Source organism: Colletes gigas, unplaced genomic scaffold (assembly GCF_013123115.1).
Source record: "Colletes gigas isolate AHSC1104 unplaced genomic scaffold, ASM1312311v1 Colletes_gigas_Sc00002, whole genome shotgun sequence".
Taxonomy (NCBI): domain Eukaryota; kingdom Metazoa; phylum Arthropoda; class Insecta; order Hymenoptera; family Colletidae; genus Colletes; species Colletes gigas.
Genome location: NW_025106631.1, coordinates 3,984,865 through 4,129,043, shown reverse-complemented (window position 1 = coordinate 4,129,043; position 144,179 = coordinate 3,984,865). Strand labels below are relative to the sequence as shown.

The following is a 144,179-nucleotide window of genomic DNA, read 5'->3' as shown; positions in this document are numbered from 1 at the left end:
GAGACGTGCTCATATCCGTACAGTAAATGTTACATCGTGTCGCGGGTAAATGATTGCCAGAAAATTGCAGTTTCCGATAGGGTCGTTGCAGCGCGGTTCCGCGGATGGTTACGGATCATTTTCCTTTTTCTTATCGTAACTACAACCCCCGCCTTTACCTTCTTCCAGAAGATCGATGCGTACTTCCAAAGTTCTGTGCAGCGATCACGAACTCGCTCTATTTTGCACGCTACCGGTTTGGACCAATTTCATTCGAACAACAATAAACAAACGGACACACAATATGTGAAAATACATAGATTTTATAGACGTTTACTAGACGGTTTTTCGTATCCAGAGACGCCCTCGACGTTCGTTCGAATTACAGTGAAATAGAAATACTCGATAATAATAAATGGTGTGTTTTAATAATGCCATTTTCCTGGGTTGGATACTGCTCGAAGAAATATTTAACACTAAATTTACGGGCATTGATGTTGACGATTACCTTACAATACAATTTTTTTTTTAATTAGAATATGTATTCATCAATCAAATTCAACACAAGTTGTTAAAAAATAATAAATATGGAATCAAACATCCAGTTCCGTAAATCTAGGGTTAATCGTCTACCTCGATATAAATTCGAAAAAACGAAGAACCGTCGAACGGGGACAGAATATTTTTAATATACTTTTTTGCAGAACAACGTCGTTAGAGCGTTCGATCGGCCCTCGGTAGGGCGATCGTAATTTGATCGAAAGCGGAAAGCCTTCAGCGTCGGTTCTCGTTTAATTTTCGCTAATCGTAGCCTCGAATCTCTTCAGAAAAATTTTACTCGAACCTTGTAGAACTTTACAACAGTTTTATGCCTCCGTTGATTGCATGCTCGGCTAACCCGAGAGCGACAGTTTTACGGTACTTTATACTTGGCGTGAAGTTATCGTTAATTGCTCGTGATAATGCAACGCTCGCCTAGCCTTAGACGAAATTCGTATAAATACGTCACGAGATTCCTGGCTCGATGCTATTTTTCACGAACCGTTCAGATTACGATTCCTCGTAAAGAAAATATCAACGATGGCAGAAAACTTGTATTTTAACACACATTGTGCAAATTAACCTTCTCGAGTCCCGATTTCTATGAATTATCTGTTGCAATTACTATCGACTGGTTCGCGATTTGACACGGAAAGGCTTATGTACGCGTTAGACTTCGGATGATCAACGATCTCTTAGCCCCGTCGGAGTTCGTTGTTCCGCGCAGTTATGCGAACGAAGGGTGCAAGGACAGAAGTACTCGTTCACCCTCTTCGTCTTTTATATACGCGACGCGTGACTGACAGCTTTCTAGGGATTCTCTGACGTCCTAATGTCGTATTTCCAAACGCTGCAAATATCCTGTTGACAATTGCTCGTTTCGATTAGTCTGCACGTAGTTCGAGCACCCCTGTATTTTTACGTCTTACGTCGCAATTAAGTAATTGCTCGACGTTTCGACGTGGCAGCTTCGTAGCGAGAAAAAGTTTAAATTATGTTTATTCGGAAGAAATAGGGATAATCTTATAAATTCGTCGGGTTTCGCGCGACGATCGCGAAACGTACGGAAAACCGTTCGGAAATTTGTTGTTTATTGGATGTGTTGGCGGTTTCTAAAACGTCGTGCACGTAAACGATTACCTTTCCGATAGTTACACTAGTTGAAACATTATCTCCGATGGCAATCCAGTAGATTAGTTCTTAATGCAGCTCCCTCACGGCGACGCAGAGCTGCGCAATTAAACGAGTCTCAGATGAAAATTACCGGCGTGACCGCCACTCGATAGAGATCTTATTATGTATACTTGCACGTATACTGTTGTCTAGCACGAAGGCTCTCCACGATGATTGCTTCGTGAGAACTAGCGTAGACTTGGTCTGCATTAATCTAACGGTAACCCAAAATTGAAAATCTCTTGGACGAGTAATTAAAACGGCACCGATAAGCGAAACACACAAAAGTAGAACTTCTGTGGCTGTATTCTGAAAATATTGATGAGAAATTTCGAAAACAGTCTGCTTTATAAGAGTATATAAGAGCACAATTTTATTTTCTTTTATTTATGATACAAACGATGAGTTCAGACATTGGATTTCACACAGATTGCAATTTGTCAAATTGCTAGTTTTTTTATTTATGCGAAAAGTAAAAGAGCAGCGACTGTGACCAAAGGAACGTTATTGGAGATATCATTTTCCAGGGTTGAAAAATTCTGGACGAGACACGTTTATCGAGGTTGTTTAATTTTTGGGGGTTGGTTTTTGCGCGAAATAAGAGTGCTCGAGCCTAAATCGTTGCAGTACCGCATTTTCGAAGATGGGAGGAAGACGGTTGATAGCGGGTCTTCCCTACCCCCGATGTATTAATAACACGCGATTAAAAGTTCATTTTGGTTGGAATTTTAATTGCAATCAGGCCGGGATGCCCGCCACTTATCTAGTTAGAAATTAAGTTAAGGGTAAAATGTGAACTAGCGCCGGACGTGAGATCGCGTCGACTGTTCCGCGAGTTATTAGTAATATTCTTCGGAAAGTACTTTAAGAATTTACGAAACGAGACAATATGAAGGAGAAAAAGACGACTGGGTAAGGGAGGGGGCAGAGTAATTTTTAATACTTGTTCCCGAATTAATTTAATGCTAATAGCCAGCCGTTTGCCGACACGTTTGACACTTTTGTTCCTTGCGAAACAATTATGAGATATTAACCTACCGACATTCTTCACGGTCCTTCCCTTGTAGATGGAACGTTTGCTCTCAGAGCAATGTAGCTGTTCTAAATGTTTATAATTAAATCCTACCATTTTTTACTTCTCCTTCGTGGTAATAACGGTAGGAGCCGACATTTATCATATTCGCGTAATTGCAATTTCGTGTCGATTAACAATTCTCGTTCGCAGTGTCTTCGGGGGGCGTGAAACAAGCATAGAAACATTATCGTTCGCGTGGAACGAAATCGAGTCGTTGCACAGTTGATAATAATAACAACAGAATTATTTGTACAATGATTTGCATCCGCATGCAATCGTATCTATATCTTGGTGTATAAAGATAGATATCTGTCCGTCGAATCGAACAAAAATATGTTTGGTTGACAAAGGCCCACTAATCAACCCTTTCAAAGTAAACATCGATTTCCTGTTTCAACGCGATAATGTAAGTTGCCTATTCGCATCTGTTCGTCACCTTATCGCGCAGCTCGGTACCTAAATATTTACTCATTGAGCAGTCCCAGTAGGTATATTGTACGATAAGAAAAAAAGAAATTAACGATTTAGCAGACTTACAAATTTATAGAAAAGTTATTTCGCGATGATGGCTTCGTAACAGAATATTAAACGTGATATGGATGTACTACTACCGTAATAGGTATGACAAGCTAACTATCGAGCCCGGTTATAATCGCGAACACGAACAGTAATATTACACTTTTCACAAATATTTTATTCGCGGGTAATAACTTTATTTCTTTTGCTAGAAGCGATGTTTAAAGTCACGCCAACTGCCGGGGTTATTGACGTCCATACAAATATTAACTCCAGAAAGACCGAGTCACGAGTAATTACGTTAAAGATCGAGGGGGAGGGGCTCGTTGAGCGCAGAAAAACACAAGTACAGCAAGAGTAATGGTAGTTTGGTATGTTGGGAAACAATTAATACAAACAGTAAGAAAGCGTAGTAATTTTGTTCATCAAATTTTCCTTTCTCAACGTCCTCTATAATTTTCACGCATCGTTTGCATATTTCTTACGTATTTGGAAATGTTTTACGTAAAATTCCGCGATCTATGAACGAAACTCGGAACATTTTCACAGGACGGTTCGTTATTGAACGCGATCGTTTTCATCGTGCGACAAAATGAAAAACGAACAAACAAATAAAAGAGGGAGATAAGTGGTTAGGGGGTTGAAAGAAAAAACGAGTAAATATAATATTTATCCAGATCCTAATTATGAACCACGAGGTATTAAATGAAGCCCTTCGTGTCCCCGGTAGTAATGGCACTTATATGGTGTCCTATAGTGGATTACTTTACCATAGTGCCTATATACCGATATCCAGAGCAGCTGCCCGGAAGAGCGGCCACGACACTTCCTTCCTGGTCGCCTCCTGCCTATCTAGCCACTTTTTTACGGTGTCCCTGTCTTCTGCTCTCGAACCCGCACGAATGCTGCGAACAATATTCGTCACCGATACTCCTCTCGGTCACTCTCTCCCTCCTCTCTTTCCGCTGTTGAGCAATTGAGCGCCGATCGATCAATTCGGTTCACCCTGTACTCACGTCTAAGGTAAACGTCCCCGTTTCTCGCCACAATTATCATATTTTGCTCAATTTAACAATTAAAATATTATTTCTTAACGTCAACAACTATTTCACTTTTGATGGAATCTTGATTCCAAATAAACGGAGTATCGAGGTTGATATTTGACATAATTTTTGTCGTTTCGTTTGTTACCAATAATAGCATACGACGGGACTTGGATTGTCGTTAAAAATGCGAAATTGTTCGGAACAATGAAAGTTCCACGTATAATTCATTTTCGCGGGGGGAAGCAAGTTCCCATAGCTGCACAGCGAAAACCATAAACTCGTCCATTTGTCCCACCTGTACAAGGAAGGTTACACCCCCTCCTGTTAAACCGTGAATCGCGTACCACATCATCCCCCTTTTTCTGTCGCGTATCGTGGGAAGTGTGCACATTTGCTCATCGATTGTTTTTCGAAGCCCCGGCGAACGGCCGTGTCTGGTCAAGTAAAAACATATTAAAAACTACGAATCGACCAGCGATTTTCTCGAGGGTCTCGCCAGTACTTCCGACAACGTTCCTAGTATTTCCCTTTGTTTGCGCTCGCGTCCCGACGTTGCTTCTTAATGAAACGTTTCTCGAAACCATACGCGTTTAATGATTGAAAGCTTGACAAACGAGTGTGGAACTAATTCGGCTCGCTGGGGTTTCGTTTCTTCACGGATGGTGCATTAGCAGATTCTTAACGCGTTAACAACAGATCGGGGAGATCTCCTTTGCGCTTTAAAAATACATACTAAGCAGTGACCGGCTGTCCATAAGGGTTGCAGAGCCACAGACCCCTTTATATCATCCTTTTAACAATTATTTTCATCAAAGTAGCCTCACTTTATTCATTTTCGAGATTACAAAAGTTTTTTCTGAGTTTCTTCTAAATTCTTTGACTTTAAAAATTGAGACTTCGATGTAAGACGTGAAACTCAATTACTATAAGTTGAATATGAAAATCAATACGGATGGGAAACGTGTTATATATTAAGTAAAATTGTTTGCAGAATCAAAAACAGAAGCATCGTTTCGTTCGTAGACCGTGTGTCGAATAAAAAATTCTTGCAACGGAGAACGCGATAGTGTTTTCCAAAGAAAATATAGTAAGCTCGTGTGAACGAATGTGTAAGTGACCGTATAGTCTCCTTACCTTGAAATGTTAATTCCCAAAGATAAGTAAGTACCTTGGTTGAGTGACACTCGCCGCTTCAAAGAGAATATAATATTTGACGCTGATTTATGTCTTCCCCGGGCGAATTTTCATTCAGTGTCTTTGATGATTCCGCGTGCACCGTATTTCCCCGTTCCTCTGCTTCGATTACAATATTTAAAAATAAAAATTCGCGAATCCCATCTAGTTTCTTTAACGTTTCGATTTTATACGATAACTGAATCCAAAGTTAACAAAATTAATTATTGGATATTATGGAATATAATCAGAGCGACATTCGTACAACGACAAACATTTATTAGCAATCACGCCTCGTTGTAGCGGTTGTTAGAACGCTGTCTATTGTCTTAACACTGGAACTACCAAATCAGTCAAAATGACCCATTTGTAATTTCTAATTAAACCTGTAAAATTGAATTTTTGGAAATTTTTTATAAGAGAATGAATAAACACTTATTTCCATTGCATTATACATTTCTTCACGAGCTATAATTGTCGTTAGTTCTAGTGTTAAACATATATGTATTTAGATTCTGGATATTCCTGAATCTATCGGGTGAATTCTTTTGTACACCCACAGGTACAAAAACGCCTATTTTACATCAGTCGTTTCAGTTTTGTATTGTATTTGTAGGATTTCCAACATTAATAACGACGGTACTGTGTGCGTAATGCATAAATCCTATCGGCAAGTGACTTCCCTTAGATCGATAAAAAGGTATCGCGTAAGACAGCGCCGCATCCTGGCACGTGCCAACGGATCCCTTTACACGTTTCCTCCTTGCCAACCATGCTATACATAACAAGCTGGGTATATCCGACACGGGAGAACCCAGGTGGATATACATAATTTCGTACCAGATGCATCTTAATGGTATAATGTTTCCCGAAGACCATCGTGTTTTGATACCGTACGCACGTGCCTCCACTCCCATGACTCGGTCAGAAAAAAAAAGGGAATCCCTTCGCCCTGTGACTCGGCGAAAAGATAATTAACAACGTTTCTCCGTCTCAAGGCGAATCATTTGAAAATATCACACAAGGTGTTCCGAGCACCGTGCATCCAAGAGATCGCTGGATGCTTTAGGAAAATCAGTCTTTACGGAAGTGTAACTCCTTGGACACGGTATATTTATGAGAACGGAGCAAGCATAGAATATTTTTAACAAGTAAATTTTCATCCTTGTAAAGTAATAAAGGGTCTGAGAGTTCCTATAATCTTGCAACTTTGTAAAATTCACGTTTGAAGTTTGGCTGTTTAAACTTAGAGCACCCTGTATACTCCGAACCGTGCACTCAACGACAACGTAACAATGAACGTCCGGGAAGTATCCCCTCCCCCGATCCTGATGAAACTTTGCAGATTCGTATCCGCGATGCAGATGATACCTCTTTTTGGCTGTATTTTTGAAAACTATCTACGAACAAATTGTTAAATACAAAATGTTGAGACAGAAAGAAACGGGACACCTTGTGTACACGAGCTCATCATAATATTTATTTCCATTTCTGTATCGACCGCGATGAATTAAACATTTTCAGCGGTATTATTACGAAACGAGTTCGTCGTCGTTATAAAGTAAAGAAGTAAGAAATAGAACAATTCTCGCCATTCACTCTTTCATCACGCGTGAAATAAATAATAACCAGTTCGCCCCGTAATCCGTGTTCCTCCGAAAATATACCGCGTTTATGAAATATTAAAAATTCCTTACAGCGAGACAGTCTCCGATCTTCGACGTTCAATTTTGTCGTTTGAATTCGAAATTGACAACCGAATTAACGATATGCATATTTCAAGCAGACGGAAATCGATACCAGACAATGCTTTTTATTCGTCTTAACGCGTTCGCTGTTATCGAATGTGCTCTGTTGCTTATAAATTTTTAAATTAGCGTTATCGAGAACCCCTTGCAACGACAACCAGGCATCTCGAATAATTCTGTTTGTCCTCGGAATCCGTTGGACGCGTCGCGATCCACGCGATCGGTGGATGTTTTACGAAATCGTCAACTCTTTATTGCATTATAAATGCCATAGATATTTTCGAGTTATTCCAAATAACCCGCAGAATGTGGGTCGCTGCGGGAATCCTCGGAACACGATCCTCGCCGCGGCTGTTCTTTTCAGAGAGTGCATTCAGACGGTCTTGTGCACTGGCCTCGTTAAAAGAGTGCTCGCACCGGCACTTAAAATACTCCTGACCGCATAGGGGTGAAGAACGCCAAGATATTTTCAAGATGACTCGAGTTTTCTGGACACATCCAAGTGCCCATATGTATCACTGCCGAACCATACAAATATACGGGCCCCAATCTATCTGGCCCACTGCACGAAACGTCTCGAGGACACCCAGGTTCGATTCGACAATTTCTCATCGAATTCCAATGCTGAGAATTCCATTCTCCTCGTCTCGTTCCACTACCAGCATGATCTTTGAACACGTTGTGCGTCGTATATTATAAATATTCCAAGTGTACCTATAGGAAATTCTAAAGCCACTTTTCATCTATTTTAAATAGAAAGAATTCTCCCTTACTATGTAAATTAAAGTTATTTATTACAGATACTTTCTATCTATTTTTTGAAGAATAATCGAGTTCTTGTCCAAGTGTTTTGGAACGTTACTTTTACTTAATATTCGAGACAGGGTGTGTAATTAGTACCGATAACTTGATTTTTCCGACGCCACAGATGCCACGTGAAATTCAAACGTTGGTTTCAGAGGCGTAATGAACATTTTCTCCCATGGTTGGCTAATCTGCGATTAAGATCTCGTAACGGTGAACTCCTTTCCTCTTCTTATTGATATATACCAGACACGCTCGGCATGTGGTCAATGTACTTTGAACGATGGAACTTCTAATGTTCCCGTTGTTCGTGCTTTATGCGTTCTACCGTGTATTTACCGAGGGATGCTGGTGGACAGATGTGTAAGTGGTCGCACTCCGCGGATAGAGAATTTCTAGTGAACTCCCTTCAATGGAGATACACTGTGCCCCGGGTCCTTGCTATACTATTAATCGGCCAAGGATGAATTCACAATTATTTCCGGTTAATCGAACGTGCAGTACCATTTCTAGCCATTGTACCACACCGAGTAAACAACATTTTACGCAAAGATAAACTTTGCAGGGAAAACTAAAAATTAACTCGAATCCTGCATTCTTTCTTTTCGAGATACGATTAATCTTCTTCACTGATTCGAAGTTGCTAATTTAATTTTAAATGTGACTGTCTAAGGGAAGAGCAATAGCTGTTAGGATCGGTATTTGTCAATTTTTGACCTCGCATTTCAATTCCCGCCTCTTTCATCGCACCCCAATCGACTGCGTCGCAGACTCGAGTACTTTGGATCGCGTTCGCGTTTCGTATATCGAATGCATCACCATTACTGGCGAACGTGGACGTGTAGGGGCCACTCCACGCTCGATTGAACGCTGCTATGCCACGAATCCTCCCGAACGAAGATGCACACGCACAGTTAAATATGTCCTTTCGAAACGGGCGACAGCCCATTGTTATTCATAGTGCGCACTTGACACGTAAAAAGCTCATGCACAGATGCGTACGAATAATCCCGCCTCTCCGTGTACACTGGTATCAGAACTAATATATTTTAGCGCTGTACAAAGCTCGTTGGTGCATACAATCGATCGCGAAAGTCTTCTTACACGCCCTAGAAAAGTCACTTGGAAGGAACTAAAGAGCATTGGTAATTTGGGACACTACAATAATCAATTTTCGTTTGTTCGAAAAAATTCACATCAACGCCATTCAAACGGAATAACGCGTAGCAGGAATATTTTAAAGGTCGAAGGATGGTTGGAACTTTCGAGCAACGAAACAGAAAACGGATTCGTTTATCCTTCGAAAGTTTCGGGGACCGTCCACTAATCAAGCAGAATTGGCAAACGGGACGATTAGATGAAAGTTTTTACGGTGCGTCAGAATTTCACGCTCGTCCACGAGGCGAAATTTAATTTTCCCGCTCGCGTCGATCAGATCGCAATCACGAGCCTCGATCGTGGTCGTTTAGGCTAAAAGTTACGACCCACCGTACCTTTTTCCTTTCTTTTTCCTCGATCGGCGACGAGCAAATACAATTATCGGGACATCAAACACGATCGCTTGCCGAATCCTGGTTCGCAGAGGGTTGTCGCGCGATAACGGATAATGTATGGCGTCGTAAAACGTTTGTGACAACGAATTAGAATTCTACGGAATTTTATTTACTCGCGTATATCTGTTTCAAGATACAAAATAATAATAAATTGCTTTCTCGTGACGTTCGTTATTTTCGTAGGCGCGATCGTAGCAATTATCGTGCTCGAATCTCGCGCGAAATCGACGCGTCTGCCGATCGCGATTTATGACAACTGCGCAGGACCACTCTGATATACCTGCGCGAGACGATTAATTCGTTCTCAGTTACCGAACGAGCGCCAAGAGAAACAGTACATCTATCTGTGCCACGGAAAGTAAACAACTCTTAAGGAGTGATTACACCAGCCATTTTGTAGGTGTTTTTTTTTAAATAAATTGCACAGGAACAAAAAAGAGTTTATAAAACGTGAGAAAATATGACAACTGCTTCGATTAGCCGGTCGATTCGTCGAATTGTTACGCGACGAGGGCGCGTGCCCCGCCACGTGCTGACTGATTTTATCTATGAAAATAGAGGAAAGTAAGTTGTGCATGGGCCACCATATCGGCACGAGGTAATACCCGTTAGCGTATAATAACCAATAGGCTTTAGATGCCGATGAAAAAACGGACGATATCTATTTATGGGGGCAGGCGTCCATCAAGTATCTGATTTCCTTTTTAATCGAACGTGTTTTCACGATACGTTCTATCGCTGGTCGACGCTCCCCTAATGTGGCTACAAAATTATCCGAAAACGTCCAAGATCTTCAATATAGTGTCCCTAGATTAGCCAGAAAATGTTATTTTGAATTACGGGAATATTTAATGCGGTACAAATTCGGCACATTTCTGCTTTTGGACACGGTAATTGCGTTTGATCCGGAACTCGATAAATCTCGAACGTGTATTAGAGTAAGCGGCACACCGTATTTCCTGATTATTGCGTCTATATTAGGTATCGATCTCGAAGCGTTCGATGCAAATAGCGTAAAAATTTAATTACAAATTCGCTTTCCTTGTGATTCGTCTCTTGGACAGTTTTAACTAATAATCATTGGTAGTTGTCGCGATTTTTTGGGGCCCGTAGAAATCTGGTCGCGCCTAGGTGCGTCGGAACAAATCCGCCCGAAACGATTCACGGGCATTTTGACGGGGTGGTGTTCGCGTGTTCGCGTGGTCCGATGCTCTGGTGTGTGAAAATGCACACGTGCCGTGGTGGCCCGTGCACGACGATAGTGAAAAGGTATCAGCGCCCCGGCGAAACGAGTGTACGCGGCACGCGTGCACGTATACGCGTCGCGACACCCTTACGAATCCTTCGAGCCCGGTGTACCTAAAGTTCCGAAGGGTGCACGACCCCCTCGCTGTACACACATGCAGATAGGGCCAGGTGGTATGACGTGGCTCTGTTATGGGGGCGCGTATGGGGGTTCTTCTGCAGGCAGCTGCAGCTTGATTCCGACAATGCACCGGCACAAAAAGCCCAGAAAGACCACCGCGGCTTCGTAGCGTGCCCTGGTACCGCGATTATGCCAGGGGCAGACTTGCGCCCATAGGCTTAGGCACTCCCGAATTTCTCTACCCGTGATTTCGAATTCATTTCCACCGTAAAAGCAAATACAAAATCACTACGAAACCATCAACGACTCACAAGTTAGGACAAACTAGAAAAATATCAATCGATTTGTTCGATCACTCTTCTTCGGGATGAACGAAACAAATGCGACTGTCGTTGGATTTTTTGTTAGTTCTTAAATTTATAGGCCTGGAACAGACATTTAGACAGCATTTAGAATAACAACATTTGAGTCTCGAGTATCTCAAATCCATGAGTTATCGTTGATGTTTATGACGCCCCATTTTCGTAATTTAAAAATTACTATTTACCAATATTTGAGACGGAGAGAGTCTAGCTTTACGATTTGAATTCCATATGGTTCGGCGTGTGGATTACGCCAATGGGGGGCCGTCGAAGACGTCACGTGCACCTTGAGCACAAAGTCTCGAAGACGCGTGTGTTCGTAAGAACCGGTGACGTCACGGTGTATACGTCAGAAGGAAGCAGGTTGTATCGGTTTCGTGCCCGTGGGGTAGCTTAAGGTGCACCAAGGTCCATTCACCAAGATATATCTTTAGACGCGTGCCACCGAACAACACCGTCTCTTAAAGGGGGCACAAAGACGATCGTATTCACCAGAGTACACACAAAGATGGTTAGGTGCACCATACTCTGCACCCCAACAGGGGCGGAATATCGATCAAAAGAGATGCTCAAGGCACCGGATAACTGAAACCTATTAAAGATATTAGCCTTTTCTCGCAGGATGCTGAAAATAAGCGAACAATTTTATGTGATCTATTTATTTAATTACATTCTATGCATTTGTTGTCAACGTGTAGCAAGAGCCTATGCTTTTGCAATAGAAATCTTAGAGCAAAAGTTTGCTCGTGTCAGAATTCGATAAAGTAATTGTTTAATAACCGTTTCGGTTAAAACCTTTGCACGAACTTGAATACTGATTTCGTTGCAGCGTGTCGTTATAAAAAAAAACAAGAAAAAAAGTGAAAGACAATTGAATGGAACAACGTCCACGCGGTCCTTGGAACGTGTAGTTAATTAACATAAACGTGTAACGCCTGTTCTAGATCATTTCAAGCGTGTTTTACGAGTGTCGAGACGGTGCGCCTCATCGTTTGCTAAATTAACCACCTGTTACGTGTTTCTGCTGCAGCAATGGCGCGATCGTCACGATCGAACACATTCGAGCCCGTGCGTGCCGCACATGGAACGCGAGCAACATCGATGACCAGCCTGAGATACATTTATCTGCATACTGAGTACGTATCCAATTAATTAATAGCTAAGCATCGTAATGCTGCACGCGTTTGTAAACACGGAACCATATGGGCTAAGGTACAACAGATTGTACAATACACCTATCCTCTCCTGTCAGCTAATTAAAAAAAAAAAGAAGGAACCACCGGGACGATCTTTGAATCTACTTAACTGTAATTAAAAAAAGAACAAACATTCAACAGCCGCTTTTAAACCGAAATGTTAGGAATAACTATGATCGAGGTTCGCGAGAATCATTTTTTCTAGTCAAAATGTGCTTATATTGCGAGTAATATTTCCTGGATCGCTAATATTTGCCCTTCGCTAGGGGCTCGCAATGATTGGTCCTGTTATTGGAGGGTTTGATGCCTACTTATGGCAGTCCATCAGTGTAATTACACCATACCCATGCAATTATCCGGGTTTGCTTAACAATGATTTCACGAAATCCCTCTACGGTTGCACCAACCCCTCTAAATACAAATTCATAGTCATCAAAAATCGAAGAAATTGCGGATCGACTGTTCGAACGCATTTTTCCTAACTTCCCCGTCGTTTCTGGACAAAATGGATATTACACTTTTGGTCGTCGAGGGTTCGTAGAAACCCTTTTCGTGCTAACGAAAGAATTTTTCGTTTCCGACCGGCTCCGTTATTTAGCATAGGCGTAGATCGCGCGGATAAATTAGCAACTGCGCCGTTTTGGCGTCGATGGTTGAAATCAATGAATGGGGTTTGTATTGGTCGTCCCGGGGAAAGGAATTGGCTCGTGTCGACCTCCTCTGGAGTGGCGGCACACGTCGCTGCAGGAATGCATCCATTCGTGCTAGACGCGTGCAGCCTAGGATGCAAACAATGGCGAAAATCATGCATTGTGGCGGCTCGCATTGTAAGTCGGAAAGCTGTGACATTGAGTTGAGGCAGCTGCGTGCTTCCTGCCCTCCCCTCGCCGCTCGTAGATCTCTCTCTCTTTCGTCATCCCCTTCGACTGGTTCCAGGCTATTCAGGGGTGGAAGGGTCCCGCCGCCGTATCTGCACAGAAAGCAAATACTTGCTGAAATTTCGTTTGCCCAGTATTATCTTTCCCAGAACTGGTTGGGCTCTTTAATGTCGCCTCCGACCCATTAATTTTTTTTTATTATCGAATTACCGCCGCAGATGCGAGCCACGACGATCGATTTCCATACTGGTCCTTCTCTTTCCTCCGACGCTGGTCTTCGTTTATATTTTTAGTCATATTATATTTATACAGAGATTTTCTAAGAGTTCCTTGGGGTTAAATTGTCACGGTCGTTGCTCCGAACCGAACCGTATTTCGCGTGTTCGCGTGTAAAGAGTTGAAGAATGAATCGAAACGCGAAACTGGGATCTGGTGGTCCAGCCGAGCACCTGGACAAATTCATTCAAGAGGATGCGTTAGCACGCCTCGAACAGATGCGTGGGTTTTCAGTCTATTGCCGCAGGCGGTTCGAATCGATCGTTACGAATCAGGACTCTTTTTACCGCGGCAAATACCGAGTTGCTAGTACCGATTCGCGTTTGAAATTTTAACTTTTCAAAGTATAAGCCAGTCGATGAAAAATATATTTCTGGCTCGTCTTGGAAGAATTTCTGGGGCAGGTGGGCGCGCCGGAATACGCAGGCACGCGTTTCATTATCCCGCGGAAATGAATGAATCGACGAAAACCGAAGGAAACGAGAAGCTAGAGACCTTAGAATCGCCCGAAAGGCTATTCGGTTGTCCGCCAACGTATGCACGTACACGCGAGCCTAAGTACATTCCCGCGTACGGTGTACGTGTACGCGAGTCGAAGTCATGAATGAAAAAGAAGTAATACGACCTACGGCAAGAAGCCGTAGATACGTTTCTCTCCGTGCCCCCCTTCGCCTCGGAGGGTCCAAAACGTTACGGTGAATGAAACCATAGCGTGATGCAGTGGAAAAAAGTTGACAACGTTGTCGTGGAACTTTGTCGGTGTTAGTTTCGAAAGTAAAAATTTTCTTTTTTTCGCTTCCAATGGTCGGAACTTCCGACCAAATACTGTGAAACCAAAAAACACTCCAGATTTATCATTTGTTTTCCAAAGTCGCGTAAGATTTGGATAAGTGAAGATTCATTCAATTTTCTTTTCATTTGCGTGCATAAAAATAGCAATGAATATATGAACGTAAAGAATGTAGTCTCAATAGAGCGAATATTTCACAAACAGCATGAAATCGAAGTTGTACGATCGAGGGTTTCTTCCCCTGTTGGATGCATCGTGAATTAGGGGTTGAACTCGTAAAGATAAGTGAGTAAAATATCGTGCATGTTCATTGTCCTGTGGCGAAACGTCTTTCTAAGTGAAATACACGATTTTATCGTTTTTGAATTTTGCGTAACTTACGCGGGGTTTTCACGCGCGAAGTTTATTGACGCGACTCGGCTGGCGCCAGTTGTCTTGCATACGGAAACGCGACAATTCGACTGGCGCCACTTGACTGTCACCAGTAATTCCTTCGACAAAGAGCAAATGTACTTTTTGGGGTGAATCTTCCTTATAATTTAAACAAGTGTCGCCTTTGAAAACGTTTTCGTCCAATTTCGAGTGCATCGAACGAACGAACATCGGCAAGTTCACTCGAAACTTAACCCAGACTTGTCTCGATGTTTAAAAATACGATATAAGAACGGCTTGCATCGTCGCGTTTCTTAGCGATTTGAAAGGTACGAGTTCTATGACAAGTTTAATACTTAGCGAATCGTATTTGTACCTTAGACAGCATCTTGTTTTTAAATTACATAAAGGACCAATTTTATGAGATAAAACTGTCAGATTTCCTATTGATCGTTCACTGTTCCTTAAATTGATAACAAATTCGATACCGCTTGCTGTCGACGAAGAAACGATAAAATTGAGAAATTGGGACAACGAATCTTTGGAAATAAACTCTGATTAGATTTCGAATTATTATATTAACGATGTTATGTGAGAAGTTTAATAATAATGCCTTTATTTCGAGCGCCGAAGAAATCGACCGCTTCTTACGACGAATTACAAAAGAATTTGAACGCGGGAAATCACTACGGATATTTGTGCAAAACGTATGCAAAATAATGAAACCAATTATACGATCGTTTCATAATTCCTATGATATTCGACAGACACTGTTTGCACGAGGGTTCGAAAGATGCTGAAGAATTTGGGGGTCGAAATAGACCAAGTAAATTCTGGTTATAATACGATAGGAATTATATCGAAGCCCACTTTGGTACTCTTGAATACTCTTTATTTTCACCAACAAAAAAATTAGTAAGAATTTAAAAAAGCATGCACTCTTGAGGAAGAGAGCGAAGGGAAATTTGAATGTATGACAGCAGAATCGTGTTACTAGTGTTCTGGATTGGTTTCGCGTAAACGATCGCCTAACGGCAACCCTACAATTTGCAGCGAAACTCGCGTCTTCCGGTGTAGGGGTCCGAGAGGGTAAGAATTCCTCTCCGCGAGTAGCTTTGGGGCGGTGGCAGTCGTTCTCTTGAATGGAGAAAAGATTATGAGGCCCCTTTCCTTGGAGGCGAGTCTTGGGTCGAGGGTGCGTCGTGTAAATAGAACCTGGCGAGCAGAAGGTATTACACGGGCACGCGACAACCGAGAAACAGGTCTCACTGTCTTCGGAACCCCAAGAAACTTGTAAGCCAACGCCTGCTTATTATTTGACAGTCTTTGTCCCGAGATAAAGGTGTAAGGTGGACCGGAAAGGCAACTGACTTATCCCAACCACCTTCGTTACCCTCCAACACTGTTCAAGACAGTACAATAACATTGTTTCACGCTTCATTGTCTTGGAAACCACAGTTAACGAGTACTTTCGGATACAAATATGTTTACTTCGACGAGAGTCACCAGAAGGTTTTTTGGAAATAAAACTGACAATGAAGAACACTCGCGCTGAAGCTCGATGCAGAGATCTTTTTCGAAGTTTCTTTCGTGTGATGGAATCCAATAGCATCCCTTAAAGTCGAAGTACCGCGTTACGTGGCGAAATTAATTTCTGATGTACTGTCTGTGGTCGGTTGCCTGTATAGTCATGGCGCACGGCATAAATCCAATCCTAGGTGGGTAAACGGGTGCACAATACGTGTCCCCCCCCTAGCTCCACCCCCGCTCGTTCACGCACGAGTCGGTATCTGGGCAGGATTGGCACGCGTGTGTTCGAAAACACGAGGAAAGAATCGGCAGACGAGGAGAGAACGTTCGCTGCACACACTCTCTCGCAGAAAAACTACCATGGAAGGAGTAACGGGGTTCCCTTTTGGTGGAGTTATGGGGTGAGTCATCACCTGGCTTCAGCCCATAAAGGGGGAAAGTGGGCTCATAGGACTGCCGCGTTATGGTCGAGGGGAGTACGGGTGGGGCGCGGAGAGATTCCGGGTGGTTGAGCTGCAAAAGGCAGGTGAGGATAAGGACACGAGCCAAACGGGCGCACCTACAGTGATAGAATGTATTTTTACGCTGCAAAAGTGTTGTCCGCTGAATTCGATAGGATAAACCACCTAATACGTATTCCTAATATGCCTGATATCGCTCCTAAGTTGTGAAAAATATCGCTATTTCAGGACCATACCTGTAAAAATACTGAAATATATACACAGAGCTGTGAATAATTAATTATACTTGCAACTCGATGATCAGATAGATTTTGTTTATCTTTTGTTCGAATCAAGACTCGATGCTAGCCACAGATAATAACTCGATCCTGAACTCGTAAAATCACTTTTTTTTTATAGAAGAAGTGTATTGTACCGCTGTAATTATTTATCGATTTAATAGATATTATAACAACTCGAGTGCCAACCCCGTTGGGGTCTCGCCTCGCATTATTTCTCGTGGAAGAAACGAAAGTAGAGGATTCCAAAGAGGGGGATCAAAGCATGTATTTCCAATACATATATTAACTGTAACGCGTGAGCCTATCTACGTGGTTGGAAAGTATCGTCTTTCATTAAAATTACCCTGCTGTCTGGCAATCGATCTGCGTTGCAGCGTGTCCATCATGCTAGGTATCTTCCTCGAACGTTTCGCGTCGGTGTTAAATCGAACGAAATCGAACCTTTTGCAAATTATTAAAATAAAAAATTCATCATTTTTTCTCGTTTCATTTTATATTATTTTAATTCTACCATTTGTTCGAATACAAATTTTATTTTTTCGAGATTTCTAGACAGTTTGAAAAACACTGCTATTCTCCAAGTTTGATCATCGATATGTTCCCCTCCCCTCTCATTGCAGAAGACATTAACGTGGAAATGCTCGATAATTAAATGAATTTTTTGCTTTAATTGCTTCGTTATTATCGTGTTTGGCAAGAAACTTATTGCCAGGAATTGTATAACAGACTTCATGTATCTGTGTTCCTCGATCGATGTCGTAGGGAGGATCGCTAAACGCCGATGCCAGGTTTCCATGAACAGGTTGAAAGTGATCGAGTCGAACGACCACGAACGAGGCTTTCAATTTACTCTGTTACGTTTCGCATACTGCGTGTATGTACGTACACGTGTTCTCAATTACTTCGATCGATGGTCAGTCCGTGTATTATGTGTACGAAATCGATTACTGCTGTCAGAACTTTTTGTACTCTCCTAAACATACAAGTCGATTATTTCGTTTATTTTCTCTTTCTTCTATCATTAATGCTATATCTCAAAAGTGTACTCCTCCCATTCGGCCCAATGTTTTTCAAACTCGCGGAGGAAAGAAAAATTTTTAATTACCTTTACAACATTTTGTCATGGATCAAGTTTGACCCGAGTATAAATCTTACTACAAGGTTTTCAATTTAATTTTCGCGTTGTTATATTTGTAGTATCTTTTATTTATTTGGATATAGAATTTGTTGACCATCGTTAATATAATTGTTCGATCAGTGTCTGTAGTTTAATATGATTAAGATTGGAATTTTCCACAAACAGTATGCAATTCATTTAAATCGTAATGATCGATGGTTACTTCGATTAATATTTATCGAATGCTATAACAGACGGACGAGAGTGTGCACGACAGACACGCGCAGTCTATAACTTTTTAAAAATTCTACCAACAAAAATAATGCACCCGGTGAAACTTCACCGGTGGGGTAATAATTTCAGTTCTTTCGAAGGGATGTCGTGAAAGTTATCGTAGCGAAAAAACAACCTTATCGATTGTTCGTTTACTGCGTTCGATCGGTTCTAGATAAAACATTCAAACGTTGATTTCAAGATTTATTTAACTTTTTAGTTTCTATTGAAACTTCGATCGCGAAACTTTTTTATTTTTTGTTTTCAACTAGCGGAGGAAAACCTTCCATACTCTAGATTATAACAATGCCTGGGATGAAACTTTCTTTTTTTCTTCGATCGAAGTTTCCAACCACTGCCTCGAATTAACAATTTCTACAAACTTGTTTAAACAATTCGATCGTTCGTAATTTTTTGCCTGAATTTAATTTCCGTTCCGACGAGAAAACGTAGATACACGATCGAGTTTATAATTATTATAATTATTCGCCGTTTAAAAATTGCTTCGAAGTAAATTACAATGTCGTGAGCGGGGGGGCGTAAAATTCGTTTTGTCCGGTTCGTTTTTTATTCCCGTGGAACGGTGCCGTGACAACGTTAATTAATAAAATCTTATGGTTGCGTACCCGCTAGGTAGAGGGGTGGGTATAAATCATGGTTCGGTCATAGGTGCACCATATGGCGAACGTTGAAAAGGCCTGGCTCCTGCGCAACACCCATAGACACCGTGAGGGGTGTCCATGGTGACCACGTGTCTTGCAAATCGTAGGTATCGTCACCGTCGTAACTTTGAACTCGATGGTTATTTGATCGCAATTCCATCAACGGTCAGTTAAACTTAACTTATCAATTATTTCTCTCACCGTCTATCCTTCCAGAATGTGGGGAATATTTTATTATCCAGGATATACCATTCTGTCCCACGGTTATCGTACATTTCCTCGTCCGGTTTAGAAAATATAAATTAACGTACAAACGTAATTTTCTCGAGCAAACTTCTTTCCGTTATTACGTTGCAACCGCATATTTTAAGTTGTCATTTTTATACACGCAGGTTTTAGCAAATTCAGCGATCTTCCGTCGTTTACAAAACATTTAGTTTTGCATCCAAACGTGAAATTTTCTCGAAGAAACTTCTTTCCGTTATTACGTTGCAACCGCATATTTTAAGTTGTCATTTTTATACACGCAGGTTTTAGCAAATTCAGCGATCTTCCATCGTTTGTGCATCCAAACGTGAAAGTATACGACTTGGCGCAGACGCGAAGAGAAATTAGTATCGTAGAACCATTAGACCGCGAGTAAATGGTAAATGAGTGGAATAAAATAGGTTTTCCGTTTGAATGTTCCGATCGGTCCGCCGATCAATAATAGAGCGATTGCAATAATCCTGGCTGCGGTTAATAATAAACGCGCTCGATCGTTCGTTGGTTCCTTACGGCCGGACAGGAAGTGTCGATTCGTTTCTGAGACAAAAACGTCGGATAAAATGGAGACAGAGATCGGGATTGTCGATAGAACAGGTAATGAATTATCGAAGACGTCGAAGCCAACGGGACAGGCGATACCTTATATCCTTTCCTCCGAGATAGATTTGTTCCAACGTAACCAGAAACGCGATTAGCGTTGGTGACATTTCGTGCATCGCGACGACATATTTTTGGATTTCCGCCGGGACCAATGATATTCGAGTATAAAAATATTTAATCGATCCAACAAACATGTATGAAACTTGTCGTTCTCGTTAGATAAAACTGTTTACATTCACCGATATCCGATTGCAATTATCTATCGTGGACCGATCTGGACGTTTTGGATTTATTGGAAAACATATGCACGCTTCGTGTATTTCTATAGTTTCTATAGATACATAAAACTGGAATTTAATTCTATTATCTGAAAATTCCCTTATTGAAGTGCTGTACAACGGTTTGAAACAGCTATTTCCGGTACCGTTTCGACCACTGGTTTTCCAGGAGAAAAAATTTCGAAAGTTATTCCGCCGTGTCAACGAGACACCGCAGGCAACGTGAATACATCCAGCAATTTAATACCGAATTTGCAAGAAATTTGCCTTGCAATCTGTTCGGAGGTAGCGTGGCATCGGAGAGAGAACAGGGGGTGACAAGGGACACCGGAAAAACCGTTTAAGAGCCACTCTCGATGCAAATTCATTGCAGCCATTTGCATCTATCTTCGTTCGATCTTGGGTTAGGATTCAATTTATTTTTCGCGGGATTGTTGCAGCGGTAGCATCCAATTAACCCGCTCGATTTCTCGAAGGTCGATCCCCGGGAGCCAAAGTCGGAAAACCACATACGAGAAATTTTAATAAAATCGTTCCACGGTCAAGTTGTAGCTTTTTCCCCTTTCTACTCAATTTCGAAGAAAAGCCCCCTCAAAAGTGCGGGGGACTCAAAAATCTATTACGTCTTCGACACTTCGCGTCGAGCCTTAACTTATTCATGGACCTGTTGAGGCGTTCAAGATGCGTTTAGGGCGGGGGAGAACACGCGTCCCTCCTGTCGCAAGTAGATATAAGGGTAGTTAGCGCCCTTCCGCCATTCAGGGGATGAAATCACTACAGTGACCAAGGACTCGTAAAATTGCCCGTTTAAAATACAGCATGCTACCGTTTCGCAGCATCGCGCGAACTTATGGCTCTTTAATATCCCCTATGAATGTTAATATCGATTCAATTTTTCGATACGCGTATAATTATTTCACCATCGAGCCCCTGGGCTCTTTTCTTTCATCTAGTCTAGTCAAATACATTTCTCTCGTGTTCTTTGCACATAAATATTTCTGTAACTTCTACCCATTTCGTGAAATGTTTCCATTCGTTGTTCCCGAATGAAGTTTGACCAACTCCGGGTCAAAATGACCCCCAGATTCGGTGTACGGGGATCGATGGACGTTTCGAATCCGAATTTATTTCTGCCTCGACTCCCGGTGTGCGTCTGGCTTTATTGGGTTTCGAGAATTCGATGTTTATCGGGATTGATCGCATACCTGGCATGACGAGGCATGCGTCGCCACAATAATTACCAAGGGATGCGTGTCTTTACGCACCCGGTCGGAAGGGTACCGCGTTCACCAGGAGGGTGCCACACGCAACTCGCCACAGCGACTATGATTCACCTGAACCATCGTGTTACTATAGTTACTTGATACCTACTCGCTTAAGCTCGCGAGAAAGACCAAAAGTTTTCCGCGTCCACCGCGTTACGAAACATCGTTCGAATAAATTTTCATCGATCATTATACTCCAGGATTACCCTCCAAGAACTCTCCACAGACTCGAACTATCCTAACCAGCGATGCGAACCTAAACACTAGATTTACGGAAGCAGTCAATTTTACGGATATCTGATTCCATATTTAAAATTGCAAAGTAAATATTATTTTTTAACAACTTACGTTGAATTTGATTCTAATTAAAAGAAAAATCGTATTATAAGGTAATCGTCAACATCAAAGGCATCAATAAATTACGATCAATGCTCGTAAATCTAGTGTTAAAGAGTTCGAAAATCTTGAATATCTCGATAATTTTTCGACTGGAGACTTTCGAGAGTTCCAGAGTTTCCAATCATCTTACTTTTCGTGAGACACTTTCTCGACAGAGATTACTTTCGTTCGTTTACGATAAATACCACGATCGTTTTGCATTATTCAGTCGACCAATCGCTTTTCTTTCTTGAACGTATACCTCTGGCAATAATTACGATGTTCCTTTATCGTTTTCTTATTTATAATTCCTTGGGTTTGCGCGTGTATACACGTACATATCGCGACTTTCGTTAGAATGTATTTAACGAAACTTCTGCGGAGCGTCGTATTCGCGATTAATTCGTAAAACTTTGATTATGATCGATCGAGGTTTCTGCCGCGGCCGGCACTCGAAACGCGTGGTTCGGTAATAACATATTAAAGCATAAGTTTCGTTAAGTGTCTGCAGAGTGCTCGCAAATTCATGCATCTTCTCGTTCGAATGCAGCGAAGTCTCCGGCATCTGACACAATAGGGAGATAAAATATCATTTGGATAAGGGAATCTTTGAATAATAACCAAGTTCTGCATTCTTTGAAATCAATTATTTTAAGTCTGCAAATGAAGCACATCATTTAATTTCGTCTTAACGGTAAATTATTTTCGATCAATTTCGATACTAATAGAATTTTCGATAGATTTAAATCTAACCCAATAAACCTAGAGTGAATTTGTTATTAGGATAATAACATTATCTAATCCTATTACCTATTAACATTAATCCTACTGGTATTATTACGAGTAATTCTTGTTTAGGGGCAAAGTTTTGGTCTTGGCGAAGTTTAACATACATAAAAAGTAAATATAGCTTTAGTGCCAGAATATCTTTCTCTGTAGTCCCTGCCATAGCTATATGTACTACTCGTACTAAATACAGAACTGTTGCTTCTTTCTTTCGTATCAACGGGACTTGAAAAATCGAGCACACCAAACGCAGGCGATTCCTTTCCTTTGAGTGCGTTGGTTAACGTGTCGATATTCTCTAACAAAAGAAAAGCGTAGTTTTTTAAAATCATCTTTAACTTAAAATTCACACAGAAATATCAATTTTCTGGCAATCTAAATTAGAATAATTCTATCAATCTTGTATACGAAATGTATGATAGAAGACGAGATTTCTCAACTGTGGATGTAGACTATTCTTCGAACGTACTCTGAGAATTTAAAAATAATTTTCTGGCGATCTAAATTAGAGTAATTATATCAATCGTGTATACGAAATGTATAATAAAAGACGAGATTTCTCAACAGTGGAAGTAGACTATTCTTCGAACGTACTCTGAGAATAAATTTGAAAATATTTTGGAAAATTTCTGAATACGTTCAGATCCGCGTAAAGGATTGTAACAAGTTGTATCGGTGGATTAAGCACCGGGAATGACTTCACCCATTTTACGAGGTAGCAAGAACAGAAGGACGCCGGACAAATCAGTGACGATGACGGTGGGGTGATGGCGTCTAGACGTTGTCGTCGTGGATGTCGTTGACGTCGTCGCACTGACTCACTCGACACCGACATCCGACGGTAGGGGGTACGGCTAAATATTGCGTGCACGCAATGACACACGATGCTTTGAAATAGTTCCACAAGCCACTACGCGTTGATTCAGCGCTGCATCCGACTCCCTTTACTTCTTCAGGGTCACGTGAATTATTGGCACCGTACTATTTAAGGTTCCCCATCATTCACCGCCGCTCTCGCTAACTGGAACAAGAAACTGTCCGAATCGTCAAGCTCGCTCCACCGTTTCTGCGTCGCCAAAATTGATTTTAAAAATATTTTAAATCGAAGAAACACTGATATCGTTATCGCGGAAGGTCTCATCGTTTTAACACGTTGACTGCCAGACTAAACCCCTCAAATTGTCTACGAAAACGATACTCTTTTTTTTGGACATTTGGAAACTAGCATATCCACAATTTGTCGTAGAACTTATTTTTACAGCCTCTTTAAAATTTAAGTATCCTATCAAGATTTATCTTCTTTAAGATCTAATCTTGAGAAATAATTTTTCCAGCTCATCAGTGTAAATTCATATCACCCATATATTGGAAAATGGAACATCATAATCCCATTTGGAAATCAATGAAATATACCACCGTTGCGATTTATTGTTATTTTAATATTTTTCGAGAAGTTCTATAATTTTTTTCTAGACCTGAGAGGAAAGAAACATTGCTCGTCGAGCGTGAGCAAAGTGTCTGGAAAAAGATATGATTCCCAAAGGAGCCGTAGGAATAGGCGGGGCGTAATATTTTACAAAAGAATTCTATAATTGGATCCTTAATCTTGTTTACGGTGAAGAGATCAAGTGGTCTTTGTCAGGGTCGCGTATGCTCTGTGCCGGGGGACGCATTCCTGCACGGGTGGCGTCAACCAAAATAGATTCGCCATAATAGACGCTCGAGGGCTCCTTTCGTTTCTGGGACATCGGGGGAAAAACGAACTTGATCGAGCCCGGTATTTCAGGCTCTGGCCACTTTGTTCGCTTCTCTCCGCGCGATTTCGCGAAATTCAACGACTCGAGCCGCCGGAAACTACGTTAACAAACGTCGAAAAATGTCGTTTTTCTCAACCAACCTCGAATCGACTAATAACCCCGTGTGATTTACGACCAAAAGGCCATTTTGAGAATTCGACGTCGCTTATCGGCTGACCTGACATTTTAATTGAAACGTAAGGCACGCCGTGTGAACCCGAAACAAATAAAGTTGTTAACTTCCTGCGTGGAGCGTTGCAGAAGGAATGCTCATCCTCGTGAAGTTCCCACGCGATCAGAACCGCCTGTTTGCTGGGGGTCCTAAGCGAACATCGATGCGTTAATTACAGTAACGTCCCCAGCCGCCCTAAACTCGTTTGGAATTCGAACTAACGGTCGGACAATCGAAAGCGTCTAATGGCGCGTCCAAGACAAATTTTGATATTCCCACGTAACATACTATCAGGCTGCACGTGCATGGACATCCACTGCCAGCTGTTTCGTTCCGAAGTAGGGATGCTCTCTAGCTCTATTTTCCGATCGTTGTGACCAACGTGGAAATATTTTCACAGTCTCTGAAACGATCACGCTTCGTCCAGGTAGCCAATTAAATATATTATATAATACAGTTTCTCTTCAAAGGAAAGACCGTGACAATTACCCTTCTGAAACGTTAACTAATTTGCTACCAATATTAAAAATAACACTATTTGCTCGAACGGTTAGAATTGTTTAATTTTCGACTGCAAGTGTATGCCCAGGTGCGAACAACCTTTGAACGTTGGGTGTCTCGTTGAAAACGGTGGCAAGAGGAACCCCTGGAAGTAGTTGACGGTTGATCGGTGATTCATACTAATGACGAGTGCCGCTGTTCATCGATTGAATTTGTAACGCTTGCCGGAACGCACCTGCGCTCGTTACGGGCGTTCCTTTCCACGTAAAAACGAGTCCTCCTTTGCGATTCGCGACCGGCTATCGCCTACTAATTTCTAAAAGTACTTCGCAATTTACCGATAAACATCGATCGTTCCGCGGTGTGCAGCGCGATAAATAATGACCAAACGCGCGGAATCAATGGCGGATCGAGCAAGATGCAAAGATGGCCGCGCATCGAGGGCACCGAGAGATCATAAATACAATGAGACCTCGAGTTACGTTATTTATAGTTATGCGGGTTCGTAGATACACGTTCGCACATTTAAATCGCATTGTTCACTTTTACGCGCCTAATATGGTATGATAAATACGTTTCTAACGCGAAGATTTCTTTTATAGGAAACGTAAATATATTTTGAGAAACTATTCAACAATTTTGAATAATTTCGAAGACCATCGTGTCGCATTTGGCTTCGTTTTGCTACAGTTTCTGCATATCGAGAAAAATTCGACACCACTGTCGCGTATAAACACGATGATCGCGTTTATAAGTGCGACCGCAACGCTAAGAGGTGGATCAATGTTAAATATTTAACGAGACCGAGTACCCCAACAGTATTAAACACGTAAATAAGGGCGACTGGTCGTAATAACAGTCGGGCATAAGAATAGTCGTGGATCTAGGATTAAAAAGGAAAAACGTGCTCCCCTTAAAATGCCCACGTGCGAGTGCATTCTCCGCGACGTTTATGACAACAAGGGGCATGCACACATAATGCCCGTGTATTTCTGTCAGTGGCACGCGCTCATTAGAGGCTAGTTGCTTGCATCGCCGTGGGTATTGTTGCCGGTTGAACCGAACGATGTCAATAGAAACTCTAAAAAGAAAAATCCGGAATAAAGAATCCGCCCCCGTGCACCGATCCCGTGAATGGCGAACCTACAATCTGCTACCAAAATGTCGTCTAATGGGGCTGCCAGTGTCTCCGGGTTCTTTTCACACCGGGTGCCTCCCGAGGAGGTGAAAAATAACTTGCAGCCAGACAAAACTAATAGGATGCCCGTTGCGATGGCTACCGACTGACAGGGCGGAACGTTTCGTCACTGTGAACGACACCGTTCGTAAATGGCTGTTTCTCCTGCTCGTAATAAATTACCATACAGTCCGTGAAACCAACTGTTCGACGTTCGAATCCCATAACAATACAGTGCGTTGTTGATCAGTAGCAATAACCAGGAAAAAAGTGACTTTAACGTCGAGTTTGATTAATAAGGATGTCCCTTGATTAATTAAAATTGACAAAATATTCCCAACGTCCGGGTTGGGGGACGCTTAGCCCGGAATTTGGCGTTGTTTTTCCAGTTTAAAGCATCGACGGGGTTTCGAATTTCGGATCCGTTTTCGGTACACGGCTCGTTCGTCAGTTTCTATTCCCTCTCTCGGTCCTTCAATCAGCGAAATATTCGCGGAGATAGAAACGAGCGTAGTTGCGCAACTTTCACGACTTTTCTTCGGCGAATAGTCCGCGGCTCTTGCTGTTTCCCTTTAAACGAATTACGACGGTGTATTAGCTTCACTATTCAGAAGTCATCGCGCACCGGCAACCCTTTCGGATTGTACGTGAATAGAGCAATTAACGCGTACACTTCGGATCGACAGAGCGGAGGATCTAGGGACAGAGAGGCGAGGATAGGAGCTGGTGGAGCGCAGAGTCGAGCAAATATCCAGCAAATAAGCGCGACGTACGCGCGTTAATAGGGTTAAACGGAGCAGGCGCGACCTCTCCTCTTCAAAGTAACGAAGTTATTCGAAGTAACTGTCGGAGTGATCTGTCTGCAGGCACAGGCAGCTCCCGATGGACGTACCTGCGTGCAAGGTACTTCGAAACACCCTCTCGTCGCGATCATTTTTTTTTTTAAATATACTTCGAAGCTTACTAGACAACTTCCCGTTGCATTTATCCACCCACTGTTTGATATTTTTCGAGTTATGGTTATTTATAGCGCCATCTTATCGTCTATGAAAAACCAGACGTTTCAACATTTTTTTCTAGCTTTATTAGTTTCCGAGATATCGAAGGAAACGTGTTTTTCACCCTCTAAAGATACGTAATTGGGTCGTTCACCCTGGATAACAATCGGAGAACGTTAACGTTTTAGTTTTTTATTTAATAACGAAGTCGAATCGATCTGCCTTGAAAATTTATTTCGAATCACTGTCGATAGATATCGAAAGAATTTGTTGAAGAAAGCACGAACGCATTTCCAAGCTTTATAAGTGGAGATCGAAAGAAATCGCAAAGAAAAATTTTGTACGGTTTAATGACCCCTATTATCCTATGATACAAGTTTTTTCCTTCTAAGTGTATCGATATACTTTGAAACTGTAATTGTACTTTTACTTTCCCGGCTGTTATAGAATACAACGGAGGGAAAGTATCGCTATCGGTCGAGCTTTGACGCCAACGATCTCTAGCGCTTCGTGATTTTTTCGATCCTGTTCGTTCTTCTACCGTGTCTCGGGCGTGGAGCATTTTATAAAATACAAAATCGATGTTCGTCGATCTTCCTCGGGTTTAAAATGAAATATCAAAGGGTTCGAAGCGATTGTTTTCGAAACCTTTTCATCGCCACGCGTAACTTTTTGGCATCGGAGGGGGAGAGTTATCGTTGGCTAGCGCAGATCGTTTAATCGAACTCGTCGGAATCGGGGGACAGGGTCTAATTACGAATGCTCAGAGACCGAAAAAGCGTAATAAAATTAGTGGACTTAGACCCTTTTCTATGAACCCTCGTCAATCTGATCAAACGCGTCGGGAAGACCTCAAAATGAGACGGAAAGCGTGTTTCTGGTCGTTGTACATTCACGCTGTGAGATTGTTTGTTTATGGGGTGCTTCTGTATAGTTTCGACGACCCTCGACAAATACCGCCCCCTCTCTTTCTCTGTCAGCGTTTTGGCCAACGTTCGCCTTTCTCGCGGGCCTCCAATCCGGTCGAACAAACGATTCCTCTACTCTTCGGTTGCACGGTATAATGGATCGAGTCTACGTGGCCTATGAGTCAGTTTCTACAAGGGATCGAGGAGGCTCTGAAAATAACTGTTTCGAACCGCTATGTGCACATCGGTTCTTATTCAAACAGATATATCAATACTGTATCGATTCTATAATTGTTACTCAATAAAATAAAATTGCTTTTTTTAGTAAGATGCTAGACAAAGCAAACTTGCGTATAATAAATGATCAGTTTTCTTAATTCATTTATAATTAATGAATTTGATTAGACGAGAAAGCGACATGGGAGTTTTTGTACGGTAATTATTTGAAAAAAAAATAATGGATAACAAGCAGTGGACGATTCTCGGTGCGAGTGGCTCTATTTACGCTACCACACGGTCCGTATTCGCGAACGTGTGGGAACGCTCTGGTGCCTAAGGCGGGGTCGTCGTTTCCTTTGATGTTTTCTGTTGATTTTGTCGACGAGAAATTGCATTCAACATCCTGTGTATCGGATTTCGACGTTCCCAAACCGTGAGCGCGATTGTCGTCGTTGACCAGAGTCGGGCAATTTATTTTTCGAAACAGACTCAGTGTATAAATTAACGTACGTTTGTACGACAAAATCTGGGGCATCGTTTGCTTCTTCTGGACGCGATTAGACACGAAATTTATTCGGGAATGCGAGTATGGATTATAAATGATCCGGATCCACCGGTTCGGGTGGACCAAGGGGTGGGTTTAAATATAAATTCCCCGCTCCCCCCGATTATCAATCGAACGCGATGCACCCTGACGTAGATTCTGACGCGACAGGGGCGAGTCTCCGGTTAGGAAAACCCGCGTAGGGAAAAAGAAAAGCATCGGATACAGAAAGGTTCGTTAATCTAGGCGGAGGTTGGGCACTGGCACGTGTCGCGCACGCGTCGAAATCGCAAACTTTCTACCTTCTATAGCGCCATTGTGCTCCGACGTCGATCCTTGCCCCCGTTGTTCCCATGCTGAGACAACCGAATACATATTGGTACACCGTGTACGTACGCGGAACACTGATGCACCGTGTTCGAGACCGTCTCCTAGGTCCCTGCGGAGAACCGTACGTCGTAATCGACGAGAACGAACTATACGAACTGTAAAATGAGTTTGGTCGAGGGTTGTGTCGCGCTTCGTCACCTTGTTAATCATCCCTGCGCGATAAAAGATTGTTTAAGCACGGACGGGCACCGACTCTATGGGGTTTTCCAATTTGGAGATTCGAATCGAAACAAAATGGAGATGGTGTTTCATTTCGATGACAAATTACAGGTTGGGATTCTCGGTGCTTGTAAATTACGCTCCAAAGTAACTGCACGGTTCAAACAGACAGTCTTGAAGTCTAATATATAACAAAATATATAACTAACTAACTGCAAACAAACTAACTAACTGACAAACAAACAAACTAACTAACTAACTGACAAACTAACTAGCTAACTGCAAACTAACTAACTAACTGACAAACTAACTAATTTACTGCAAACTATCTAACTAACTGCAAACTAACTAACTAACTGACAAACTAACTAACTAACTGACAAACTAACTAACTAACTGCAAACTAACTAACTAACTGACAAACTAACTAACTAACTGACAAACTAACTAACTAACTGCATACTAACTAACTAAATAGTATTCGTTGGAAGAATTAATTGCAATTAAATCGTACTGCCATTGGGATTCAAGTTATGCCAGGCGAAGTTAGCCTCACCCTAGATCGTGGATGAAGAGTAAGTTGTTAAATTAGGTTCTTTCCCAAACGAGAGCTGTATCTTTTCATCGGGTAGCTGATCAGCGTCTTAATGGCGGCTATCGTGCGCTTTTCAATTACGGAGGACTCCCCATTGTTTCGCCGAACCCGTTCAGGCATTCAACGGGTACTTTTCGATCTTCATGGGTTCCCATAGAGCCGTGGCTCCTGTGGGAACACGGTTCTCAACGATGTGCACAACCACCAATTCCTGTGGGAAATATCTTCACCCTCGTGCGTCCAACAGATCGCTATCAAAGGGGCTTCATGGTGTGCAAATTGGTTTACATGGTCGGTGTTTCGCTCTCGACGCACTGCTCGTCCCCATAAAAAGGAAGCCACGCTTCGATACCGGGCAAATCGACACGTGCTCGAAATATTACTGTTAAACGAAATTAAAAAGCGGTGTCATCGAGGCTCGCCTCTTCCACTGTATTTATTGCTCGACGCAAATGGAAAATACAATATGGCGTGTCACGAAAGACGAGCCTCGAAGCTAACAATCAGAAGGGACGTTCTAGCTGGTTCTCGATAAAAAGTAACCACAATTAAGAGCGGTTCGCGAAAGAAACGAGTCCCTAAGAATATTTACGAGTTATAATTCAGATAAGGTGGCGCGCCGACATTCAATTACAGGGGTGAAAGGTTGCACGGGCAATCATCGGCCCAGACAGTGGTCGAGTCTTGCTCGAGACCGTTGTTAAGTCACACTCTTCTTCCTCGAGCGTTCTTTTCCCCGTAATTACTAATTATTACGACGTAATTATCCGACATTAGAGCAACGTTTCGTTTCTCTGTGCGTGAGCAGTTCGCATAAGGGAGCGGAATACATTATTCGCGATTCCGTTTGCTTACGTGTGCACAGTCGTTTTGCGTTTCCTATGCTTTTTGCGCGCGAGAGCTTTTTTCGCCAAGTTTCGCAAGTATGCGTGCGTTTTAAGCCAAGACTTCACTTTCTTCTCTTTTAATGATCGCGAACTAATAGAGAACTTTTTTGAAAGATGGTTTCTTTTCAATTACTGCACAGTCTGCCTCATCTAACTTGAGCTCGATGGAACAGAGTATCGTTTGTTCGCAAATACGAGTTACTTTTACGCTTGTTCGACGATGGAAGATCGAATTTGGCGAGCGTAAGGGCGATACTGGTAAAAGTCCCCGTAGATATCGTAGGAAAGACTGAGAGCAGCGGTAGCACGAGCAGTCAATTAGCAAATTCTTAGGAAATCGCTTGGCATTGCAGCTGTTGTACGTTCTGCGTGCGTAATCTACATGCGAGGGCGGACTATATTATTCGCGCTTACACTTCAGACCCGTACACTGTAATTTATTGAACGAGCCGATGTAGATAACGAAAAAAGGGATAAGATCGTGAGCAATGCTGGCTCGAGGTATAAATGCTGGCTAACCCAGAAACCTGGTATTAAAGCGACCAGCGAACAATTTTACAACAGCTGAAAAATTTCAGTAAACGCACGGAGACCGTCCGTGAACACCAAATCGAACGATATCGATTAAAAAGATGGAGAATGTTAATAGAAGTACTTTGTAAAATGGAACTGTCGAACCCCTGGAAACACTTTAGATTTTAATAATTATTTTTAAATCGACGAGAAGATTGTGGACGCCCTCCAAACATAAGTACTTCCCTTTGACAAAAATTCTTTATGGTTTCTGTTATTTTTATTTTATATATAGTTTTCTAGAAATTTTCCTTGACCGTTTCCCCGTTGCTATTTCGCTGGAAAAAGAATCGCGAGCAGTCGGAAAACGGCGAAAGTTGATAATAATTCGGAATGACATTTAGTCGGTGTCGTGACTGGAGATCAGAGCCGATAAAACCACAACCAGTTGAGCTTCGTCGAGTTGATTTTTCTCGTTCCTCCTTTATTTTCAAACGGTCCCGTTGATCACGCGACTAACACATGTACCCATTAACTCGTTTACTGTCAAAACGTTTATATCAGGCCGGTGCGCATGAAACCTCGAATTGTCGCGTAAATGTTTGCCTCGTTACAATTACGCGACGGTGTATCGACGGTTCTATCGATCATCGTGAAATGCTCTTTTGCGAATCAACGGAACCGTGAATCACAGTTTCGAACGGATTTTCACCAAGGAAAATCCGTCGAGGTGACCGCGACGCGTTTCTAGGGTAATCGATCGACGCTCGTCAGTCGAGATCCGAGATCCGAGATCCGAGATCCGAGATCCGCATCGCTATGGGAATCATTAAGCACCTTTACAGTCGGGGCAGATATCGAATGACACGAAACGAGGCGAGTCGCGAAGTGCACGGTGCACGGATATCACATGCCGTAGAAAACTTTTTCTCCGGCGAGGTCGCACGAAGCATTTGGCCTCAAACTTTCCGCCGTGTCGATCCTGATAAAAAAAACTCCGACCACACTTCGTTTGCAGCGAGCTCGGTTGCTCACTAAACGTTGAATATCGTGAGAAACATTGCTGCATTTTTTGCCGTAAGAAAATCGCTGTTCGCTCGAAGGGAAAACCGCCACCGTTTAGATCACGAGATCGGGCGAAATAAACGCGCCCTTTATTTTTCCTCCCGCGTCGCCATATACGTACGTTTCCATCGAACGACACTGGCTGCACGATTTTCGAAAATTAACAGATTGCAAGTGGAAATAGAATGTATCGGTTGCTTTGGTACGCGACAAAATTAAGTGGAAATAGTTTCATTTATTATATATTCTCATGATGAATAGATCGAGATTAATATTCGATAAATAGCTTTTAATAAACGAGTGATTAATTTGAGATTTTTCAGGAGTAAAATAGGAGTTAGAGGAGAGGTTTTTTGATTGGCTGTGTGCGGTGAATAACTCGCGCGAAGCTAACACGATCGAGTTGTAAAATAAAGAGTGCCTTAGCACGCCTGTCAAAGCGCTCGGTTTCGTGTCGGTTCAGTTCTTTGCTTGTACTACTTTGGCCTATCTCTCATCCTGTTCCGTTTGCTTTGCTGCTCTTTCTTTCTCTCGTTTCCCCTCCATTCTGGCCCGTTGCTTCCGTCTTCTCCCTGTTCTCGTGCACTTGTTGCTTCGTCACGAAATCAGGCTGCTCGAAATTTTTAGCCTCGTCGACCCCATAGCACTCTGACGGAAAAGACGAGCCTACGGTACTTTCGTTATTATCTATCACGAACTATACCAAACAATTTACATTTATAAACGTATAGTTTGACATCATTTACGCTAGTTTACCTCTCACGTTGATGGTTCTTATTTCTCACAAAAGAAGACTTTACATTATGTATAAAATTAAGACTACGGTAGTCTGAAGACGTTACTCAGGTTTAACAGGTTCTTCCCCTGGAATCTTTACGCCCAAATATATTTAAAAATATACACTTATATTCAGAGCTCTGGAAAAAAATGATTTTTTCACAGTAAAAAATAATTTTTATATCGCGAGGATTGGAAGAAATATTTAGATTGTACACTCTGTACAAAAGATTCTTCCCCTTTACTTTGAGTCAGGTGTTGCTTAAAATATTTCTGTAGAAATTTTGAACCGTCATCGTTATGAGAAAAATTATCGAGTCGATGGATGGAGATTGTTTGTATTAGACGATGCATGATAATTAACCTCGTAGAACGGGAAAAGAACATAGATCGACTCGTCGAGATGAAGTATGTATATTAAATACGTGTACTAACTACCTTGGCTACGTGATGAAGCATTCCATTACACATGACTTAACATCACAACGTTCGTCGACAGTATCATGGAGGGAATTTCATAGCTCTCCATTAGCTCCTTTGCCAGCACGATATAATGGCTCTTTGATTACAGAGACGCAAATGCATTTAGCTAGTTCATCCCTACAGGCTATTCCACAAAATTTGATATCAACGGGAACCGGCGAAAGATCAAATATCTTTTCGAAACGATTTTATTTCATCTAACTCGTATTTCCAACGGGTATTTTTCTAAATTCCTATTCGTATTCTTGTTTCTTTGATAAGGAAGGAAAAAGGGTAAATATTCTACGGACAAACTATAATAGAATTCGTGGACACGAATATTATTTATTATTCATTTATTAACGGGTATTAAACCCTTTAGTACGAAGATGTAATATGCAAAGAACTACAGATGTGAATTTACATAGTCAAACATTATCGCTTAGTGAATGTAACAAAACAAATTAATTTACAATATGTTGCAAGGATAACTTTAGACTTTCTAATGATTGTTCAATTAAATCTGTTTTAGTGTGTACAATATTGTAATGCAAAATCAAATAATCTGATTGTTAAAGCATCCATAAATAATTTGATCAAGAACAGAATTAAGCGGTAATAAAATGACAATTTTTTAGCGTCGAAATATTAGTTGATTCGCTGTATTTGTAAATTGTACGACCACTCTGTCGAACAATTCCCAACTTCCCAGCAAACTAGCATTATTTAGCTCGAAAAATGTTACACAAACTATAATAGAATTCGTGGACACGAATATTGTAATACAAAATCAAATAATCTGATTTTTAAAGCATCCATAAATAATTTGATCAAGAACAGAATTAAGCGGTAATAAAATGACAATTTTTTAGCGTCGAAATATTAGTTGATTCGCTGTATTTGTAAATTGTACGACCACTCTGTCGAACAATTCCCAACTTCCCAGCAAACTAGCATTATTTAGCTCGAAAAATGTTACACAAACTATAATAGAATTCGTGGACACGAATAGTGTAATACAAAATCAAATAATCTGATTTTTAAAAAATCTACAAATAATTTGATCAAGACCAGAATTAAACGGTAATAAAATGACAATTTTTCAGCGTCGAATTATTAGTTAATTCGTTGTATTTGTAAATTATACGACCACTCTGTCGAACAATTCCCAACTTCCCAAGCAAACTAGAATTATTTAGCTCGAAAAATGTTACACAAACTATAATAGAATTCGTGGATACGAATATTGTAATGCAAAATCAAATAATCTGATTTTTAAAGTATCCATAAATAATTTGATCAAGAACAGAATTAAATGGTAATAAAATAACAATTTTTCAGCGTCGAATTATTAGTTGATTCGCTGTATTTGTAAATTGTACGACCACTCTGTCGAACAATTCCCAACTTCCCAGCAAACTAACATTATTTAGCTCGAAAAATGTTCGTAAATAATAATTATGCGACTACACCGAAACCACAGTGAAACGCGTAATAATCTGCAGTATTTTGCCCAGCACGGAGAACGTTGATATTTGATTGGTATTTTATTGTATAATGCGTTTTATTGTTTACGTGTCTGGGATCAGAGGGAAATACGAGAAGCGAATTCTCGGCCGTTTATGCGCAATTTCATGCGACGTAGCCTCAAAACAATACGTGGAAATTCATTTGTCGTGGATGGATTACGTTCAGTCAGGTAGAAATTTAATAATAACCAAAATGTGATATCACGGACACGCGGACTAACCTCGAAACTTTAATAACAAGCCAGGAATGTGTTTTCTTTGATTTCTGTTGAGACTCGATGATCGAAGGAAGATTCGAAGGATCGTGGATCAGAATCGACGCGAAACGATTGGAAAATATGAGAAAATTCTCGACGAAAAAACCATTTGCACGCGATTTACATTATTGTCGTTCCGAGAAAGTATGGTAATAATATTTCTCAGGTAGGAAGAAATTGAACACACATCGAAAGTATTCGGACACTTAGGTATGCTTGACTTTAACACTTTTTATTTTATTTTTCAAGCAAAATAAAATGGTCCGAGCGTTCGAATATTTTTGTGATTTAGTTGGAATGGATTGTTTTTACATCGACCGATCGAAGAGCGATTTCCAACGAACCGAACGCAACTTCTTTCCGTTCCCGAGTTCTAATGAAAATTGGTGTCCTCGATTCTTGATCAATTGCCTTCGTAATTGCAAATTCGATGATTATTGCGCTTCGAGAGCGTCTCGGGTCAGGAACGTCTCCACGAGTTTCGCGCCAAAGGAACCGACTGTTTACACGATCGGTTTGCGGCTCAATTCGAAAAGCAGAGATCACCATAGCGAATTTTGGATTATTTCTAACATCAAGAAACTTTTGCAGAAGTACCTTAACGTCGCGCTAAGGTATTTAAACTAACATCTACAAAAATATGCAAGATAAAACAACTTTTAGAAGCAAACGAACGTTATTTTTAATTCGCTAAATAGTAACATAGAGCGATTATTTGCAGCTATCAGAGCTACTTGCACGTTTCTTGGAAGCCAGTCGATTACGCGGTGTCCTTTACCTCCGTAGTGTCGACGGTATCAAAATCTTCGAACAAACTCGCCAGCCATGAATCGTTTTCGAACGAAGAAGCGAATTTCAAGACGCTGCGTTGCGAGTATCGACGATCGTTGGAGAAAGTATCGTCCGACAATCGCTATTCGTCGAAAGATGGTTGCGATTCGAAATTGCTCGACAAAAGGTACACCGATTCGTTCGAAAATCAGCGTAATGTCGTTGACAGAGACGTCGAATCGAATCCCACCGATCGTACAGCTTTGTCGATCGAGTCGATGGATCCACCGATCCGGAAATCGAAAAGGAACGCGTGCGTTCAAACCTCGAGGAGAAAATCTCGACGCAAGAAACGGAGGAAGGACGAGCGTCTCGAGACGGAAATTTGTGCGTTCGATCCCACGGAAAACTCGTCTTCCAAGAACATTAAAACGATCTTCAAGGCAGACGGTGCGTATTTAAACTACGAAAACAGCAAATCGAGCGTGGAATTGCGATACGTGAACCAGACGACGCAGAGAATCAAAGGGAAATCCTCCGAAAACAGAGACAAGGCGCGAAAAAAGTACACGAAGAGGCATGTTGCCTCAGAAAATAACTATAATTCGACGACGATCTATCGAAAGTTTAGCAACGAGTCGCGAGTCTACGAAAACATCGAAACGTCGAGCGCCATAGTTTGCAAAGACACGCAATTCAAGGGTAGCCTCTTCGTCGCTGACGATTACAAAATGGAGGACAAGATCTCCGAGATGATGATTCTCGGGAACGTGAAGAAGAGATTGGAGGAGGACTACGACGAGTATTTTTCGGTGAACGAGTTCGATTTGGAGACCGATCCGCCATCTTGGGACACCAAGACAACGTCATCGATGACTAAAATTCGGGAATCGAAGGAAAATTCGAGCCAAGAATCGAGGGAACGACCGATGGGTATCGATATTACGGACGACTGCATCGTCTGTGCCTCAAATTTGGATTTGAATCGTTCCCATAGCAGTTATTACAGCTCCTTGCGAGATCACGACTGCACACCGAGCTCGTCGATCGAGTATTGCAGCGCTACGAATGTTTCTTTGACGAGACTTTGTTCAGAGATCGAATCGTTATCGGTGCAGAGGAGCTCGTTGATCGATGCCTCGTTCGAGGAGAACGAGGATTTCCAAGACAGCAAAGAATTCCTCGACAAGAACCTGGCCAATCCTCCTACGAACGTGTCCAACTCGAAACTGATCACCGAGTCGTTGGATTCCGGGATACTCACCGATTATTCGCGTCATCTGATTCGCGCTCCTGAGGATCGTTCGCAAAGGAAGAACCAATCGAGCAACCAAGTCAGACGTTACGCCAGAGAGTGGGATCTGCTGCCTACTTACGATTTCGACACGGACAGCAGTTATTCGGACGAGTCGCTCGATCGAAGAGTCGACGTCGCGGTGAAGAAGTTCACCGAGAATCTGATCCTCGCCGAGAGAAGAGCCAGGGTGAAACTGAGGCTGCTGGAGAATCCCGCGAGCCACAGACAGGGAAGGAAACGACGGAAGAGGGTCCCACAAGTACGTACAGAAATTGTTCTTCGATGTTTTAGACCTTTGAATACTCAAAGTGCTTAATCACAGTCTATGGAACAAACGCAATTTAGATTTCTCGAAAGTGAACAACTTACACAATTTAGGAAAATTGCATCTATTTTAAACTATTTTATTAATTAATTCTGAATTACAAAGATGGTTAATGTTCGAGTCAGAGCATAAACATTGATACTTTTAAGGTTGTGCAATTTCTATGTGCAAATGTTTCTGTTTACGTGAAGAAAACTTTAAATTGCAGTAACTTTTAAATTAGTAGTGTCAATACTTTCTTGTAGAGGAGAAGAAAATGATCGTTGAAGTTTTTTAGTTTGCAGTAATACAAAAAGAATTTGGAAAGCGTTGTCGCCGTTTTTGAAACTTATAAAATGAAATGAATAACATTCAGGTGAAGAAAGTGTCAGAGTGTATTCTGAAACGCAGTCCTGCGTGCAGATTCGAGTCTCCCCACTGGTGGACAGACGACGATAGGATCCTAAGCAGTTCCACGCCGCCATTGTTCTCGTTTTCGGATTCCGAGATCGACCACATATAATCCCGCAAAAGCATTAAGTAAGAATCGACGGTTCGTCCGTCGTAAGTTCCGAACCATTCGATATCGACAATAATTTTATAGAATTTCCGTGTCAAGTTGTCCATATGTTTTTAGATCCTCCTCAAAAGTTGTCGAGGCGTTTGAAAAATGTATGACATAGATATGTTTCTATGTTACAGTTGATGTTACAGTTTTGTACAAATTATATTTTAATTAATTATATCGCAAAGAAAAAAAAAATAAAATACACGTTTAAAATCATGGGATTATTCGTTAACGTTAATAAGTTGAGCGTGGAACTCTCGGTGTATCGTCGTCCCTGGATTAAGTATAGGCCTGTCTTTTCAGTCCATAGTTGCACCGTTTTTTTCTTATAAAAACATGCACTCGCACGAACTGTGTTTCGAGAGCGGAAGGGGACGCATATTATAACAGTTTCGAGTCCCATGGCAAAAGGGCAAAAGTTAGGTAGGTTTGTCGAGGCAATGCTCGGAGATGCGGCAACAATCAAAATGTGGAGACACGTCGATTCTCGGCTGGTCCAACAGAAGTTCGACCACATCATTAGACGAGACTGACCGTCTCTGTACTGTGGTTTCCTTTGAGGGGGTCGAAACGAGCGTACTCGATACCCAGCCGAGCGGAAATGCATAAACGACCAACGGACGACGGGCCGGGACGAGCCTTTTCCCTCGTTCCACGCGCCAAAAAGGAAGACTGCTCTCTGTATTAGTGTTCTGACAACGGGCCAAACGTTTCCGTATCAAACGAGGGTCCTGGACGCGTCTCTTGGAAAAACTGACGTTGCAAGTGGACAACGCCCGATCAAAAGGAATCTCGCTTTCTTCCTGTCGTTCGAATGCTTCCGATTTTCTACAAATTACTTTTCCCTGTCTTTTGATGCGTGACCCTCGATTGCAATTCGATTTCTTTGCAACTACGATAAACAACGACAGGACTTTCAGACGACTCTGTCCTCCATAATCTTTGAAATGGTCGGAAATAATTAACGCTAAACCTGCCACGACCGGTTGAATGCTGTTGGTGTCCAAGAAAGAACACGAGTTGGTGGTATAGACTAGTTTAATATCGACTGAACACAAGCAGGCTCTTTTTCGGGGTTTTGTCCCTATTTATCTGTTTGTAGTAAGAGGGGAAGGGGTGCCGGATGGATGACTACTCTAGTAGCACTCGGATGAGTCCTAGTGTTGATGCGTAAGACTGTGTCCTAGTGTTTACACTGACTTTGCATTATTTTTGACAATGACAATGCTTTATATTTTTTTGTAAAGAACTGGACAAAATTTGGTATCAAATTCTGATTAGCTTCCAACATAAATAGGAAATATATGCGTAGCAAAGACGAAAGAAGAGAATCTTCAGTTTCCACCGTCTCAAAACAGTCTAACAACGCGTATTAAAAATAGTTAAACTTTAGACCCGTGCAGTTTTTAAACTACCAGTGTTTTATCTATAATCGAGGCACTGTTAGCAGCGGTAAACCTTCCTCTTCAAAATGGTTTTTGGTTTTTGTCGATCGGACTTTCCGTTTCGGAGATATCGTAATTTATGTAAAAGGGTATTTTTCTTAATTTGACTATCTCTGTCTCCGTCTGACGCGTTGCGTCGTTGCTCTCTCTCGCGCGTGAGTCGAGACAGTCACGTGACCAGGAAGTCGTAGTATTTCCAAGAATTTACTACGCGCTGTTTACTATCTTCGCGCGCGCGAGTTCATTCATCTCGCGCCGATGTCAACAATGAAACGTAAACAAACTTCGGACCCTTGTATCTCCGAAACTAAAATCGCTATATCTCCGGAACTAATTACGCTATCTACTTGTTCGAACGCTCATTTTAAAGGGGGAACGCTCCTCTATCTAACGAATATAACTACTTTTATAATTTATGTTGTCTTCTATGTTTATTTAGATATTTACTGTGACTCTATACACCCAAAAAAATTTCAACAATTTTTATTGATCGTACGACTGATGTACGATAAAACTGGATCATAAATTGTTTATTTAATTGAAAATTGATTTAAATCTGTATACAGGATGTCTTCTATATTTATTTAGATATTTACTTCGACTCTATGCACCCAAAAAAATTTCAACAATTTCTATCAATCATATGATTAGTATACGATAAAACTGGATCATAAATTGTTTATTTAATTGAAAATTGATTTAAATCTCTATACAGGATGTCTTCTATATTTATTTAGATATTTACTTTGGCTTTATGCACCCAAAAAAATTTCAACAATTTTTATTGATCGTACGACTGATGTACGATAAAACTGGATCATAAATTGTTTATTTAATTGAAAATTGATCTAAATCTCTATACAGGATGTTTGCATAATTACCATGCCATTTTTGCGAGGAAATTTTCAAAAATGTTTCGAGTCTGCGTTCTTGTTGATGACAACTTTCGATAGTTTGGTACATTTTTCCACGCCGTTTAAAATACACCCTGTATAAGATAATCTGTAACGTGCCCCGAGAGGAAGTCCGCGAGGAACTTTTTCCAGGCAGCCACGGTGACAGGGACGTCGAAGATCTCAGTGTGTCCCACATAGCGGATCCGAGATTACCACGATATTTATTTCTCTCTTTGTATAGACTCTCTTGCAGCACCAGAACGAACTGGTGTGGGTCACCATACATATATATATGTATATATATCAAAGAACTCCCGGGAATTAGATATCGTAGACTCGGTGTAAGATGCTTTTCCACGGCTGATCCTCCTTTACGTGAATGCGGATTGCTGGGATGGTTGAATCCAACCGCCATTCTTCCTCTCGCCTCCTTTTCTGCTCGTCTTTTCCATCCTTCTCTCTCTCTCTGTTTCCCTCTGCCACGCTCTACTCGAGTAATTATGCTCCCACAGGGTACGGGATTTTTATAGGGCGAGCGAATTCATTTCCACCTTCGATTTTTCACCCTCGAACTATCGCTGATCAACAAATTCGCAAACGACAGCTTGCATTCTCCACTACCGAATTTCTATTTATTTTTTTTTTGTAACGAGAGAAAAAATGATCTGACTCTGTCTTGAAAATCACAAAGCACGAATTATTTAACCCCTTAACGCTCATATTTTTCGGGTTAACCAAGAATGATCAGTTTTCTTTATTGGATTCGTTTCTAAAAATGCGGTGTTTGTTAATTACAATGTTGTATCTGACGTATAATTTGAAAGAAAAGAAATATTATCATCCCTTAAACCGTTAGATTAAACAAATATCGTTTTTCAAAGCAGTCAGACTCGGGCATGAATGTTAAGGGGTTAATTTCACGGTATGCTGCTGAAAAAATAGAATGATACTACGTACGAAACCCCTCTAATTGTCCACGAAATCGAAACTTAGCTTTTAGGCAATTGGTAGCTAGAATATCTACAATTTGTCGTTGAACATATTTTTACTCGTTTAAACAGAGCGTCTGTTACAATCGTGAATCGGTGAATCCTAAATCGTGTGTATCGCGATCTATAAAGTATCGGTGTCCGGGACTTGGCTCCGTAGTTTAGTTAGCAACGAGCAGGGGATGTTCCCCTAACGCAAGACGACCCTAAGCCTGGATGCACACGAGCGTCGACGTTGCGTTTCCACGTTTTTCCTTGTTCTGGTACACCGACCAAACTTATGATTAGAGTCTATATTTTGGTGAGTTAGGTATCGTAAGTTCAAATTTAGAAGGCATCCACCTTGCACTCCTTGGTTGCTAATCAATTACGAATAAAATCGTTACCAAAAAGATGAACTCTCGTAGATTGGATCAGAGTCTGTTTTCACATTGCTAGCACAAATGTTTACGCGCTTTGGTGTTTGTTTTAGCACACCTACGGGCGAAATCCCAGATTTTTGTTAGCGTCCCATATGCGAGTACGGTCCAGGCAAAAGATTGCCGTAAGAATCAATTGATCCAAGGGGCTGGTTCGAGAATGGTCGAAGGATGAAGTCTGGCGACGGACGAAGACATCCTTGGGGTCGGGTCAAAGCAATTTTCGGCTTCGGAGGCAATCGTGCTCTAATACCCCGAGATAAAATAAAATCAACGACAGTGCCCCTTCGTGAAAGCGATTTCACGCGAACGACAGATCTTGTTCCCGCGAGTTGATTCGCTTTTTAAATTTACAGCGAAGTTACTTATCCTATCGCAGACCTAATAGGGCAGAACTCGTCGATCCACGATTCAACGAACCTCTGCTCGACTTTTATTATCTCAACTTCGAGGTTCCAGTTGGAAGCAAATAAGCAAATTCACACTGTGTTGTCATCGTTACTGATGTACGTCTCATTGTCGGTTACCAAAGCAGTCTTTCAAAATGGCATAAAACAATTTAATTTTTCAGCGAAAAAAAAATTTCTAATCGTTCTGGAAAAATTATTTTTGGTTGCAGAGGTCAATTACAATCATTCTTGGTGAAGAGACATACCCACGAAATCCTGCGCATTTTCGAGAAAAAAATTCGAGAAGGTGTGAAATTTTTTGGCGAAAATTAAAAAACTTCGAATCGTTCTAGAAAAATTATTTTTGACTGCAGGGGTCAATTACAATCATTTTTGGTGAAGAGACATACCCCCGAAATCCTGCGTAGTTTCGAGAAAAAAATTCAGTAATTGTTACAATTTTTCGGCGAAAATAAAAAATTTCAAATCGTTCTGGAAAAATTATTTTTGGTTGCAGAGGTTAATTACAATCATTCTTGGTGAAGAAACATACCCCCGAAATCCTGTGCAGTTTCGAGAAATAAAATTCATTACTGAAAATATGATGTGAGGCCAGAAATGTTTCTGTAATTTCGTTTTCTGTCTCACTTCCTCTTATGTTCATTGCTCATCTGCTCGTACACCTCGTCTGTGATTATATTCCTCGTTTCTATCACCTCATATGTAGGTGTTCAGAATTCTCAAAGAATTTTTTACTCAGAATAGTTCATCGTAGCTGTTTCGAGATTCTGCAGCTACATTATAACAGCTTTCGAGGCGTGATTTGGGCGCGAGGAAGTCTCGAACGAAGATAGGAGCCTGCACCGTTCCCCTTTGTGGTTTAGGAATTCGATTGACGATGCGTTTCAAGGTACATCAGTGTACCCGATCATGTTGGTATCCGAAAAGAAAAGGTCGCGGGGAATAAAAAAATCCACTTAGATTCCTATCATGGATTGATCGACGGAAAGGCTACATACGAAAAGGTTAGATACACCTTCGAAATATCTCGGTGCGCCGTTGTAGGAAGCAATTTCGCAATTTTTCTTCGCCGACTTTGTCATCTTCGCTTTGCTATTCGCCGGGGCCGAAATACAATTTCCCCAGCGCGCTGGATAAGAAAGTGTTCGAGAAAGAGAGCAGAGAGAGAGAGAGAGAAGCTCTTTCGAGTGTAGCACCATAGTCCTTTATTGACGTGTCTTCCAAGAATTTTCAGAATCGCTTTCTCCCGTGGGAAGCTTCCCCTTGGCGTGTCATATATATCTCCAACCCTGTTCATGTGTGTCGTCTATGTGTGTGTGTGCATCGAAAAATTTTCTGAAAAACCATTTAGAAACGCGCGTTAGTACGTTTATCGTTAAATTGATCAATAGTTATCGTCTATGGGGTAAGGGAATTCGAGTTTATAATAGTTATTTTTAAGGCATTAGTCCTTCGGTAACTAAAAATCTTTATTTCGTAAAAGTAGCGACGGAAACCGCGCGATCGAGCTTAAGCATTTCCGTAGGAAAGTGCAGGGACGAGTTAAGGAGGCGGTGAAACATAAACTGAAGCGAATGGAAGGTCGAGGATCGGATTTGAAAGGCCGCGGGGCAAACAGAAAACGGTGCTTTTATCATTAAGTAAACAATTGCGGCAATATCGCCCCGATATCTCGTAAACGACAAACATCTGTGGGATAATAACTGTGAAAGCTTTGGAGAAAGCACGTCTCGTGGACCTCTGTCGCGGCAGACGGATTTGTTGGAAAAGAAATTTTCGCCCCCTGGCATCCCCCCGACTTCCTCCTTGCTTCGTGTATAGCCTCTGGGAAGAAGCATTCGCGCCCGAGGATGGTTTTATTAACCCGTTAAATGCCTACGTTCTTCCCCGGAGAAGCTCACCGTTCGAGCATTTATCAAATTAATTTAAAAATGCCGGCGAAAATTTCGGTTCGCTGGCAAAATTGGAAAGAAAATTTTCCACGCCTTTGGGCGAAAGGAAAATCTTATTTGCTCAAGGTTTTCGTCTTCCATCAAAAGCTCATCACGAAGAGAGGTCCTCCGTGTCTAACGACGCCGTAACCATGAATTCGAAAGCTTATTACTCGAGAATCCCAGTAAACGACGATATTAAAAAATAATTTTTACAATCTGCATCGAAGCTATTTTTCAAATCTTGAATGGTCCATTTACGTTAGTCGGTTGGAATAATAATGAGAACCCACCCCAAAAATGGCGGTTAAGCCCTACACGGTAATCAGGGTACAAAAGGACGGAAGAATTCGGCGATCGGGTAGATTTAAAGAGTCATGGTAGCGGTTGAATTTGAAAAAAATCAGCTTCGTGGATTTAATGGTCCCTCTTTAACGGTGAGGGCGCGACAGATCTCTTTATTCGGCCGGCACAAAAGCACCGCGCAGATTACACAGCCAGGAATCCCCTCCTCTATGGATTCTACGACGACGCATTATGGCAGCACGCGGCGAAGTAACGTGGAAGGACATCATCCCTGGACAATACAGACTTGGATCAGTCTATCCTCTTTCCCCGTAACGCGCGATACTTTATTGATCTTGGAGCAATTCCCGCGGATCAATGGGAAATCAATCATCCCTCGAACATCGCGCCCCGCTAATTCGCGGGCTAAATCTTCGAAATGCCTCGTAGAAACTTAGGGACGTTCTCGTATCCTATCAATCTCTAATCAGAATCACGCAAAATTAAAACCTTTGTCTTTGGAATCACGTAACTCGAAAAGCATTACGCTTAAAACAGAATGGTCCTTTTACAAAATTATTACCCACTTATCTGACATTACTTGCTGTTGGAATTTTTTTTGTTGAGTGAATCATAAGTTATTAATAAAAAAAAATAAGAAAAATTATAATCGTCCCAAAATCCCGTCTTTGAATCCATATTACGAATTCTAAGGGTTAACAATTTTATCGAAAGGAGAAGAACAACGGGGAATAACGTGAAAACGGAATATCGATTTCAAGATATGTATATTTACGAGAAGTGAAACTTTTTTATATACAGATATGAACAGCAAATACATTCCCATATTAATCTACGCTACGTATGACTATGCCTACCGACTATACCTGCGGTTTGTGAACGTGGTTTACAAGCTCGCACAAACTCGATGTTATGATACATATTTATAAACGTAGTTCTCGATCTATCGCTGACAAGATTGTTACAAACATTTTGTCAATTGTTATGATACACGTTTTTAACATCTACTGTTCGCCATTACGCAAACAAATACTTTCGTTCGCAAGATCCTGCATCCGCGTTAATAGATTTCAACGAAAATATAGCTCTTCACTTTCTTCCAGCCAGAGACGAACTTAAGTTTTCGAGTAGATGTTGAAGGGTATTTTTTACGAAAATCTATTATTCCTTATTTAAAATTTACTGTTCATTATCCAAAATTTCTCCCAGAAAGGGTGCTTTGTAGCTTAAGATTGTATAAATAAGCTATTGTTATTAAAGATTGAGTGGCCTAAAAAATTTACGTAACTTGGCAAGATCTCTTGGAGAGATCTTAATTTTTCCAATCAACCCGATACGATAATTTCATTAAATGAAATTATCGAGAATTATTAACGAGCTGCCCCCTTTTCGTAAAATCTATAGTACCAATCGTCGTCGATAGGGAAATTAATCTAATTTACAAGTACGATCGCTAGATAAATATATTTCTTATGCACAAATAAATTATTTTACATACTTTCAAGTTTTCCTCGACTCCCATAAGCTCTTAATGACTTTTAAACAACATTGCACAGTACGGTCGACAAATTCTTTTGCGATAACCTATAACGCACGCGTATTTACAATCTCGCCGTTGTTTGACTGTTGCAAATAACAACAGAGATGGGCAAAATTTTCATTCAAAAATTGAAGCTCGAGAATGAATTGGATTCATCGACGAAGATGCAATTTTTTATCTGGTATATTCGAATAAAATGTTGCCCCTCTCTGTATAACAGCTATAGCGAACGGGACACTTTACAACGATACTTATTACAAATACTTTCGCGCCGCTTACATCTAACAAACAATTAAATAATAAATAGTTTTCTCCACCTGTGAGTAAAAATAATATTAAAACGATTGAAGTGGCAAATTTGGCGGTCTTAAACAAGTATTTATACCATTTTTCAATACATCGAACGCATTTTAACGAGCTACCGTTATCAGTTTTTTTTCTTTCGCGATAAATGCTTGTTTAAGGAATCACAATAAAGACCAAATTCGATCATGTTCGTACGCCCTCTACCGAAATACCGTGCTCGAAACATTAATTTCTCAAAACAAAGGTGAAATTCGAGTACTACGTCGATATTCCCCCAGAGTTTCGTATTTCGACTAGAAATTCTATTTTTCCCGTTAATATTCATTTCGTACATTTTCTATGGATCGTATGTACAGCTAGCTGCGACTAGAGTTTGTTTAATTAATATTTAACGCTTGCGCGTAGACGTGTTCGACAGCCTGCGCGCGAATTATTCGAGTCTTCGATAAATACAATTATATTCCGATCTCTGCGTTCGGTTCGAACAATGCTAGAATAAATACAGACTACTTTATAAATAATTGATTAACCGATACGTCTGCAAAGTGTTTCGCAGACGTGTTCGTACCTTCTACACGCTTTGGACTAGATGACACTCTTTTATTCTAATCGAATAGAATAATAAATAAGGCGAAACGAAAAAATAAATCGAACTAAACGTTGCATCGTTGGGGACGTGAAAATGGCATTTAATTGTTAATAGCTCGTTTGCAACGATTCGATTTCAATAGAGAAATTTTCTAAACACAGTTAAATGCCATTTTAAGTCGCATTGATCCATGGGGCGCTTAAACAATTAAAACGAATAAATATCGAACAATAATATTGATATTTAATGTACTAATAGTATTTATGTATATATAATTGTCGAACGAACAGTATCTTTCGCGTATTATTTCTTTACTCCGAAAGGGTTCGATTTCCGGTCTAAAATCGAGAGAAGAATATTCGCAGAAATTTTCAAAATTTTTCTATAGACTTTTCTAGACTTTAAACGTCGATCAAATACGAATATTATATTTCTAATTGTAGGTAAATATACGCAGTGTCTCTGAAATAAATACTCGTTCACTTGCATCAGAAACACCCCGTATATTATCAAAGTACCATCATCGAGGACTAGCTTTTCGTTCCCTGACTAGATGCAATTTCTACAGTTTGGCAATTATCGTTAAATTATGCTCCCTGACTAGAAATTAATATCAATTTCTCACCATGAATATTTTGACTAATGGCGATAGTTTCTGTAAAATTGATATACTTGAAAAATGAAACGCAGTGTTGCCTCGCTGCTCGCATAAATTTTCGTTTAAAATTCTTGTTACGAAAGCTTGAGAAAAGAATTTTTTTTTAGAAAAACTTGAGTTGCAGAACCTTTTAAAAAATTCAGTGGGTTTTAAGAGCAAATTTTCGCCCAAAAATCTTCGCACGACGTCTGGACGGTCCCGATTTAATTGCAAGAAGCGAGACAGTACCGTAATGAAATTTAACACGACCTCGCGTTGTTTTTTCCGTTCGAAGCTACCAAATATTTCCATTATGCGAGTCCCTAGTAACTCACTACGATATCTAGTAGCAATTACGAGCAACTATACGAGTTAATTATCAAGTTAACGTTACTCGAGCAACGGGGTTGATCGATCGTCACGGAAATACTAATTTTAACGACTAAGTTTCGTCTCGACTATTAAAAGCTACGGATTCTAAGGTTTAGAGTAATCACGTTGATCACTGTTCCGACTAGATACACATACTTCGACTGCCTTAACTATCTTTGATGTTTAGCTGTATGATCACGATCCCGCGGATCGATAATTCCTTAGATATACCTAACGCGATATAGCACGTTTACTTAAGCTACAAAATGACCGATCGTCGCGCAGCGTGTCCCAACAATTTCCTGTTTCGAGTGCGATTCAATTTGATGTATGTAAATTGTAATCAATACTGTAGTTACTTTCGAGCTGTCAGGCAATTTTGTTTCAACAATATTGTGTTTACTTTAAAACGAAGATACGTAATATTCCGAATATTTATTCGGGGCGCATTAAACTTTAACGCCCGACGTCGGGGATTGATCAATCCAAAAGTTATGAATTCATTTCGAATTCCCGCGGAAATAACACGCTGCGCGTCGGCTGGAATAAATATTAGGTAACACGGATAAATGCAGCCCGTTATTTACACGCGGTCACGGTTTACATCCGACCTCTCCACCCTATCTACACATTTACATCACACGAACACCGGATTAACCTAATTGATTCAGCGTTCCTAATTCTACGCGAATATACAACCGAGCCAGCCACTTTACGTTCCTCGTGCGCTTCTCTTCGATCATTGTCTCAAATCTATGAGAATTGAAATGCTGTTACCAAATCAAAAAAATACGAAGCTGATTTCTTTTGTTTCGCGAAAATAAAAAAACCTAGACACGTTTTCTCATTGACTGTCTCTTACCTCTCTGTTCATCGAGGTATTCATTCGCCATTCGTTGACCAAGAGAAACTTCCCATTTTCAATAATCAAACGCCTAGTATGTGATCGAATGTTCACAGGAAGTGTACAGAATTAAAATGTAAGATTCAACGCCAGATAGAAACAATTATATTCAACCTTTGAGTACCGATCCTCGCGAGACTGGCTTGCACATTGACGAAACGTTGTTCGTACCGGTTTTTCTCGAAAACAAAGCCTCGTATGGAAAAATATTCGCCACCATTTTTGGTTCATTTTTTCACGTGGAACAACCATCGGTTAACGGGCACGTTGTGCAGAATTCGAGTCGCGCGGGAAGCTCCGGAACGAATTAATTCGCCGCACGTCGAGGATTTGCTGTGATTAAATAATTGTTCGGACGAAAATCGCGTCCGGATTAACTTTTATCGACAAAGCCACGGCTGATCCATCGGCGAGGGTCTCGCGCGAACACAATGAGGAGCAATTTTAATTTTCATTGATGGACGAAACTCGATTCCGCGCGCGTGCCGCCATCGCTCCCGGCTGTTGGCGTCTAAACGCGGATGGTCAAAGGGTTATGGTCTGGGTTGGGACGAGAATCGTAACGTAAACGTTACGTACGAGGCTCGTAAAGTCTGAGAAAATTATTTATTTTGCCGTTTGATCGATTATGAATCGAAAGAGGCGGAGGACGATGGAGCAAAGCTAGTTCGAGGCCTGAATTTTTTAACGCGTTGGCTGTCGCGGTGGCCGCTGGTGGCTGAGTCGAGCGGGTTTGCAACATGTTAATCTGTTTAAAAACTATAATAAATGTATTCGTTGACAATGGGAAATGTAAAGTTCTACGCTAGTTTGATTAGGAATGCTGTAAAGTAACCGACACACCATTGGATTATCTGAATTCGTGGGAAACCCCGTTAAGCAAACGTCTGCAAGGCATATTATTAAAAAGGTACGATAAAAAGGAGCCGATTTCGGTAATTTTTCATTGCATGAATTTGGTATATGGAATAGCCTTATTAACGATTGTTCAATGAACCGTGGCTCATAGTCATTTACTCGTATACTGAAGGAATTTTACGGAAATAGCAACGGTCCAAAGAGACTTGGTCCGGGGCAGCCGATGCGATCTTAGGGCAGAGATGGAAATAAGATTGGTAAATAATTACAGATCGAGTCCGAATCTCCAATAGAGTCCGGGTCTTCGGGGCAAAGGTCTCGCGGGGAACTCGTGTCAGGGCATCTCGGTGGCCAGGGTGCCGTCCGAGACCATCTGAGCCGCTGCGACGTCCGCCTTGGCCACGGTGCCCTGTGCCTCGATGAGGACGTTGTTGTTCGCTTCCGGATGCTGGGTGGCCAGATGCTTCCTGAGGGCGACCTGCCTGGTGAACTTTGCCTCGCACCTGGTGCAGGGTATCTCGACGCCGTTGGCGGTGGACGCGTGCTCGCCGTTGGCAAGCCTGGGCTTGTGCCATCGCCGGTGGGAGGCCAGGTTCGCGGGGCACGAGAACCTCTTGTCGCACTCGGGGCATCTGTACTCGACGTGGGCTATCCTGGAGCACCTGTGCTGCGCCAATTGGAACGCATCCTCGTGTAGTTGTCTGCACAGCTTGCACTGATACGGGCCCAGACGGTTCTCGATCTTCGCTAGCTCGGCGCGCGCCTCCTCGGTGACTTCAACGATGTTGAAGGCGGGATCGATGTCCCCGGTGACGACCGCCTCGTCGGGGCCCAGGATCACGGTCCCGGACACCGGGCTGCTGGTGTCCTCGTCGAACTTGAGCCGCCTGGCGTGCTTCTTCTTCGGTCGTTGCAGCAGCTTCTCGGCGGGGCCGATTTTCGAGCCGCTGTTTGTCATCGACGACGCCGGACTGGCGTCCTCCTCTCTGACCTTTCTTCGCGAGCAATGAGGCGGCGAGGGCGTGCTGGGCGGCGTCATGGGCGCGTGTTGCATGCCCTGCAAGTGATGCTGCGGCGTCAGGAGCAGCTGCTGATGGTAGCCCTGCTCCGACTGCAAGTGACCGGGACTGGCCAGCAGAAGCTTCTGACTCTGTGCGTAATACGACTTCGCCGCAACGTCGCTGGGCGAACCGAACGGAACGGAGGGCTTCTCCGCGGAGTCCTGGAGCGAGATCGCGTCGTTCTTCGAGAGCAGTTGCTCGTAACTGGAGTGACTGTGAACCGAGGAGCTTCGCGGCAGGGCGTCGAAGTCGTCCACGACCAGGGAGCCCGCATCCTCGCTGTTCCTTCTGTACCTGGTGCTCTCGGACTCCTTCTGCAGATCGTTGAGGATCCTGTGTGCTTTCTTGGGCTCCTCGGTCTTCGGGGTGCTCGGCGTGGGCGGCGGCTTCAGGGACAGGTCCAGGGGGCACGGTGTCGACGACCTGGACAGGTCCCACGTCTGCAGAACGTGCTGCTCGGGAACCCTCGGGTAGCTCGAGGGATTCTCCATGGGAATGTGCCAGGTAGCGGGCGTGCAGTACGGATGCTGGTGGATCTCGTCGCCATAGTAGCCCAGATAGTTCAACCCGGGGGCCAGGAACGCCCGGGGCAAAGAACTGTGCAACATGTTGATCGCACACCTTCGACGGTTGCTTCTTTCTCCAATGTTACGTTTACACCGACCATACGTTCGGGACTTCGACGGTTTTCATGATTTAGTTGTTTCTTTTCGTTTACCACGGTCTCGTCGAATTATTCCCGCACAATCTGTTCTTCGCACCCGACCTCCAGTCACTGAGTCACCGGGACTGATTCTCAGAGTCCCCCTTTTCGGGGAAAAGTTTTACACACGATCGCCCTTCTCGACGGCCGAACGCCGTTTGACAGAAGAACGCCTGCACCGCGTCTGGTATATTTGAACGCTCCGCCCGGGAGCTCGCTGACGTCTCGGCTCCGATTGGTCGATCGTCCTCCAGCCCCCATCCCCCACCACCGCTCGCGACTTCCACCACTTCGCTGAAATTTTGGCGCGTGCTCGTGTAAACGCTCGCCGCCCCGTCGACCGCGTAAGTAACTAATGAATGTGGGTGTACGGTACAGACGCTGCCGCGCAGCTACCGGACGAACAGTACTTAATCCCTCGCGGCCCTACGTCCAGCTAGATTCGACGAATATTTTTCCTACCCACGCTCGACCAAAGGACGAAATTGCCCACTTTTGGCCTTGACCGAAAAACCAAACGTTCTCTCCTAGCATGTTTCTATGCATCCTTGGGAGCAAAACGTGCGTTCATTTTACCCGTGGTTGCAGTTTGTTCGATATTTGCTCCTCTTTAAGAATTTTTCCTTAATTCTCAAATTCTTCTCACGTTTATTACTATGAGTCTACTACTATTATTATTTCTTATATTATACAGTTGTTCAGTTATATACCTGATAAACGTAACTCTAGTCGTCTTTTCGGAATCATCGAAGAAAAAGCAATAGTGTTTCAGTTTCATCCATAGTGCTATATTCGAAAACGAAAGTAGCTCTCATCGAAGATCCCTATTCGTTTATAAACCTCCAACCGAGCACTAAAGGGTTGACGTTGAAATTTGTATCCGTCGATTCGTGGAATATCAGTACGAAATCTGCGAGACTTAAAAAGAGTCCTTTAAAGGTTAACGAAGGATTGGAAAAGTAGTCATAAGCAAAGACGGGGAGTTGTCAACGATTTCGTTGATTGTTGATTGCCACTGATCTGACGGAACGAGCGAACGTCTTGACGAGACCTCAAAGGGCTCTCGTCCAATTACAGTGCCCGATTGTCCGGTCTGAACGGTTCCCAAGGGTGGAGATTAACCGCGGAAATCGGCTAAAGTCTCCACACGTTCACACGTTTCGGTCCGTTGACGTCGACGGGAAATCCATCAGCGCTGTGAAATTATTTACGACGATTAATCGAACATACGCCGCTGGTAATTAAGTAAGAAGATGAAGAGATTACGATGCTACCGCGAAACCGGCAGCTCCTGCGGATTTTCGACCTGTCTGGTAAACTTTGGAAGTTTGCACGTTGTTGGGAAAAATTATAAAACGTTCGACTAAAGTTTATTAGTTTCCTTATGATGATTTTTATTAATAGAATTAATGAAACGGAAGCTTTACAGAGGGCTGTCTCAACCCCTAAATATAATAATTCGTATCTTACTTTAAGTATTTCTTATATTTTTGCATATTAAATGCATTCTGTAGTTTTTTCAGTATTAAAATTTCCCATAAATGCATAAACATCTTCAGTCTACTTATGATATTATGTCATTTTTACAGGTCGTTTGCTTCTATTATTCGCGGTATTCCAATATTTTGGTACTCCAAAATTATCGACAGTATTTTATATATGCTTTTTCTGTGCCAAAAAACAAAGTGTGGAAAAAAAAAATCTAGGAGTAGGCGTTTTACAGTAGAATAACCCCTCGAACCGATGCATCAGCGTCCGCGGGGGTCTTAAGGCTTGTGCGTCCACCCCCACGCAGGTTGACAATTGTCCTCGCGACGCGTATCGTAGAATTATTTCGCATTCTGTCTGTCGCGTGGAGAACGGTACGGTTGTATTGTCGTTATTTAATAAAAGCAACGTATTCTTAAGGCGCCAACGCTCGAATATCCGTGGGGTTTTGCTACGCTCGCACGCGCGCAATTATGGTCGTTAAATTGCAGGTTTGTCACGTGCAGCCACGCGGTGGACGACCGGTTGAAATGTTCCCACGCTGTCGGGTTCCAACACACCTTTCAGAACGGCGTCTTAGCCTCAGACTCGATATTTTCTTTGAAATGGTGATCAAAAAGCAATCGATCCGATAAAATATTTCTTCGGTCGCGAGGAAATTTTCAAAATGGCGTCGATGGGGAAAAAAACATGAAAAAATATGGCAACAGAAAAGCTCGAAGTTTGGAGCGACCGAAATTTCTTATTAATTATTCGTTGCTTTTGGAGAACAGAAAATTTTTATATTTCTCGTTCTTGCATTTTTCAGAACTTTTACTTCGTCCTCTAACGGGACTGTGAGAATTCAAAGTTCCGTGGCTCTTATTGGCGTACCCTGTGGAAAAATTTTCGACAAATAATCACTGCTCCGTAGATTCGAGCGAGCGTCGACGAATCAGAGCGCGCGCTACGTGGAATCGGTGGTTCCCAGCGCTCCGTAATTCGAGCATTGAACGCGCAACGGTGTTTTCAGCCGTTCGTGCACGCGTAGCCGGAAGCGGAGAGTGCAACGCGTGGTAAAATGTTTCGCGAAGTATCAAATAATCATAGCAAATCCGTATCGACCGACTTATCCCGCGTTAATACCTATATTTTACGTTTACCGCAAACTGTATTAGCCCGCGCGATGTTTGCCCGTAATAATGGATCATTTGCCGTTTGTTTTTGTTCCTTCCATCGATAGAATGATTACATCGAGCATGAAATTTTGATCCGCGCCCGCGGAAGCGCGTGATCGATTATGCGTTTACCAGCGCGAACACGACACTCCCACGGATTTTGTTTATTTTGCGGTCGGGGAACACGATATATGCTTCCATATAGAACTTTCATGCTATTCCCATACCAGATATTAATCATTCGAACGAAATATTTACATAGCGAACGAAACATTCTGTCGACGTTCTGTTCTTGGTTCTTGGAAAAGTTCAGCGTTTAAACAGCGTTCATCTTTGCTTAGGTCCCACACAACAATATTTTACGATTCTGAAACATGTGTTTAAAAATTTTAAAAATACAAAGAAACGCGTATTAACACGGATACCTTGACGTTCAACAATGGCGACGACGCATGCAAAGTTAGGAGATTAATTTCTACTAGCCTTCGTATTTTGCTACGATTATATTTCTCTACTTTGCCTTTTTACGTATTACTCTTCCCCTGTATGCTATCGTATCGTCGTAGAATGGAACGATACAGTGGAATGAAATCAAACCACGTCACTTTCACCCTACGCAAAAATACGTGTCCACCAGTCAAATTGAATTACAGATATAGTGAATTTAAATCCCTAAAGTCCTTTACAGCCCTGCCGATGAAGCCATTTAAACTAACCTCATCGAACGGATAGACCGTCACGGTGAAATTGTCGAAAAGTTAACCTACGCGTTGCGTCAAACGGTTCGTACGCGGGGACCCGATAGTTTCGAGTTTCGGGTGAATTCTGTGGGACGCGTCTGAAGGAAAATGTACGGGCAAAGAAGGAGAAGCGACTTCCAGGATAGGCAAGCTTTTTGCCTGCACGGATGTCGACGAGTGCTCCCGCATCCGCCGGTATGGAGGGAGCGAGAGGGCGGCTTTCTACATATTTGATGCGATTTTAATGTCTCTGCCCGGCATATCCGCGTCCCGTGCACCAATAGCACCAGGAACACCATCCCGCCGCACGAGACAGGAGTGACTGCCGTGATGCTCTAATCGGCTTACGCAACAAGCCACCCTTATCCCGAGTTCCCATCACAGCCCCGAGCGCCCTCGCCTCGCCACCGAATCAACGACATCTCCCACCCATCGCTTTCAACGACGGCTGTTACTTTGCGGTTAGATGCTACTTTCCTACCTGCGATTCTCCTTCCTTGCGCCCTTTCTTTCCGCCTACGCCTCTCACTATTACGGTTGCGATCCCGCAGCGTCGACGGAACATCAATTCGAACGAATCGCAATTTACAATCCCGCGATGCAATTGCTCCTGCTACTTCGAAACTCTACCTGTACCTGGTAAGCATTCTGTACGCCTTCCTTGGTAAGTAAGTTTTATTATATCGTGGTCCTTCAAGCACACGTCACACAATGACGAATTTCTATAATATCGTGACCATTAACCTAACCAATTTTATTGCTTTCTTTGGTCTTTATGCATCGTATCTTATTATGATCGGAGTATAGTTTTCCGTTGTAACTAACGCGTAATATGTGATCTTCTTGAAAGTTACTAGTGCAGAGTTGGTTCCTTGTAAGTATAGATATCTTTAGTCGTCTTTAACAGTAAGTTCCTAGCAATTAAAAATCTCGACAAAAAGACAAAGTGGACGAAATTTATAACCTATAACTTTTGTTCGAAACGTTTTCCAACGTAACAAACGTAACTATTCGATGCATTTGTAGCTTAAAAGTACCAATTTGCTCGTAACATTCCCTCAAAACGGTTCGTGTGATAAATTGTGAGCAGACTGTACCTACACGTAAGTGCTGCATGAGAGAATTGCCCTAGGCAAGGACGCGCATTATTGGGTAGAATTACATTAAACAAACATCCCATATATCGGCCTCTCCCTCTTTCCCGATGTTTTTTTTTTTTCATTAAAAGACACGTAGAAATATGTACCGCTGCTCGTTTTAACATTCAGTTGCGATAATAATTCGGAATTTATTGCTGGAAAAAGTAACGAAACTATGAATTGTTTGAATATCAAGGCGTTCGGATAGTAAAATATTGAGACATAATACAGTGTTTAATCTCCTAGATTTTACTAATAAATAGCTATATTAAATATTATTGATTCATTGGCGAATGAAAAGATGTAGAATTCGAGAATGTGTTTAACGTTATATGCTCGCTAATAATTTTACTAGACGTTATTGTTTCACGAACTATAAACTAATTTATTTCTCTCTCTCTCTCAGTCATATTACATTACTCGCGTTATTGATTTCAATATCTATTTGCAGCAAATAGATTAATCAGTTTTAATACTTTATTTTCACAGTTGTAATTCTTTATTTCCAAAAATATATCTATACAATATAAACATTCGTAAAAACATAAACGATAAATGTAACATTCACAAGTATGGTTTTATATACAGAAAATTGTCACAAAAATACAATGCATCACCGTCTTCTTTTTACTGTATTCTGTTGAGGTTCCTTTTCGGCGATAGGTATGTCCTTGTTTTCCATGGACGGTTCAATATACGTAAAAACAAAATTTTTTCCATTTCTCGACAGCTTCGGCGCATCTTTCTGTTTTGCCAGAACAGCTAATCGTTTCAGCGATTTCTCTCCTCTCGCGAGAAACGAACGTTTCTTCATAACACTCTGCAACATTAAAACATATCGCAATAACAATTATTCCAATAAAAGTGTCCCGTTCGATAAACATCAATTTCTAATATCTCACATGTATCGTACGCGAATTGCCTTCCACTTGTGAATTATTCAACATGTCCGCTATAGTGTGGGGTATTCTTGATTCCCTCTTCGAATCGCTCATCTCCAGCAACGTGTCTTGCGACTCCGTTTCGTTCAGTCGTTTCTTCTTCAGAATTTTTAAACCCAATTTAAACACTTCGCTGCTATTTAAATCATCCTCGATCGCAGTGTTTACGTTCGCCTGGAAATAAAACGCGGATTAACAAAAAAAAAAAAACATTCATCGTGGTAAATAATTTATCGGTATTATTCAAATCTATCTTGCCATCTTTTCTGCCAGGAACTTTTCCCTTTCGTGCCTTAATTTACGCCACTTGGCTTCGTCTTCCTCGTCCGAAAAATCAACCCAACCGTCTTTATCTTCCGATGGTCCAAAAGTATCGTTACCGAACTGTTTATCTGAAATCAATAGAATCATTTTATGCAAAAATATTTTCATACAAGACAGTTATTACGAAAGTAGCCTAAGTCTAATAAATAGCTTTGATTACCCTTCGTAATGTTCGATATTTCAACTTGGAAACATATGTTCAATCTCATACCTATATTTTTCCATCTCAACTTCCGCTCCCGTTTACTCTCGCTGAACAAATCCCCGTCTTCGAACAGCAACTCTTTGAGCATATTCACTTCTTTCTGATCCTCGTCCAACACTTGCCTCATATGAAATTTCCCTAACTGTCGTTTTACTTCCGTCTCGTCGATATCCTCGTCGTCCACTTCTTCTAATTCTAATTTGTCCAAGTCCTCTTCGTCTTCGTCCGCGGAAACGTCGCAGTCACTCTCGCTCAGCTCGGCCTCTTTCTCCAAAAAGTTGGCGGCATATTGCTTTATATTTTTCTTCGACACAACCACTTCGTTCTCTTCCGAGTCGTAATCTATATATTTGTCCTCGTCTTCCGTCTGCTCGTCGCCGGACGCAGACGCGTTTTCGTCCTCGTCGTCGGACATATCTAACCGTTTCGCTTTTTTCTTCGAACGTTTTATTTCTGTTTCTATCTGATCTTCTTCGTCGGACGACACGATGCTTAATCTGTTCCAAGGCATTTCATCCTCCTTCGACGGCTGCTCTTTGTTACGCGTGTCTTTCTCGATGGACAGCGAGTCTTCGTCCAACAATACCGACTTGTCCTGCGACATCTCGGTCGATAACTGATTCCTCGCGTTCGTCGCATTATTCGCTTGAGTACTAAACGTCCCAGAACACAGTTCTAACAACTGTGATTCCGTCATGTTTGGCTCCTTGGATAAATTGAGACTGTTCTTATCTTGCGTGAATTTACCAGAGCACAAATCCATAAGCTCCTCGTCCAACAGATTGGTTTGATCGACGAACAGCTTCTTCTGCGACGCTTGCTTTCCAGAATTCTGTGTTGGTTGAAACAACTCGTCGATCTGTGAATTTTCCAAGAGTATCGTTTCGGTTTCGTTAGCATGCGATTGTTCTTCTTTGGTAGACTCCTTTTCGGACATCGAATCAGTATTTAATACCGTTAATTGCGTCAGAGGAGAGACGAAATTAAAGGTGTTCGTCTTCCTTTGCGGCGTTTGATCGTTTAAATTGATCTCAACGTGCTGTTGCGACAAAGGAATGTCACTTTCGTTACCACTGAAATCTTCGTTACCGACCGCGTCGAAAGTTTTCTTAACTTCGCTGGTTCCCGCGTCGCAAGATCTCGAATCGTCGTCCAGCGTTTCGACGATTCGTTTAAAAATTTTAGGTTTCAAAGATATATTACTGCTGTCGCAAGTACTACTACCGTCGTCGTCTTCCAAAATTAATTTTTCACAATCCTTTTCTTCCTTCAAAGTTTCATCCTCGTCTTCGTCTATAATTTCATCGCTATCGTTCATTTCGTCGTCACTAACCTCGGCTTCCGAGTCTATAAAGTCACATTTACTTTTCTTATTCTCTTTCTTCGCGTATATATCATCATCTTCGTCTTCTTCTTCTTCTTCTTCTTCCTCTTCGTCAAATTCATTTTCTTTACTTTTATAAGACTCTATGCTCGGCGAACACGGTTCGCTCAAATTGTCTTCTTCGTTCGTAGACTCGTTCCATTCTATCTCCTGCTCCTTCATATCTTGTTCTTTCTGTTTCCACTCCTCGTTGCGTTTCAATGCCATTTTATGTTTCAATTCCTCCTTCAAGCGCATTAACTTTGCCCCAGGTTTGCTCAACATAGGATCCTCGTTTTCGATATTTGCTGGTTTATACGGAAGTGTTTCTTTAATCACCACCAGTTCGTTTGGCGATTCTTTAACTTGCGTCACTGTTACATCGCGTGCGTTTTTATTTGGTTTATTGCTCGTGGAATGTTTAAACACAAATCGATCTATCAACGCATTTATACCACTTTTATTTGGCTTTATATCGTCCGATAAGTCGATTATTAAACCTGGCGTGCCTTTCAGTTTTGGTTTCTCCCTTTGTCGACTCAATAACATTTTCTGTTCATTGATATTTGGAGAGTCGTCGAACTTAGGTGGCGGTAAACCATATTCGTTGTATTCGTCAGACTCCCCTGCCGCTATTCCTAACGATTGTTGTACTATCTTCGCATAATCATTGCTAACTATTGAAGTAGATGTATTTAAAGATTCATTATTACTTTCATCGATACTATTCGTCGCATTTTCTTTCGCATTTTCCTCTTCAACATTTTTCTTTTCTAGTAAATCGTCTACTTTGTTCTCCGTTACTTCGACTAACTCCGTAGTTCCCAATTTAAGGTTTTCGTTTTCATTAATTTCACCGTGAATTTCTAATATTGCCGAATCACTTGTATTGTTTTCTGTTATATTATCCGTCGATGGTTTATTACTTTCGGTATCTTTTATTTCCGTTAGAGTTTCATGCACTTCTTGTGTCACGTTCGAATTATTTTCTTTGTTATTATCGATACACAAATCGTCATCGACAAATAATTTCCTCGAAATATTTTCTTTCTTAAGATCTTGCGCATTTTCTATATTTGCGTTTTCTTTTTCTGCCGGAGAATGACTTTCTACCTCTTCTTCTTCCGAATCTGAAGACTTGTAAAATATTTCAGCTTCTTTCTCTTTTTCTTTCAGGGCTTCGCTGTTCAACAAAAAGATTACAATCTTTTGAACTATTACATCCGATTCAGTAATAAAAACATTTAAAATAAATATACGAAAATTGTAAAATTACTTACTCGATGATAGTGGAAGATATTTTTAACTTTGTTGCCATTGTCGAGGCTTTTGGAAGGGCTGATAATACCTTTTTCCTGCTTAAAAATTCTTGCAACGTTCGTTGTTTAGGGATGTGATAGGGAAGAGAAACTTCTCTTTCCCTAATCAAACGCTGTGTCTCGCTGTGTATCTGTTTCATAGCTTCTTCTTTGGAGGCCCTTACCGAAACCTACGATACAAAAATTAAAGAAACAAATTAAAAAGAAAATTATTTATAATGGTTACTTTGAAATAAACATTCAACTGGTGTAATATTTTAGATATTTACTTTTCTTTTAGGCTCCGAATGTTCTTTCTGTTTTTTGTGTGCGCCGCTTTTGATGAGATGTACTTGCTTTTCATCTTCTGCTTCTGACTCTGAATCTGAATCAATTATAGCTTTCAATCTATTCTGCATCTGTAAAACATGAATTTGAATATTTTTAATAACCGAATCGATCTTAGGTCACAGATCAAACTTACATCGTTCGTGGCCTTTTCTTCATTTGAAATTTCCACATTATCATTATTAAAGGTAATGTCACAAGTTTCATCGGAATCACTATCAAGAAACATCTTAGTTTTTTTCTTATTCAAAGGTGCTTTAGATTTAATACTCTCCTTGGAATCGGATGTTTCATTTTCTGAACTATCGTACACAGGTTTCTTTCTTTTTGTCTTTGAAGGAAACAAATCCTCATCATCCAAATCGCTATCTATGATTTCTGAAAACTTTTTATGTGCATTGCTACTGTCTGGTTCATCTTGTACGAGATCTTTGTCTATTTCTTTTATAGTTTCATTAGGAATATCTGTGTCAATGTTCTCCTTACTCTCAGAAGCCTCTGTAAATACATTTTGCACTTTTTCTATGCAGTCTATTGTCTCTTTATTAAGTTCTATTTCACTGGATTCATCGCCTTTGTTAGACATATTTTCGCCATTCGTATAATTGACGTCGCAACTTTCACTCATTTTCATACAAGTTCAATTTTTATCTGTTTTGTCCGAATGAATCGTTATTACAATATACAAGTTTGTACTTTCTGTCATGTGCTTGTTACTGTTTCCATAACCATATAAACAGCTACGAATAAAACCAAATTACCAAACTTTTCTAAATAATCTTTGACGATCTATAATTCGAACACAATCCTAGACACTATTAAAAATTATATCACACCAAAATTCTTTAACTATTCCCTCTCATTATGATTAATAAATTTGGCGCGAAAGTACCGGAATTCTCTTGTCATAGGTCAGGTTGTAAACAAAGAACCTCGAATCAGAGGGCGCGCGAAGCACCCTTAGAGATTCGATTCGATTCTTCAAAAAATCGATTCGTTCGGTCAAAAAGTCGATTTTCTACTGACAGATTTTCTTGAGAATCGAAAGAACTTCGATTCTTCCTATAATCTGGATTATAAGAATGTGAAAAGGACATTGATAGAACTTAGATTCCATCTATCTCCTTTCTGGTCTCCGCTCACATCAATCTTCTCATGATGAGACCTGGTAATCGGTGTTTGAATAATTTTTGAAGTTGGTATTTCAGTTCGTGTAACACCAACTTTCATAAGGTGCATAGTCTATCTCATAGACGAGGTCTTATATTTCGTCTATGGTACATTAATTTCGGTTGCTGTAGATGCGGAAGAGTTCCGCTGTAGCTTCGGCTGTTGGACCGTAGAGGCGTACCAGGCCGATCGCCATAGATTTTTGCTGTTACCCCATCTTACCACAACATCCCCTAGCTGTTCGAACGATAAGTCGAGGTTCACGAACTATGGGGACCATAGATGGCAGCATGGTGCCGTAACCTTGCCACGAAGAGTTGCTAAGCAACAAAAGTGACGCGCGTGGCGGCCAAGTGACGATGCACGACGGTGACGGTGACGGCGACGGTGACGGCGGTAGCGACGCCGGTCCCCCGAACTTGAATTAATATACGGGAGGCCAAGAATATCCTCGGTGTGCTTCGGGATAGCCAGAAACCAATCGGCGTTACCACAGTGACCCGCGTCATAGCTAAGTTCGCCCGTAGCATCGTGATTCGTTCCGTCGACGCATAAAACAACTCGCCGTTCACTCGTTCGTTCGCTCCGCTCGCTCATTGCCATTTCTTCTCGCTTTCCTTTACGCGATATTTTTTCTTTTTTTTTTTTTTGTTGCCAATATGCTGGACGAATGCACGGCCGGCACATGTACCCGTTGATACCGCGTCTAGTGCGGATCGTAGAAAAATAACTAACGCTGCCCGATAAACCGGTTTCGCCGCAACGAAGCGGTGACCTCCTCGTGCTCGAGAATGCTGTAAACTGTGACAAGTATTCTTTGCTCGCGTTCATAGAAATTGTTGGTGCGTGGTTGGACGCGAACAACATTCCCCAGCCAGTGGGGATTTGCCAGAAATCTAAGCATTGCGTGAACCGCGATGGACGAAGAAGAAATCGACGGCGTGAAGTCGCCTATCAAGAGGCTTGGCTCCACGCGGAAGCTGCTCGTCTTTAACAGTAAGTTCTAGCCACGCACTTGTGCCATCTCTCTCTTTCTCTCTAGTTTCCTTTCTTCGTTTTGTTTTTCCTATCATTATCCAAAGGGAAAGTCAACTTTTTTGCGACGATCGGCGTACGATTTGCCGATTACAGGCGAGCTCGTTTCCCACGATGCGAGGGGTTTGAAAATAGTAACTTTATTCAAAGCTTTTCTCTCGTTCCGCGGAGTTTGCTGTGAAAATTTTTGTTAGAAAACCAGCGAGCTTTCTTCGATATGAAATTTCCTTTAAACAAGCAGGTGCAAATTATTCGACGCGACGAATAAAGCAGCAAGTTTTAAGAATACGTTAACGCGTTGCACGTGTTTTCGAACGCGTAACGTGTTTGATTTATATAAGTATGAGATGAATCTGAGGACAGTATGGACAGCAGATGTTAGAAAATCTCGCTACAACGCGCTGCACGAGAGCTTAGGAGTGCGAGATTTCGAAGAATGATGTGAACGTCAATGTTTTTATGTAGAGAAAGGTGTTGCTTGTACTGTACCGTAGATCGCGTGTTTGCAATACGGACGAAGGCAGAAGTTCAAATTAATATGAATTCTCGTACAACATGCACTGTTCTTTGATGCAAAATATTATGTACATGACCGTTATTTCGATGGTTTTATTTTTCTCTTTGAAGATGATTTTTGACGCAGATAACTGTGGAAATAATTGTTTGAAAATATAGAAAATAATTTTAAGGGTTTCGTTGACGCCTTTGAAAATTATTACATTCTTAAAGCACGGTTTTTCTCGATAAATCGATCGTGAATTTTTTTACTAAAAATGGAAAAATAAAGGAAGGTTTGTTTCGTTTCGCTTGATCGATGTATGTACGATCGTGTAGCACCTATGGCACTCGATGGGGACAAATGAGGTGCTTGCACGTCTCCCGCTTGAAATGTTGGCGCGGCGCACTTGAAACTGCCTCGTCTGCATATTAAAGTCGTGGGAAGCAACAGGGATCGGTTTCACGGCATTCTGTATTCCGGCGAAAACTCTTCTTACATAATACTACTGTTAAATATCGCTCTTCTATTATTCCGAACGTCCGATACACGTTCGCACGATACGGTGGTTCGATAATACGATTTGTGGCGTTCTTGGATCAGGGATTAACCCATTTGCAACGTTCGCGTGTACAAACGATCAATTTTCCTGGCCGTTATCGCTAAAGCACGTACAGGATCGAGAATTGAAAAAATTTTGAAATTTTTTTTTCATAATATTCGAAACGGTATTTCCTTCGATCGTTGGTTTGCTGTAAAACGTGTCCAGCATTCGTATAATTCGATTTGATTGTAAGTTCTCGGAACAGTGTGCATCGGATGCCTATCCCTATTTCCGTTTACAAACTTTCAACTTCGTTTTTGTTTTGTTTCAACATCGTCCGCCCCTGGTGGTGGTGCTGCTGCTGCTGGCTGCTCCCTCTTTTTTTTTTTTCTCCCTTGGGTACGCACCACGCATACACGCGCGTTAGCATTTTCAGGCGCCGCGTAGATGTGGTATCTATATATTTTTTCATGCCCCACGGGCGCATGCGCACAGTTGCCTTGTTCACCACGACTGCTTCCTCGCAGTCGTGCGTGACTGGCTTGACTGTTTCCTCTATGCATTCTGGCTTTTGTATTTACGTCCGTACGGCTGCAACATTGTCTGTTTTAATATCGATCCCGGTAACCTGGCAGCATACGAATTATGTATACTCGCAGCCTCGTCAAATAATACACGCGTTTTCGTGTCTACCAAAAGTTCATTTTATTTTATAAACGTACAATGGTTCGCACTGAAAATCGTCCAGCGCCGTCTTTTTTCTAGTTTTCGCCGTAGCCCGAAAAGACGTGACGACCGTTACTACGAACACCCTGTACATTCAGTCTCGCACTCGAATAGAACCATTCGTTTTAGTTAAGCTTAATTAGCACGATTCCAGCGGGTTACGAGAAAGTAATTACAAAGAAATAACGCGTCCCCCTTTCGTGCGTATCATTGTCAAATTAATTGACTCGAAGAGTGAGTTTTATTGGATCGTAATTTTAATCTAGGTGTACGATATATAATCATCAAGGCGAGCCAATAATCGAGATAAATTATTACTAGAGGAATTAGAAGAGAAGTCGTTCGTAACGATGATACATTTTTAGGTTACTTTATGGGGGTAATTCGAATTCTAAATAGTAATTGTTCTAGTTGTTCGGAAACATCAACGTTATTACTGGATTGAAAACGTATCGGAGAATTTATTTAAAATGTTAAAATTTGACGTTCCTCTTTTTTCCTGCAGACTCCTCGATTGTTTCGCAACAAAGACTTCGGAATATACGTATGGCGAGAAGGCCAAGTGGTATTATTGAATTTGCACGCTTATCTGGACGAAGGTCGGAATCCCGAACGATCTTTGGCTTCAAAATAGCGGTACTACACAATGATCACAAATAGAGATTCAGTTTTAGAATAGTTGCACGCTGAATGAACTTCGCCTACTATAGCTACCGACGGATGTAAGATTTCCACGTTAACACGAAATGCAGCAAGACTATACGAACATTTGACAAATATTCAAACGCTATAAATAAAATTCTAATACCTCTGTTTGCATATTACTATTTAACCGTCGCTATACAAATATTAATGCTTGCTGTATATCTATCTTGTTACGTCGATCAAGCTCAATACGAATTGCTAATAAATAATATTTATGAGTCCTGTAACTTTAAGTATGGAATCTGAGACCCATAAAACCGATGGGTTTCGTAAATTTAGTGTTAAAACTGATTTCTTGGACGCGTTCCAATTCCTACGACAGTGACCTAAACGTGATCATAAACAGAGCCTATAATAAGCTTCATTTTTATCGTTAAAGCTGTATATCTTAATATTTAAGTAATATTTAAATATAGTGATATTTGGTTGGTACACAATATTCATATAGCGATATTTGAATAGCAATATTCGAACAACGATGTTCAGGTAGTGTTTTGGATTAAGGGAATTGAAAGGTTTCAAAGGAATAATGTTGGGTTTGAAATGAACAGAGCTTAGGAACGACAATGGCCGGCAGTTTTTCAGCATAAGGTTAGCAGCATCAATGAAATGGCGCGGTATTCAATTGAACCACTTGGCTGACCCATCCACTTGCTAATACGCGAGGTTCAGAGTGCATTTTTCGTAAGTGCTTTTATGACGTATCAGATTTAATACGTGATTGGACCGAAGGGAACGGGATAGGTTACTCTTTAAAGGAACGAAATAAAACAATAGACTCGAGATAAAAATTTATTTTATTGAAAAGAGATTAAACGTCTTAACGCTATTAAATATTCGTAGAAATGTTTCAATTTTTGTACAGGAAGTATTAAACGAACATTCCAAAATAACAAGAAATTAAAATAAACAAAGTGTACGAGTATAGCCATGTGGCTTGTACGTTTCTTCAAAAATTCCATTAGACGTACCCCTGTCAGAGTTATGCCCTGCATACAGCACTGCTATGAATATCAATCTTTGTCACTTTCATCGAAGTGGCGCGTGGCGTAAGCGATAGAAGAATTAATATGCTCGAGGTCGCGGATTCGAATCTCGTTCACCGAGTAATTCTTTTTATGGGATTCGTTTACAACTGAAATAACAATGCGTACAACGCCTCGTGGTAGTCGTGCATCCATTAAAAGGATAAGTGCAGTCGATACAATGGTCACATTGAATTAGAATGTCATAGCGTTTATTTATAACCTCAATTTCCTTCGAGCTTTTGGCCCTCTGTGGTAAGTTTAGCAACTAATAGATCGGTATACAATTGTGTGGCGTCGCCTCTCATGCTCTCGCCACCAGAGGGGTCGCGCTCGACCGACCCCTCGGTTGCTGTATGTACAATCCTCGACCGATTTCCTAATAACCCAGTCGTCTAAGGCTGGACCTGCTAGGAAGCCTTACCGATTAGTCCACCACTAGCAGGCCCGGGATTAAACGCGCCCCCTGCTTTCCTTTTTCTGTACTACGAATATCTCCGAGTTCCATCCCGCAGCAGCGCCACAATTGTAATTGCAATTTACGTAGAAAGAAACTCTGTAAAAGTCGGTTGAAAAATCATCTGACCCACGACAGTAAGATCGGGTCCACGAATGCTACGAGTAAAATTGAGTATTGGGGGTTCCGACCCGACTCGATTTCGATTTTAGGATACCAGAGTTCGAAAGACTTAGGTGTCTGAAATTTCGTGTACTCAGCGCGTCTCCATTTAAGAAACGGGGAAGATCATACGCGGTGTCGTTGAAGCGACCGTCGAGGCGAGGGTCAACAATTGCGGGCCAAATGAAAACTGTGATTAGTCGAGGCCGCCATGCGTGTATAGTGCACGTGTGCCGCGTTAAACAACGGCCGTGGAACGGAGAGCCGTGTGTTTCCACGTGGAAAGACGAGTCACAGGCGGGACGCAGCGAAATAGAGGCGCGCAGAGCCCCGACGTACACACGATGGTGGACACGCGCACTTCGTTTCATCAGAGTCACAGTCACGGTCACGCTTCGAGGGTTGAACGAGTCTATATAGAACACGCGTTGGGAGAGCACGGTCTGTTGTACCAGAGTACATCTCAACGGGAGTGACGAGGAGGGAGCCAAAAGCTGTAGCGCTAGTGACGCTCATTGATTCCCCTACCAGCGACCAGCCGGTCTCTCTTCCACCGTTTCCTCTTTCTTTATTGCTATTATTTCATCTCTGTCCGTTAAGCTGCATCTCTACGCCATGCAACAAAATATTGTCACATAACTGATTTGCTTTTGATTTTGTCGCATGGCGTTATTGGGTCGTTTGGAACTAACGAATATATAGGGTATTCAATGGGAGATTGTAAAGGCCAAAATAAGACGAAAATCAAGAATACCAATTCGTTGATTGAGGCTTCGTTAAAAAATTATTAATGAAATTTGTCCACCTACACGAATGTTTTTCTCGAAAATGTGTAGGATTTCGGGGATATGTCTGTTCACCAAAAATGATTATAATGGACCCCTGCAACTGAAAATAATTTTTTTAGAACGATTTGAAATTTTTTATTTTCGCCGAAAAATTTAGACATCTCCTGAATTTTTTTCTCGAAAGTGCGTAGGAATTCGGGGGTATGTCTATTCACCAAAAATACTTACAATTGACCCCCACAACCAGAAATAATTTTTTCAGAATGATTCGAAATTTTTTAATTTTGTCGACTTTGTCCACCTATTCGAATTTTTTTCTAGAAAACGTGTAGGATTTCGGGGATATGTCTGTTCACCATAAATGATTATAATGGCCCCCTGCAACTGAAAATAATTTTTCTAGAACGATTTGAAATTTTTTATTTTCGCCAAAAAATTCGAGCACCTCCTGAATTTTTTTCTCGAAAGTGCGTAGGAATTCGCGGGTATGTCTATTCACCAAAAATACTTATAATTGACCCCTGTAACCAAACATAATTTTTTCAGAATGATTCGAAATTTTTTAATAACTTTTTAACGAAACTCAATTAAAAAATTGATATTCTTGAATTTCGTCTTAGTTTGGCCTCTGGAATCTCTCATTAAAATTTTTCAGTGTGTGAATTGCAAATATAAAATGTTATTTTATCGATAAAAAAAACGATGGGAATTATAATAATTATTTTAAAAATTGCCTATAATAGACGTCCCAAAGTGGGAATACCCCGTTAGTAGAAATTGAAATTTTGCAATAATATGTGTACCTTAGCATAGACGGAGCTTAACATTTTTCCCTCGGTTGGGTCGGTCTCGTTAACCCTCTCTCCCTCTCCACTAATCATCGTATCTCTCGTCCTTCTCTCTCGCACGATATACTTTCCGCTCGACGGTCCCGCAACGGTATTACGCGATTCAGTCGATTTCGAAACGGCGCATCGGCAGCATACAATTTCTCCGGTTGTAATCAGAGTTTCCTACGAACCCGTTCCCCCCTCTTCCTTTCGCGAGTGAAACGTTTTCGACATAGAAAGTTCCGCGCCCGACGACGATTCGCCGTCGCGAGACTCGCGAGCGTTTTCCATTTTCTACGCCGACCGCGACCAGTTTATAAGTATCACGGAAATCGGCGCGTGAACTGTGGGAATCGGCCGTTTAGTGACTGAACAGGACGCTACCACAATGGGAAAAGCGAAGCGCGTCGGCGAATAAAAAATATGCACGAGAGTCCCCATTTCCCTCGTGTCTTTGTTGCCCGTTGAATTGCCCTCGGTAAGTTTCTTCCTAGTTGCCCACGGAAGTCGATTCTGTACCTTTAGTTTTCACACTTGGTCAGAAACATTGTTTACAGTTCTATCGACTAGGCGCCATACAACGTAGGTTTTGTTTAACCCCTTCAGGTACAATTTAATTAAAAGTGATTTTTCAAACGTGTATTATTTAATTTTATTTAATCCTCTTTATTTCGACGTGACTCTAAAGTCTACATTTTTTAGATCAAATACAATCCTACGGTCAATAGTCATATTCTCCTTATTAATAATAAAATAGTTTATCTTAAAATAGTACGGAATTTAAAAGACAGTGTATCGATTAATTATTGCTTCTACTAGGACAATGACCCGAGGCATACTACAAAAAGAGTCGAAGAATGAGTATTATATAACGTGTCCCGATCGCATTAGCATATTCTGCATACGGTCTTGACTTGAATCTCATTGAGCATTTATGAGTGTGATATAAAGAAGAATTATTGACACGATTATTGCGTCATAGGAGCGTTAAACTCTACGAATACATTATTTTATCTTTATTTTTGTTGCAAAAACTTGGGAGTTTTATAAACGTTAAACAAGATTATTGCTTAGTCTATTTCCTAGTTCTATCATTTCAATCTTATAACGAATATTTCTCAGACCTCCGAAACTCGATATCCTTATAGTACACTCGTTATAAAGGCGAGCAATCGTGTGGGAATACGCGTAAATTAAACTCATTAGGAATTAGTCCTCCATACAATGGTGGGTAGGCTAGATTTCTGCTCGTTACGACGGAATTCGACCGTGTTTTAAATTCCTCGATCACTAGATAAGGAGATCCAGTGCACTTTTATCGAGCATCGACGGACTTAAATATTAATGGATTAAACATTTAGTCGTTGAATCGCGTATTACCGAGGTCAAACAATAAACTTACGTCTGAAAAGCTTTATTCAGAAGATACAAGATATTACACATTAATGGGAGATTCTAGAGGCCAAAATAAGACGAAAATCAAGGATACTAATTTATCGATTGAGGCTTCGTTAAAAAGTTATAGAAACATTCCCGGCCACACGGTATATTTTCAGTAAGGAATTTTTTTCTCGAAACTGAGTAGGATTTCGAGGTTATGTCTGTTGACCAAAAATGATTGCAATTGACCCCCGCAACCGAAAATAATTTTTCCAAAATGATTTGAAATTTCTTTTTTCCGTCGAAAAATTTCACACATTCTCGAATTTTTTTCTCGAAAATGGATAGGATTTCGGAGGTATGTGTGTTCACGAAAAATGATTGTAATTGACCCCCTTATCTGAAAATAATTTTTCAAGAACGATTTGAAATTTTTTAATTTTGTCGAAAAATTTGTCCACCTTCGTGAATTTTTTTCTCGAAACTGGATAGGATTTCGAGGGTATGTCTATTCACAAAAAATGACTGTAATTGACCCCTGCAACTAAGAATAATTTTTCCAGAACGATTAGAAATTTTTTAATTTTGTCGAAAAATTTGCCCACCTTCCTGAATTTTTTTCTCGAAACTGGATAGGATTTCGAGGGTATGTCTATTCACCAAAAATGATTGTAATTGACCCCTGCAACTAAGAATAATTTTTCCAGAACGATTAGAAATTTTTTAATTTTGTCAAAAAATTTGTCTACCTTCCTGAATTTTTTTCTCGAAAATGCGAAGGATTTCGAGGGTATGTCTATTCACCAAAAATGATTGCAATTGACTCCCGCAACCGAAAATAATTTTTCCAAAATGATTTGAAATTTCTTTTTTCCGTCAAAAAATTTGTCCACCTTCGTGAATTTTTTTCTCGAAACTGGATAGAATTTCGAGGGTATGTCTATTCACCAAAAATGATTGTAATTGACCCCTGCAACCGAAAATAATTTCCCAGAACGATTTGAAATTGTGTAATTTAATTTTTTAATAACTTTTTAACGAAGCCTCTATCAACAAATTGATATTGTTGAGTTTCGTCTTATTTCGGCCTCTAGAATCTCTTATTAAAATGTTTCGGTTCCTGGTGAAGGCTAAGAATCGACGATTTCTAACGTCGTCCTTTCGTGAAAATGTTGCGTTCCATCCTTGTTAAATGAAAATTTGCGCCGACGCTGGTTTCGGATGCTCGGTAAAGATCGGTGCGTGGTCGGCCTAAAGTCGTCGGCCAAGGTACGAGAGAATCCTCTGCGTTCCGTAGGATGCAGGGGGTGGTGAGAGGAACCGGTGAACTGCGCCTTGGATGCGAACGAGGGAGTGCAACAGAGAGGCAGGAAAGGTGGGGCAGAGGACGGTTAGAGCGAACACGCCGGGACGAGAATCGGTACGGGACCGAGACGGACGAATGAGAGAAAGGGGGAGAACCGTACGAAGCGAGAACGAATGAAAAGGGAGGGAGATCCCGGAGCGAGAACGTGGATAGAAAGAGAGAGAAAATCCGGTTGCCTGGCGACGAGCCATCTAGTTCGATCCCAGCCAGCCGACCGGCCACCCTCTCTGGCCGTAGGAGCAACGGGAGAAGGCGAACCGCCTCTCTGCCTTCGATTTCCTTTCCTTGTCGTTCTTAAATTTCCGAAACTGCCGCGCCTTTGTTTCCCCGACGTTCCTCTGCTCGGGGCCGCGGTCTTTTTAGCCCCCCTTGGTGGTTCCGTACCAACGGAAAAGTGTCGTCTCTACGCCGTTAACGTTTTTCTGCGCGATGGGTTTCGGTTAGAGTCCCCGTTGCACGTTTCAAGGCCGGTGGGAGCTGGGGCTCGAGCGCGTTGCGTGCGGCGTGTGTGTGCGCCGAACACAGCGAGTATATCGCTTTCGAACAGTTTCGTTTTGCTGACGAGAACGAGAGTACCGGGGCCCTCGGAAGTGTTTCGCGCCGTGGAACCGGAGCCCGAAGGGAAGAAAACGCGAAGCAGGAAGAGGGAGACCCCCCGGCCCCAGGTGACAGATAGAGAGGTACAGGAGACACATGTGCGAACCGGCCACGGGGAGAGATGATTTCGAGACGAGACGTAATTAATGACCGTACGTGCGGCGACGAAAATCTGGGAGAAAAATGAAACCGGGGACCCGTGGGAATACAGAAACGTAATGGAAATCGACGAAGTGCTCGGTGTGTTTCGATGCTACGCCGCGAGCAGATAAATCGTTTCGTATCGTTGCAAGATGCTCGGCTTCTTCTGTTTTCTTCGGTGTTACGACGGTTGGAATCGATGTCGATCGTACGTGCGCGTCTGATCGATTCACAGATTGGTTGAAAGGGACTAGATTGCCGGTGGTGAGTTCTGGAAGTAAACCCCGAAAATTAAACCGAGAAATCGTGGGCTCGCGATACGATCGATTAATCGATAACTTGGCTAGCAGCTCGATCGCGAGGTTCGTTCCAGTGGTCCGGGGATATTTTTAAGAGGAACAGAGGGACAGAAGGTGGCCCATTGAAGGAGTTTGCCAACTATAACGGAACTCCTGTCTCTTTTCAACCCTGTTTCGTCGTCCTTCCTTTTCCGTTGCTGTTCTCTCTCGTATGTACGTTCGACCGATCGACGCGAATCGAGACCTACGCTTAGCCCGGCAACATGTTCCAGTGCATTATTCAGCAGAGAAACGGATGGATTCATCCTTATAATCCCGACACCAAGGACGTCTTTCCAGGTACGATTCGTTAGATGCAAATACCTTCGGTTTCTCTTCGATCGAGCCACGGAGGGTCAAAGAATTATTCGCTCCCCCGGTCTGCGGTTCTGTCCAGGGGCCTGTGACGCTACCAAGACGGCCCTGCGTACGGATGACAGGACATGTCACTATGGATCTGATAAAATTCATTCCCAAATTGAGATATTAACGCAAGATCCATTCGATAATGAAGATTCAGTAATATTCCAACACATGTTTATAGAAACAGATACCGAGCGAATAATTTTATGACCCACTGTAAAATATCGATATCATTATTCTAATTACCCTGGCATACGATCGTAGCTGCAATGAAACATACGATTTCCGAATTCTTTAATTTACATTTGATCGAACATAATTCGACTCGACTCATTTGTTTTTTCTTTTCCTTTCTACGCATCGTATATATTTTTTTCAAATTTTTACGCACATTGTATTTTCACTTTTGCGTATCAATACGATTCTCCATAATTTTTTGCGCCTCGTTTCGCATTATACAACAATGGAAATTGTACAGGGTGTACCAAAATTACATGCAAAGACTATCACAGCTGGATTCTCTATTTTTCAATATTACATGAAACAAAAAATTTTGTGTGAGAAATTGCATGCTGTGTCTATACTTCTGTCCGTAATTGTAGATACACAGGAACACCCAATGCCATTTGCTACAGTTGTACCGAACACTCGCCTAAACGTATAGAATTTCTCTTCGTGTTACGTGTGTACTTGGAATGCGAGGAAAGCAATAAAAAAACCTTGAAAACCAGTCAGTCAACGTTGTTCGATAAAACATTGAAAGCAAATTATTAAAAGAATAAATCTAAAACCTTATACGATCAACATAACCTTATAATCTTTCTTACGCGAGTAGCTATATTATTGCAAGATACGATTCTGTTAAATGCACAGCTAAATAACTAAAATTGTGTGTTGAAACTTGATACAAAAATATTTTACCGTTTCCCTCCAAAAAATTGCGTTCTAAAGTGCAATATTTCGTTAACGATGTTATCGATATATCGAAACTGTCTGTAATATTTCGATGTTGTCGATAATAGTAGTTTTGACATAGAGGGCGTGTTATGGTCCTCGTTCGCCTCTTCTTTCCGTCACTCGATCGTCTTTCCTGGAGTTGAATGCACCGTAAATAGCATTCCTGATTTCATCTGCACGTTTTTTCCGTCGATTATGTTCTCCGATTGAACGCAGTTCGTATTCTTCGTTATTTATCTGTTCCCCTACATGTTAATTGCACAATACTTATCGTACCGTAAACTTACTGTTCTAACGATGCGAAGGGAAACGATTGCGGCATTGTTACGGCATAGATAGAACAGTCATTTAATTTGCACCGAAGCTGAGCAATTATTTTTTTTTAGGTTCGATAATTAAAAACGTAAAGGATCGTTATTTACATTCTAATGCGAATTAAACGTACACTAATAAATAAAATTATTCTAAATTTTGATATAATTTATTATGCGTTTAATGAAAATCAATTAAAATTTAAGCGGATCTTAAATAACTTGTTATACGTCGTTACAAAATTTCCAGATCCTTAATTATAAGCATGCTGGAATTGCTCTCTTTCATTAAATAAACTATTTCGCACGGTCATCGTCGCGTTCGCGCAATTCGTTCCAGGAGTTAATACGCCACTTTCGTTTCCCAATGAAATTAACAATTTTAATGGAACGTAGACTGCAGGCGATATGTTGTGGCTATCGATGCAATAATATTTCTTTCACTGTTCTATAAAGATACGAAGGTCACACCTTGAGATTTTTAACTGAAAATCAACCGAAGGATATCTCTGGTAATTATTAACTTTCTATCCCGTTTACATAAATAAAATTTTATTCTCGATTCGAAGAACTTTCGAATGGCACGATCAAACGTTGCGCGTTACACAGTTAAGAAACACAAAATGACCTTCGTGTCTTGATAAACAAATTAAAACAGTAATTATTGCATTGCATGCTCCTCTGGGCACCGAACAACTTTCCCTGGAATCGTTTTTCCATACAATAAATATTTTATTAGAAAATTCCTCTTCCGTGTTATCTCTGAATTCTTTTACCAGGTTACGTTTATCCTTGTACGCTGTGATCTTTACTGTCGGTGTAATTAATATGACACCAGAAGAGAAAAGGCGAATTTTCGCGCACGACTCGCACGCAAATTGATATGCAGTGCAACGTTTCTCTATCAACTTCCTTCCTGCACGAATTGAAGGGAAGCGTCAAATGGTTATTGCGTCGTTGGCTCGGTTTGCTTTTCGTTATCTCAATTCTGATACACACCGACGTGCCATAATTGTGTCGAAGTTCGCGTGTGCGTGGCCAACTAGAAACTGGCGGTGTAATATGAGGCCAGAAGACAGTGCGATGGCCTCTCAATAGTCTTCCAACGAAAATTTACCCATTAGCCATTGTACATCGGGGCGGAGAGCGTGTCGTCAATTATCAAGATTTACTGAATGCGCGTGCATCAAAAACACTTCCGACCGAAACGTTTAACCTCAAACCTACCGACGCTTCATATGCGTACCCTACCATGATCGAGTATTTAAAGAAACCATAGCAAACCGTATGATTCAGCAGGTTACAATTTTACGAATCGTTAAACAAAAATAATTTCAAGAATAAATTTTAAAAGGTGTCTCTTGGTAGGAATTAGAGATAGCGTGCAAAATCACCAAGTGATCGCAAAATCACGATCACGCTCGTGATTAAACTCCATTCACGACCGTGATCCGAAAGATGGCGTTTTAGTAGCGGTCCATGTTAACTGTGATCGTTAGTGTTCAGCTAACTCCCCTCGGTGGAAATTCAAAGAATTATAAATGCGCCAAATTTAAATTGTATTGTAATGTAGTCTAAGCAATGAAAAAGGCTGCTTAATTGCATATATTGTACGTTTCAAATGTCAAATCGTTTAGGTCGATTATTTAAATAAATGATAAACTTGTTGCCGCGAAAAAGAAGTATTGGTTAGGTGTAAAACACTCGCTTTAAAAATAAGAAAAAGTATAAAATCATCAGTAATGAAATTTTCTAATTTTGTTGAAAAATTTGTCCATATTCCTGAATTTTTTTCTCGAAACTGGATAGGATTTCGGGGGTATGTGTATTCACCAAAAATGATTGTAATTGACCTCCGCAATCGAAAATAATTTTTCCAAAACGATTTGAAATTTTTGTTTTGCGTCGAAAAATGTCACACCTTCTCGAATTTTTTTCTCGAAAGTGCGTAGGATTTTGAGGGTATATGTAATGACCGAAATTGATTGTAATTGACCCCCGCAATCGAAAATAATTTTTCCAAAACGATTTGAAATTTTTTAATTTTGTCGAAAAATGTCACACTTTCTCGAATTTTTTTCTCGAAAGTGCGTAGGATTTTGAGGGTATATGTAATGACCGAAATTGATTGTAATTGACTCCCACAACCGAAAATAATTTTTTTAGAACGATTGAAAACTTTTGTTTTCTCGGAAAAATTTCACAGCTTTACGAATTTTTTTCTAGAAAGTGGGTAGGATTTCGGGGGTATGTCTGTTCACCAAGAATGATTGCAATTGACCCCCGCAACCGAAAATAATTTTTCCAGAATGATTTGAAGGACATAATTCGTGAAAAGTGAAAAGAACTTTGAATCACGAGTAATTCAAAAGTAACTCACGCCATCTCTAATGTATACCCATTCCTACCATGATCGAGTATTTAAAGCTAGGTTCCATACGATTTAACAAGTTACAATCTTACAAATTGTTAAACAAAAATAGTTTCCAAAAAAAATTTTAAAATTTGTCTTTTGGTAGGAACAGCGTTTAAGATTCGACTTAAAGAGACCCTAAGTTCTGAATAATATTGACGAAGCCATGCAAGGACCCCTGATTTCCTATACAGTATGGTATGGGGGACTTCACAACTGCCGCGACCGGAAACTAGTTGCTTCATAGCTCGTGCGCCATATGGTAGGAACAAATTCATTCGCCGGACGTATATACGATACTATATTTTTTTTTACGTAACACTGTCGCTTACGGAAACTAAAAGAAACTTGGAATTCTCTGAATATTGCTTATATAATTAATTTAAATTATACGGCTAATAAACTCCTTATTGACACTCTTTGGTAGAAGTAGCGTTAAGATATGTTCTAGATAAGCTCTTCGATTAGGAATGTAAATAAATAAAGCAACTGGATTATTCGTATCAGTTTACATTTTCCTGTAAAAAGTTTAATCTAATGAAGCTTTCAATTGTTTCCTCGCATGACGTGTCGGTTCCGTGCAACGGTTATCACGAACGATAACTTGGTAATTGGCAGCTAACTTGTTAATTGTCGCCCACCTCCCGAAAACTGTTGAAACTGAATCACGTGTTTCGTTGGCGCCCCGAATGTTCCTCGACATCAATGAAATTTATTATGATTTTAAAAATATAGGATGCCACCTGTCTGCTTAATTTTCGTCCATTCTAGACCAGAGCACCACCTTAAGTGAGGTTAGGTTTGGGAGATCGACCAAAGCCAAAAATCGATGATTTTTAACATCGTTCATTGGCGCCCCGAATGTTCCTCGACATCAATGAAATTTATTATGACTTTAAAAATATAGGATGCCCTCGTCTGCTTAATTTTCGTCCATTCTAGACCAGAGCACCACCTTAAGTGAGGTTAGGTTTGGGAGATCGACCAAAGCCAAAAATCGATGATTTTTAACATCGTTCATTGGCGCCCCGAATGTTCCTCGACATCAATGAAATTTATTATGGTTTTAAAAATATAGGATGCCACCTGTCTGCTTAATTTTCGTCTATTCCAGACCAGAACACCACCTTAAGTGAGGTTAGGTTTGCGAGGTCGGTGTTCGTTAGGTAAGCGGGGTCGATCGAAGCCAAAAATCGATGATTTTTAACGTCGTTCTTACAATCTCGAAGCAGTGTCGTCGATAGTATCGGTATCGATCCCATCGCTACGAGTTTATCCCGCGTTCAAAGCCGCGCGCGCGCGTGTGAACACGAACGAACGAAGTTAAGACGGATGTGTGCACGTACACGGGAATATACATATCGCGTAGTAATATATCCAGTAGGCGTACAGAGGAAGGCGCGTGCGTGTAGGCCTTGCTGGTAATTGTGGTTAATTTAACGACAGTCAAAGCAACGAGCTGCCTGTCCTTACTGGTCAGTTCACGCGGCCAAGTCCCTCTCGAATGGTCGACTAATGTTATACAAGATTCTCTCGCGGTCAACAGAAACCGCACGCCCCGCCGTTATTTGCCATTGATTCCGTACCGCCGGTATAATTCTCGTTTATCCCTGAATCGCGGCGAGATATCGCTAATTTCGCGTTGTTCCTTTCTCGCGGATCGTCCTGCAACGTCCAACCTCGCCACGATATATTTTCTCCAGTCGCCCTGCAAGGAGCAACGACCACGGTTCGACTCGACGCCAGCTATCGGCAGGAAACGATTTCGATCGGGTTTCGTATTCGTTTTACCAGTTGCGTTTCGGTAGTCGTTTGTTACGGATCGCCCTGTCCGTCGATACCCACAAAAGAAATCTACCGAATTCCCCGAACCGCTGACCAATCGTTGGCCACAAACAGTTTTACACGCAAAAACCGTTGGGAATCGTCGCGGTTTGTGGTGAAACGAGAGAAAGGACGATTTATCGCGACGTTGTTCCACGATGGGATACAATTACCGAACTCACACGTTAATTCCGTCGAGTTAAGAGTTCGGTGATCGGAGACGACCGTCGTTTGCTCGCGTGTGACATCGTGAATTGGTGCGATCGTACAATTTTATATAATCGACAATCCGACGTTTACAGTGATTTTTTTCGATCGACGGGGTAAATACTATAAGCGACCGATGGAAGACTTTTAATCGAACGTATGGTACGAATATCGGTATATTTCCTGCTTTGTGTATGAGAGGTCCAAGTAGTTGAAATGGTTACGAAATTAATCGTTTCAAACTGTTAAATTAAAACTGAGATTTTATTTGGTATTTTAAATAAAATTTTAAGTAAGATAGCCTTAGAGTGTATGTAGCACGTAAACCTATCATGGCGATTGACTAAATTTTATTACGAACACTTTGTTTATGGAATTTTAGATAAGTCGACATTGATGCTCAATGTATTTCCGCGGGAATTATAAGAGTTGTCTCATGACTGAATTAGTATGTTCGTACGTAAAAGAAAAAAACGTGCAACCTGTCCGTGGAAACACAGACGGTCCAGTTTACATAGAAACAAAGCGTTGTACTTCGTGTCGAGAACGGTAAATAGAACCGTTCTATTATAAGGTATTATGATTGTCGGTACAATAAACAAGCAATGGTTAATTATCAGTTCCGAGCACAGCCATTTTTATTTAACACGTTGCCCGCCGCGCCTGTTTTCGTCGATAATTTTTATTTTTGTTTTCGATGAATTTATCGCGCTATAAATAGCTTCCAGAAATAGAAAAATGTAACTGGCCAAGTTTTACATCGAGACCGCTGTATTTACCATCTGCTTTTGCGCGCAGCGCCGCAATTCCCGGTCCCCCGTGGCTCTTTTTCATGTTGTGGTTCTTCGTTTGTAGTATTGTGGCTGCAAAAAGTTGACCAAATCGCGTCTTTCATCTTCTTCTACGAATCACGGTTTCTTCCGACGCTTCTTAACATGTGATCGTCGGTAACGTCGACACCAGCGCCCATATGGTATGATGGGGGTCCTTGAAAAACCGAATTCACAACGCGACGATTATAATCGCTCAGAACCATGCCGTTCTACGAAACGAACAGCTCATCGTAACGCACAACGTGGTTAAACGAGTGTTCCTGATATTTATAATATTCTGGGAAGTCCGGGGTGTCGGTTACACAGGTTGGATAAGCATTCTCTTGTTACCGTTTTGTTTTATTCAATATATATATTAAGTGTATGTTAACAACCAGGCAAAAATATAACATCATAGAGCCAGGAACAAAGGAGACTATAATTCCTGCAGAGTATACAAATTAATCAGAAATTTTACATACTTTGAAATTGTATAATACCTTCATCGTTGCTCGGCAATAATTTATTTTATTTGTAGCTAAAATTAAACCTGACAAGAGAAGGTCGTTTGAAATGTTAGTTTATTTTATAAAGTAATGAGTCTTACCTATAAAATGTTAATACATTCAAAAGCTGAACATACTGCGTTTAATGCAGAATATTCATTGTTATATTTTCTCAGTATTATTTTTGGACTGATTAGTCACGTTGTACCGAATTATTTATTTCTCAAATTCATTGTAATACCAGGGAAAGTATTTTGCAATATATCTCGAACCACCGATGCGTTCCTAAAACCTAACCTCCGTGGTCAAAATTACCCCAGCTTACCCTACAGAATTTAACCCTATATTATGCAACGATGCATATAGTTTTATCTACCCAGTTTTATAATACTGACCTTATGCACCACGAGCACGTATATCGAGACACGTATTTGTTGATTGTTTGCAAATTGTTCGTATGTAACATATTATTTAGCTGCCCAATCACGCGTGTGCGAATCAATATTTGTTTAACCCTAAAACCTTCCCCGATGTAACTTTGGGTTATACATACAGGGTGTTCGGTCACCCCTGGGAAAATTGTAATGGGAGATTCTAGAGGCAAAAATATAACGAAAATCAAGAATATCAATTTGTTGATTGAGGCTTCGTTAAAAGTTATTAAAAAATTAAATTAAAAAATTTCAAATCATCCACGGGAAAATTATTTTCGATTGTGGGGGTCAATTACAATCATTTTTGGTGAATAGACATACCCTCGAAATCCTTCGCATTTTCGAGAAAAAAATTCAGGAAGGTAGACAAATTTTTTGACAAAATTAAAAAATTTGTAATCGTTCTGGAAAAATTATTTTTAGTTGCTGGGGTCAATTACAATCATTTTTGGTGAGTAGACATACCCTCGAAATCCTACTCACTTTCGAGAAAAAAATTCGAGAAGGTGTGAAATTTTTCAACGGAAAAAAAAAATTTCAAATTGTTCTGGAAAAATTATTTTCGGTTGCGGGGGTCAATTACAATCATTTTTGGTGAATAGATATAACCCCGAAATCTTTCGCACTTTCGAGAAAAAAATTCTTTATTGAAAATATACTGGGTGGCCGGAAAGGTTTCTATAACTTTTTAACGAAGCCTCAATCAACAAATTAGTATCCTTGATTTTCGTCTTATTTTGGCCTCTAGAATCTCCTATTAAAATTTTTCCTATCTATGGTGGAACACCCTGTATACTAACAAAAGAGAACGCACGACCTTCGAGTCATCGTTTTATAGATTTCATACATGAAAATGCACGTTAAATAGGAAAAATATTTGCACAACGTTAGAAGTGTAAGAAACGTTAGAGTATTCTCGACTTGAATTTATCGAATAAAAAATTCGTGCATTTTCTACTGGAAATTTGAAAGATATCCGACCGTTAAAGGGTTAAGCAAGCCGCACAGAAACGGCATGGACGAAAGTGCATCTCAATTTAGGAGCAATTGTGCCTAACTGTCCGACGTTCTCAATCGACCGTGGGCGTTTTGCTTCTCCGACGGACGTACGAACGAGAACCCACGGGGCAAACTATTTTATTCTATCTTATATTGTCAAACGTACGACTTCCCTTTCCGGTCTTGGTTTACTCGGTGTTATTAAAACTGCATCACTTAATCACTGTCGCTTGCGCAACACGCATCGACAGCCACGAGCTGGTCGATTATCTTGAAAATCGATTTCCCATTACTGGACAATAACGATTCCGTTGCGATGACTAAAGCTAAGAATTAAAATCGTGGTAAATTCCGTTAGTATAATTTTTTTACGTTACTCTTGTCAGAGCGTTGGAAGTACAGGCAGCCCTCCTACAACACGGTTTTGCTTTGACACGATAAGAAAATTGCGAAAACCTATGTACAACTATGTATTTTTGCTCAACATATTTACAAACTAAATTACCTTAAAATAATGACGCGAAGGAACAACTGTAATAGCTTCACATGAAAAAATATAAACAAATTATAATTCATTAAATTAAGGTTCCGTTAAATAAAAAGAAAAATATTTGTTTTTAATAAGTTTTCGGGACGTAACTCAATTTTTTATACTGGCTCCGGGTCTCGTACAACACGGTTTCGCACAACACGGTATTTTCTAGGAACCTGTCTACCGTGTTGTAGGAGGGTTACGTGTAGTTTTCTAAGGATGGCATTTCGAAAACAGCATTCGGGTGTTCGATTCCTCCGTGGTATAAACGGTCTATTAAGGCCATACTTTGAAGCAATTTAAAAATAATTCTCTGCGTGTAGCCATCGCGCTGTGAAAACTGTGTCCGTTGCTCTTTGAAAACTTTACGCAACAACGTGCATCATTATCTGTAGCCGATCATAACCGATAATCGCGAAGCATACAAGCTCGCAATATGGCAAGTTAACGTTCAAGAGAGTTACATTCTATTAACGGAATCCTTTCTCAGGCTATAATAGGCGCCGCGACTCACGGGAGCTATACTTTTTATGCCACTGCGCTTTCAATTTTCTCTCACAATATTCCGTAGCAAAACCTTTGTACGCCTTGTTGACCATGAAACGATACTTTGAAACATTAAACTTCGTCAAAGCATCATCCCCCACCCCTGGAGCAAATAGTGGTTTTTGCCAGCGATTCACAGCGGGATAAATTGACCAAACCGTGGAACACTTAATAGAAACGAAATAAATCAACGTTAACGCGTTACAAAATCAGGGAAAAATAGAAACTAACCTTCAAATGATGTGCTTCCAATAAATAATTATTGAGGATTATTAAATGTACAAATGTTTACATTTTTAATACGGTCTGCTGAACAGTTTTCACGATTGATGATTATTACCGAACATAACTTTCTTTATTCCGAAACTTATGGCATTTACTTCTTTTATTAAGATGAAACTTGATTAAGACGTTAAAACGCTGCGTGAAAGTTTTGCAATAATTAGTCACGGATCTGCTGCCCAGTGAAAATGATACAGATATGCAATTTATTTCTTAAATTATCGCCAATTATACCTATCAATTTCCATCGGTTTAACGAAATACATTTAGCATGTCGCAAAAATACATTCTAATAGATCTGTCTCTGATAACATAAATGAAACTTTCCAGTTAAGTTAGCAAAATGTGAGAGAAACATGCCAATGTTTTTGTTGACTATTATCGTTATCGAATTATTATCAACCATATCGAACATATCATTCATTATCAGTACATGTTTCTAACTATTATTTACCATCGATCATTTTACGACACGCAACCATCGTTGCAATTACATCGAATCCATTACAATAATACTACATGATCAGATCATGTTTTTTTCCGTTTCCATTCTTTTCTCTTCTATTTGAAACGCGTCGCCAATCAAACGCAAATCCGAAACTTGACGATAATAACATGAAATTTAGATGCTATCGAGTTTCGAGCGCAAGGAAGGTCAAAAATCTCCACGAGTGATTTTGGTGCGACGCTACGCCTCCAGAGATCGGCAGATTTCCTAACCTGGAAATAACGCGACGCTGTTTGGTAACTCGATACACATATACAGTGGGAACGCGCGTGTTTTTGTGCTACGACCGCGACAATACACATTTGGTTTACGGTGACGCGAGCAAAGTGATCCGTGCACGAAGATAAAACAGCATCATCGGGGATCAGCGGAGCTGACAAATAACGCAGAACAATGTTCAAGCTCGCTGGACGCCAAGAATGGGAAGCTTTGACGAAAGGTAAATGGCGCAGCCGTTTACGAACCGTTTTTATCTTATCGATCGGTACGTTCACGGGACAGGTTTCGAATCGTTGAAAGAACGTTTACAATTACGGTAATGCACAATTAACTATCGTTAAAACCTGCACGGTTAACTTTTCACCAGAGGTGTCGAGTAGTTAGTCTTTCTTTAACACTGACGAAAAATATGGAAGAATATTGAATACTAAATGAACAAGCATTGGCATAATAGTTAACGAGTTATATCGCTTTCTTTCTTAAAGCTTGACTTTGCGTGCATCAAGTCCGTGCGTTACTGTGCTATGTTGCACATAGACGGATATGCAACGATCACGATATATTTTAGTACCAACTTAGTAAAATATAACACTAGGAACTGATATCGTAATTGGTCAAAACATAACCTGATTGATGATTTACGATTACGATTACTAAGCAGTTACATGGTGTATTACAGGATTCAATGTTTTACCATTATCATTACAGAGTAATTGCTGGATAATTGCACGGTAATCATAACCATAAATCATTAATCAGATTGCATTTTGCGTAACCCTGACTGGAGCCTAATATAGCCAACTTAAATAAGATCCCTGAGGGAATGTTCTGAGCATGATAGGGTGAATGGTGGGGATAAACTGGTCGAAGAGACACGGTGAAGATAGTTACAGTGTCGTTTTCTGCTGTTTAATAGATGAAAACAGCAGATTAAACAATAAAAATGTTGACATTTAATACCTCGAAAATGGTTTGCGACAGGAGACTGATATTTTCGATATATCCCTTCCTCTTTAGCTCACTTGTTTTTTGATCGATCTGTACCCTGACATATACTGCGTGCGGCAAAGTGCGTTTATTTACCTTCTTATGGGCGTAGACGGCTCGATTCATGCGTTTCAGCCCCTCCGCGGGGTTGAAAATCTCGTGTCCACTTGGGGAATGAATCACACTACGGAAGTATGGAAAATCGATACGTTCTGTAGTGAATTCGAGAAGAAAATTCTCGAGGTTTATACAAAAAAAAAGCAATATTAAAGGGAAGATATTCTTTCGTTTATTTTTCCAAAAAGATACTCTGTATAATAACGGTTCATAGCTCTCCTTTTCATTGATAAGTAAGTGTGTTAAAGTCAGATTCTCAAATCGTTGTTTATGGACAACTTTCTTATAATTCGCATTAGATTTACAATTAATGCAATTTTAGAACACAATTTTTTTAGCGGTTCTTTGGAATTTTTAGGGGAAACGGTAAAATGTTTTTGTATCAAATTTGAACACATATTTCGATCTATATTTGAAGAATATCCACAATTTTTACATTTTAGAAATTAACTTTATTCAGTAATATCAGGTCAGTTATATTTGACAAAAAGCTAACTGTTTTGATTTCGTATTGATGTTCTCTACAATGTGGTAAATAAAAAAATATGTGTTCCTATTTATAAAACCCAAGGCGATCGCGATTTCGCTGTGAGAAAAACTTGTTTTTCAAATTCTTTTTAGCGACAGCTACTGTACACCGCATATCGTTCAATTTTTATTAAAGGGGTAAAAAATCGCGTGTCCCATTAGAGGTAACATCCTCTATAGAATTTTTTTTAAAACTGTTTTATTTCTGTTGGAAACAAAATATAAAAATTTAATGCATTGAAGACTGACGAAATTTGTAATATTAAAAACAGTATTCATAAGGTTCTTACACGTCACTAACATATATAGGGTGTTCGGCCACCTCTGGGAAAAATTTTAATGGGAGATTCTAGAGGCCAAAAGAAGACGAAGATCAAGAATATAATATTAAAAAGTTATTAAAAAATTTCAAATCATTCACGGAAAAAATATTTTCGGTTGCAGGGGTGAATTACAATAATTTTTGGTGAATAGACATACCCCCGAAATCCTATCCAGTTTCGAGAAAAAAATTCAGGAAGTTGGGCAAATTTTTCGACAAAATTAAAAAATTTCTAATCGTTTTGGAAAAATTATTTTTGGTTACAGAGGTCAATTGCAATCATTTTTGGTGAATAGACATACTTCCGAAATCCTATCCAGTTTCGAGAAAAAAATTCAGGAAGGTGGGCAAGTTTTTCGACAAAATTAAAAAATTTCTAATCGTTTTGGAAAAATTATCTTTAGTTGCGGGGGTCAATTACAATCATTTTTGGTCATTACACATACCCCCGAAATCCTACGTGCTTTCGAGAAAAAAATTCTTCACCGAAAATATACTGGGTGGCCGGAAAGGTTTCTATAGAATCTCCCATTAAAGTTTTTCCCAGGGGTGGCCGAAGTCCCTGTATTTATAGAACACATGAACGAAGAGTTGGTAGTGAATCATGGTGTTTTTATAGAAATTTCGTTCGCTGTATTACATAATTCGACGATTTAAAACAGTTATTTATTGAATAGCCCCGAGATAACTATATAAAATATAGCAAAGCGGTTGCGTGTGCAATATGAAACATGTTGCGGTGAACCGACCCATCGATCGATTATCGAAAAACGTTGCAAGGCGTCAGGTCTTTATATTCGTCGTTTTGCTTTCCTCTTTCAGACATACGGCTGCAGCTGAACGAACAGCTGAGATGTCTCGATGTCAGGATGGAGGCACAAGTCGCCCTTGTGGCAGAACTTCAAGATTTTTTTCGAAAGAGAGCCGAGTTGGAGCTCGATTACAGCAAGTCCCTCGACAAGATGGCCAGAAGCATACAGCTGAGACACAAGGAACAAAAGCAAAAGTACATATCCTCAACTTAATTCACGAGCATCTGTCGAACGTACCTTTTTTTTTCTTCTTAATCTTTTACTTTTCAATCTTCGCTGTCGCGCACTTCAAGAGGCTACTCTAGTCTAAAACTTTAAAAAAATCTATTTTTTTAATATTGTTTGATCATTCTATATATATTTCTATATTTTTTTCCCAAGGTTAACGTCCAAAATATTCAGTACTTTAGCTAAAAAAAATTGTGGATTTTCTTCAAGTGTACGATAATTTAAAAATGATAATCCAACCTTAATTACTTTCCAGGCGAGAACACTGGCCTCTGTTCTCCAGTTACGCATGCTGGCAGCAACTCATCAACGAGACAAAATCCTTAAGCAGAGACCACGCAGCTCTTTCGGAAGTCTACAGTACGCATCTCGTGGGACGTCTCAATCAGGTGATGGAAGACGTACAACGGATATACAAGCGTGTGAGTATACATTCGCGTTTCCCCTAACGTTTGGAAACGATTTTAATGGGGAAAATTTTAATGGGAGATTCTGGAGAGCAAAACAAGACGAAACTCAAGAATACCAATTTGTTGATCGAGGCTTCGTTAACAAGTTATTAAAGTTCAAAGTTCCGCTTGTAGAACAGCAATCTGCGAGCAGCTGCGTGCACGCGAGAGTGGTTCTCATTCAGCATGAGAAACTCTACTTACTGACTCATCGACAGCCTTACAGTTCTCTGAATGAGAACCACTGCACGCAGCTGTTCGCAGATCGCCGTTCTACAGGCGGAACTTTAAACGTTAATAACTTTTTAACGAAGCCTCGATCAACAAATTGATACTCTTGATTTTTATCATATTTTACTCTCTAGAATCTCTCATTAAAATTTTTCCCTGTATAAATTAAAAGTTCTGTTGCTAGAAAACTGCTTATATTTATCGAAAATGTAACAAAGAGGGTCCAGTTCTCTGGCCGCTCGCTCCGGCAAACTTCCATTTTGTTATGCAATTCTTTTCTCTTTTATTCCGATTTCCCGTTATATTACACGCTGCATCCGAACGGTCTCCTTCGTTAGATGTACTTTCCTCGCTTTCCAATGTACCAGTTTCTCCTTTTTGGATTATTTGGTGCTCTCCAGATTCGTTCAACTCCGCTGATACGAGCATATAACGTTTTCTATTTCGGTCAAGATCGTTCCTACCGATGCAGCTTTTACGCGTTTTGTAAACTTTTTTTCCAGTTTCAGTTGGCTCCTGCACGCGATCCGCTGTCATTATTTCGAATATTTTTTGGCAACAACTCCGGCAATACCGCCTGATAAAAGCTGTAACCCAGAGTTACCAGTAGAAAATACAGCAACAAATCAGTGGATCTCAGTGGCCATTGGATTACTTCTTAAAAACGTTCCATAAAGCCGTAGAACTTTTATTCTATACATCTGGTATATTTTTGTAGACTAGAAACACGTCTCGTTTCTATGAACTCTGATAAAAATGTGCTTGCAAAAGTTTCCAAAATAAACACCTTGTCTGGACAATGATGGTTTGTCTTTATGTGTTTCAGTGCCGTGAAATAGGCTACGAGACGCACGAGGAAATCCTCCGAGTGCTGCACGAGCTCCACACAACGATGAAGACGTACCAGGCTTACCAAGCAGAATCGAGGCAAGCGGAAACTAAGCTTCGCGTGGCCGAACAGCAACGTAGCAAGCTCGAAGTGGCGATCGCCCCGCCCGAGAAGCTTGCACGTAGCAAAAAGTACAAGCTCATCGAAAAGGAAGTGAACAAGGTATGGTAATATTCAAGGCCAGGTGAAGTAAAAGACCCAACGTTCAAGATGTGGACTGAACGCTGTAGAGTGTTTCAAGGATATAAGTAAAATTCTATCGAGGGAGTACACCGCCCCAGACGGCTTATAAGAACAGGCGAATTTTTAGTCTGTTTCTTGAGGTAATTATCAAGCAATGTAACGAGATCTTTTCTGTCGAACAAGACTTATTATCATCACTTACTAAATAGCGGGGATACTGTATTGGATCTTTCACTTTACCGAGTAAAACAGACCCCTGGTGGATGGTCACGTTTCGATTCAGCTCTTCAGCCACTGCCTGACCCTGGAGGGGTCGAGTGTACTTGCTTCGCCACGCGAGATATCGATTTCCGTCACGAGGTTCTCGCGTTGAAGACACGCTACCCGAGTCTCACGTATGCTCTGAATAAAGTACGGTTTCATTCATCCGTCGTCGAAACGCCATAGTGCTCAAATCTTGCAAGGAGAGCACAAGGCCATGGGGTCATCGATTTGGATCAAATTTTTCACGGCGACAGATTTGATGAAGTTATATGATTATATAGGGACTCAATATCTTGGGTACATATATACATAGGGACATATACATATACTATGTAGATACAGAGTCTTCTTGATTCGTTTACATTATTTATTTCACTTCCATAAACGCTTATTGATCAGAATCAAATACAGGTTGTTCAGTCACCCCTGGGAAAAATTTTAATGGGAGATTCTGGGGGGTCAAAATAAGACGAAAATCAAGAATGTCAATTTGTTAATTGAGGCTTCGTTAAAAAGTTATTAACCTGTAAAGTTTCGCCTGTAGAACCGGCAATCTGCAAACAGCTGCTAGTGGTTCTCACTCAGAAAACTTGTGAGGCTGTCGATGAGTCAGTAGAGTTTCTCATGCTGAATGAGAACCACTATCACTGCACGCAGATTGCAGTTCTACAGGCGGAACTTTAAACGTTAATAACTTTTTAACGAAGTCTCGATCAACAAATTGGCATTCTTGGTTTTCGTCTTATTTTGATCTCCAGAATCTCCCATTAAAATTTTTCCCAGGGGTATGATACGATATTTAATCGTAACGAACAGGCAAATTTCCAACCCTAACCTTACTAAATAAAATCTATTTGAACGCGCCTGCAATACCAGTAAGAAACTTCCTGTTGTTCGTCGAGGCTCGGTATTTCAAATCTAGGTTAAAATACGTCGATCCTCGTCAGCAGAATATGCAACAACGCGAATACAAACAGTTGCAAAATAGACATGTTCGATGAGTCTCATGCATCTTTCCAATCTACGTTCTGTAAAATTATCCCATAAACCTTTATACACATCAATGGATTATACATAATAGGAATTATTTTTGTAGCTATTCTCTTTCAGCGCGGCCTACATAAAAAAAAAAGAACGATTTTCGCTGTGCAAGTTTCCTCGGTGGGAAATGTCAAGGCCACTCCACCTATATCGCCGTGTCTTTTGTTTCAAGAGCAGAACACTAGAGATGAAAGAGACAGCGGTATAAGTAGAGTGGCCTTGACGAGTCAGTTCTCGTGGCTATTGCTATATAGAACCAGAGTCGAGAATATTTCATTCACGAGTAACGAATAAAATGTTCCCTCGTTTGGATACAGATTTAACAAATCCGTGATTAACTCTACTTGAGTCAAAGATGTCGAATAATGACAAAGACGTAGAACCCAAGTAATTGGATCTTTTACCCCAGTGCAGAAAACCAGAACGTAGGTTAGAATTCACTTTATTTTTGTTTCAGAGGAAGAGCAAGTATCAGGAAGCGAAGCTGAAGGCGCTGAAAGCGAGAAATGAATACATTTTGTGCCTGGAAGCATCGAACACGACGATACACAAATACTTTGTGGACGATTTATCGGATCTCATTGATGTAGGTTACTCCACAAGAATAGTACATTTTCGATGCGTTCAATTACATTATTCTGAAGCAATAAGGACGTCTTTCGACGCTGAAATACTCGCATGTGTTCGTCCGGCAACCTACAAATTTATTATAATAGTTTGAACATAGTTTAAAGAGCACTAACCTGGCTTCTTAATGGGCTACACGCGACTCAGCAGTAGGTCGCTGAACCAGTTGCGTTAACCAGCTTTGGCGATAGTTGCTTATCTGAAGAATTATTTAGTACAGTGAGGAGCAAAACGTAGGATTCTTTAATAGTTGGAGCTTCCTTTTGTTATGTAAAGAAATAAATATATAAAAAAATTTCGCGGACTTTGAACCACTTCTGGTACGCGTTTATTATTATTATTCATTTATTAGCGGGATTAAACCCTTTAGTACAACAATGTAATATGTAAGGTACTACAGATGTGGATTTTACATAGTCAAATATCATTGCTTAGTGAATTTAACAAAAATAAATTAATGTACAATATGTTGCAAGAATTATTTTAGACTTTCTAATGATTGTTCGATTAAATCTGTTTTAATGTGTACAAAATTTGCATTACTAATCGATTTACACCATTTTGAGATCCAAACGTTGTGATTTCTTAAATATCTAGATGGTACATACAAAGGAAACACTTGAGTAATCGTTGAACACGAAATATGACTTTTCATTAGCTCACTTACAAAGTGTTTGAAGATTAGTATTAATAAGTAAGTCATAATTATGTGATTCATGAGGTATAGGACTTTGGAATATCTTAGAAATGTCATTAATATATATTATAAATAGAAGAAGTCCCAAGTGTGAACCTTGTGGAACACCAGATGTAACATTAACTTCTCTTGAGCAATTATTATTGAATTTAACTATTTGAACTCTGACAAAAAACTGGATAGCCAAGAAAGTATACAGCTGTTTATTCCTAATGCCTTTGATTTGATTAATTGTTGATTTTATTGTTTCAGTGTATGGATTTTGGTTTTCACAATTGCATCGCCAGGGCATTGTTGATGCATTGCAGCGCAGAGGAAGGCAGGCAGCGTTCACTGCAGTCAGGTGCTGAACAATTGACTGCATGTGTCGGTGCACTAGACTCCAGGGCAGACAAACAGAGATTTTTGGAGTCGTATCATTCTGCTTTCATGATTCCCAAAAAGTTCGAATTCCAAGGGCAACGAGGGGACGAGGTACGCTACGCCTAAATTTGTCATTTGTTTCTTTGAACGTTATAAAATCTGGCTCGATGATTGATGACGTTTGACCATGGTTATGTGTATCGTTTGCTTTTACAGACCCCAGAGCCCGAATTGCAAAAATTATTACACACCGAGATGGAACAACGACTGATGCAACTGCAACAAAGAGTAACGTCTTTGAGGACAGAGTCCGAGGAAGTTTGGAAGACTTTAGAAACGGCAGAGGCTAGCCTGCTGGAAATGCTAACCGCGAAGGATTACGATTGCTCCAGATACTTTGGGGACAATGCTGTGCCCACTTCGAGGCCTCCGGAAACATTGCAAATTAAACTCAGAGCCGACAGACAAGAGACCGAAGAATTCTACCTCACCGTAAGTTCTTTTCGAGAAACAAAATTTGGTGGAAAATGTCGTTTGTTGGAAACATGATGTTGACGATTGTAATTTTGTAGAAATTCAGGGAATACCTTCTCGGAACGTCAAGAATAGCCAGACTAGACGCCAAACAAGAATATATACGACAAAGCCTGTTGGACGGCTCCACTGCCAGCGCAAATTCATCGATGTCGACGACGAAACAGAAGCAAGCACGCCGGAAACGGATCGGCCGATTGCAGATGAACGGGCAGCCGAAATTGTTTGGCGGCTCGTTGGAGGAATACTTGGAGAGCACGAACCAGGAAATACCGCTGATCATGAAGAGCTGCATCAGAGTGATAAATTTGTACGGACTTCATCATCAAGGTATCTTTCGAGTGTCTGGATCGCAGGTGGAAATAAACAACTTCCGTGAATGGTTCGAGAGAGGGGAGGATCCCTTAGCAGACGTCACGGACGCATCGGATATTAACAGCGTCGCTGGTGTATTGAAGCTTTATTTGAGAGAACTTCGAGAGCCGCTTTTTCCTATCATCTACTTCGAGCATCTAATGGAACTGGCGCAATTAGAATCGAAACAGGAATTCGTTAACAAGATGAAAGAACTGATATCGAGTCTTCCAAGACCAGTCGTCATTGTAATGCGATACCTTTTCGCCTTCCTCAATCAGTAAGCATCATCACTTTCCATTGGGTTGAAGTGTTAATAAGATAATTTTTGTACGGTTTTTGAGCAACGTTCCCTTTTATAATAGCCTTTCAGAATTCTCGGACGAGAACATGATGGATCCGTATAACCTGGCGATCTGCTTCGGTCCAACGTTGGTTCCTGTGCCCGAGGATAAGGATCAGGTCCAGTACCAAAACCAAGTGAACGAACTGATCAAAAACATCATCACGTTCTGCGAGGAAATATTTCCGGAGGACATTGGAGGTACTCAGTACGAAAAATACATTAGTAGAGAACCGGACGACGTGTAAGTATACACTCCTTAGTCCTAACAGGCACTTTTGGCCCAATATTAATGACAGATTTCCGATTGAAAATTCGCTTTTCTATGCAGAGACGTGGGCGACTCGCCGACAGATCAGGTTCAGGAAGACATGGACTCCGAGGTGTATCCATCCGAGGACGGTGAGTAAGAAATATAGTGGGTAAAGAAAAGTATTCGCACACCCAGTTTTTTTTTGGATAAGTATAACAACGAACCATGAAAAAATAGTCGAATAAATTGTACGAACAATACAGTTTATTCGATTACTTTTTCGTTGTACATTGTGATAATTGTTACTACCAAAGCCATCGAACAATAGGTATGTTTCAGAATTATTTTTTTTTTTTTTTTAAATTGCAAAAAGACACTAGATGCGCGAATACTTTTTTTTTCATTGACTGTAAATTGAAATCGTAGTTCGGAAAGCAGAGCGCGATCTACGTTCGTTTTGTGTATTCCCAGAATCGGAAAACCTCGAAGCTACAGCGCAATTCGATTTCAATGCAAGGTCCGAAAGAGAGTTAAGCTTCAAAAAGGGGGATACCTTGACTCTGTACACGCAAGTCAGTAATGACTGGTGGCGAGGTGCCTTGGCTGGCAGAGAGGGGCTTATTCCCGATAAATATATTATGATCAAGATAAAGTAAGTGAGACTTAATCACAACACGCAATGGCAAATTTATTTTCTTGCGGGAATGCTTTCTGTTAAATAAATCCGTGACTAAACATTAACGGCCCGGACGGAGGAATACAAGGTTTTGCTTTTTAGATGCTGAAAACAGAACAACAGTGACTCTTATTAACGCATTGCTAATCGATTACATAATACGGCATTGTGGGCTTACAAACGTACACTCACGAGTATTAGAATATACGCTTGTTATGTTTGTACAAAACAAAACATTAATTAATTACAACATTCTGCCTTTAGTTTTTGATTTTAATTTAAATTGAATTTAAAGTTTATTCGTTCATAAATGACTACGCCCTTAGCTTGTGTACTAACTATCAACAGTTTTTGGAAAGGATTGAACAAGAAACTACTGAGTGAAGTATAGCTAAACATGGCTATACAGGGTATTCGGCCAGTCCTGGGAAAAATTTTAATGAGGGATTCTAGAGGCCAAAGTAAGACGAAAATCAAGAATACCAATTTGTTGATGGAGGCTTCGTTAAAAAGTTATTAACAATTAAATTGAAAAATTTCAAATCGTTCTGGAAAAATTATTTTCGGTTGGGGGGGGTCAATTATAATCATTTTTGGTGAATAGACATACCCTCGAAATCCTACCCAGTTTCGAGAAAAAAATTCCGGAAGGTGGGCAAATTTTTCGACGAAAAAAAAAATTTCAAATTGTTCCAGAAAAATTATTTTCGGTTGCGGCGGTCAATTACAATCATTTTTGGTGAATAGACATACCCTCGAAATCCGACCCAGTTTCGAGACAAAAATTCGAGAAGGTATGAAATTTTTCGACGGAAAAAAATAATTTCAAATCGTTCTAGAAAAATTATTTTCGGTTGCGGGGGTCAATTACAATCATTTTTTATGAGTAGACATATCCCCGAAATCCTGTGCATTTTCGAGAAAAAAATTCAGTACGGGCGGAACTTTAAATGTTAATAACTTTTGAACGAAGCCTTAGTCAAGAAATTGATATTCTTGATTTTCGTCTTATTTTGGTCCCTAGAATCTCCCATTAAAATTTATCCCAGGCTTGCCGGACACTCTGTATACGTGACATTAGTTTCCTCGATTAAGATTATTTGTTAATTTTAACTATTTTAAAAATTTTAATAGTTAAGATTGAGAATGTCCCGTTTCGATAATTACAATTTATTGCTCGATTCTTCTAAGTTGGAAGAAGAGAAGCCTTTTCATATTTCATCGTACGAACGTACATTTGTCGTTTGTTCAGGGACGAGGAACGCGAAAAGGAGCTCCTGAAATCGTCCAGCGAAGAATCCATGAGAAGAAGAACGTCCAGTTCCGCGGACAGTGTTCTCTCGAGCAACAATTCACCGCTGATGGGACCGTCCAGTAATCCGGGTACCTGGTCTTCCGGTACCACGTCCGACGTGACTACGAATATAATAGCAACAGACAATAGCAGCAACAGCGGCGTTATTCCAGCAACGGCGACTAGCGTACCTTGCATCTCGTCCACGCAACCGATCATCAGTCGAGAGGTATTGGAAACTACTGTTTAGCATACGAACAAGTATTCGAATTCTTTTTTTTTTTTTCTTCTCATAATTTTTGTCTGCTTTTTACATTCTCTGCGGCGCGCTCGGAAAATGTAAACACTAGGCATAAGTGCATGGCTGTTGTGCTGTAATTTGTTCTCCTCCAAAAATGCAATAGCAACCGTAAGTTCGGAATGCACAGCGCCATTTTTAAGGCGCGGACTCGTTCACTGCACATCGCACCTCGTAGAAAATCAGCATTGCTTCTCGTTCGCGTTACCGGAGTCTGATCGAAGACGTTTTTTCTTTTTTTTTTTTCTTTATTTATTCGAATCTCTATGAACAGTTTGGGTCGACCAACGAGCAATTACGTTCCAATTACGTTCGTTTGCAAATGGAAGATTTTATGAACACAATGTTATTTATTCTCCATTTTGTTTCAGACTACGCCATTATCTTTTTAAATATAAAACATACCATCAGGGCTTGCATTTAAGTGTAAACTTTTATAAATACAAATTATTTGGTAAAATTTTAATGTCTGAATTATTTCTTTTTCTGTTTTAACCTAACTTCTGTGTTAACGATTTAATTCTAGACTGGTAGGAACATTTATTTCTTAACGGATATTTTAAAGTAAAATATACTATTTTATACTATTTTTTAATTGTATAACTATGGGTGGGGGTGAACGCAATTATTTGTTGGTCAACCCAAAAACACAAGTCGACGGTTTTATCTCAAACAAAGCTAACTTTCTACACGACAAGCATCGTTTCAGATTTTTATATCGAATTTGTCCGTGTGGATATCGTTGGTTTTTAGAATCTGTGATTCCGTGGATCGGCGAGATCTTGTTCTTACCAAATAGCGAACCGGCGAGGCTGGAGACGAAATCTAAAGCTATGTTAAGTTTATTTTTACACGAGATCGTGGCGTCTCGAATTAGCTGTAATCATTTGTACGATAATATTTGTAAATAAAATAGAAATATACGTGTTTGTTGCTGCATGTGCCTTGGTCTCTTTGTCTTGTGTCGCCTGTGATCCTTCGTGCCTTGTGCCACATACAAGGCGTTTGTTTGAAACACTTTCAGTCCAAGTATCTCGAAAACAACACACTTTTTGGGCAAAACTATTAAACACAAAAGTTTCTCAGTTTCGAAAGGGAAAATATTTATTTTGTATTCATTTGTATGCTTTCAAAGTTATTCCAAGGGGTAACGTTGAATAATCTTGAAAGCGTTCAACGAATAAAAAATGCATAAGCCCCCTCCAGGTACATTTCCCCCACGAAGCTAAGAAACTTTTGTATTAAATATATTCGCCAAAATGTGCGCTGTCCTCCGGATACTTGGATTCAAAAGCTTTCGAACGAGCACCCTGTATATATATATTTTATTTTTGTTTCTTTTAGTATTGATTTACGACTTTCGATGTTAATAGTTGGGATGGTTGCTATTTTTCCAGATATACGTTTAGTCAGCCTTTAGTTGACGAGAAAAAAGTTTCACGTACATAGGTAGTGGGGCGAAACGGACTAAAAACTGTTCGATAAAACTGCTGCCAGTGTCGTGTGCGTCTGTCGTTTGTGTTTTTCATTTCATTGGAGGGGCCGCCTCTGTTTAACGGTTCAGTTGGTTTGTGAATCCTAGCGTTCTGTAAAACAATTTCAGTCTATAGACGAAACCGAAATGGAATGCTACTCGCAGGTGTCTACTTATCCAGCGGATATTCTTTTGGCTTAGGTGAGTAAAAATACATCTCACCCTCCCCGCCCACCCACCCAGCACCCACCAGTCAAATTAATATTAACTTTGTTTATTGTAGAGAGATTGGTGTGTCTCGTGGATGCAGCGGCCTGTTTTTTATGTATCCACGCGTTTGCCTGCTTGTATACAATCCTATTCATTGTCAGTTTTACGAGCAGTTTTTAATCCTACCTTGGCATGAACCGTCGATCTTGCGCGCATCTATTCATTCACTCCTTTTTTTTCTCATATTAACGCATGCAGGTATACAATTTCTTAATCACTTGTATACTTTCTAGCCTCTTAACACTTCGATGGCCGCATGTCTCCTGTCTCTTGACCAGAAATTCTTAGATTCAACATCTTATAAATACTCGGATATAGTGTTACCATTGACACGTTAGATATCGCGTGATCCGCCGGCGGATCGCGACTTTTACAGAGATCATTTCTCGACACTCCATCAACAGATATTTACAAAATTTAAGAGGGTCTTCTAGTGTGAAATGCGTTTTATTTGAATTTCTTTGGGGGAATTTTTTTACGAAGAAACTATTAACACCGTTTGCAGTCGAATTTACAAGGTTTATTTATATGTGTTTGAGTAACGTTCTGAAAATTTTGTTGGGCCAAAAAAACGAGCTAAAATTGATGGCACTTCGAAGTTAAAGTTTCAGTGTTTTAGCTTTTTTTCGTGTTTAGGGTATTAAAAAAAAGATGGTAACAGTCAATATTTTTTAATTGTTCTAGTTCGGGGGATAAAGGCATGTCCGCTGAAGATTCTTTCCAAATTTGACGTCAATCGACCAACTAGATCTTGAGATATCGTGTCGACCAGATTAAAAAATAAGGTTTCGAGAAAAACACGTTTAAGGGGGTATTCTAGTGTGAAATGCGTTCTCTTTACGTGCTATAACGAAAGAAAAATATCGATTTTTCATGTTTGATCTTTCTATTTTGGGGATTTAGAAAAATATAAGAAATACTACTAAGCATAAAGGAAAAATTAATTTTTTCAAATGTTCATGGTAGAAGACACCCCTTAAATATAGTTACTTATTATCAATGTACACACACCGGAAAATAATCCGAATTAAATCGAAGACATTGAAATTACCAATAATTTTCCAGGTTAAAAAAAATGTTTTATTAAATTTTATTAAATCACATAGCTCGTCAGAGTGTTCAATGTTAATGAAATTGCGTGAAAGGAAGTAATAAAGATGCACCAGTATGTAACATTTACTTATTATAAATGAATAAAACCTTCGAACTTTATCGACTATAAAAATACTTGAAAATTGTAAAATTTTCAAGACTAAGGTTTCGAAATAATTCTATTCTTTCGTCAATTTATAAATTCGAAATGTTCCAAATCCCATCGTTATTGATACTGCTAGATAACACATGCCAAGGAAGTAACGAAGAAGCATTGTCAATTTGGTTGGGAAATGTCATTATTTACTTTACAATAGTTTTTAGCGAAGAAAAAGGGATCACGCGATTAGGTGAAACGCTATAAATAACAACTTAACATTCTACACGTTGGGTGTTTTGGAAATTCACATTGCAGATAGTTCTGGTCATTTCCTGCTCTGCGACAATGTTCCAGGGCACTGCGTATAACAGCGCAGAAAATAATTTGCATTTCGTTGCAATAAACATGGTTGGTAACTTTAAACAATGTCGTTGATAGATCGCGGATGTTTATGCAAATATGATACGTCGGTACGTGCAAATTATATAAATGTAACTAGTATTTAATTCCATGTAGTTAGTTTACGTTAGTGCTCGTTTGATGCAAAATTTGTATCGTCTATTTTACTTAAGAATACCCTACTGTCTAAGTACAAATTATTCTGTATAAAATTAAATTTTCGTTTCAGGAATACCACGAGTTCATACGAAGATTGTTTATTTACTTTTGTTACCCACTGTACTTGCTGTTGGATCAGTGTAACACCCTGTAGATCAGGGTTTCTCAATCTAATTTTATCCCTTAATTTAAATTAAGAAAAACTACACGCGTGTACTTGGGGTTCGCTAGTGACGTTCACAAAATTTGGTGGCAAATGACACTAGTTGAGAAACCCTGCTCTAAGATACCTCCTCTAAAGATATGCACTTGCATAAACATTCGCGATCTGGTCGTCGGTTCTCCCAACTCCATTCGTGTCACAATTCTCCAAGAAAAACTCCCCTCCGGCTGGTCTTCAACCTTAAAACTGTTTCCAGGAGTGCGGGCCCCGCGTGGCGAAAGCCTCGACGCCCGAGATGGAGAAACGGAAGGACGCGATGGCCAGCAACAACGCCGAGAACGAGAAAACGTCCAACTTCGGCGACTCGTCGGCGCAGCAACAGCAGTGCAACGAGGATGCCGGCGAAGAAGCGGAACGCATCTCGCTGATGAGCTTGGAGGGCGGATCGAAGCGCGGTACCAGCAGGAAACAGCACTGGAAGTCGCAGAGCATGGGGGACACCATGCAACAGACGACCAACACACTGCAGACGAACAACTCGCTGAACCAGGGCGACGAGCTCCAGGAACAGCCGACCTTCTCGGCCAATCGCGAGCTGTGGCAGAGACGGGCGACCTCGCAGACCCAGCTGAACCCACCGGCGCCGCCGAATCACAAGCTTTTCCGTAGCTCGCAGGAGTTCCGCGAGATGCGCCAGAAGCACACGCCGGATCTCGTGATGGACCTGCCGCTGTCCGCTCAGGACGCTGGCAAGAAGTCCGCCTCGTCGAGCAGCCTGAGCAGCTCCGACGAGGAGACACCGATTCAGCCCACCCGGGCGGAAGCAGCTACCTCGCCTACCGGCGGACCGGAATCCCCCGACATGAGCACGGCCGCCGAGCGGTTCGCCAAACAGAATCAGTGCACGCTGAAAAAGAACACCAAGTCGAACCCCGAGGCGTCCAAGCTGAAGCGCATGGAAACGGAGAACGAGCCTGAACAGGAAGAGGAGATGGTCAGATCGGCCAGCTCCAATCAGATATCCGACTCGATACCCATAAGGTCGCCGCGTTCCACGCCCAAGATAGTCGCGAAATTCGCTGACATGCACCTGACGGGCGGCAGCCAGGTATCCTCGTTCAAGCCCCAGGTGAAGGTGAAGCCGACGATCCTGAAGAAACCGGTGATGCCCTTCCCGCATCCGCACATGAGCCCCGAACTCGCGAGGAAGATCGAGAAGCAGGCACAGAGTGCCGAGCAGACGAATTAATTATCGCTCCGGGTAGATCTAGAGAGAGAGAGAGAGAGCTTCGTTTGACGAGGGACGGTTTACTTTCGGCGGCCCATGCGTGTGTTAATTACTGTAGGGATGGAAGGGAATTCGCTGACACAGAGCGCCGAGTAGACGAATTAATCGTCGCTCCAGGTGGTCGAGAGAACTTCGTTTAGCGAGGGACGTTTACTTTCGACGATCCACGCGTGTTGGAACGAGATGAACGTAGAGATACACCGTCGAGAAACTCTGATCGAACAGGTACTCCGCCCGATTGCAGGGACTCGAAGCCGAATTTACTCTTTTTCGCTTTGGACGGTCATCGAGAAGCAAACGCAAAGCGCCGGGTAAACGAATCAACCCTTTGACTGCGAACACAGCGCCTATACTCGACTGTGTATCCTCTTTTAAGTAGAACGTAATAATTTTTATCGCGCTGTCCTGTGCAGTTTTTTTAATCTCTATGATAAAGTATCGAGTTTAAAGTTTACTGAATTATTTCGGTTCGTCTGTGTTCGTGAAGATCGGTTTTTACACGGCTACGTTGTCCATGGACTATATGTATACGTTCAACGCGCGAAAAAGTTCACCGCGGTCAGGGGGTTGTTTATTGCCCCTCCAGATGGTCGAGAGAGCTTCGTTCAGCAAGAGACATTTATTTTCAGCGATTTGTGCGTGTTCGAGCGATGGTGAACGTAGAGATTTACTACCGAGACACGCCCCCATCGACCAGGTACTCCGCCCAATTGCAAGGACTCGAAGCACGTTAGTTACTGTACCCGAAATAAAAGGAAAGCCGAGCAGGCAGCGTCGTGCCTCGATACAAGCAACGCGGCGTCACGCATTTAACGAGGCACGACGCCGCCTATGGGCCCGAGTTTATTTTTTCTACGACTATTTTCCATTTTCGCATAATTTTTTTACCAAATGATCCGCGAAACGATGTTTCTAGTCATCGAGCGACGATAGAGAAACGATGAGAGAAATGTGTGAGCGAGATAATACATCGAAGAATAATAACAGTTTCGAGTTTAAAATAAGTTGTTCGCCGAATGAGAGAGAGAGAGAATGATACGAATTTTGTACGTTGGACGATACGTGTAATTTATTGCAAAAGGATATATTTCTCCTCAACGTGTATCAGTATGATGATGTTTGCAACAGTCGTGTACGATGTTCCTTTAAAATGCACGCGAGTGAGTATGAATTAAAAAAAGAAACAAAAAAAAAGAGAAGCCTTTTTCCGGGAGTTCGTTTACTTAGGGGAATGAGTGAAACGATAATCGAGATGGCCGAATCCCGATTGTCGTTAGACATTTCATGTAACGCGCCCATGGGCGTTTTAATTATTAAGAACTATATGAAAATGATGTTCGATATATTCGATAATAATAAGTGTACAATAACGCACGTGTATTTAACGGTTCGACGTCGTCTGTTTTAGGTCTGTACCAATTATTCTGCTATGAAATTCAACGAAATAGGAAAAAGCGATGTATCGTGTCGACGTATTCATACCCTTTCCTACAATCAGTGGTGGAACTTCGATTCGCTTTGCGTTGCTTCCAATCTTGTTGCATTCTAATACACACGTTCGAAGCGATTCGAAATATCGTTCGATGTTAACGATCTCTTGATGATGCATAAAAGCTGTACTCGTAGAAAAAAATTGATCCAAGATTGATAGATAAAAATGATCCAAGTCGGTGAAGATTGAAAACTAAATAGTTGCTAAACGTTCGTTACAAAAATATATTAACGATCGCTACATATTTCGAGACTTTCTTTCATATCGAATCGTATGTTAACGAAATTGCGTAAGCGAATGCATCGCGTAAGTATGTAAGACATCGAGTATTTATTTATTAAATAAATAAAGCCCTCGAACCTTATCGATTATCGAAATTCTCAAGGGCTGTAAGATTCTCAATACTTCTAAAGCTTCGAATCAGATTCCAAGTAACCTCCCGCCATTTTATGGATTCGAAGCGACTCGAAGCGTTCCAAATCCCCCAATCGCTACCTATAACCAACTAAAACATTGTACTCGTTTATCGAATAATACGCATACAATAACCCGATACTAATGTGCAGGAATTCTGCAATTGTATTTCGAAAAGTAAAACGCTCGAAAAATATCACGGCCCAAAGTAACGAGTTCGGTTAGAGCAGTGTTTCCCAACGTGGGGCAATTTTTAATATTCCGAGTGCAAATGGAAAACTATATTGCATTCAGTTTCTTCTTTTATCTGTTCCAAGTACCTATTTGTATTAGACTTGTTCGGAACTTGGTTGGCTGTTGCGTTTAGAGGGAGGTATGAGAGGTTGGGAAACACTGGGATAGACAAAACTAACGTAATACTCTTTATGGTTACTGATCAAATATTAAAACGAATATTATCGTATTATACCCACCGCAATAAGAATATTAAAGCCAATGGATTGTCGCCTTTTCCATTTGTATCATATTTGTAGCAAGAGAGGGCAAATTTCATTCGCAAACAACGAATAAAGATTCTACATTCGTTCGTAGACTTTTCCATGCAGTTCCGTTCGCCTGGATTAGAAAACATTCGGTGATATATACTGATATACATGTACTGATTCATTAATTTAAGAACGAATTTAAAATTTTTATTCGTCATTCCCGTGAATAAAATTTACCCAAATCTAATTTGTTCGAGGAATACTCTAAACCTTGATTTTTACGATGCGTTCGTTTTTTTTTTTTATCAATTTCGCGAAAGTTGCGTTTTTACGATAGTTTTCCTATGCTTTATACTGAATTGTTATTTTCAAGAGGATTCGGTATAATTTCACGCGTAATTTAATCTCGTTGGATTTTTACGTTGATTTTTAATGTTTCGACTGACGCAGGAGCCTAATTTGACGATTCTCCGTTACGATTAACTGATATTCAATAAAGAAACTTGCAGGCTGTATTGAACGTTAATCCAACAACAATCCTGATCACTCCCAATGCAAATTTCTAGAAACTCGATGCCCACGGTAAGTAATTTTTTTTTTCCTCATCGAAGGTTTCCAAAACTTTAATCTTTGATTAAACGAACATTTTTTTGGAAGAAACGCAAAGTTACTATCCGCATAGAACAAAAAAAAAATTATCATCAATTTCTCGTTTGTTAATATCGTTCGAATTTGTTTCACAATCGGCCAAATCGATTTTCACTTTCTATGCCTATTTGAACAAAGAATTTAAACAAAAGATAACACCTCGCTAATTAGATTTGCGAACTAATACAAATAAAAAATAACAAAACGTTAAAAATGTGGATAACCGGGCGTAAAACTATCCAATCTTGGCAACTCTTTTAGAATACCAATTATACATTGCAATTCCCATGTGTACGTTATTATTAATGACGCGTGAAAGAAGAGTAGAGGAAATTAATTTTTTTAAACACGAATGATCAATTAGCTGTAATTAGTCGATGCAAATGTCGCTCGAGAAGCGATAAGAATCTAATTGCATACCACGCGCATGCTTGTTTGCCAACAATAAAGAATATTCGACAGTTTTCCCGCATCGTACGCCGCAATTGCATTTGCATACTTCAAATTTTATCGTTCCATTTCGACTCTTTCTACGCGTGACAGAAAATTTTTTGTACCGTGCACAATGGGGTTAACTTTTATTGACATTTGAGCAATTTCACCGTTTGCAGATCGGCAAATCAGACTAGTAAGGAAAATCTAGGTACAATGTTGATTATTATGCCTCCTGTATCGAAAGTAGAATATTGGCTGGCCAGTCGATCTAACAAACAAATCGCCTTGCATAATTTTGTGAATTCTGAAGCTTGTACCCTTTAAATATCTTCAATGCTAGCAACAGACTCTCAGACATGGAGGTCAATGAAATTGTAAAGGACATTTTCAGTCCAAATGTGTATTTAGAGACTGTCGATGAAAACTTGAAGAAAGATAGTTCGAAAGGACTCAGGTATTTATTAATTTTTCAATGTACGTGTCTTTCGATTCGTACACAATTTGATCACTTTCGTGTTTCAGAGTATCGGAGTATTTAACCTTGGTAAACAACTATATCGATGCCACCCTGTCGAAGAATGCTCCGACACAAAATGTCGAGGATACCAGAATTGGCAGAGTAGGGCCGAGTTTGGTCAGATTCGACAAATCTACGCTTGAAGGGCTGTGCATCATCTCCCCCGACAGACTCTCCATTAATTCTAAAAGCAACTTCAGTACGATGAGAGCGAATGTTGCCGTGTACAAGGGAAAATGGATCTACGAATTGCAACTTGGATCCAAAGGTGTTATGCAAGTTGGTTGGAGCACGGTCAAGTGTGAATTCAATCAGGAATCTGGAGTCGGTTTGTCTCTTTATTGGTATAATGTTTAAATACATATTTATCCTGTTCCAACCCATTACTGGACAGAAATAACACTTGTGATCTTCTATCTTATTTTATATTTCTGCTATATTAAATATATATATATATATAGATATTTCCTCCTTTCCAGGAGATACTGTTAATTCGTATGCTTATGATGGCAATCGTATCAGGAAATGGAACGTAACCACCCACAAATACGGGGAACCATGGCTGACGGGAGATATTATCGGATGTGCGATAGATATGGACGACGGAACCATTGATTTTTATAGAAATGGTAGAAATTTAGGAAGAGCCTTTGAAAATATATCGATGGGTGCTAGTTTCGCCTACTTTCCTACAGTCAGTCTTGTGTTAGCAGAAAATTTAACAGCAAATTTCGGTTCTACGCCGATGCGCTACCCTGTGAAAGGATACCAGGCGTTGCAAGCAGCTCCGGAGAAAGAAATAATTCAAGCTACGTTGTTATTTAAGTGGCTCTTGAGAATAGTGGAATTGATAAATATACAGCAGAACGTAAACGAACGGAGCATGTTGCAGGATGAGAATATAAGTATCCAAGCCTTCTTAATGTGTCTTTCAAGATCCGTTTTGAAACATATAGGACCCCTAGTGACCATACCATACATTACAAATCATATTTCAATCCCATTTATGCAACAACTTTCTGAAACGAAGGTAGATTCCTCGAAAGAGCATGCACGGTCGACCGAAGAATCGTCTCTGTTATTAACTTTCTTAGATTTATTGTGGGCGTTCCTCGATGATCACGAAATCAAGGCGTTTTTAGAGAGTACAGTACTTTATTTACTGTCTGCGTTCAGGCACGTCACTTTGTTGTTGGAATATCCCGACCAGTGCGAGAGTTTAGTTCTGTTGACAAAGATTTGCCAGCATCCGTTGACACGACAGTATTTATTGCAATATTTGCTTTTCGATCGGGTGAGATTTGCAGATTTCATGCATGTCAAGCCACTGAACGAGGAAGGCTTAGCCGACGTCGTCAGTGACGTATGGTGGGAAACGAATCCCGTGGATTCGGCCATTGAAAGTCACAAAACAAGCTACCTGGACGCATGCGAGAAAATAAAAGCTGCCATATCCGGTACGATACATTTTACAAACGCTCCCGTAGCTTACGTCCGTCTGCCTTTATTACCATGGAAAACATTTTGTAGAAGTAGAAATAGTGCAAGTGCGATTATTGCTAACGCTTCTCGACAATTCTGACGGCAATGATAAGAGGCCAACGTCGAGAACTATATTCTTAAGAAAATTCAAACGTTTCGTGCAAGAAAATCTTGAATTGAGCCGTGTAAGTACAGATATTTCAACTCTTTTTTAGTTCTTGTATCGTTATATTTTTGGCCGGTATTTCTACAGAATCTAATAAATATTTCAGCCTCCATTTCCCATCACGTTGTGTTGTTTCCACCGGCTTCTGGTTGCATTCAAAATATTGTGGAATACTGAAGTAGGGACGTCTCCAGTTTACGTGCCTTGCAGGTAAAAGTGGATATAAGGTTCTCTGTTCAGTATATTTCCAATACCGTGAATTCGTGACATTCGAAAAAGAGACAACGATTAATATCGCCTTTTGTATTTTTGTAAGCATTATTGGATCTCGTTTGATTTACGTAATAGAATATCCTTATAAATTTGAATGGGCAGGGCATTCTACGATGCGTCGATCGATTACTCTAGAACCGAGAGACTGGGAGGTGTCTTGTCTCACTTGAACAAAACGTTCAGAAGCGAACTGCTAGAGCAGTTGGGGCCCGATCACGAGGTGATCGTTGCGCTGGATCAGGCTCCAGATACGTCCAATGTCCATAACAGAGCGACCAGGCTGGTGGATTTGCCTATAATTATGCCAACGCTTGCGCGAGTCATCAACATCAGCCCGTCCGGCCAAACTAATTTTGTGATCTTCGAGAGACTGGGATACTTTCCGTCTTTAAGAGAAGACAGAAGCCCGATGCCCCTGGGCCCCGTGGACGCAACATTGTCTTTGCTCGAGCTACTCAACAGCATTATTCTATTTTATCACATAGTAGCGAAGAAGCACCTGGCGAACGTGGCGACTCTCAGGAACAGCATGTCGGAGTTCATTTCCGCCATGCAAGACGCGAAAGCCAAATTGGACCAAATAAAGAACAACAAAGACCCCGAGTCCCAATCGATTCAGCAAGAATTGCTGAGAACGATCAACGTGTTCAACGTTAAATTGATGGAACAAGCAAGGTACATGGCGTGGGTCCGTGCTGTTGTCTATTCGGAACAAAAACAATCGCAGCTGGCGTGGCTTCTGGGAGTGATAATGCTAACTTTGAAAAACTCCAGCAAGGAAGGGAACTTGTTCAGCTTCGTACCGGATTTTTTCTTGGAAGCGTTGACTGATCTGTGCGTCAGCTTACGGAATCAGATGCACCCGACTGTGCGCATTGAAAATATCCCGGATTATCGGGAAATGCTGTTGGACGTAGCGGAGTTTCTTTGCGAGCATTTCATGGACCCCCGTATAGTGAACGCAAATTCGAAAAGCACGTTACTTTTAACACTGGCCGGGTTTGTGTTCAATCCCCTCACTCTGGAAGCATTGGAAAACGTGCCGGAGAAAAGTAGAATAAAAGTTGTCACGAACCTGTTGAAATCGTACGAGAACAGAGCGTGGGCCGAGTCGAATTGGATTTTGGCCAGATTTTGGCAGGGTAACGGTTTTGCCTTTCGATACGAGAAGAGTCCTCATCTTTCCAAAAGAATTGGATCAAGATTACTGCAACAGGAATCAATTTCACAGCCCATAAGTATATAACTTTTATCCATTTGATAATATACTTTGAAACGTTCGATTGTCGATAAGGTTACTGATCTTTCATATTTGTTCCTGGTTCTTTAGAACCATGTCCATCCGTTGTATATCAAGTTCACGTAAAAGACGTGCTACTAAGGAACCCGCAAGCGTCTGCAAAGTTTTTAAATTCCTTGCTGAATCAGTTGAACTGGGCTTTCTCCGAGTTCATCGGAATGGTGCAAGAAATTCACAATGTCTCGTCCAGGCCGGAAAGAGTGTTCATCGAGTCCAGACAATTGAAAATTTGCGCCACGTGCTTCGATTTAACGATTTTCCTGTTAAGAGTTTTAGAGATGATCGTTACGATGGTTCCAAGTATTTTTAACGACTCGACGCAGTCATCCAGCGAAAATTTGTTGTCTAGACTATGCCAAGTACATATCTTCATATGTTACACGCTTCTACAGTTTCCTTGAAGTGTAATTGCCACAATGTTATTTTTACAGTTACTCTGCCAAGTGTTGAATAGAATGAGCTTGCAAACCAGTTGTTTCCAACATGTTGTGTTATTGGAAATACCAGAGTTGGAATCGGTGGACCACTTTCCAATATTGGCAGCAGTTACTGGTATCCTGTTGGCTTTGCTCAATGAAGACATGCCCACTTTTAAATGTAAGTATCTAATCTCTTCGATGGCGAAACAGTTCACGCGTTGATCGTGCCATAAATTAGAGATACGAAATAATTACAAACTTTGTCAGCGAAAGGTGTAACGGAAGTGTCAAAGGTGACTCAAACTCTGCTGATGGAACCCAGCTTTCAAATGAGCTCCCTTTATTTTATGTTGGGCGATTCGAAAGCAAAAAGTAAAAAAGAACAAGCCACGAAGCCGTTTTCGTTCGCGAACTGTAAGTACAAAAACGTTCGAATGCTTTCCGATCGTTAAATTAATATTTGATGCCCGCTTCAGATCCGGATGACGTAACGAAAGATGAAATAAAAATGGTAGAAGGTATGATCGAATATTTGGATGAATGTCGCGCCATTTTGCCCGATTCGAAAATTTTAAGCGACGACGACAACACGTGTACAATTTGTTACGCGTATCCCGTGGCGGTGATATTTAAACCCTGTCGCCATCAAACGTGTCGTACCTGCATCGATCGACACCTTTTAAACACCAGAAAATGCTTTTTCTGTAAGGCGACCATCGACGAGGTCGTAGATCTCACTGGTAACATATTGTACGATTTTATCAATGAAAGTTTAAATTCGGAACAATCCACGGAATCATTTTGATGCACCGATGAACACGTTTGACGCTAAATTTACGGAACATTGACTGCACATATTTATACGAATTCTGCAACTTCAAATATGGGATCGAAACCGTATCGAATTGACGGTTTTCGTAAATCTAGTGTTGGAAGATCTTAAATGCATCGATGGACAAACCCTGATGCGTATTTTGTTCTAAAGTAATTTATAATAGTAAATTTTTTGTAAAGATTACGATAGACTTTAGAGGGGAGTAATATATTGTATAAATAACTACGTAATGCTTTATTTATTTACTATTGCTCTCTATTCTAAGGTATACAAATGTAATAGAAAAAATAAACGATCACATCTCGGTTATAAAATACATTTTCAAAAATAATAACACAGCTGATATAGTAATAAACGTTATATACATCAGTCTTCTGATTTCCTTTGTGCTTAGTACTACGCTTAAAATTATGTAACATTAAGTCTTGTAACGCATTCGGCAAACAACAGAATATCAATAATTTCATTCTCTTTAACACTTTGATGGCCGTTGATCAAATGAAGTACAACACACTAACTACATAAACTTTCCCTCAGCTGTCTAAAACCAGTTACTAGTGGCAGTTTTCCCGACGATTTCCCGATGTTCAAATCTCTTATAGCTTCTACGAAAACAACACCAGAAACGAAAAAACCAAGCGCGATAATAATAATTGCAAAGATAATCAGGAGTCGATCTTTGTTCAGATGCAATTCCGAATCTTTCAGAAGAATATTTTTGAACAGACAAATGCCTGGGAAGATGAAAATAAAAGCTGCCGATAATACTCCTAATAAATTGATCACTGGTGAAATATCTGGCACTAATGTTGCAATCGCCAGAGACAATACGTACCAAAACAACGTAATAGAAACTCCAAATCTGTCGCTAACATTAAACCTTGTTCTAACAAGACTCATAAGAGCATCGCGGCCGCAGTATAAAACGATCGGATACGTGGTGAAATTCTTAATTGCTATAAATACGATCGCTATAGTGAGAATTGTACTTTTATCCGTGTAACCTTGAAGTATATCACTAGGCACCTTTCCAGCACCGAATGTCGCGTATCCGCAGACACCAGCCACCGTGTATACAGCGAAACAAATAATCATACTAATTACAGCACATATCGTAAACTTTCCAGGGCTTCGATCTTTCATGCAAGCGTACATTGGTATTGCTGTCATATGACTCTAGAAATGAGATTTAAAAGTATAGTTAATATTCATAAATATCATTTTTCATACATCGAGCGTACAGTTAGTCATGAAAATCATTGTACACCTCTTCTGAACAGGTCATTTTAACCAGAGCCTGAACAAAAGGTTTAGAAGGTTAATATCGTCAAAACTATACCTGATACGCGAAACATATTATTGGAATTATTTGAAGCGCTTGATATCCATTGTCAGGCCATATTTTCACCGAATTATTAAGAGATTCGGGTTTTGTATAGGTTTTATAAGCAATCAACCACGTTACATATAGAACAGTTATACATCCAACGTAGCTAGCATAACTCAAAACATCCAATTTCTTAAAAAAACATAACGGTAAGATGAATATGGTGCAAGTTACCGCCGTGACAAATGGTCTGGATAAATACCTGAAATATTTAAGTTGTAAATAAATAAACGTAACGAAGCATTTCTGAAAACATAATAAAATATCAATTACCAAGTGTAACAGTAATCGAGTCCATAATAGGTTGCTAAAACTCTATCAAATTGATCTCCGACGATTATTAAAAATGTCAAACAACATCCAAAACTATATACCACGATGAACAAAGCGCACAAGAAAAGCCACCTATGACCACAAAATTCTGCGAACGTATTTTGCATATTAGAAGTGTTTGTGATATCGCTGCAGTGTGCCAGAATGACTAGCGTAGCTGTAATGAAGATAAGTAACAGAAATTGGATGATAATCGACATGGCTATTCCTCCAGCTCTGTCGAACGCCTGTGGAAAATTTAAAATGCCTGCTCCTAACGTAGCATTCACAATTAAAACTATTGTACTCAATATACTGGTTCCTGCAAGTATTATGGTCTTTTAAAACAAGTTCAACGCAATTTTAAACGCATAATTATAGTTCTTTATAATATAAGACATATTATAACGGAGAAATTAAAAACAATTACAAGAACAATGAATACAACATACCTGATCGAACACATCGGTGATTACGAATAGACGAACTGTTTCGGGCAGTACATAATATCATATCATTTTGAATAAGTCGATCGGTTTCCCCGACCAATCTGTTGAATATGTTGAGACTCATGTTTCACGAAATTACAGATGCATCGAGCGGTTATTTCTAACTAACAATCTGCCTTGCTTCTATCTTTGATAATGCTTTCCTTTCAGTGAAAGGGAAACGTTTATCGATAACGTACCCACGACCTAACAGTTGGCCAAAGGTCAATTTAGAAAGAACAAATGCTCTGTTTATTGTTTTCACCACCGCGTCAATTCGTATTTATAAAGAATCGTTTAACAAAAAAATCACATTTCAAGAGCGGAAAATAACTTTTTCATATCGTACATCGTTCGAAGTAAATTTATTCTACGGTTTATATAACAATGGTGCATTTTACGCGGAAACATTTTGAAAATAATTAATTTTGTAATTTAAAAGAATTACTTGTTAACCGAACGGCCCCGGAGGCAGTGATGCCAGATTGGGCACCGGGTGCACTACTCACACTATGCCAGATCACGCGTATGTGAGCTCGTGGAGTTTCGGAGAGTCGACAAAGGCAAACTGACACATGCACCCTTTCTCGATTCTCCGCCAGCAGTGGTCAGTAGGGGTCAGTAGGGGTCAGCAGTGGTCAGCAGTGGTCAGCAGTGGTCAGTAGTGGTCAGCAGGGGTCAGCAGGGGTCAGCAATGGCAAGGAGTGACAAGCAGAGACCAGCAGGGGCAAGCAGTGACAAGTTGTAATCGTTATACGTTGTCGGAAGCATCAGGGGTGGTCAGCAGTGGTCAGCGGAGGTTGGCAGAAGTCAGTCGTAATTGTTATACGTCGTCAGAAATATAAGCGGAGGTCAGGAGAGGCTGGCAGTAACCAGTAGTAATCGTTATGCGTTGTCGGAAGTATCAGCAGTGGTCAGCAGTGGTCAGCCGGAGTCAGTCGAGACTCGGAATCGTATGCCGTCGACGTGAGGTCGAATTTCAGTTGTCCAAGAGCGAGAAAGCAAATGTGAGCCTTCTCTCTCGACTCCCACGAGGCGGTCCGAAATTACTTCGGGCAGCTTCGGAGAATCGAGAAAGAGGGCATGCGTCAGTTTGCCTTTGTCGACTCCCCGAAACTCCACGAGCGCACGTACGCGTGATTTGGCATGTGTTAGTAGGGCACCTCTGCCCGGAGGTAGCTTACTGGACTTTATGAGAATCAGCTGTTCTTCATAACAGTCTTGTAACGAGTGTAGAAAGCGCGAATTTTTTATAAATGTTCAAAACATTATTGGACTGAGAAAAGTGAGCGTGGGGGCAGAGAAAGATGCATGTTAAATTCTCTTTCTCGCAACATTGAGAATCACACACGCTTGCGCGCGTGTGTTTCTGTGCATACAAGTATTATACATGTATTACGTAATTATGACATAAATATCCTTTGCTAAATTGCTTCGAGATTGTAAAAATTATAAATAATTTCAATCTTCTGTGTATTAAAAAAATGTTATTATTCACACATATTTTGAAACCTAATTTGTACTATGAAATAAATAAAAATAAAATCATACACACAACAACAATAATAATAATATATTAAATAAAACACGAAACTATGGCATATAATTTATACTTATATGTATACACATTATACACGTATGTATATAGTCACATAAGTTGTAAAATATTACATGGCATAGTTTCTTTTATTTGGTATTTGTATAACAGGAGTTTAACTTATAGGTATATGCAAAATTTACAAAACTTTGTACATCTTAAACATATAATTGTATGTATAAGAAGCAGTTCTCTAAAGAATTAAAGAATGTCTAAGAATCAGGAACACTGGTGTATATCCGTAACCCGTGCATGTCTTTGATCTCTTCTTTTAGAGCCTATGAAAGCATAATTATAATAAAGAAATGCAGTAAAATATGAATCTTTCATAATTTATTGTTTCTCACTTCATTAATCATTCGATGTTGTTTTATAGTATTCAATCCCTTGAATTCAGGAGCGATCACATTTATTTCAAACATCGCACCGCATCCTCCTATAAGAATAATTAAGTAGTTCTAAATTTTTACTATGAAATGCGGGCAATATGCTCGGAAGAAGAGAATTATTTATTATTTTTATTGTTACGAATGAATTAAACACAATATTATTCCTGTTGGTGGCAACTACTTTGTATTACCGTATAACCTATGCATCTAAAGAAAAGAATCGGTTCCAAGAAATGTGGCTAAATGCAAAGCTTGTTATTTTACCTGACACATCGCTTACTTCGATAAGTTTAGCTTGAGGAAATTTATTCTTTAAAATTGCTACCATTTTTTGCTCAGCTTGTTTACCAGCCAATGCTCTATTAGGGCCATTCCATACTCTGGATAGGAGCTGTAAAACTTTTATTTTATTCATCTTTCGCATTCTCGGTGAGTTTGATTCATTTCTTTGCTTTAAGTGGTTTGCGGTAAATGAAAAAATGTTGCTAATTTCATCAAATTTACAGAATGAATGTTCAACGAATCGGCTTCACCATATCAACAGGGAAAATCATAAACTTTCCCCGGTCATTAAGAAAATTGCACGATAGTAAACGTACATTTACGTGAAAACGTGTTTCGTACCTACCGATATATGACGGAAATTTGACATAAATACACGACCGAACATAGTTATTGCAATAGGTTGTGTTAAATCGAACTTCGTCTGTTTCAATTCTTCGAATTTTTCGCTTTAGAATATTGCTTAACACGATCACATGCGAATAAAATCACACAACACACGTTCCTGTAGCGATCAGCTGATTTCTAACGAGTGTAACAGCTATGACGATTGGGGCGACATCAAGTATCCGTGTTTTAAAATAACGCGATAAAGAAGATACAGTTTTGTACAAAGTCTCTATAAGATATAGAGAGACGCGCATAGGAAATTGTTACTTAATAACATTATTTTTTTACCTGAAGCGTACGTAATTCTTTTGAATCACCATCAAACTTTTCCTAAAATATGAAATCCCACACGAGGACTGCGCCAACGTCATCTGTTAAGAAAAAGAGAAAGAAAACTACGAACTTGGAAGATAAAAATGCGCAAAAACGTATTGTTTGTTAATTGGGAGAAAAAACATAGCTTAAATTGTTAAAGATCGAACTATACAAACGTATAATATATTTTAATTTTTGAATCGAACTATTAGAAACAATATGAATTATTAATAGTGTAAAAATTGAATGCACTTTTTTTTAATTTTCGAAAATAGGCGAAGAAAGATATAAAAAAATAGAGATTCATCTCTGTTAATTCAAACGAGGGCTTGAAAACTGTTATAAAAAACTTAAATTTCGAACTATATTTTATTATATATATAATTTATATGTATATGTAGATCTTAAAAAATAACGGATATGAAACCTATATGAGAGCCAATGTAAGAACTTTAACTTAAACCAATATAAACAATTATTTTTAGAACCTTTTCAAGCTCTGGATACAATTAACATAACCTTTTCTGCAATTTTCTAGTTTCTAATCAATTGAAGGTTTTCGAAACGCCCCGCACAACAGATTACGTTGCTTTACGCATTAGTGTAATGAATGATTCGTTAGTTGCGGATAAATGTGCGCGTAAACATATACATTGCAACTGGCGATCGAGATGAACGTGTGTGCGCACGCATGATAAACTTGGCAAAGGATGACGTAGTTAACACGACTCGAGTGTAACCTTGATCCGTACATTGCAAATTCTCTCTCTCTCTCTCTCTCTTTCTCTCTTCACCCTGCAACCCCTGATCCTGGTAAGTATGTATTTCGTCCAAGCCTCAAGTATTTTAGATTAAGAACGGAACTCGCGTTCGGCAAATTGTCGCACACAATAAATAGTTCTCTAAACTAATGTTAATCAAAAGTCTTGCAATGCTTGACAAATACGATGGTAGAAATTGTTTCCTCTGACGGTTCGACACAGCTTACCGACGAGGGGACAGGACACGTAGAACAAGGAAATGACATAGGTATTATCGATTCGCTAGACCTCACGAGTTAACGGTTTGTTTACACGAGCGTGGGGGAAAGTGCGCATGCGCCGCAGAACCAAAACAATAATAAGAGAGTAGAAGGTTCGTGGCTGGCGGACGAGCGGTCGGTTGCTTTGGGCGTACGAGAACGCTGGTCGTATCTTAAATTCTCTGTGTATGTATATACATATATAAGCCAGCGGAAGAAACATTAAACCTTTGCCTTTACGAAACCATTTGCTCGACGATCGCTCGAAACTATAGTACACGTATTCTCCGATTCTCCACGTAACAAGCTAGTCGGAGGCAGACTTGGGTCAAAACGTTTGTTGTTGTGCAACGTGTCTTTAAGTTGAATACAATGTGATTAAGAAACGACGTTGCGGTGTTATCGTGACCGAAACAAGAAGAACCAAGTGGGTAAAAGTGTACAGCGAAGCGAATTGCTGTTTCAAACACGCTCGAATATGTGCTAGTGTTGTTCGTTCGATTCCAGAAAGCGGAGCATAAGCAAAACTTGATGATCGTTCGACGTTCGAGAAAAGGAGAGGCCCAAGAGAAGGGGAAGGATACATCGTGCGTATTTACCCAGTGAATCACGCGTTCTATGCGATTACGAGACCACGGCTGGTAGTATAGGCCATCTATGTTTATACGAACGTTCCTAAATACGTTCGTAAACATTGACTGAATGTCGAGTCAGAGGAACCGTGTACGCCGGTCGAGCAGTTTAGTTACCTGTGTCGATTTACGTACGCGAGAAACGAACGTGTAGCTCCATAGAAAAGAGGCGCAACAACAACGTTCCGTATGTAACTAGAAAAAAAGAGAGGTAGAAAGGGAAAGAAAGAGAGAGGGCAATAACACGTTGGCCGAGAGAGCGCAGACTTTATTACGAACGCCTGGCTTTTGCTCGGTATCGCCAGACGTGGAGGTGTAAACACGTTCGTGCCACTGCCCTTTTGTTCTCGTAGCCGGCAAACGGGGGAAAGTACGACATGCCAAGCGCCGAGGAAACCACATACTTGATCGAAGTGATGCCAGACACGACGCAGGATTTCCTTTCTCGCGACGTGGATCTCCTCGTCTCACAGATCAAAGAGAATCTTCGATTATCCAGCCTCAAGGCTAAATCGAGCATCGGTCACAAAAACCGACCCTCGCCCTATCAGATACCGTCGAGGTCGTGGGCAGATCCGAGTAGCTGCGAGGTTTGCGGCACGAGGAACACCGGTGCCCACGATCATCGCCATCATATAAGCCATCACCACAAAAGACCCAACACCAGGGAGGACGATCCTTACGCGCTCTTGCAGGAATTGTTAAGAAAAGGTGGTTTAATAAAAGAGGCCGTGAAGAGACTACAAGCGAATCTGGACGAGCTAGAAAATTCAGAAGAGGAGGATAACCAACAGCCGACCGTCTACCGAAGGAAACCGTACTTTTATGATTCCGAGGATGAACAATTGCAACCTGTGTACGAGCCGCTCGAACTGTGAAAATAAATCGTGTGTCGATTTCGTTCGTGTGGGATTTAAAAAAGAAAAAATTCTCGGTACGGATCAGGATTTGAAACTTTTCGTTCTCCTTTAACGGTCGTTTCTTTCGTAAGTGCGTGCAAAGTGTCGTTAGACGAAAGAAAGTACTACGAGGTAAACATAATTAGCCAAGAACTCGCCTTACATGGCCGTGTTTGTAAATATGATGGTATGTTGTTATTCGAAGCATCTCGCAAGCGACTTCGGCCGACTTCGGCAAAGATCGCCGACGTATCGACGATCCACGAGGCTTACGTGGAAGACTTATGGCCGCCTCGACTCGAGTTCCCGGGCTCGATTTACGTGACAACGTTTCATCGTTTCGTCCCTCTTTAAATAGAAAGAGTTCCTTGAGTGCTGCTCGTGTCTAGGGTAACAGAAGAATTCCTAACAATCAGTGACGAAATTTAAACGAAAAATCATCTTGTGTAGTTGTTCGGTCGTCTTGTTTTTTTCTATTTATGTCGAACCGTTCTATCATATTTTCGATCTTTAAACACGCACGGTAGCTATTTAAATGAATGAAAGCTTAGTAAACAATAACACGGTAATCTGTCTAAACCCGTACATCCATGCAAACTCGTCTGTTACCTCTGTTATACAAATTATAGATTTCGTAGTAACGTCAAGTACGGGAAACGAATACGCGTATTAACGGGAAAAGTATCCTATAGGGTATTAGTTGAAAATTTTATTCGAGTTGTTCGGATTGTCCGGTTATTGCTAGAGAAATATACAGAGTAAAATCGTCTGAGAATCAATCAACGAAATAGAACACGTTTGCGCGCAGAAGCGTCGCGACTCGAAGGGTAGTGATCTCATTTATTTGTTGGCAAACAGCGATATTCCGTTGGTTCGGTTATTATATTCGATTATTGTCTACGATCTTATGCTGGCGATTTGACCGTTCAAAGTATTTAGCAAATATTATTTAAGAGACGAAACAAATAACGCGGGCGGACGAACATGTTATTACGACGACCGGTAAGCTTTACGTTCGCTCTGCATATTTAATACATAGTTATTTATCACTAACGATTGTTAGCGACGTAACAAATGCTGTACGCGCGTGTAAATTTATTGTATATACAGTGTATGCGCATGCGTGCCGGTTTAGCGGTATAGTATGATTCATTTACGATATCGGAACCGGGGACCCGGCGCAGTAATCGATTTTTAAGTGGCACTGCGTGTGTTCTATGCTTGTACACATACACGTACATACACACAACATACATACACACGCGTTATCGAGTTCCGCAAGCAAGATAAACTAGTAATTAATGCGTCACACGAATCCTGCAAACGCATTGGTTTAAATCTCCGTTCCGGTGAACATATGATTGTACGTATGAATGAAACAGTGCATTTTTCTTTAATGCTGTGTGATCGCGCCTGCGCACGATGATTATCTAGAGGCAATGAGAGAATTTGTCTTTGAATTTACCGTTATAGTGTAAATTAAGAAAACTATACCTCGTTGTGATGGTCGGATTTATTATCCGACGAACCTTAATTATGAATAAAGAGATTAAAAACTCTATTCTGGCCCCTTTTTTGTACCTTCTTTTTATACCTTCAATATCGATACGTTAACATTTTTATTATAATAAATCAAGGTTTAAATAAATAGTTGCTAAGATATTTAAAAATAAAATTAATGTGGACGTACGTGTAGACGAGTGAAAAAAGATTTTATCGTAAAACATGCAGTTGGACCTTGAGTCACATAGATTTGATAGAATTAAAGAGAAGAATCACGACAGATAACCCCACTATTACATGATGGACGTGCTTAAATCGCTTACGTCATCGCTTGGAAATAGATAATTGAAGTTTCTATATGTAAATAAAATACGTGACTATAAATAGCTACAATTAAAATTGTTTTTGTTATTTATATTTGTAAGTATTGGCACGTGTGTATTATAAATTATACCTACAACAATTTCGAGGATGAATAATACTTTTTCCAGCTGGTCTTTATCGGTATATCGATTATAATTAGCGATAAGAATGATTTATGTGTAAATTCACGATTAAACGTCTAATACTAGAAAACCAACATTGTCTGTGAATTGATACTTTTTTAAGTACGTACAGTGAGTCATGACCCACTTACATACGAAACAAACCAAATCGTGCAATGTTGCCAAATATTTAAAAACTAAATAAAGCTGCACGGTAAAAAGAACGTAACGGTATTTCATTAATGTTTAGACGAACTAACAAAAATCGAAATTCGATACTTGGCGTGTTTATTTATTCAAATTCTACATTTATTATAAATCGATAAATCGAAAAAGTGAAAGTTAAATTTATTCCATTATAAGTCTGTAAAAGGTACTACATAATGTTTTCGATCACTGGATCTGTTAAGATTACATTATATCGTTGATCGATAAATAGTCCTGATGAAATAAGTATATTATCGAATAACTTTTGACTGTCAGTGTTCCATATTTATTGCTATTATTTTCACTTTGTGAATATCTTGAAAAGATAATCAACGTCTAATCTAACCGTTGAGAACAGCAAATACATACTCACATTATATATAGATATCCGAAACTGTTTCAAAACAAATTATAACAGTTTCTAAGCCCTGTTTCTTATTCAAAATTCCGATATTACTGGCCAACTCAATTGATGCCGGAAATGAAGACTTTTCCAGGAAAAGTTTTTCCCCAGCACGAATCGCTATTGACAAATATGTACATATTTATAACGTGTAAGCGCCCAAAAACCGAACGCACCTGATGTGTTGTCGTTACACGTCGCAGATAAGAAATAATCAAGTCGAATGTGAACCAAGTATTTGGATTAAAAACGGTCACACCCAACCAAGGATATCTTAATACTTGAAAATCATACAAACCGTTGATTAAACTTCGAAAGTGTTATTAAAATCAGTGTCCAAGCAAGGGAATTGGGAATATTAGTCTAGTCTACAAGCCAATTGACAAGTGACACAAAGTAACATGGCAGAAGCCACAGATTTGTATGTATAGACAACTTTCTGCTCTAGCTTTTTCATCATTTGCAAAAAAATTGATTGTCTCTAGATACAAATATACAATTATTGTAAGGACATTTAAAAAATGATCAATTAACCATCGAGCTTGACACATTTCATTATTTCCATTTTACCTTCGATACCTTATTCTGTTCACCTATTTCCCTTTGCATTGTATTCGTTTCAAAAATTATACGATACAATAATTATTATAAAATATCAACAAAACACTTTCAACGATATTATTTCTCATTGAATGTTGAGGTTATGAATTCCTTCGTACGAATGAATAATATTTTACAAATTTATTTCATTCATTTATCTTGTTACAGTTCATTGAAATTGTATAATCTTATTGTTAATGCTGTTTCTAATAATAAAGTTATAACAAAATACTTGTCCTATTTTTTTTTTTTTTTTTATCATTCGAAACTGTGTTAATAAAGCAAATATAAAAACGTGTGAATTTTGTTTCGATTCCTACTGTTCTTACGCTTTGTTATAAATTAATTTACAAGTTATACTCGCTGCAAATTTTTTATAAACAAGATGTATCCAATGACAATTAATATACATAGAAGAATGAATAAATAAATAAAATATGTTAAAACTTACTGTTTATCGCATATTTGATAAATCATAAGTAACTTTATCGACCGTCCTCGACAAAAATTACGCTTATTTCAGAATTACCTTTGAATCCTATTTTCAAAGGGGTGAGCACACTTTGAAAGTGCCCATGTCACTTTTCCAAAATAATAGAAAACGTTTGGTGGATCGTATAAAAACAAAAACAGAGATTCCGATCGAAGGTAGTTTTATAATTCTCCAAGGAGGAATTGAAATTCCATTTAATGACACAGATATAAAGTGGCCATTCAGACAGGTAACTTTTACGCTTTACAGTGTAACAGACGAGAAGCAACAAATTTTAATACATTTCTTTTGATAGGAATCATTTTTTCAATGGAGCTTCGGTGTTGAAGAACCAGGATGTTACGGTGCTATTGACTTGTCAACAGGAATTTCCATTTTGTTTGTACCACGATTGCCGCAAGAATATGCAATTTGGGAGGGAAAGTTACACACGTTAGAAGATTTTAAAAAACAGTATGCAGTGGAGGAGACTTATTACACAGATGAGATAGCAAAAGTATTAAAATCAAAGCAAGCCAATCTTCTACTCACTTTAGTAAGTTTTATTTTGAAATAACTATTTGCTTATAAAATAGTACTATTTTAATTTCTTCTATGAATACTTACAGAGCGGGACAAATAGCGATAGTGGTTTGCAAACTCAAGGAGCAGATTTTGATGGTATTAATCAGTAAGTACTAATGACTTCCACATATTCTTATGTTATGTCAAAATTGTGCTTATTTCTTATTTTTTTCAGGTTTAAAGTGGACAATAATGTTTTGTATCCAGAAATATGTGAATGGTAAGTGCAACAAAGTAAAAATTTAAAAATTTTATAGTCTAAAATAGTATACATAATTCGTTTCTTTAATTGAAATCGAATCAGGGACTTAGTATAGGTATTATGCCAGCAAAACTATACCGAAATTGATTATTACTGAAGACTGAAATAAATACCGATATTATGTTAGTTTGATGAATATTTGCATTTCGAAGACCGGTTTTCAATAAAAAATATCGGTTTTAAAACGATTCTCAAGTATTCATATGTCAATTATGTATCGTTTCTGCATTCAGTTCTTTCAAAATGTTGCATCGAACGAGAATAGTGTTGTTATCAGAATTGGGGGAAATTTATGCATACATAACGAATAAAAAATTTAAAATTATTCGAAAACGAGAATTTCATTGATAATGAAATGTTCCGTTTCATGAAATCTAAACGAAAATTAGATTACGAACGAATTCAAAAATTCTATTCATTTTTCGCGAACGAAATTTGTCCAATTTTGGTTGCCGTCGATTATACAATTGACAATTTGTTACATCGATATTACTACCGATATTATTTTCAATCGAATCAAACTTCCTTCTTTACATCTGACACGAGTCTCTTTTTTTTTTTAAATTAATTTATTTAAAGTCGCGTGCCCACTTTTGTGTGGTTTTTTTTATGAAGCATTTTTAAACAATGATCTAGTAATACCGGAATTCCAGTCGTTAAATTGAAAGTATTTTGAAAAGTAGTTCCAAAGAATACGTGCGCCACGTATTGTAAAGAAACTAAAAGTATTCCTATGATATTTTGTAAAAGTTATCCTACGCTGTATGTTCTTTTCATGTTGAAATCTAGAAAGGTATAATAAATAGAACAAAGACAAAGGATTTATCGTTAGACCTAATCTCATTAGATGCTTGTATGCTCTGTCCAGATGATACTAGCTGGTCATGTATGGGCAAAATTTCTAACGCGTGTGCATAAACAGCCGTCTGTCGTAATCTGTAAACTGAGAAAACGGTGGTACGAGTCTGATTCTGGGAAATTTGCTGGTCAACAGATTCTAACGCAGACTAGCATTCTTGTACAAGAAGGACCGGATATACAAGAAGTGCCGTTGATTGTCAGAAAAATGAACGACGTCGAAGCAATATATAACAGTAAAAATAATAGAAACGTTTCTTCTGTGAATTCTGATAAGTTGCCCGATACCAAGAAGAACAGTCAGCCTGTGGTTCATGACAAAAGTGTTTCAAACTTTCAAACTAACGCCGTGATAAAAAACAGACCGTCTAATCGGAGAATAGATATAGAAACCAACGAAGGTACCGCGGTGTTGTTTTGCTCTGATTTCGAGTGTCTGAAAGATTCAGACATAGAAGAGGTCTTGCAGGAATTGCAATCGTTCAATACAGTCGACGGGGTGTATTCATTGTTAGAAAACAAGATCGCGCATGAAATTAATTGCAGGGTTGCTTTGGAAGGGCTGAAGAAAGTTATAGAGTTAGAGAACAATTGGTCTAAACAAAAATCTAACAAAGCACAGAGAAACAGGCAATTGGAAGTTGATACCATTACTAGAGATATCGTGATGAAACAGCTGATTAAATTAATTATTAATAGTCAAGACAGTGAAATAATACTTCAGGGACTCATTACGTTGAAGAAAGATAAAGTTAGTCCACTTAGGAACGTATATAGAGATTGGATATGCGACGAAGCTTTGAGTCGCGTTACGGATGGGAAATTCACGCCTGCACAGTTGATAAATGTAATAAAAATTTTGTCCGCTTACAAAGATTTTAAGTATCGTAAAGCGATAGATACTTTATGGGTAGGTGTCCTGCTCAAGGAACAAGAAATTAATTCGCATACGTTAGTAGCGTTGTTCAAATCGCTAAAATACTTTAACCGTAGTAAAAATATGGTGAAAATAATCCTCGAGAGGAAACTTTCTGATCTTTGGTTAAAATTATCGGGTACGCAAATTGCAGAGATACTGGATTGTTTTCACAATGATGTTTCTGCAACAAAGTGTTTGATTAGTGCCAGTAAGTGGGCAAGCATTAGTTTGAGCACATCCAGCGAGAAAGACTTGATAAACTTTGTACGTAGTTTAAATGCAAAAGACTACATTGATGTTAGAATCGAAAGTACTTTGCAGGAGTATTTGAAATCTAAAGCACCGCAAATTGAAGACTCGAATTTAATAGCCACTATAATGAATTATTGTAAACACTTGCAGGTCAAAAACGAACAGATTCTGTCAGAATGCGGGGAATACTTTATAAAACACAGTATGAATATACCAATTCACTTACTCCCGTCCATTCTTACACCATTCGGTGTGCTGTATGTACAACCACCGAATGCTGTTAAATTTTGGGAAACTTTTGATGAGATATTGTTAGTGAAATTTCATGATTTGAAACTAGACGATGCTCTCGACATTCTTCTTTCCTGCACGTATCTAGAAAAGTATCCTGTAAAGTTTTTGGACAAGATATTTATCTCTCAGTTGATTCATAAGCTTCATTTGAGAAATCATTCTGTCTTTTTTAATCGTATAAAAAACAAATTGAAACTATTAGACGCAGCTATGTCTTTAGAGTGTAAGGATTATCAAGACTTGCTTATCAAGACCACGTATTCAAATCGAATAGAGAAACCATTATTCTTAGACGCACGAATCAGAAGAACAGTCAATATGATATATCAACCATTAGCATCTTTAGTGGGGGGTGAACACAAATTGAGTAAAAATGTGATCCTGAATCGACTACCGGTCATAAGTTTCTATATTCTTGATATATTAATTCATCCATTTATGGTATCAACTCCAATCTTTGACTTGAACGGGTTGAAAAAGGATATAAATACAGTGGTTTTGATTTATTTACCAGAATATTATTGTAGGAATACACGACACTTGATAGGACCTCAGATGATGAGGAAAAGGCATTTCAGAAAGTTAGGATTTCGTGTTATGACATTGGACTATTTAGTATTACAAGATCTTTGGAACCAATCTGATAAATTATCGTCTTATTTGTTAAAAAGTTTAGATACCGTGGAGGGTGCTTTGTAACAAACAAGCACAAAAATTTTAAACGAAATTCTCGTTTACTTTGGGACAAATTGTACATATAATATATTGTGTATGAAATAAAATGTTTTGTAAACGATATTGAATAATTTTTTATAAAATAATTAAGAATTGTTTGCTGCTATTTATATTTCATAACGACGATAAGCGATCATATTTTATAATTTTATACAATGGATTAAATTATGATGTAATTAATACGTGTTATAAAGTCATGTATAGAATAATTGATATTAGAAGTGTTCACCCTACGTTTTCTTTGTAGCAGAGTCATCAAGTCAGCAGAAGAAATCGAGGTGTTGGAATATGTAATTAAGATAAGCTCAGACGCTCACAAGTCCATTATGCACATAGTGAGGCCAGAACTTGCAGAGTTCCAAGCAGAGGCAGCTTTCATGCATTATGTGTACTCTATCGGAGGTTGCAGACACGTATCTTACACTTGCATTTGTGGGTCTGGACATAACGCATCCATATTGCATTATGGACACGCTGGTGCTCCCAACAATAAAGTCATAAGAGATGGTGATATGTGGTGAGCTTTGATCTTTATATTAAAAAGAATAAAAACTCTGAGCACTCTTTCAGATATAATAGTATATTTTTGTTTTCATGTAAGCCTGTTCGATATGGGTGGAAACTACTGTGGATACGCAGCAGACATAACGTGCAGCTTTCCAGCTAATGGAAAGTTCACACCGGATCAGAAAATGATATATAACGCGGTGCTAGCTGCTCGTAATGCAGTAATGAAGGCTGCAAAGCCTGACGTAGCTTGGACAGACATGCACATTCTGGCGAACAGAACCATGTTGGCTTCGCTCAAGGAAGGTGGTTTATTAAAAGGTGATGTCGACGACATGTTGAAGGCAGGATTAAACGAAATCTTCCAACCCCATGGACTTGGCCATTTCATGGGGCTAGATGTCCACGATGTCGGTGGATATCTTGATGGGCATCCTGAACGTTCCGCAGCTCCTGGATTGAGAAAGTTAAGAACCGGTCGTGTTTTACAGTCCGGCATGGTCTTAACTATCGAGCCAGGATGCTACTTTATTGATTGTGTAAGTGTGAAAAGCATAATTAAGACATGTGTATATTTTGTTGCGCATAGAAAAGATGAGAGTGTTTGTTAGTTGTTAGATGCAGCTTTGAACGATCCGGTTCAATCGAAATTCATCGTTGCTGAAGAACTGGAAAGATTCCGAGGCACGGGTGGCGTTAGGATCGAAGATGATGTCCTTATAACGGACACTGGAGTTAGAAATTTGACCTTCGTGCCCCGCACGTAAGTTTAAACGAATTTCATATTGAAACATCTTGTTTATCACATCGTTATTTATATCTGAGCATTATCTGCTACCCTAAAATTCATTTACTAACAGTTATTAGATGTAACAAGTTAGATAATTAATTAGAAGTTACATGTAGGAATTTTGATGTATTTTTTCTAAATTTTGCAAACTTTTCTTTAAGCGTGAACGTATAATTTAATTGCAGAATCGAAGAGATAGAGAACTGGATGGCTCCAGAAAAAATATAATTCGAACCGACAGCAGAAAGAGGAATCCAATCACCGAGAGGAACGGTACGTCATAATATATGCGGCTGTTTAACTAAGAACTTCGAGCAAAGACCGTTTGGTTACATATTCTGTTTTCGTGATATAACAACAGCCGTGGTACGAGATACAACGTCACAAAATATTTTTACATGCATTTTTTATAGCGCATAGAATGCAACATTGAAATATATTTAATATTTTATGTACGAAGAAAATATAAATAAAAATAAAAAAAAAAAAAATTTATTTCTCACACACGTTACGCAGTATATCAATTTCTCCGTTAAACAAAATCTAATACACGTCATTGTAAATTATAGGTTTCTAAGTATATGGTTTCTATTGTAAATGATTTTAATTCGTAGCGATTTTCTGCTAGGCGAAAGGAAACGCAGCCAAGCGTAACCTTGGATGCGATATCTTACGTTTTATTGAAAGGGAACTTGTACACTCTTATTATCGAGTATGTCAGTCGTGGCCGCGGTGCGAACGCGTGCGGTTCTCTTCGCGAAGACTCCGCGCAGCGTTAAAAAATTCGCTCGAAAAAGGATAGCGTCGTCCAGTATTATTTTTGTTCGGTAAATTATTCTGTGATGTGTGCACTGTGCTACGAAATTACACTCGGTTCGATCAAAAATACTAAAAAAAAAAAAAAACTACGGTTTTTTAATCCGAAGCAATAATTATGCAAAGTTAACGTTACTTTTTACCGCGACTTTGTGCGTGTCTATTTAGGCTGAAATGTGTCTTTGCATCTGGATGCAAAGAATTGTTAATTATGCTATTTTTTGAATAAATGAAACACGATCAAACTTGGATAATAATTTCAAGCTGGCTTTCTTAAGACGGAATTCGCAGGTAAACAGCTCTAAAGATAACCGACATTTATGAATTTTTTTTTTTAACTATCCGTTAATTTCGATTGAATTTTTTCAATCAGAAAATAATTTTTTTTATTCTTTACTCGATTATTCTTTCCGTTATCCTGGACTCCATTTTGAAGAATGGCGCGTTTAAAAAGTGTTCGATGAAGGTTCCAGATAGGTCTACTATTTCATGTTTCGTACTTTGATACATTAAAACTAAAATAAAGATTTTTGGATCTAAATTACAAGAGATTAATTTCGAAATATTCTGCATTTGATTTACGAGAAAAACGAATCAATTTTCGGAACCTGTTGCACAAGAGTCCCCTCTTAATCGAACAACTAATAAAAGAAAGATAACGTGATATTAATTTAACAAACATTATAAGACATTCGTTCAAATTGAAATGTTCAATAACTCAATAGCGCACCCATTGTTTTACAGCAATCTTATTCAAATTTTACAAGCTGTCGTTGTAAACGATTTTAAAATACATGACAAGTTTGAAGCGCTTGTCACCGGGGATTGCGATGCCAGTTTTCCATATTTAAAATATTTAATAATTCAATACCCGTTGTTTTACAGAATTTCTAACGACACATTGTAAGTTTGAAGTACTGGTCACCGTGTTAACGGGTCGAAAAATAATATTTTTTAGAATATGGATTTTAACAATCAGGATCCATGCCCCCCCAACAATTTCAAATGCTTTATTTTAGCATGGACGATTACAGGCCGATTTAAATAGAAATACTTTCATTTGAAACGAGTCTGAGAAGGAAAATAACGATAATACGAAACAACAATGGGATGTTCTCCGTGATGTTACGTCACACAGCAGGGAAAAGCGATAGCATGGTCGATCGTTTGTTATTTCTCCCTACTTTTGCAAACTATCATGTTACGGGCACTGGCGAACGTTAATCCGAGATAAGGACGAAATTAAAACGTCCAAACTCAATTGGAACGTCTGTTTTCTTCTTTTTTCCTAAAAAACTACCGTTAAGTTTCTTTAACACTAGAACTACCAAAGCAGTCAAAATGATCCAGTCATAATTTCTAATAAAATTTCTAAAAAATAGACTTGACTGAATCTTTGAAAATTTACTGCAATTTTCTGGTAGAAAATGAATAAATACTCATTTCTATTGCATTATACGTTTCTTTATGTATCCAGCGTTATAATTTCTTTGGTATAAATAAATACACTATAATTGTCGGTAGTTCTAGTGTTAAAATCCTTGAATAAAATACTTTCTTAATGTAACATTTGTTGTGGTATTTATCTCTACGAAATTTCAATTCAGATTTATTTTCCTATCTATTTTATTAGCGTTAACACATTGACTGGCATGGTGGTCACCGGTGACCTACGCTTTAAACATACAACGTGTCTTCAAAACGCTTGCAATAAATGAACATTGCTCGTAAATTTGTCAATAATATCATCGATGTTAGGAATACACAGAATGACGAGCACTCCGTGAAATCACCGAGAATTTTTATCCATCGCGGTATAATTCGAACAAACGTCAAGAGCTGTCCAAATGAAAATTGATGCGGCAATTGACGCGTTAATGGTCGAACGCGTCGAATCAGAGAATCACGTTTCGTATTACGACAGAGAACGAAATGAAAAGTTGAATCACGATAGGAAAAACCTGTTCCCGGCGTTAATGACTTGGCTTCTCGTAGTCACGTGTATTTTTTTTTTTTATTCTGTTGCATCGGCCGGCACAGCCCCCATTCTGCTTTCGTGCGCGTATTACGTTATCCTAAGTTTACGATCAAGGCAAAGGCGATAGATGGGGGCGGAGCATTTACGTTCGTTTCCGTTACGTAGAGACCACGCAAGTTTTGCAAATATGAGCCACATTTGACGTAACGCGGATACAGTCGCCCCGAAAAGTAAACTTACTTACTTTTCTTCAAAGAACACAGAAATCATTGTAGAAATAAAAGAAAACTTGCTGCTGTACTGTTAAGCGCCACGAGATCACCTCGATGATTTAATACAGTATCAATGATTTAATTACGTTTACGATGGCGTCGTTATGATCCTCGACGCTGGAAACGAAGAATTTAATTTTCACGTTTTTTCACGACTCAGTGTAAATAAATGTTTTTTCTATTTCCAGCGAGTTTATACGACCTTGAAAATAAAGCTTACTAAAAATAACTCGATTTGTTGTTCAAATTTTTTCTCACACTACCAATTGTTTCGTGCATCACGTGCACGTTGGTTTTCAGTTTTGGTGTACGATGAGTTTTTCTATGCAACTGCTGTGTTTTCCGAGGCGACTGTATACAACAGTCAGCTGCATCGTACGACCCCGATACACGCGAAGCCGTCACGAGGTTGCGGTGTCAACGATTCGAAATGTCGAGGAAGCGTTAACCGCGTGATTGAGCAGAGTTTGCGGTTGCTTCGAGCCGATATGACCTGGGCGACATTCGCGACCCGAATCCGTACTTTTCAGGCGACGGGACGCCGAGCGAAAACGATACCGTCGGATCCGTAGATCGCCTCCGGTGATTTAGCCACCTAGAAATCGCGAAACGTCGATGAACCAATAACAGTGATATTTGTTTTCACAAAGGGGGGGGGGTGGGGGAACGGCGATATACGGTTTTAGTTACGTTTACTTTCTTTTTTATATTTGTTTTTTCGTTCGACAGTTTATTTTCGTACGACCGACTGTCGCAACGCGCGCGTTCTTTGTATAATAGAAGCGATCGGGCCGTCGATCGATTTCGAAACGGTGCCAGAATTTTTCAACGCTAGATTTACGAACACGATTCCCTTGGATCTACACTTCGATCAAATTCAACGTACATCGTTGACAGATAATATTTACGAGTTCTGTAACTTTAAATTGATAAGTTTTGTATATCTATAGCAACTTGGCGAGGAGCGACGAAATGATATCGTTTCATTATGCGATTCGCATAATGTTCCATAATGTGAGCGTTTCGTACGAGAACTATGCATCGAATTATGTAATAGAATTAGGTTAAACCGAGGCTTGAGATTTGTTTGGAGGCAGAAGAGGAAGATGTGTTTCTTTTGAAAGTAGGTCAATCGTGTCGGTGATTATACATAAATACTTTCGCGTTTGGTTCGACTACGGAAATATTTTGCCATTCTAACGTATTCATTTTCCATTAACATCGATACGCCAGTTTTCTCTGTAGATTTATTCCACGTTATAACGAATAAAAATATTCGACAGTTCAATGGAGAATGTTATTTCGTAATATTTCTAATGTTAGTGACGTCATTACAAAATTACAAGCGTTTTAAAGACACATTGTGGGTAAAGCCCTGATGGCCCCAGTGACCACCATGACAGTCGACGTGTTAACGCGTTTGAAAACATTTGGAGAGCCCTTAACCGGTCGGTTTATGCGGGGAAAACGTCAATATGTAAAATAGGCCAATTGTGCCAGTGGACAGGGCTGGACAAATTCAATCGCGAATAACAAATACGAGCTAAATATCGAGTATCTTTTCAGCTGGATCGTCGACTGTTAGGAGGAATGATTTATCGTTGGAAAAAAATCTTTAGTATTTCCCCGGGGGGGTCGTCGATTACGTCGTTCGATCGTTACCTTATCAATATCTACATTTTGCTTACATCATGCGTTAATTTTATTCAGAAGGAATTAAAAATAGAAAACGACTCCTCGGGCAGATACTATAAGGTGAGCAGGTTGTGAGAAAATCTACGTCCATTCTGCGTATTTTCCGTAATATCGTTGAATTGTTATTAATTATAAGGGTATCCCAAATTTTTTATGCTAAAAGGCAATGTTAAAAATCGTCAAAAAATTCTTTCTTAGTTGTTCATTTCCTTGCTAAAAAAAAATGATCAGAAACGCTTTGGGCGGTCTCAAAACAGAAGAAAAAAATATACAAAATTACGAATGTAAATAATGGTTAAAAAAAGCAAAAATCAAGTGTAAAATATAACCGTTAAAATTGAACTTTGACAATAGAATCGAAGCGTCAGCTTGTAATGGAGTGTACTTTTTAAATTTTAGTAACTTTAGTGTATAAAAATTAGGAGATTCGTCGATGGCCTGGTAGCGACAGAAGCGCGATAATTCCAAGCAGGCTCGCGACTAGTCATTGATCGGCCCGCGAGACGCCGAGCGCCGCGACGCCCTCTCCTCTTCTTAACCCCAACGTCCCCACCTGCTTGTTCACAATCGTGTCAGACATTTAAGCGTCACGTCGGAAACACGCCTCCCTCTTTCTCTCACTCTCTCCGTTTCCCTCTTTCTTTCTCTTTCCTTTGCTCTTTCTGTTCGTCGTTCATCGACTCGCGGGGGCATCGCGACGAATATCTCGGCTGCCATCGGAGCCCGTGGAAACCGCCGCGGAGCCGTCGAAATTCACGTCGTCGTCGTGGTCGTTTCGCAGGGAAAGAACACCGTCGCGCCGCAGAAGCGTCGGTTTCGGGTTATTCCGCGAGAGAGCGACGATCAGAGAACCGAGGACAGAGTTCGCGGAGCCAGTGCGCGAGTTTTCGTGCGAAAATGTGCCGCGATCCGTTGCAACGCGTCAAGAAAAAATCGCCCGACGATGTTTGACCTTTTTCGTGGCACGAACCGCGTGTAAACGGGCTCCTTGGAACGTTCGACGTTGCTTCCTGGTGTTTCGTCGTATCGCTTTGTGTTGAATGGGGGAGGCGGTGAACGACCGTTTCTAGGTCGAAGCTCGATTGACTTGTTTCCGAGAGACTCTTGGCCGATCGAAATCGGGACGCCGGACGCCCCGACGTATTTAGGACGATTTCCTTCGATTCCCAGCGTCGAATCGCGAAGGGGACCGAGAAAAATTGGGTCATTAGGATACGGCCACCGGGCACCGTCGTCGAGCGGAGAAAAGTGCTACGCTGTGATCGAAAGTTTCACGAGTTTGGAAAGAAACTGAAAACCCAAACGGGAGGATGTTCCGTTTTCAAAATCAACTGCCTAACGACGAGAAGATATCCTCGAAGAGCATCATGATACCGATTGATAAATCGCCAGGTAGTTCTACGCGCGATGGACGCGGTCTTCGAGCAAGGTTTTTTTAAACATCGATTCTGCTTCTTGTTGCGTTCGCCGCGGGGATTGAAAAACGTTGTAATATCGATCTCGGCTCTCAAAACAGTCACGAAGAACCGAAATAGTGTTGTAACTGGTGGAGGCACTTTCCACGTGTACCGATCAGGCTGACGATTTTAATTATACTCATTTTTAATGACAAGAAAATTGTGCGTGTTTATATATATTAATTCTGATTGGATATTTTTGTTATGATTCAGACTTATTAACGACACGACGGTAATAATAATTTTAAGAACTTAATTTGTACAATTCTCTTGTCATTTTACCGTTTTTATAACATAGAATATTACTGGACGATTTTGCACTGCATACAATCAAAATGCCTCGTCAATTTGAGAATGTCGAATGTTAAATTAAATTTAAAAGTTATAACACCATTTAAATTATAACATCATTTAAATTATAACATCGTTTTGGTTCTTGATAACTGTCGCAGTAAAAACTGGAGTCCAAGTACTTGAAAATACAAGCTGAGTAAAACTTAACAACAGTATTATATTTTGACAATAAAGTTCCCTTTGAAAGGATTTGGACAAGCTTCCATAAAGTCAAGAATCATTCATGATTGATCCAAACAGATTGAATTTACTCGAGTTTGATGAAATATTCAAACTGCTTGGATAATCAACCACTTCGGTTCGGTTTGAATCACAAATACTTTAAATATTCAAGTACTCCGATGCAGCTTCGGTAAGAACCGATATCGAACAGTTTGAAACAGTTATTTCCCAAACCTTTTCAATCCCTGGTTCGTTGAATTGCTTTGTGCGGTGAACGACCGTTTCTAGGTCGAACGAGATTCGCGGAAGCTTAATCGACTCGCTTCTAAAGATTCTAGGAACGTCGATTAAAATCGAGACGCCGGGGCACGTATTTAGGACCAATTGCTTTTTTCTATAATTCTGTCGCGTCGAGTCGAGAAAGGGACAGGAGGAAATTGGGTCACTGTACCACGGTGAACACGGTGAAAAGTATCACGCTAATCGGAAGTTTCTCGAACGCGAATAAATTGAACCATAGGTGTTCTGTCCTCCGTAGAGACGAAGACATTCTCGAAGAGCATGATTCTAACGATTGGGAGGTCGTCGAGGATTTCTAAGTGCGATGGACGCGGTCTCGAAGCGACTAAAGGTTTTTTAACGTTAGAATTGCCGACGATCGACATCTACCTACACATATAAGGGAGACCGATGACGGTCATTCACGAACATTCAGAAAAATGTAACGCGTGCTCCGAATAGACTTTATAGCTATCAAAGATGTACTAAGTGTATTGCTGTCACGGGGGACTATTTTGAAAAATAAAATATAATAATTATCTGATGCGCCTGTGTAAAATATCCTATAAACAAAACTAGAAAAAAAGATAACGCTGAACAATTTTCAATATGAACCATTGTATACCTAAAATTTGTGTTAATATTTACTATGTATTTTGAGATATTTACAGTGTTACAACCGTCATCAGTCTCCCCTATGCGCCGTAATTTATTATGAAACATGTTCCACGCAAATTAACGGTGCAATAAATTTTTCAGGTCATTGGCAACCGATACAAATTCAGTGTTGACGAAAACATCAGGAATAGATTAAAAATCAGTGGACCCAAAATGAAACTTCCGCGGAACACCGGGCCCTTTAATTAGGACTTCCGCCGTGTCGAGGAACCGACGAACCTGGACGACCAATCGAAGTATTACGCAAATAAAAGATCAAAAACATTCTCGAGAAAACCACCTTTGGAAGGATGTTCTGCTTCCAAAGGCCGTCTTTGCGCTCGTCCGGCATGCTGGCGTCGCCATTGCCGTCCAGCATGACAAAGACACCCTCGAGGAGCATGACTCGACCGATCACCGAGGCTTCGGGGCGATCCAAGTGCGATAAACGTGTTTTCGAAGCGACCAAAGATACCACGATCGTCGATGCTGCTTCCTATCGTTCGTCGAATAATTTCCGTGCAGTGAACGACCGTTTCTAAATCGAACTAGATTCGCAGAAGCTAGATCGAGAGATTCTAGGAACGGCTAGAATTGGTAGATCGAGCCACGTATTATATTCGGTACAATTTCCATCGTCGTCGACGTCGTTGCTTTCCCCCCGAACTCTGTCGTGTCGAGAAAGGGAACGGTTAAAATCGGTTTCACGGGGAAAGGTGTTACGTTGAATTAGAAGTAGAAAAGATAATCGAACCGCCATCCTGAGAATGTTCTGCTTCCAAAGTCCGTTTGCACGCGCGTCCCGCGTGTTGGCGTCCCCATTGTCCTCCAGCAAGACGAAGACGTCCTCGATGAGCATGATCCTGCCGATAAACAAGTCCTCGGGAAGTTCCAAGTGCGAGAGACGCGGATCCGAGGCGGCCAGCGAGAGCTCTTGCTCGTCCATCAGGTACATCGATCAGGATCCGTCGTTCTCCGATTGCAGCAGCACGGACACTCTTCCCGACATCAAAGCTGACTATCTGGACCCGGACACTCTGTCCCCGGGGCCCGATTCGTCGCCAGTCCGCACCGCGAACGGAATGGACGAGACCAGCGACGAGAAGACGCTGTTGGACGACGAGGATCGGATCGCCCCGCGGTCCTACAGCAACCGGCGTTGCAAGAAGCTTCTTCTCCGGCTCCGCTCGACCGAATCCTCGAACTCCTGCGACAAGGAGTCCTCCATTCTCTCGGCGTCCCCGTCCCCGGGTAGCAATTCGATCGGAATCGAGTCGCCCGGGTCCTCCGTGGACGGCCACGACGATTATGAGACCGGAAGCACCACGACCCTGTTCACCAAGTCCTCCCCGTCGGTCCTGATCGACGCCATCGAGCCGGAGGAGAACTTGAGGAGCTGCCGTGCGATCGCCGCGTCGGAGAACGACATCCCGTCTCTGCAAAATGGATTCGGCCAGGGTTTGAAAAGGTGTTAAAAATAATTGTTAATTACCGTTTTACAGGCTGTCATGACCGTTTTGAATGGATAACAGTATTCGATTTCCGATTTCAGCGAGTCGGAGAAGGAGACGGAAACGGAGACAGAAGAAGGATCCTCGCTGCCTTTGAGTCCCGCGGGTCCCGCGACCGCCCTCTCCTCGTCCACGGTGCCCTATTACAACTTTCTCTGCGTAAACGGGGGCGCCATGCGCCAGGAGATGACCAGCACCAGCTCCCCCCAGTTGTCTTCGGGTATCAATCCTAGATCCAGCGACGAATCGCCCTCGACGGACGTACGAAGCTCCTTCGTGGGTGAGAAAGGTTCCAGGTTGGATACTCTGAAGCCCGAGAGCTTGGACGCGACGTTCTGCTTGCCAGCGGCGAGATCCTGCCCGAATCTGGAAAGACAGAGCGCCGGGTGTTCGCCCACAAGCGGCTCCTCGAGCTCCAGTCCCAGTTCGGGCCCCATCGGGCCCAGATTCAAGCCCATCGAGGAGGGGGACATCCAGGTGTGCTTCTTGAACCACACGAAGACTCTGGTTAGGAAGATACTGTCCAGCAAGTTCCTGAGACGATGGGAGACCCACCATCTTTATCTCAACGACACCTGCATCTCTTCGAAAACTGTAAGTTTTGTTGGGCTTCTGGAGACATGGTCCACTTATCTTGAAAACGGTGTAAATTCTATAACTATATCATATTACGTACACTGACTAATAGAAATTTTTATTCACGTGACTGAACGTTAAATAACTTTAATATTTAATGTACCCATCCTCGACATCGATAATTTTTTGATAAATCATATAGGGTAGACGCAATATCGCGAACTTTTACCCCAAGTAACTGTAGCTGCTTTCAAACTTGGATTGTTTCGTTCGTCGATCAATTAGCTTCAATTTGTTGACATTAGGCGTGCATTCTATTTCCACCGGCGAACAATATGTAACCAGGTCGGGACGAATCGTTATACCCGGTGGTCACAAAAAAGAATGAATCGGGCAGCCTTTTGCACGATGTGAACGTAATCTGAGGCTGTCGGCAAGACACACTCAGGGTCGGCTTTGACGCAAGTGAAATACACGCATACGCACATCCACACTTCCCTTTTGTCTGTTTTTCGTGCACGTGCACGTGTAAGTACGTACGCCGAGCCGGACTCGACACTGTGTATTTCGTTTCCAGCCAGTCCTCACGTCGATTACAGCTCGACGCAGAATTTTCTAACTCCTATTTTGATAATAAACGCCTCGAGCAACTTCGTAAAGCACTACCGAATGGAAATGTCGCGTGACTCCAAAGTCGTCAACTTCCACGCTTCTCTTCTATAGTAAGAAGAGTAATTCGCATAATTTCGAACAGAATGTGGTCTTCCACGTTGCTGTTGAAAACGCTTTACCAAACGCAAAGACTTCTAAAGGGTTCTGTCGCTACTTTAGCACCACCCTGTATTTTACGTTGACGTTGTATTCCAATCTTTGTCAATGTGGCTTCGTTATCGCGGTTTATTTTCCTCCTTACTATCAAACTACGTCACGCGGCGAAGATTATACGTTTCTAACATAATTGCGAGTTTTGATAACGTTTAAAAATACGCTTCCGTTTAAAGATGCATTATAAATCACCAACGCCATTGTTCAAGCGTATTTTCCAAGTATCTTCGCGCAATTAGACGGTACTTCGATTTCAATTTCTCAAAATTGAATTTATGTTAATGAAGATTCTCGTAACGCAAAGGGTTAAATAGGAAGGATTGAAAACGTCGAAGTAGAAAACTGTTAATTTGACTCGCAATTATTCAAATGCATGCAGCTGTGACGCGATGCAAAAATGAAAAACCTTTTGAATTGCAAACCGCTTCGAAGAAAGAGATCGAGTTAATTTTTTCTACGAACTCTATTCAATTTTAATATTTCTCGAATCGGCAATTATCGAAGACCGGCTGAGTCAATCAGACTTTGCGCGAGATTTGAATTTATAAGTAATTGGCAAGAAACATTGTCGAGGTAAATGTACCGATAACAGGCCAGCTTGAGACATCGTTAGCGGATAATTAGCACAGAAAAATTATCTGTTTCAGCCTACGGGATTTTTTCAACAGCCAATACCGTACAACAATATGTCGGACATTCGAAAGTACGCTGTTGCTAGATGGGATCCAACGTACAAAAATTGCCTGAGCATAGTTTTGCCGGACAGTTCTCTTCTTCTCCAGGCTAATAACGCTTACACGAGGGACCAATGGTATCATTCGATACTATGGAAGGTAAATCATTTCGAACAATTTTCCCTTCCATTTTTACTCTTCCGTTCAGTAAATTTCAAGTTTGATTTCTTAGGAGAGGATGGTCCATTTCGAGTCAATTTTAACAACACAGAAATTCCATTTTCGTATAAAAACCTAAAAAGAAAAATAATAAAAGAGTTGTAATTGTCGTTGATAATAATAACTTTAACGCTCGGTGTGACTTACGTGTCCTAAGTGTAACATTAACAGCGCTATCGAGCCACATTATGCAAAGAGGCAACCACGTGTTCGAGCTAGATACATAAATGTTAAAATATGTTACTTTTTGACGTAATATTTAAATAATGTGTAAAGAATTATCTTGACGTTGCGGCTCAATTATTGCGCGCCGATTATGTAATTATTATTGAGAAACTTTTAAACGCGTACGGCCGACACAAGTTTACACATTTCAAAGTTTTCCCAGTAGTAATTATATAATTAGTTTGCAACAATTGAAACAACGACGTAATTTCTTGCTTATTATGTAAGCGTTACGTCATAAAGTAATATACAGGGTGATTCGTACAAACGTGCCCGTTCAAATCCAACATTTTTCAAATCAAATTCACCCTTGTCCGGCGATTATTGTTTTCGTATCAGCAAACTGTTAAACTAGCAGTAAACATCTGTTGGAAGCAAAAATGAAAAGCCAACGAAGTATAATGCATTGACCGAAGAAGTGCATACAATAACCGAGACACTTATAAAATCGTGTGCAATTTAAATCACGGCAGCGCCACTTTCTAACAATACCGTAGCTCGTTGAATTAAAGATTTGGTTCATATCTCGGTTGTATAATTGTATTTTTGCCTCGTAAATAGACGAGTCGACATAGCATAATTACGGTTATAACATCATTTCGGTATTTATAACTGTTTCAAAGACCGAAACCGATATCATGACTGTATTCGACCCCTTTTCTGGTTTTCTGATCCTCAGAGGAGTATTTTCAAGTACCAGCACCTAGTATCGTTAAACACGCGTGAGGAAGTGGTGGTCAAAGAGCTGAAATCGATGGTGGACTTTGCTCTGTGGACGTCGCTCCAAGACGAAAGGGTCACCGCGGCGCCGTTAGAAGCCGTGGCGAAGCTCCTCGAGGAATCGACGGCGGAAGAGTCGGACGAGAAATCGGAGAAAATGGCCGAGGAGGCGTTCCAAAATCGAAACGATCGAAAACACTGGGCGGAGACTGCCCTTTCGGTGGTGTCTCCTCTTCTCGACAAGGTTGCTCTACCGGCCTGCCTCGCGAGAGTCCTCGCCAAGCTGGCTCAACAGCATCCAAGGTCGTCCTTAGTTTCCGCCGTCAGTCCAGCCATCACCAGATGCTTGAAGCACACGGTCGACTTTGGAAAGTCTCCGAACATGAGGAAACTTCTTCAGGTGTTCGTGGCCGCCCTGTACACGAGCGAGAACGGCGAACAGGCGATCAGGAATTATATTGCGTCCGTTCATGGGCCCGGAAGCGATTGTCCTCATCCCAGAGTGCTTCCCAATCTGGTCTCCGTCTGCGTTGCCGCGATTTTTCACAGGTGAGTTCTCACAGGCGTATCGCTATATCCACACCTTGCTTTTGTTTGCATTTTTCCAACTTGCTTTCAATCATTGGGCTGGGATTTCCTTTTCCTTATCTCTTCTATAAAAATCACCAGTCTTAAACCATCTTTCACACGTGTCTGCAGACACATTACTATCGTATCTTCTTCAAGATTGCAATCATTAGTAATCCTAATAATTACAGGTTCGAAATGGCCCGGCGTTCCATACCAGCGCACGAGGAATCCTCGATTTTACCACCGTTGAATTGCTACTTGTTGGTCCTGAATGTGGCGTAAGTATTGTAATGTACTAATTATTTCTGAATTATAATTTACAAGTGGAATGTAAACGGATGTTAAAATGTTATCTTTCAGATCTGAATATACCGACTGGCGGCCGGGCTTGGGCGCTCTGTTGCAACCAGTGCCGTTCCCAGAGGAGGCTTTAGTTATGAAAGAGGTCCAACAGACGATATTAATGTGCGTGATAAAGCGTTTAGCAAAAGATACAAGGTGTATCGTTCATCGCGTTCTGCTTCCAGTCAGGGAACCGCGACCTGGTTGGATCCACATCGCTGTGCCATCCAGCCCAGCTTGTCCCGATCAGGGCGAATTGTTCGGTGAAATGGTACGAATTTCCTCATTTGTTAACATCTTATCGTTTCTTTCACGAAATCTAACTGCATAATTTTCTAATTCTTGATCCTTCGCTTTTTCGTAATATGACTAACTATCCTTTGTCGTTGATACTGAACTTTTGTTGCTAACGATCAGCTAACAACCCTGTTGGCGTGTTGCTGTCGACGGAAAAGGTTTATCAACTCGCTGATGAAACAGGCGCGAGACGATTGTGTACTTCTGGCGGTTAGAGGCTGCGACGCCGCGCAAGAGGTTCTCTGTCTGATGTTGGAATGGCATTTGCTACCCAATGAGGAATCGCGACTACAAATAGTCAACGCCCTCGAGTCGACAGAGTCGGGCAAAAATCGTTACGTTGCTCTTTGCCAGAGACAAAGAAACTTGCAAGAACTGGTAAGTAAACTGTAAGACTCTATAGAACCGTATACATAAACGTACAAAACAATTTGATATAACTGGCCATAAATGTGGTCTTACTTGTATCTCTGAACGACGTCAAATGAGTTTTTTCAAAATGTTTCTTGTTTGAAACAGCAACAAAAAGGCGGGCCCAGGAAATTGACGCTGCCAGTACGCGCTACAGACGCAGATGTTGCTCTTCTCCTGGGCGGAAGAGCTCTTGGCAACCTCGAATGCCTTAGTTTGGCCTTCACGTCCGTAACTTCAGCTTGCGCCGAACAACTCATCAAATTACCAGCCCTGAGATATCTAAACTTGTGGGCCACGCAGTTCGGCGACGCAGGTCTACAAATGATCAGCGAACATTTGCAGAAACTGCAAGTTCTAAATCTTTGCGAGACTCCAGTTTCGGATAAAGGAATCTCCACCTTGACCTGTAAGTATTTTGTCATTTTCTTTGATCCACGAATACATAGAAGTTCATTATTTAGTTAATAGGTTTCGCATTTCAAATTAACTCTTTCACAGACCAAATTCACCCTATGGATGAATCAAAAAGTAAAGTAGGGTAAAAGTACCTAATACTGCCTATGTTCCTAATATAATCACTCGTAATTCTTATGTGATTTTATCAGATTTACAGGGAGTAGTATAATTTATAAGGAACAAGCTTTTTTTACTTATAATAAAGCACCGTACAGTGCACGAATACGATTGGGAGTAACTATGTAAGTTAAGAACAGAAGTATTGTATTGGAATCTTATGATAGAGTTGTGTAAACCATATTTTTTATATACCGATTCTTAATCGTTGGGAAATGAAACAAGGAAAGGAGACATCAATAATCGTTCGATAAATCCCAATGAAAAACAATCGTTTATTAATGAAAGAAAATATGCGTCGTACCACCGCCAATTCCCGCGAGCTACACTCCTACACGTTGAGAGCAATCTAGGACAGATAACACGAGCCTCATCCACTGGTCGTTAATTTTAAGATAAAATTGTCGGCACCCAATTTCTACCTTTCACACTTTCCGTTCATACACACTTATTCACTTTTACTGGCAAAAGAAGGAGACGAGGCACACACTGTTTCGCGAATGTTCGCGCCGATGCGACTCATGCGACATCGTTCTTCTTTCTTCAACCGCCAAAACATTGATTTGGCGCGAAAAACTATTCCATTCAAATACTATTGACTCAGACGAAGTATACGAGCAGACCTTACATCCTAAAGAGAGCTCATGAATACCTACTAAACAGTATTAAACAACATTTCCATAGTGTCAAACAAATGTATTAAAAATAAAAACGAATTTTTAAGAAACATCGACAGGGGGTAGGTGCTGAAATTTTCAGCGAAATTAAAAAATTTCAAATCGTTCTAAAAAAATTATTTTCACTTGCAGGGGTCGATTACGATAATTTTTTGTCAATAGACATACCCCCGAAATCCTACGCATTTTCGAGAAAAAAATTCGAATAGGTGGACAAATTTTTCGACAAAATTAAAAAATTTCAAATCGTTCTGGAAAAATTATTTTTACTTGCAGGGGTCAATTATAATAACTTTTGGTCAATAGGCATACCCCCGAAATCTTACCCATTTTCTAGAAAAAAATTCGAATAGGTGGACAAATTTTTCAACGAAATTAAAAAATTTCAAATCGTTCTAAAAAAATTATTTTTACTTGCAGGGGTCAATTACAATAACTTTTGGTCAATAGGCATACCCCCGAAATCTTACCCATTTTCTAGAAAAAAATTCATTACCGAATATATGATGTGTATACCTCGTCTGTGCTGTTGGGTTAAATACTCTATTTTTACTAATGTCCTGTAAAAATACTCACTATTTAATAAGTAGTTCGATAAATATAAAATATCGGTGTTCTCGTTTGCAGCGTTGACGAACCTGAGGAAGTTAAACTTGAACAGCACGAAACTGTCCGTTCAGACGTTCGAGTCTTTGAAAAAATGTCTGCCGGCGTTGCAAGAGTTCGACGTGAGGTACACGGAGGCTTGGTGACCAGAACTTTTACCTCGCGCGAAGCCAAGTAATTCCAATAGTACTACTAGCATCAAAGGAAAAAGACAACATCAAAGTGATTAGGATAAATCGAAGGAAACGTTTTATCGTGATCGGTGAAAGATTTTTTTTTTTTTAATCGTCGTATATATGTGCTATTCGATCGGCAATGAAAGTTACTTGGATGTAAATACTAGACGCGTTATTTGTGGGTTCGGAAACGTCTCTTCTCGAAAAAATGAAGCCGCTGAAAGCTGAAGCGGTGTAAGTCGAAGAAGTTAATTTCTGGATAATGAAGAATGAATTGGAAGTTATGTAAGTTACAGTAATATCGAAAATAATTATATTTCTCTTTTGTAAACCACTTGTTAAGTTTTAATTTAAAATAATAATTGTATTTCCCCCGAAACTGAAGGTACACTATCATTCTGTTCAATTTTCTTTTGATTTATATCATTTTTGTATCGAACCTTTCCTTTTTGGAAGGTAATTATGATAGATATAGGTTTTGCAATCCAAATTTAACATTTTGTAAATCATAATTGGCAAATAACTGACTTGCATCATTTTTGCTTTCAACGACTCAATTATCAACGATGAGGAATAGCAAAGTAAAAGAAGTATCAATATGTTTGAGTGTAAAAATGAGTTTGTGTTCAAAATTGGATTTCCCTTGTTTCGTGAATTTATGATCAATGTTAGAAATGATTACAAACGTGACTAGGACCACGATAAAAGCCTGAAAAAGGAAGGTTTACTGAAAGATGCAATCACTAAACTTCCAAGAAACAAACTGCCTAAGAAACTTTATGGTTTGAAGAAGTGAAGCAGTAAAGACACGGTTCGAAGACACGTGTAAAATTTACAATAGTCAAGAGAAGGAATTTGTGGTGTCTCTACAAGTACTCGATCTATACAAGAACGAGTGAAAATATATTGAGTTTGTTTCAGTGGCACAGGGACTTGCTTCTGTTGGTTTGTGGGACACTGCAAATACTAATAAGTAAATAATGCTGCTCGATGAAACGTATAAGATAAAGGTTTCATTATAACAGTAGACATCCTTTTACACAGGGTGTTCATTTGACAACTTTAAATCCAAATATTTCTTCTTGGCAGAAATGTTAAATACAATAATTCCTTAATTCAGAAGGGGGAAATATATCTTATTTATTTTTTATTTGTTGAATGCTTAATAAGAAATTTTTGTGTCCAACATTTTTCCCAAAAATGTGTTGTTTTCAAGGCATCTGGATTTATAGTTTTCAAATGAATATATTGTGTCCGTAAAAGAAGGGCAAACATAAAGTAAGGAAACGTAGTTCGTGTTATTTACTACAGCCACTAGGGGCGCCACCCATCAGGCTGTGGTACGTAACTATCGCCAAGATTTTTCAGACACTTCCAGTAATCTGATGAAAAAATGTTTCCATTATAACAGGAATTAGAATCGATTGCTTATTATTAGAAGTAGCTGAGAAATCATGGCGACAGTCACATCAGGTTAGTATAGAATAGCAATTCTTAACAATTTCCCTAATTCCGATACAAAGAAGAAAGTTCAATAATACTTACTTGCACATAATATTCTGTGCTTGACACCTGGCAAAGTTTTTGTTGACACATCAGCCACCATTATCCGACTTTGACAATATGACAATATGATCCACACTCATACACAGAAGTGTTTTTGAACATTTACAAATGTTCGAACATTCAACTAAGGAAACATATATGTTAAACCGAAACATTTAATAGAATATGATACATATAATAAGAATTAAATATATATTGTATAAGAGTTGAATTATTTTCTAATTTCACTTATGTAGTCTTAGAACCGATTTCTTTGTTATATGTATCATACAAAATACTTCTGTTTAACATACATATTTCATCGATTGAATGTTATAAACGTAAGCGTTCGAATATTTGCGTGGATGAGTGTACTTTGTCAACATCTCGAACGAAGTGGTATTCGATGTCAATATGTTCGGTGCGATCACGCCATTTTTATAGCACTCTGATCGTCAATATGAATTGCGATGAGCCTTCGAGGAGTACCAACAATAATAAGACTCTTCTTAAATAAATTGCTTCTTTACAAGCATCAGACGCTGCCATGTTCTCCGTTTCCGACGTGGATGAACAGTTTTCTGCTTACGATTTTTCCACAGGATAGGACCTTGGGTCAATTCAAAAACATACGCAGTATACGACTTCCTATCGAGCAAATCTCCCCAATTAGCATTCACGTAGTCAGTGACAACCGTGTCACCGTATTTCCTGTTCAAAATGGGGGAAAAATGTTTTTTAGATCGATGGAGATCGTAAAACGACAATTTTAAATTGTTCGTCGACGTTTTGGTATAATCCATGATATACAATACGAGTTTTCCTTTATAATGTTACGAATAAAGGTTAGTTTCATTTTGTCCTTCGCTTCATAGTCTTGATTCGTTTTTTATTCCACGTTCGTTAACTCTATAAGGGAAAAGTTCCCATTTGGGGACGTCGATTTTAGACGATTTTTAAAACAAAAGATTATTATATAATTGTAGATTGAAGATTGACAAATTTTTCTCAAACGACACGATATAATTTTTATATAATAATTTCAATTGCATGTTTTCTGCAGATTATCATTTTGAGTGGCTTCCATGATATTTACAAAATGGATCGATGGATCTTCTTGAAATTTCACATACATATCAAATAGAATTTCCTTTGTCGTGTGAACCAAAATTATGTTCTCGTTAAGTTTTCTAGGTGGCGTCGATATTTGGCTCCAAAATTGAATTCCGATAAGTTGTAATGGTGTCTTCGTGTATTTCTGTCTTCAAATACTTGTTTATTAATAACAAACGTGATTATAAACTCTTCCAATACTCCCGCATCGATTGATTTTCGATTACAGATCGTTAGAAGTTTTTTATATAAATAATTCGTTTTAAACATTTTCAGATATTCGTT

General features: G+C 40.2%; 10 protein-coding genes across 29 annotated transcripts; 6 read left to right on the top strand and 4 right to left on the bottom strand.

The window, feature by feature from the left end:
- Positions 1-50,570: 50,570 nt before the first annotated feature.
- Positions 50,571-51,905, bottom strand: LOC122401565 (insulinoma-associated protein 1a-like). The gene has a single exon (XM_043403772.1). The coding sequence runs from the start codon at positions 51,903-51,905 to the stop codon at positions 50,571-50,573; it is 1,335 nt and encodes a 444-aa protein (XP_043259707.1).
- Positions 51,906-57,137: 5,232 nt separating this feature from the next.
- On the bottom strand, positions 57,138-61,720 carry LOC122400535 (claspin-like). The gene is made up of 8 exons (XM_043402061.1): positions 61,140-61,720; positions 60,946-61,074; positions 60,638-60,846; positions 59,450-60,540; positions 58,001-59,416; positions 57,724-57,857; positions 57,427-57,639; positions 57,138-57,344 (listed from the first exon to the last, which is right to left on the bottom strand). The coding sequence occupies exons 1-8, from the start codon at positions 61,635-61,637 to the stop codon at positions 57,138-57,140; spliced, it is 3,897 nt and encodes a 1,298-aa protein (XP_043257996.1). The 5' UTR covers positions 61,638-61,720.
- Positions 61,721-62,769: 1,049 nt separating this feature from the next.
- On the top strand, positions 62,770-103,007 carry LOC122398400 (SLIT-ROBO Rho GTPase-activating protein 1-like). Of its 8 annotated transcripts, none has more exons than XM_043398255.1 (15): positions 62,770-63,169; positions 71,619-72,689; positions 72,776-73,063; positions 86,453-86,636; positions 86,927-87,092; positions 88,177-88,401; positions 90,185-90,313; positions 91,304-91,525; positions 91,631-91,906; positions 91,987-92,582; positions 92,668-92,889; positions 92,977-93,047; positions 93,370-93,550; positions 94,827-95,097; positions 99,080-103,007. In XM_043398255.1, the coding sequence occupies exons 3-15, from the start codon at positions 72,988-72,990 to the stop codon at positions 100,070-100,072; spliced, it is 3,612 nt and encodes a 1,203-aa protein (XP_043254190.1). In that variant the 5' UTR covers positions 62,770-63,169; positions 71,619-72,689; positions 72,776-72,987; the 3' UTR covers positions 100,073-103,007. The 8 variants fall into 8 exon arrangements, with proteins under 8 accessions (XP_043254190.1, XP_043254198.1, XP_043254180.1 ...); XM_043398263.1 differs by adding an exon at positions 83,576-83,896 and having other exon boundaries at positions 71,619-73,063; XM_043398245.1 differs by having other exon boundaries at positions 72,235-73,063.
- Positions 103,008-103,612: 605 nt separating this feature from the next.
- LOC122404437 (E3 ubiquitin-protein ligase RNF123-like) lies at positions 103,613-108,775 on the top strand. Its single transcript, XM_043408397.1, has 10 exons — positions 103,613-104,039; positions 104,108-104,430; positions 104,582-105,559; positions 105,633-105,769; positions 105,857-105,960; positions 106,126-107,261; positions 107,354-107,682; positions 107,755-107,920; positions 108,010-108,156; positions 108,219-108,775. Exons 1-10 carry the CDS (start codon positions 103,942-103,944, stop codon positions 108,545-108,547), a joined length of 3,747 nt encoding a protein of 1,248 aa, XP_043264332.1. The 5' UTR covers positions 103,613-103,941; the 3' UTR covers positions 108,548-108,775.
- A 245-nt stretch (positions 108,776-109,020) lies between these two features.
- On the bottom strand, positions 109,021-111,204 carry LOC122404438 (putative sodium-coupled neutral amino acid transporter 7). Its single transcript, XM_043408398.1, has 4 exons — positions 110,729-111,204; positions 110,238-110,598; positions 109,917-110,166; positions 109,021-109,753 (listed from the first exon to the last, which is right to left on the bottom strand). Exons 1-4 carry the CDS (start codon positions 110,847-110,849, stop codon positions 109,091-109,093), a joined length of 1,395 nt encoding a protein of 464 aa, XP_043264333.1. The 5' UTR covers positions 110,850-111,204; the 3' UTR covers positions 109,021-109,090.
- Positions 111,205-112,443: 1,239 nt separating this feature from the next.
- Positions 112,444-113,694, bottom strand: LOC122400905 (bolA-like protein 3). The gene is made up of 4 exons (XM_043402645.1): positions 113,379-113,694; positions 113,015-113,141; positions 112,709-112,797; positions 112,444-112,639 (listed from the first exon to the last, which is right to left on the bottom strand). Exons 1-4 carry the CDS (start codon positions 113,418-113,420, stop codon positions 112,574-112,576), a joined length of 324 nt encoding a protein of 107 aa, XP_043258580.1. The 5' UTR covers positions 113,421-113,694; the 3' UTR covers positions 112,444-112,573.
- Positions 113,695-114,890: 1,196 nt separating this feature from the next.
- LOC122403066 (GSK-3-binding protein-like) lies at positions 114,891-117,774 on the top strand. The gene has a single exon (XM_043406359.1). It carries the CDS (start codon positions 115,768-115,770, stop codon positions 116,266-116,268), a length of 501 nt encoding a protein of 166 aa, XP_043262294.1. The 5' UTR covers positions 114,891-115,767; the 3' UTR covers positions 116,269-117,774.
- A 1,139-nt stretch (positions 117,775-118,913) lies between these two features.
- On the top strand, positions 118,914-132,635 carry LOC122403054 (xaa-Pro dipeptidase). 2 transcript variants are annotated; one of them, XM_043406338.1, is made up of 10 exons: positions 118,914-119,308; positions 120,011-120,209; positions 120,276-120,515; positions 120,589-120,650; positions 120,720-120,764; positions 124,112-124,381; positions 124,466-124,910; positions 124,983-125,134; positions 125,347-125,383; positions 132,591-132,635. In XM_043406338.1, the coding sequence occupies exons 1-10, from the start codon at positions 119,289-119,291 to the stop codon at positions 132,618-132,620; spliced, it is 1,500 nt and encodes a 499-aa protein (XP_043262273.1). In that variant the 5' UTR covers positions 118,914-119,288; the 3' UTR covers positions 132,621-132,635. The 2 variants fall into 2 exon arrangements, with proteins under 2 accessions (XP_043262273.1, XP_043262282.1); XM_043406347.1 differs by lacking the exon at positions 132,591-132,635 and having other exon boundaries at positions 118,925-119,308; positions 125,347-125,661.
- LOC122403045 lies at positions 121,654-123,844 on the top strand. The gene has a single exon (XM_043406330.1). It carries the CDS (start codon positions 121,654-121,656, stop codon positions 123,826-123,828), a length of 2,175 nt encoding a protein of 724 aa, XP_043262265.1. The 3' UTR covers positions 123,829-123,844.
- On the top strand, positions 125,897-141,632 carry LOC122402989 (C-Maf-inducing protein-like). 12 transcript variants are annotated; one of them, XM_043406312.1, is made up of 11 exons: positions 125,897-126,268; positions 132,434-132,526; positions 132,934-134,299; positions 134,384-134,936; positions 136,391-136,576; positions 137,541-138,130; positions 138,340-138,429; positions 138,512-138,764; positions 138,911-139,168; positions 139,310-139,610; positions 141,082-141,632. In XM_043406312.1, the coding sequence occupies exons 3-11, from the start codon at positions 133,599-133,601 to the stop codon at positions 141,204-141,206; spliced, it is 3,057 nt and encodes a 1,018-aa protein (XP_043262247.1). In that variant the 5' UTR covers positions 125,897-126,268; positions 132,434-132,526; positions 132,934-133,598; the 3' UTR covers positions 141,207-141,632. The 12 variants fall into 12 exon arrangements, with proteins under 12 accessions (XP_043262247.1, XP_043262241.1, XP_043262226.1 ...); XM_043406306.1 differs by having other exon boundaries at positions 132,227-132,526; XM_043406291.1 differs by having other exon boundaries at positions 130,704-132,526.
- Positions 141,633-144,179: the final 2,547 nt, after the last annotated feature.

Bases quoted from the DNA above. Each gene is read 5' to 3' on its own strand.
- LOC122404438 (XM_043408398.1), bottom strand. From the start codon at position 110,849: ATGAGTCTCAACATATTCAACAGATTGGTCGGGGAAACCGATCGACTT. The intron at 110,167-110,237 runs GTAATTGATATT...TAAATATTTCAG, and splicing joins CTCGATTACTGTTACACTTG to GTATTTATCCAGACCATTTG. The intron at 109,754-109,916 runs GTATAGTTTTGA...TCTCATTTCTAG, and splicing joins TAATATGTTTCGCGTATCAG to AGTCATATGACAGCAATACC.
- LOC122400905 (XM_043402645.1), bottom strand. From the start codon at position 113,420: ATGTTCGGTCGTGTATTTATGTCAAATTTCCGTCATATATCG. The intron at 113,142-113,378 runs GTAGGTACGAAA...AAAGTTTTACAG, and splicing joins CAAATTTCCGTCATATATCG to CTCCTATCCAGAGTATGGAA. The intron at 112,640-112,708 runs GTGAGAAACAAT...ATGCTTTCATAG, and splicing joins AACATCGAATGATTAATGAA to GCTCTAAAAGAAGAGATCAA.
- LOC122402989 (XM_043406318.1), top strand. From the start codon at position 133,599: ATGTTCTGCTTCCAAAGTCCGTTTGCACGCGCGTCCCGCGTGTTGGCG. The intron at 136,577-137,540 runs GTAAATCATTTC...TCTGATCCTCAG, and splicing joins ATCATTCGATACTATGGAAG to AGGAGTATTTTCAAGTACCA. The intron at 139,169-139,309 runs GTAAGTAAACTG...TGTTTGAAACAG, and splicing joins AAAGAAACTTGCAAGAACTG to CAACAAAAAGGCGGGCCCAG.
- LOC122401565 (XM_043403772.1), bottom strand. From the start codon at position 51,905: ATGTTGCACAGTTCTTTGCCCCGGGCGTTCCTGGCCCCCGGGTTGAAC.
- LOC122404437 (XM_043408397.1), top strand. From the start codon at position 103,942: ATGGAGGTCAATGAAATTGTAAAGGACATTTTCAGTCCAAATGTGTAT. The intron at 104,431-104,581 runs GTTTGTCTCTTT...CCTCCTTTCCAG, and splicing joins CAATCAGGAATCTGGAGTCG to GAGATACTGTTAATTCGTAT. The intron at 105,961-106,125 runs GTAAAAGTGGAT...TTGAATGGGCAG, and splicing joins CCAGTTTACGTGCCTTGCAG to GGCATTCTACGATGCGTCGA.
- LOC122400535 (XM_043402061.1), bottom strand. From the start codon at position 61,637: ATGAAAATGAGTGAAAGTTGCGACGTCAATTATACGAATGGCGAAAAT. The intron at 59,417-59,449 runs GTAAAGAAAATG...AAGAGGAAGAAG, and splicing joins GAGCATAGAGTCTTATAAAA to AAGAAGAAGAAGAAGACGAA. The intron at 57,345-57,426 runs GTGAGATATTAG...TTAATGTTGCAG, and splicing joins GCAATTCGCGTACGATACAT to AGTGTTATGAAGAAACGTTC.
- LOC122403045 (XM_043406330.1), top strand. From the start codon at position 121,654: ATGCTTGTATGCTCTGTCCAGATGATACTAGCTGGTCATGTATGGGCA.
- LOC122398400 (XM_043398210.1), top strand. From the start codon at position 63,091: ATGGACGAAGAAGAAATCGACGGCGTGAAGTCGCCTATCAAGAGGCTT. The intron at 91,907-91,986 runs GTAAGTTCTTTT...GTAATTTTGTAG, and splicing joins CCGAAGAATTCTACCTCACC to AAATTCAGGGAATACCTTCT. The intron at 93,551-94,826 runs GTAAGTGAGACT...TCGTTTGTTCAG, and splicing joins TATATTATGATCAAGATAAA to GGACGAGGAACGCGAAAAGG.
- LOC122403066 (XM_043406359.1), top strand. From the start codon at position 115,768: ATGCCAAGCGCCGAGGAAACCACATACTTGATCGAAGTGATGCCAGAC.
- LOC122403054 (XM_043406338.1), top strand. From the start codon at position 119,289: ATGGCAGAAGCCACAGATTT. The intron at 119,309-120,010 runs GTATGTATAGAC...CGCTTATTTCAG, and splicing joins ATGGCAGAAGCCACAGATTT to AATTACCTTTGAATCCTATT. The intron at 120,765-124,111 runs GTAAGTGCAACA...TTTTCTTTGTAG, and splicing joins TATCCAGAAATATGTGAATG to CAGAGTCATCAAGTCAGCAG.